At 47.7% G+C, this 125,963-nt stretch overlaps 3 protein-coding genes and 1 non-coding gene across 5 annotated transcripts; 2 read left to right on the top strand and 2 right to left on the bottom strand.

The window, feature by feature from the left end:
* Positions 1-7,456: 7,456 nt before the first annotated feature.
* NOA1 (nitric oxide associated 1) lies at positions 7,457-27,389 on the bottom strand. Its single transcript, XM_056848924.1, has 7 exons — positions 26,252-27,389; positions 23,577-23,741; positions 19,038-19,240; positions 13,884-14,015; positions 9,697-9,813; positions 8,501-8,618; positions 7,457-7,680 (listed from the first exon to the last, which is right to left on the bottom strand). The coding sequence occupies exons 1-7, from the start codon at positions 27,387-27,389 to the stop codon at positions 7,457-7,459; spliced, it is 2,097 nt and encodes a 698-aa protein (XP_056704902.1).
* Positions 27,390-38,911: 11,522 nt separating this feature from the next.
* Positions 38,912-72,008, top strand: POLR2B (RNA polymerase II subunit B). Of its 2 annotated transcripts, XM_056848922.1 has the most exons (26): positions 38,912-38,978; positions 42,387-42,459; positions 42,974-43,124; positions 43,813-43,925; positions 44,412-44,631; positions 46,227-46,385; positions 47,175-47,339; positions 48,396-48,592; positions 50,774-50,893; positions 52,273-52,459; positions 54,990-55,133; positions 56,151-56,290; positions 56,391-56,502; positions 57,000-57,051; positions 57,343-57,445; positions 57,893-58,091; positions 59,743-59,911; positions 62,130-62,226; positions 63,489-63,583; positions 65,347-65,597; positions 65,680-65,769; positions 67,431-67,538; positions 68,355-68,468; positions 68,564-68,724; positions 69,910-70,105; positions 71,880-72,008. In XM_056848922.1, exons 1-26 carry the CDS (start codon positions 38,960-38,962, stop codon positions 71,967-71,969), a joined length of 3,525 nt encoding a protein of 1,174 aa, XP_056704900.1. In that variant the 5' UTR covers positions 38,912-38,959; the 3' UTR covers positions 71,970-72,008. The 2 variants fall into 2 exon arrangements, with proteins under 2 accessions (XP_056704900.1, XP_056704899.1); XM_056848921.1 differs by lacking the exon at positions 57,000-57,051 and having other exon boundaries at positions 57,291-57,445.
* TRNAA-CGC (transfer RNA alanine (anticodon CGC)) lies at positions 53,638-53,709 on the top strand. Its single transcript has one exon. It is a non-coding gene; the product is annotated as a tRNA-Ala (tRNA).
* A 5,056-nt stretch (positions 72,009-77,064) lies between the features above and the next one.
* Positions 77,065-114,123, bottom strand: IGFBP7 (insulin like growth factor binding protein 7; the record flags this gene model as incomplete). The annotated part of the gene is made up of 5 exons (XM_056848499.1): positions 77,065-77,093; positions 78,931-79,057; positions 84,494-84,598; positions 88,986-89,095; positions 113,748-114,123. Coding segments are annotated over 5 exons (738 nt in total), but the record flags the coding sequence as incomplete, so codon positions are not given.
* Between the last annotated feature and the right edge of the window lie 11,840 nt (positions 114,124-125,963).

Below are 125,963 nucleotides of genomic sequence, written 5' to 3'. Positions count from 1 at the left end.
GTTAAACTAAATTGCATATTAACCCGTGAGTGTATTTTCCTAAGCATAGTTATAAGTCAATAAACTTTATTAAGGAATATCTGTGTGGTTTTTACTGTCTTTTTACTTTTTAATCCATCAAATCATTGTCCTGGCTATGGACACCAGAGGTTATCTGCCAAGATCTCTGTAGGCTTGATTGCAGCAGGGAGAGGGAAAAAATATTTGATTCAGAAAGAAAATGACGAGCAAATTTATACTGAGACTATCAGGAACAAAAGGGTGGATCCTCTCTAGTGGAAGTAGAGCTACGCTACATGAAGCTAGGAAGTGCATCGGTGGGGGGTTGGATGTCTGCAGTGGAAATCCTCCATGGGATCCAAGACTTTAGGTAACATGGAACATTGAAAGAAACGATTCTGTCTATGAGACACGTAAAGGAACAAAATAAAGAGGAACTCATTTAGTTTTATTAATTAGACCCCCATAATATGAAAATGTCACATAATTACAAGCTTTAAAATATCCCAGAACTCTTCTAAAGGTTGGGTGTACAGTACAAAAAAAGGGTGGGGTGGCGGAAATAGATGCTTCAGGGCATGGTAGTGAAGCTCTCAGACTTCAGTTTGAAAAACTACCTTGTTGATTTAAAAAGTTATACTTTATATATTCAAAATAGTCCAAAGCATCTTACAAAACAGCAGAATTCCAGTCAAAGAAAGAAAATTCGCACGAAGAATAATCCTATCCGTCAACTTACCTTTGAAGCCAACACTCCATGAAATTAATGAAGAGGCAAGCTGGGCTTCTGCTGAAGGACGGTCCCAGAGTATGGGAGCTATCCAAGTGAAGGAATGAGCTCTCCTGGAGGCCAACCAGCACTTGGGGAATGGATGGAAACACCAAGAAGGATTTGTTGCCTGATGTAAGTTGGCGAGCTGGTATATATGGGGAGAGCCAGTCCCCTAAGGATGTATTGTGGACCTAACTGGATTGGGTGGTGTTGGGTGCAAAGCACATTTCAAAGTGCACCAAAGGCTTCTGGGAGGTTTTGTTTTTTGGTTCTCTGTACTTGCTTGTCAAACCTACTTTTCTTCACATGAAGCTGCCTTACACTGAATCAGACCCTTGGTCCATCCAAGTCAGTATTGTCTACTCAGACCGGCAGTGGCTCTCCAGGGTCTCAAGGTCTTCTTTCACATCACCGACTTGCCTGGTCCTTTTAACTGGAGATGCTGGGGAATGAACCTGGGACCTTCTGCATGCCAAGCAGATGCTCTACCACTGAGCCACAGCCCCTCCAGCTTCCCCTGTTGATACCCCTAGCTGTGTTTTGTTACTGGTATCCATGGGTGTGTGAGCCACCTGTGGTAATCCAAATGTTGCCCAGTGACAAGTTGTATTCCACAATCAGGATGAAGTATGCCCATTGAGCATGCATAATTTTCACCATTGAACATATGAAGCTGCCGTCTACTGAATCGGACCCTTGGTCCATCAGTCAGTATTGTCTACTCAGACCGGCAGAGGCTCTCCAGGGTCTCAGGTAGAGAGGTCTTTCCCTTTAACTGGAGATGCCAGGGATTGAACCTGGGGCCTTCTGCATGCCAAGCAGATGCTCTGCCACTGAGCCACAGCCCCCCCGCCCTCCTGTGTGCTGCGTGGAAGGGTATAGAGGCCCAGGCAGGACTCCTTCTCCCTAAATATTGGAAGGTTGATTCAGCAAGTCCTCTGGCTTTTGGGATTTCACCAGGCTTTGCCCATCCACTTTAAACCACACCCCCATCATCTGAATGGCTATAAATTTGCTTCCCTCTCCCCAAATTGAGATGCTTGGGAAACTGCTAGGTCATTTCAACAATAATGCTGAGAGACTGGGGCTCAGTAATGTGTGGCACTGCAACTCCCAACCGATTCCTGCCCAGTCAGGCAAAATGTGTTTTCCCGGTCAGCAAAAAACCCCAATTTATTTATTTAACCGTCAATGCGCATGTCATCAATCCACTGGTGAGCATCCTTTCTTTCTAATGAGCCCCGCTGCCGGGGGGGGGGGGAGTTCTGGGCCACCAACCCCCAGCTTCCCCACTTTACCATCGCATACTTAGAAATAATTCATAACCACTGACTTGAATATGCCTTATGCAGAGTTCCTGTGATTCTTTGATGTTACTGCCTCGCTGCTTGAGGACAATGGGCCACTATGTAAATGCCTGTCTAGAGACAACAGTAGGCCTAGCAACAGCAATCTGGCCCCTCCTACTTAATCCATGTTGCAATTCAAAGCAGGCTTAAAAAAAAAAAATTCAGGTTTAGAAACACTTTGTTCCCTGGGGCAGCCTTGCCTGTAGATCCTGTTGAAAGTACGTTTTGAGCAAAACTCTCACAAGGAACCCTCCATGGAGACAGATCATGATGGGTAGCCGTGCTGGTCTATCAATAACAGTAGAAATGAGCAAGAGTCCAGTAGCACCTTAAGGTAAAGGTCCCCTGTGCAAGCACTGGGTCACTCCTGACCCATGGGGTGATGTCGCATCCCGACGTTTACTAGGCAGACTTTGTTTACGGGGTGATTTGCCAGTGCCTTCCCCAGTCATCTTCCCTTTACCCCCGTTTTACTGACCTCGGAAGGATGGAAGGCTGAGTCAACCTTGAGCCGTCTACCTGAAACTGACTTCCGTTGGGATCGAACTCAGGTCGTGAGCAGAGCTTGGACTGTAGTACTGCAGGTTACCACTCTGCGCCACGGGGCTCCAGTAGCACCTTCAAGACTAACAAAATGTCTGGGCGGGTGTGAGCTTTCATGAGCCACAGCTCACTTCTTCAGATACAGCTGGAATTTTCTAGTCAGCAGACCTCTAGAATTTGCTATTGGAGTAATAAGAATGCTATTTTTATGTAAACACACCTTGGGCGTACGGGCTCTAAAACGACTTTCTTTCCCCTGCTTAAATGAACCCAGTTTACAGTCAACAGCAACTCCTCAGATTCTGAGAGTAGTAAGAAAAAGAAAATGAAGGAGGCTATCTGCTGAAGCTGGAGGATGAGAGATTCAAAACAGGTAAAAGGAAGGATTTCTTCACACGACGCATAGTTAAATTGTGGAACTCCCTGCCTCAGGATGTGATGATGGCTGCCAACTTGAAAGGTTTTAAGAGGGGAGAGAACATGCTCATGGAGGATAGGGCTATCAATGGCTATTAGTAAAAATGGATACTAGTCATGATGCATATCTATTCTCTCCAGGATCAGAGGAGCATGCCTGTTATATTAGGTGCATTGGAACACAGGCAGGACAATGCTGCTGCAGTCGTTTGGTTTGTGGGCTTCCTAGAGGCACCTGGTTGGCCACTGTGTGAACAGACTGCTGGACTTGATGGGCCTTGGTCTGATCGAGTAGGGCTTTTCTTGTGCTCTTAAGAGACAGGGTTAACCTCCTGCTGAGGCTTTTCTTCCACTTCGAAGCGGACGGTCCCTGCCCGTTGCAGAATATTTGCACTGAAACAGTTTGATGCCAACAGCCCTTGCACAGAGCAGAGGCTGCTAGCTCACGGGTTTCTTTTAATCACCTGATTCTTCTCTTTGTCACCTGTTTTGAAAGGACCACAACCTACCAATTCCACAGGGCAGCAAATCAAACAGCTGTCACTGCAGGACACAGAAGCAAGCTTTGCCTTTGCCCTATTCAGCAGCAACTTCTTACTGTGAACCTACTTTGAGCAATGGCTGTCCCTAGTTCAGGGCCCCCCCAACGGGGTGGCCGTGGGTGCCATGGTGCCTGCCGACACCTTTTCTGGCACCCAGGTGTATTCAGAAAGTGGGTGGGGACAAGCAGGGCTTTTACCCAGCAATGTTTCTGATTGGCTGTGCAGATGTTCTTAAAATGCTGCTTTGGCAGCCGCTGCCATTTCTCCCAGCGAGAGGTGGGATTTGAACCTGGCTTCCCAGATCACATGAAGCTGCCCTATACTGAAACAGACTTTTTGTTTATCAAAGTCAGTATTGCCTACTCCTATTGGCAGTAGCTCTCCAGGGTCTCAGGCAGAGGTCTTTCACATCACCTACAGCCAAGATCCTTTTAGCGGGAGATACCAGCGATTGAATTTGGGACCTTCTGCATGCAGATGCTCTACCGCTGCGCCATAACCCTTCCTACTTCAACACTAATCCCTATACCTCATTGCTCCTCTTGTAGATGCAGAACTATTGTGGAGTGGTAGGTGGAAAGTCAGATCTCAGAAGCTAAGCAGGGTCAGCCCTGGTTAGTATTTGGATGGGAGACCACCAAGGAATACCAGGGTTGTTGTGCAGAGGAAGGCACTGGCAAACCACCTGTTAGTCTCTTGCCATGAAAACCCCAAAAGGGGTCGCCGTAAGTCGGCTGCAACTTGACGGCACTTTACACACACACACACACACACACACACACACACACACACACAGGTGGAAAGTACTATTTTCAGGAACTTCCCCCACCCCAAAAAAAGACATTTGGGAGAAGCTGCAAATTGGTCTTCAAGCACTCAGAACGAGACTAAAGTCTTTGCCTGCAGACAATCCTAATACAAAAGGAGTCTCTCGCTGACATGTCCAAGCTTTAGGGTCGTGAGCTCCAGAATCCTTGAATGACTCGGGAATTCCCAAGCTAGCCTCTTATGTCAAAAAATATCCAGACAATAAATAGTGCTTCACTGAGTGAAGCACAATTCAGTATGCATAAAGAGCCAGTATGGTATAGTGGTTAAGTGTCAAGAATCTGGGAAACCCAGGTTCAAATCCCCATTCTGCCACAGAAGTTTGCTGGACAGCCTTGGGCCAGTTGCACACTCTCAGCCTAATAATAGTAATTATTAGGTATAATAAATAAATCTACCTCGCAGAGTTGTTGTGAAGATAAAACAGAGATCGGTGTAAGTGCTCTGGGTCAACATTGAGAAAAAAGAGGATATAAACAAAGCACATAGCTTATCACACTCCCAATTTACTGGAGTGGGACAACTATACATTATGGACAGATGCACCCCACTTCTCAACATCAATGGAGCTACATCGCTCCTGTGAAAATTCACGAACAGCTTGCCTCAGGCCTTTCAGAGTGAAATGCTGTACTCTTTTCTCCCAGGTAGCAAGTTCCCAGTGTTTTGAACAACAGATTAAGGACCAAACAGGTATTACCTTTTCCCTGTGAGTAACAGGACCAATGGTAATTCCCTGGGGTGTCAGCAAGAGAGCCAGCGTGGTGTAGTAGTTAAGAGCGGTAGACTCTGATCTGGAGAACCGGGTTTGATTCCCTACTCCTCATGAGCGGCGGAGGCTAATCTGGATTTGTTTCCCCACTCTTCCACATGAAGCCAGCTGGGTGACCTTGGGCTAGTCACAGTTCTATTAAGAACTCTCTCAGCCCCACCTACCTCACAGGGTGTCTGTTGTGGGGAGGGAAAGGGAAGGTGATTGTAAGCCAGTTTGATTCTTTCTTAAGAGGTAGAGAAAGTCCGCATATAAAAACAAACTCTTCTTATATTTAGTATGTTAAATTAGCTTGAGGACTGTGTGCTTCAAATCTTTCTACTAATGAGTGTACATGCGCAAACGCCTTGATGTTTTATTATCAGTTGGCTACCAGTTCACTACAAATGCATGTACCCAGACTTGCACATACAATGCTTTGAAACACTGTCAGTGCATCCTAAAGAGAGTTACTCCAGTCTAAAGGCCCATTCACTTCAATGGGCTTAGACACGAGTAACTCTGCAAAGGATTGCACTATTTCCTATAAGATCTATCTATAGTATCTCCACATCCCCCAAAGTATATTCCAAAACACTTTCTTCTTGAAGTCCATTTTTTATTTGAGGGCGATTGCAATTAAAAAGTAAAATACAGCTTCACAGTGTTTTACCCTCTGACTTGACTTCAACCGGACTGAGGAAGGCGTTGATTTCACTGACCGTACTGAAGGGTTCTCAGACGGCCTGCTCTCCCCACTTTGAAGGTATCGGGCCTGACTAGATGCGGCACCGGCTGAGGCAAACACGTTTTCCTGTGGGACTCAGCGCCTTGTGCGTTGCACGCGCAAAATCCCAGGGAAAGTTGCTTTCGCCTCAGCCAGTATCGTGCTTAATTCAAACCTCGCAGTCTCACAAGGGCCATAACTTCTTGTAATGATCAACGGTTGTGAAATAAGTCCTTTGAGTAGAACTACACTGGATAGTCACTGCTGCACTTTTATTTGGCTTTGAGACCTAACTCATTACACCTTATTCTGTCCTCTTTACAAAGAGCCCAGACTTAAATTCCTCGGAGCGATTCTAAAGGGCTTAAATCTCCAGATTCAGAGAAGCTGCTCTTTCTCCTATCAGACGCCAATCCTGATGTTACCTACAAAGTGTCCCTCTTTGCTTTAGCAGCTAAGAAAATCTGAGCTAAAGCTGTTTCTAATCAGGAAACGTTACATATTTAAAAACGTAAAATATTTAAATCTTGTGGGTCAGACTGTTTTAAAGTTATTTTAATGTTTTGTATGGTGAATTGTGATGGCCTTCAGCCGCAGACAATAAACTTTATCACAATTATTTGGCTTTGCCTCCCATTTCTTAACTTCCAGATACCCCTCAATGCTTCCCGGACACCCGCTTACTCTTCTTCTCAGCCAGGTTCATTCATTTTTTTCTGCAGGCGGCAGCAAGAAATTAGTTCTTAGAAGGCAACGGGACTCCATTTGCAAAGTGCTGCGTGAAACCCAATATTGAAACATACGCGTTTCGCTAGATCTCTTCGTTCCCACGCGACGCCTGATGGGAAAGTGAAAGATACACCCCCGCAAGGCTGTTCGGATGCTGTCTGCCTTCTTGATGCTGCTTCTGCTCATTGCAGGCCAATAAGCACATAGGGCTGGTTTCTCCACGTACATAGCTACCTGCAGTTTGATCCGAGACCTTCCTTCCTGGTCCGGTAACATTTGTCAAGATGAAAGGGATCAAACAGAAAGAACTCCAAGCTGGTCTGCTGAAGCAGCAAGAAAAATGTTAACAGTAACTAAGTAAACTGCTACACAAACAACACAGTATTTCAGGGCTGCAGGGCCATTGCATTTAAGCCACCAAAGTTTTAGAATAGAAAGCGGTCTCATAGAATTGGAAGGGGCCATACAGGCCATCTAGTCCAACCCCCTGCTCAATGCAGGATCAGCCTAGAGCATCCCTGACAAGTGTTTCTCCAGCCTCTGCTTAAAGCCTGCCAGTGAGGGGGAGCTCACCACCTCCCAAGGTAGCTGATCCCATTGTTGAACAACTCTTACTGTAAAAAATTTCCCCAGTATCCAGCCGGTACCTTTCTGCCCACAATTTAAACCCATTATTGCGAGTCCTATCCTCGGCTGCCGACAGGAAAAACTCCCTGCCCTCCTCTAAGTGACAGCCCTTCAAATACTTAAAACACTTTGACTCACAAGAGCTTCTATTATCCACAACTTTTTACCGTTTTAGATGCCATTTTTCCCCTGCTTTTTAACAGTCGCTTTTAAATGCTCCACAAGGGGAGGGGGCCGTTCGACCTTGTAGGCAAGACTTCTTTTCAGCAGCTCCCCTTTGATCCGGACAACGTAGGGCAGCAGAGGAGGTTTCCGCACGGTCAGCACCGTCCCTTCTGGGGTGTAGCATCTGAGATGCATTTTGTTGTTCGAATGAGCTGTAATGGCAACCCAGCCTGCAGAGAGGAAATATTAGTTTCACATAACCTGTCTGAAACCTGATGATGAAGAAGAGTTGGTTTTTATATGCCGACTTTCTCTGCCACTTAAGGGAGACTAAGACCGGCTTACAATCACCTTCCCCTCCCCACAACAGACATCCTATGAGGTAGGTGGGGCTGAGCTCTAACAGTGCTGTGACTTGCTCAAGGTTACCCAGTTGGCTTCATGTGGAGGAGTGGAGAATCGAACCCAGTTCTCCAGATCAGACTCCACTGCTCTTAACCACTACACCATGCTGGCCCTGATCTAGATAGCCTAGGCTAGCTCAGTCTCGTCAGATCTTGGACTAGCCCAAGCTCACTCAGCTAGCTTCACGTGGAGGAGTGGGGAAACAAATCCAGTTCACCAGATTAGCCTCCGCCGCTCTTGTGGAGGAGGGGGGAATCAAACCCGGTTCTCCAGATCACACTCCATTGCTCCAAACCACCGCTCTTAACCACTACACCACGCTGAAAAGGAAACATTGAACCGATCACGGAAAATTCCTTCTGCTTGGTCTGTGCAGGACTGGGCCAAATCAGTTTCTTTTTCCCAAACGCTAAAAACAGGGTCCCTTCAGAAACTGTTCTCTTTGGTGCCAAATAAAAGATTGGCACCCGGGAGTTAATAAGATTTTATTGAGAGCTGGAGAAATCAGGACTTGTGCAAACACTTTACTGCACTACTCTGGATCTTTAGGCAACTATCGATCCACTTTGGGCATTAGACAAGATGAATCCCAGAGAGTACCCAGCCTACGGAAGAGAATGTTTGAGAAAAAAGCAGAGAAGTTACCAGCAGACGAGAGCTTTATGTCCGCCACTGCCTCAGCATCACCAATTCCTTCCAACATCACGTCTTGAGGAATGAGCGAGGGGAAATCTTTCATTCGCTCTTCACCTCCCATAGGGACCTTGCATTACAAGACAGAAATACAGCCTCTAGATCAAACAATAAAAATAATGGACACCTGGAAGAATTGTCTGGCCATGATAATGAGTGAGTTCTAGGCCACAGTTCCATTCTTTTCTTACTATTTATGACCTTGCTCCTGAATCAGTCCCACCAACTGGAACTAGATGTACAATGACCTTCAGAGATTTCTCTTGTTTGTGGTCAAACCCTTGTTTGGATGGTTTCAACATGATATGCACCATAGTCAATCGGTCAGTAGGAGATCATCTGGGATTCTTAAGAACATAAGAAAAGCCCTGCTAGATCAGACCAAGGTCCATCAAGTCCAGCAGTCTGGTCACACAGGGGCCAACCAGGTGCCTCTAGGAAGCCCACAAACAAGACAGCTGCAGCAGCATTGTCCTGCCTGTGCTCCACAGTACCTATTATAGTGGGCATGCTCCTCTGATACTGGAGAGAATAGGTATGCATCATGACTAGTATCCATATTTACTAGTAGCCATGAATACCCCTCTCCTCCATGAACATGTCCACTGCCTTCTTAAAGCCTTCCAAGTTGGCAGTCATCACCACATCCTGAGGCAGGGAGTTCCACAATTTAACTATGCATTGTGTGAAGAAATACTTCCTTTTATCAGTTTTGAATCTCTCACCCTCAAGCTTCAGCAATGACCCCCGCATTCTGGTATTATGAGAGAGGAAGAAAAGCTTCTCTCTGTCCACTCTCTCCATACCACGCATAATTTTACAGACCTCTTATCATATCTCTCCTTAACCTCCTTCTTTCCAAGCTAAACAGCCCTAAGTGTTTTAACCACTCCTCATAGGGCAGTTGCTCTAGCCTCCTGATCATATTTTCTGCTCTTTTCTGCATCTTCTCAAGCTCTGCAATATGCTTTTTCAGGTGTGGTGACCAGAACTTTACACAGTACTCCAAGTATGGTCTCACCATAGATTTGTACAAGGGTAGTATGCCTTGCGCTAAGCCCAAGTAGCACCATAATGAATGGCTGAGAGAGATCACAAGGCATCTGCACTCATGGTCTCAAAAAGGCTACAGGCCAGCGCTGCCTTACCTTCAGTAACTTACTGCCTGCGTGTTTCTCATAGACAGCATCTGCTTTCTCTACCGAAGTGACATGTACAGGCAATAGGTTAGAGGCCACAATGGAAAACCAAGAGGACCGGTCTCCCTGAAGAGGAAAAAAGGTGGATCATTATCTGGAACGCCTGCTTCAAAGACGACCCGGCATTTTTACAAGGAGTGGTTAGAGCAGGGGTGTCGAACTCATTGGTGCCAGCATGGTGTAGTGGTTAAGAGAGGTGGTTTGGAGCGGTGGACTCTGATCTGGAGAACCAGGTTTGATTCCTACTCCTCCCCTTCAGCGGCGGCGGCTGATCTGGTGAGCTGGATTTATTTCCCCACTCCTCCACATGAAGCCAGCTGGGTGATCTTGGGCTAGTCACACTCTCTCAGCACCACCTACCGGTACCTCACGGGGTATCTGTTGTGGGGAGGGGAAGGAGATTGTAAGCCGGTTTGATTCTTCCTTAAGTGGGAGAGAAAGTTGGCATATAAAAACCAACTCTTCTTCTTGTTACGAGGGTCGGATATGACATAAGTGTCACTTGGTCGGGTCGAGCCACGTGTACCATCAAATTTAATGCCAGGTACTAGAGATACAAACTTTAAAGAAGACACAGGCAAAGCCAATTAATGATATTTTTTAAAACTTAAAATACAAACATGCTTGAAACAACACTCTTACAGTGTTTCCTTTTATCAGTCTGTGATAATATTTACTTTTTTAATTATTTAGAATCATAGAATAGAATCATAGAGCTGGAAGGGACCACCAGGGCCATCGAGTCCAACCCCCTGCACAATGCAGGAAATTCACAACTACCTCCCTCCTCCACACCCCTAGTGACCAGAAGATGGCCAAGATGCCCTCCCTCTCATCATCTGCCTAAGGTCACAGAATCAGCATTGCTGACAGATGGCCATCTAACCTCTTCTTAAAAACCTCCAGGGAAGGAGAGCTTACCACCTCCCGAGGAAGCCTGTTCCACTGAGGAACCGCTCTAACTGTTAGAAAATTCTTCCTAATGTCTAGACGGAAACTTTTTTGATTTAATTTCAACCTGTTGGTTCTGGTCCGACCTTCTTGAGCAACAGAAAACAACTCGGCACCCTCCTCTATGTGACAGCCCTTCAAGTACTTGAACATGGTTATCATATCCCCTCTCAGTCTTCTCCTCTTCAGGCTAAACATACACAGCTCCTTCAACCTTTCCTCATAGGACTTGGTCTCCAGACCCCTCACCATCTTTGTTGCCCTCCTCTGGACACATTCCAGCTTGTCTACATCTTTCTTAAATTGTGGTGCCCAAAACTGAACACAGTACTCTAGTTGAGGTCTAACCAGAGCAGAGTAAAGCGATACCATCACTTTGCGTGATCTGGACACTATACTTCTGTTGATGCAGCGTTTGCCTTTTTAGTTACAGCATCACACTGCTGACTCATGTTCAGTGTTTGGTCTACTAAGACCCCAAGATCCTTTTCACACACACTACTGCTCAAACAAGTCTCCCCCATCCCTTAATTATGCATTTGATTTTTCCTACCTAAATGCAGAACTTTACATTTGTCTTTGTTGAAGTGCATTTTATTAGTTCTAGCCCATTTCTCCAGCCTGTCAAGATCATCCTGCATCTTGGCTCTGTCTTCTACCGTATTTGCTACCCCTCCCAATTTAGTATCATCTGCATATTTAATAAGCATCCCCTCTATTCCTTCATCCAAATCATTTATAAAGATGTTGAACAACACAGGGCCCAGCACAGATCCCTGAGGAACTCCACTAGTCACTTCTCTCCAAGTGGACGAGGAACCATTAACTAGCACTCTTTGGGTATGATCTGTCAACCAGTTGCAGACCCATCTAACAATAATAGGATCTAACCCACATTTTCCCAATTTGTCAACTAGAATACTATGTGGAACCTTATCAAAAGCCTTACTGAAATCTAGATAAATTATGTCTACAGCATTCTCCTGATCCAGCAAGGTAGTAACTTTCTCAAAAAAGGAGATAAGATTAGTCTGACATGACTTATTCTTGAGAAACCCATGCTGGCTCTAAGTGATCAGATCCATCCTTTCTAAATGCTCAAGGACGGACTGTTTGATGATTTGTTCGAACACTGTTCCTGGTATAGAAGTCAAGCTGATGGGTCGGTAGTTACCTGGATCCTCCTTTTTCCCCTTCTTGAAGATGGGGACAACATTTGCCCGCCTCCAATCTTCTCCAATTTATTAGTCTTTGAACAATTGACACCTGGGGACTGGGAGAGGTGGCTGGCGAGCCCACAGCAGACACATCATCCCAGATCAGGCGGGGGTGGGTGAGTGGCTGCCTCGGACAGCTTGTGGGCCGGGTAAGAGCCCTCAATGGGCTGGATCCGGCCCCCAGGCCTTATGTCTGACACCCCTGGGTTAGAGCAGTGGTTCTCAACCTTTTTTGCTCCATTCCCCTTTCACCATTGTTCAGAATATGATTCCCCCCTTCCCAAGATATTGAATTTTGCAGATTAAATTAAAAACAAACTACAATTTTACAGATTGTACATAATCTACAGGACATCACACTTTGCTGAATAGTGGTCCCGATTTCCCCCCTGGAAGCCTAAAATCCCACCCCCCGGGGTGGAATTCCCCCCTTGTTGAGAACCCATGGGTTAGAGCGTTTGACCAGGATCTGGCAGGCCGAGGTTGAAATCCCCACTCTGCCGTGGAAGCCTGCTGGGTGACCTCGGGGCGGTCGCACACTCTCCGCCTGAGCTACCGCGCAGGGTTGTCGTGAGGATTAAATGGAGGAGGGGAATAATGTTGTCAGGAGCTTTTGGGGAGGAACATGGTGTTTAAAGGTAGTTAATTAACTTTAAAGCTGGCAAGTGGTTCTCCATTGCCTCCAGGGGGCAGCGGCTTAGCTTCTGAAGGAGGCTATTGCGCTGTAACAGGAGCAAATATCCCATTATTATAGGTATTCCAGGGTGAATTATTACAGAACAAACAATATAGACACTGGACTTTTTTTTTTTAGGTTGAGGGTGTCTTTGATTAGCTATTTTTCCCTCTCCTTTGACTGCAACGTTCACAGGACAGTGGAACGGCCCCTATCCAGTGTCTCTGGTGAGGAGCTCTTATAAAGGTAAAGGTAGTCCCCTGTGCAAGCACCGGGTCATTCCTGACCCATGGGGTGATGTCACATCCTGACGTTTACAAGGCAGACTTTGTTTACGGGGTGGTTTGCCAGTGCCTTCCCCAGTCATCTTCCCTTTACCCCCAGCAAGCTGGCTACTCATTTTACCAACCTCGGAAGGATGGAAGGCTGAGTCAACCTTGAGCCGGCTGCCTGAAACCGACTTCCGTTGGGATCAAACTCAGGTCATGAGCAGAGCTTGGACTTTAGTACTGCAGCTTACCACTCTGCACCACGGGGCTCCTAACCTTTTTACCTATCAGAATATGGTTTCCCTGTAAGGCATAAAATTTAAACTTCTAAGCATTTATATCTAGTATATTAATCTGGACTACAATATGTCTATTCTCCTTAATATGCTGAATTGCTTATCATTATTTAATACCCACAATTGCATTTCCCTTTGAGAACTCTTAAAAGGTAAAGGTCACCTGTGCAAGCACCAGGTCATTCCTGACCCATGGGGTGACGTCGCATCCCGACGTTTACTAGGCAGACTTTGTTTTACGGGGTGGTTTGCCAGTGCCTTCCCCAGTCATCTTCCCTTTACCCCCAGCAAGCTAGGTATTCATTTGACCAACCTTGGAAGGATGGAAGGCTGAGTCAACCTTGAGCCGGCTACCTGAAACCAACTTCTGTCGGGATCGAACTCAGGTCGTGAGCAGAGCTTTTGACTGCAGTACTGCAGCTTAGCACTCTGCGCCACGGGGCTCTGTTGAGAACTCTTACACTTATTTTTTTCTGCCACATATTCATAATACAATTTCCAGTTCTCTTGAAATTCTTCTAGCAGTCTTTTGTTCACAATACATGTTCCTTATATTTTCCTGGGCTTGCGACTGTCCGTGCATTTGTCCCAAGTATACTTTTGTGTGTGTTAAGCAATAAACAACAGCAACGTAAAACCGGACTGAGGAACATTTCTGGATGAACAATTTATCTGAGAGCCTTTTGATGAACTTGATAACCAGCTTCCCGCCCTGTCTACCCCTTACCTGTAAATAGTCGATGCGTCCCAACGCACCCAGGAATAAGGCAAACCCAGGCTTAAGCAGAAAGGTCCTTGGAACAATGGCATAGGTTGGCAAGACAACCTTGACTTCCTTCTCATTTAGGAGGTTTAAAACCTAAGGGCAAAAAAAACAGAGGCAATTTTATAGGCAGTTCGAGGCACACTGACATATTTTCTAGCAAAAAAAGGAAGTTGAGGATCTTGCACCTTGGTACAACCGACACAAAGTATAAAATTATATGAAATGCACTTGAGAGAGAACAGGTGTGTTTAAAATTGACACTTCTCAAGCCACCAATGGCAAGATGGCACTTGCTGCATAAAGTTATTTAGAGGTAAGAATGCCAGGCAGGCGAGCTAAATCAGAATTAATGAGAACAAGGTGTAATGGCTGAAAGCTGAAGGAGTGAAGAACAGGTACGTGAAGGAGTTGCAGCTCTCTCTATAGCAGGGGTGTCAAACATAAGGCCCAGAGGCCAGATCTGGCCCCTTGAGGGCTCTTATCCGGGCCACGAGCCAGCCGAGGAAGCCACCCCCTCCCAGTCCTGAGATGCCAATTATCAAAGACTATAAAATAAAATAAAATACGGTGTTATTGTTTTAAGCATGCTTATATTTTCAGTAAAAAAATAAGTAAAAAATATAATTAATTGGCTTTGCCTGCATTTTTTATAAAGTTTGTATCTCTGGTACCTGGCATTAAAAATTTTGGTACGCATGGCCTGGACCGACCAAGTGACATTTATGTCATATAAATGAACCGGGTTGGTTTCTCCACTCCTACATTTGAAGCCAGCGGGGTGACCTTTGGCTAGTCACAGCTCTCTTAGAGCTCTATTGGCCCCACCCACCTCACAGGGTGTCTGTTGTGGGGTGGGGAAGGGAAGATGATTGTATGCCGGGTTGAGTCTCCCTTAAATGGTAGAGAACGTCGGCATATCAAAATGAGTTGGACACCCCTGCTTACGCCAAAGTGGCAAGTGGGTTTTACCGATATTTGCTTACTGAGAACTGCAGCTCCCCCAGAAATTCAAAGCATCCTTGAGTGTACTGCTTCTTGTACTACAGCATTCCAATACAGAACCGCAAACTGCTTTTGAAAGGGGGAGGAGGGGAGCTTTCAGGTTGTGGTACGGTATGAGCATCGGCTCTTCAAAGAACAACACAAAAAAAATAATCAGTGGTGGAAGTGTAAAAAAGCTCAAAGATATTGGAATCTAATACATAAAGAGACTCAAGCCATGCTCCATACAAATTTTGACTTAGATGCCAAGACCATCCTACTTGGAATGACTCCAGCTCAAATACCAGTACATAAAGAACTTTTCCAACATGCGATGGCTGCGGCAAGAATCTTATTCGCAAAGAATTGGAAAGCCAGGAACACACCAGAAATAACAGAATGGATTACAAAAATGTATGAACTAGCAAACATGGCAAGACTCTCGAGTCTGGTACAAAAAAGGATGATTGAGGTCTATACTATGATAGATACAGGTGATGAAATGTGCAAACTAGATTGAATTAAATAAGGATGATGCTAATTAGAAGTGATGATAAATATAACTTTGGTGCAGTTGTTAACTATAACAGAGTACAATAATACTTAAGAATAAGTTAGCTTTATATATGTTTTTTAGGAATAAGATGTAAATATAAAACAGAGGCAAAGATAACGTAAAAGCCAAAGGAGTAGAAAATGAACATAAGTATCACCAGTGTCTTTTGTTTTATAAAATTTTAAGCATAGCATGGGGGGTAAGAGATGAGATATGAATGATACTGGTCACGGAACATGAGACTGTTCTATTGTTCTATTTTTTTATTATTATTTTTCTATTTCCCTCTTTTTATTCTGTACCCTGGAAAAATTTAATAAAATATTAAAACAAAAAAAACAAAAAACCAGTATTCCCCTAAGCAGGCCCAAATCCTGGAACGTGTTTCGAGGAGCCCCTTCAGTATCAGACTGCGTTTGTGTGCCAAAGTTTCTAAGAGGCGCTCCGAGCTATATTTTAGCCACCCAACCACCTGGAGGTTTGTTAGATGGAGACAGTTACCATCCAAGGCCACTCTGTGAGCTTCCTGGCTGGAAAAAAAAAGGATTCGTTGGGCTGGTTTGGCTCTGAGATGGTAAACACTGGAGAGAGCCCCAGCTGCCTGCCAGGTTCCTGATGCATCTGGACACACATGGCTTATTCGGACTGCAGCCAATATCTGCAAAACGGCAAGGCTAACAGAGTGGCCTTGTGGTCCCACTATACTAGCTGGAGTAGCCCGAGATGCCGCCTCTTAAGAACATAAGAGCAGCCCTGCTGGATCAGACAGGATCAGACAGGAGGTCCTCTCGTCCCGCATCCCGTCTCACGCAGTAGCTAGCCCTTCCTCCCCATGGGGGACCCCCAAAGGCGCTTACATTGTTCTCCTCTCCATTTTATTTCTTATTTTTTAAAAAACACCCTCCTTGGAAAGTCACACATGAGCACACAGGAAGCTGCCTTATACTGAACCAGACCCTCGGTCCATCAATCAGTATTGTCTACTCAGACCGGCAGTGGCTCTCCAGGGAGTCAGGCAGGGGTCTTTCACATCACCTATTTGCCTTTAACTGGAGACGCTGGGGATTGAACCTGGGACCTTCTTCATGCCAAGCAGATGCTCTACCACTGAGCCATACCCCCTCCCCAGCTGGTGTTAAGAGGGATGCTGGCGCCATGCTGGCACAACTTTGCTTACCATGGGGCCCAGTGTCTGCAGAGCAGCAGGGTTAATCTGGCTACGCTCTCGCAGAGCTGTTCAGCCCTCAACACTGGTACGATGTCACACTGGCAAAAGAGGTCATGAAAGTCAAAACACTCCCCGTGAACAAAATTCGCAGGAAATAGGCCCATTAGTGGCTCTTGGGAACAGTTACTAAATAGAACCTCCATACTCTGAGGCAGTTAACTTTCTGAATACCAATGCTAGGAAGGGCAAAAGAGGTGGCGTAGGTCAAAATACTCCCTGTGAACTCAATTCGCAGAGAACAGGCCCATTAGTGGCTCTCAGGCAAGGTTACTAAATAGAACCTCCATACTCTGAGGCAGTTATCTTTCTGAATACCAGTGCTAGGAAGGGCAAAAGAGGTGGCAGAAGTCAAAACACTCCCCGTGAACTCAATTCGCAATGAATAGGCCCATTAGTGGCTCTCAGGCACGGTTACTAAGTGGAAGCTCCGTACTCTGAGGCAGTTATCTTTCTGAATACCAGTGCTAGGAGGGCAAAAGAGGCAGCGTAAGTCAAAACACTCCCCATGAACACAATTCGCAGAGATTAGGCCCATTTGTGGCTCGGGCAGGTTTACTAAATGGAACCTCCACACTCTGAGGCAGTTATCTTTCTGAATACCAGTGCTAGGAGGGCAGGGAAGGAAAACAGCAGGGAAAGCCTTTCGCCTCCATGCTCGGCTTGCGGGTTTCCAGGAGCATCTGGTTGGACAGTGTGTGACGCAGGATGCTGGACTGGAGGGACCACTGGTCTGACCCAACACGGCTGCTCTTATGCTGTCTCCGGCCAGGAAGAGCTCGTTCTGAAAGGGCAAGAATTCTGGAGCGCAAGTGAGCAGGGCATCCTCATCCTGTTCAACATGCTCCCAATGTAATCATAAACAGGCCCAGTTATTGGAAATGACTAAGCCAGCAAGAACGCCGTCCACTCAACTTGCCGCCCCTTTCGGAAGGCTTCGAACAAAGGGACTCCATACAATCAATAGCTACTCCCCGCAAAGCAGTTCAAAGCCCAGCGATTCGTTTCACAAGGCGCCTTAAGCGACAATCGCTTAGTCATTATTAGACCCACAGGAGAGCTGTGGGAATCTTCTGCTAAGTTCTATGGGAAATTTAAAAGATGCCCTGCTTTGAACGACTAAGCAGATGTGCTTTGTGCTAACAAGCTGTTCATTAACTTAATTAAAAAAATTCACTCGGTCACTTCAGACTTCCCCCCAACTTTTCTGTGATCTTTCGGTTGCCAGAGTGACCTGGCTTTTCTCAGCATTTTAAGGCTGCTGCGTTCACTCCCATAGAAAACATACTCCCAATTGTCAAGAAAGTGTTTACTGTCCAGGGCTGCTTCTATTCTCTTCTCGCTCTGGATCTCCTCCATCTAATGGGGTTGGACAGCTGGTTATGTTCAGGGACACTATTCATTTTACCAGATTACAAAATATTTTGGCTACATAATTTCTAACCTACCCTACCCTCAAAGACTCTCGTAAGAAGCTAAAAAACAACAACAAACAAAATTTGAAACTGAAAGAAGAGTTTGTTTTCATATGCCGACTTTCTCTACCACTTAAGGAAGAATCAAACTGGTTTACAATCACCTTCCCTTCCACTCCCAACAGACATCCTGTGAGGTAGGTGGGACGGAGAGAGCTCAAAGAGAGCTGTGACTAGCCCAAGGTCACCCAGCTGGCCTGATGTGTAGGAGTGGGGAAACCAATCCAGTTCACCAGATTAGAGTCCGCAGCTTGTGTGGAGGAGTGGGGAACCAAACCCGGTTCTCCAGATCAGAGTCCACCGCTCCAAACCACCGCTCTTAACCACTACACCACGCTGCCTCTCAAAGAGCTCTGTTTCTCTCTAGCAGGTTAGGACCTGCTGCATATGGACATAATAGAGATGAATAAAATCACACACAGGACCAGTTTCCAAAGGACCTCCAAAAAATTCATCCTTGCTATTTTAGATTCTGGTGCACGTTAAGATTTTCTAATCGTATGGAAACAGACTGATGAGCTCGAAGAGATCCATGTGCGGACTGACTTGCTAGAGGACTGTAAGTCCCCATAACAGCAGAGAACAATTTTTTCTGCACATCACTATACAAACCTGGGACAAAGTATAATTGAGGGAGCATTTTCACCAATTTTGGAGGTGTTGTGGGACATGGGAAGAGGGAAGAGCGCAGCCTCTTCTTTGAACTGGGCCTGAACTGCTTAAACCATGTGCCACATTCATGCACAGATGGCGCATTCTATGAAAATAATGTTTGGAACAAAGGAGGCCTTATCCTTCGTTCCTAGACTGGGAATCAAGTACTGCCCTGCTGCCGTTCCCCACATACGGAACTCCTTAAAAACAGAAGAGGTCCTTACGCAGCCATCTCTTATAATTCCCGGAGTGTCGTAAAACCAGCGGGCGTCTTTCACTTCATTGTATGAAAGTTCAGCTTTCTTGGTGGTGGTTTTGGACAGAAGAGGTTCTTCCTCTTCACCGAAGGATAACGCTTCGGCATCAAAATCGATCTCACGGTTTCTGTTCAACTTCTGTGGGAGCAGAAATGTCCTTCCAACTCTTCCTACATCAAGAGGGAAAACAAACACCCTTCATTACTCATATTTTCTTCAATTGGCTGTCCCCCCCAATAGACACCTATGGCATTCTGGTGGTGGCAGCTTTACAACTAAGATCTGGATTTAGTTTTCAGAACAAGTTCTTCCTTCTCTGTCTGTATTATGTACGGCTAGCCTTTTACTGCTGCCTCCCACTTAAAATAGCACTTAGTATTTATATTGCTGTTTCAAATGTTCAAAGCGCGTCTGTCATGATCAGGTTGCGCATGGAGAGCGAAGCGATACAGTTCCAAAAAACCCCATCCTGCTAGGCTGCCAAAAAAAATAGGGGGCATGCATGCATGTGCAAAGCCTGTGCTTCCACAGCAATGCTCCGCCCTCTTTTCACACCTCACTCACACCCCCACCCCCAGCCTAGTTTACCAGTGTATGCTTGGGCTCCGCCCTCAGGGGTCTTACCTGTCGCCTCCCTCCTGGCTTCTCCCCCAGATTTAGGTCAGCCTCAGAATGGGCAGTGACGCTTGGAGAGCACTCCTGGCATCCCCGTTCTGCCCTCAGACTTCCACCTACCACTCTCTCTGGGCTCCAGGCCGTAGTCCACCCTCCTCCTTGGCTGATCTTCCTGTCCCTTTTACCCCGGTTCCCATTCCGTTCCCTTGGCTCTTTCCCTGCCCCATCCCATCACCCAATCATCTCGGGAACGGCACCTGGCTCTTCCCTCTATCGGGGAAGTACTCGTGAGCCCCGTGCCAGGGTTCCTCCTCCCTCCCTTGTCACCTGGTGCCTTACCTCCCAGGGGGAGGTTTTCTGCTGGTGCCCTTCCTGGTTTGGCTGCCTGTGTGCTTGTTGGGCTGCTGGCTGTGAGGAAGTGGGGCCAGTGATCGCCCCGGACATCGGGGCAAGGAGTGGAGGGGACGAGGCTGTTGGCGGAGGACTTCGACCCAGGGCCTCTATCAGGCAGGCCCCTTTGCTTCGCCCCACGTCGGTCCTTTGTCCGCCCCCTCCCTTAGGGTGTGAGCTTGTGGGGAGATGGCCTCAGAGGCCATGTTCTGGTCCTTGCGCCCTGCCTCCCTAATGGGGGTTGTGCCCCACCTGCCAATCAGCTGGTCGGCGGGCCGAAAGCCTGCTGCAGCAGGGCTGTCTGGCAGTCTCCACTCTGTTGCCCTGGGTCCCCACTGTCTCTCCCGCTGGGGCTAGAGCCTGCTCCTGGGCTGCTCTCGCTCTAGCCACCGGGAGGTGCATTGGGCGGCCGACGTTTATCCCAACCCCCTTGGCTTTGAGGTCCGGGTCCGCGCTGGGCGCGGCGCCGGAAAGGGGATTCTATTGCTCCTGGACCCGGACAACCAGCTGTGAATTCACCCAGGGATTCAAAGCGGAATGGAGGGGGGAGTTATTTAGACAACGAGAGACTGCAAATGGGATTTTAGAGAATCCAAGTGTCATCAAAAGGCAGGAGGGGGAGAGAAAGAGTGCATGCAAACAGAAGTTTACAATGTTTCCAAAATACAGAAATCCTGACGCAATCCTAATTGTACTTTTTCCTAGCCTAGATTTGCAGTACTCCAAGTCCTGGAAAGTCCGTTTGAGCAGAACTATGACCCTCATTCTGCGTGGACACCCCCTTTTAAAGCTTCACGGGAAACGTGCAAGGGATTTCCTCACCAGTGGGCTTTAAAAAAGGCTGGTGACCATATCACCTTGCCCATGGAGATGAGACGGCTGCATCGAAGGGCAGTCTGATTTCCTGATTCTGGAGAGAACAGCCAACAGTAAAGAATCGGGGTGGAGGAAGAAGCCAAGACTGAGGTTTCACATCTGGCACACACACACACACACACACACACACACACACACACACAAAAACCCCTCAAGAAGTATTAGCTAAAAGCATGGCCTTGAGAGGAAGGATGCAGAAAAATAAACCAAGCCTCTCTGGAGAGCTTGCCTTTGAATCATATTGACAGGGGAAATAGGCAAACAATAGGAAAATTGACCGGGAATATGATGGAGCGATCACAACAACTTTACTGGGGGGGGGCGTTGTTTCTTTGTGTTTTGCCATCAGGTTGCAGCCAACTTACGGTGACCTCATAGGGTTTTCAAAGCAAGAAACATTCAGATGTGGTTTGCCGCCGCCTGCCTCCATGTTGCAATCTTGGTATTCCAGGGTGGTCTCCCATCCAAATACTAACCAGGGCCGACACTGCTTAGCTTCCAAGATCTGACGAAATTAGGCTAGCCTGGGCTATCTAGGTCAGGGCCAGCGTGGTGCAGTGGTTAAGAGTGGTGGTTTGGAGCAATGGAGTCTGATCTGGAGACCGGGTTCAATTCCCCACTCCTCCACATGAGCGGTGGACGCTAATCTGGTGAACTGGATTTGTTTTCCCACTCCTACACACGAAGCCAGCTGGGTGACCTTGGGAAAGTCACTCTCTCTCAGACCCAACTACCTCACAGGGTGTCTGTTGTGAGGAGGGGAAGGGAAGGTAATTGTAAGCCGGTTTGAGTCTCCCTTAAGTGGTAGAGAAAGTCGACATATAAAAACCAACTCTTCTACTTTTTTGAAACACAACAGTCCTGCAAAACTGGTTAGTATCTGTGGGATAAACAGAAATAGAAATAAACACATTACCCTCCCGGTCTCCTAATCCAGTCCCGGTCTGTCTGCAATACAGGGACTTTACTGCGAACAGGAACAGAGCAGGAGATTGGGAGGATAATGTGTTTATTCCTATCTCTAAATCCCATGCAAATAATCTGGCATGTTACTAATGTGTTACCATTACAGCTGTCTTCACAAACAGTTCACATGGGGCATTCTGGACAACTAAAACAGATCAAACTCACTTTGGGATAAAAGTACAGTGTAGTGAGTGACCTGAACAAAGGATTGGTGCTCAAACCTTCCAGGAAGGTTAAAGTGGTAATTCACAAACAGTGCCACAGATATCAATGTTTGCATAGGTCTGGACTGTAATTAAGGGATTTCTACAAACCTCAACAGGAGCCCCGTGGCACAGAGTGGTAAGCTGCAGTACTGCAGTCAAAATCTCTGCTCACGACCTGAGTTTGATCTCGACGGAAGTCGGTTTCAGGTAGCCGGCTCAAGGTTGACTCAGCCTTCCATCCTTCCGAGGTCAGTAAAATGAGTACCCAGCTTGCTGGGGGTAAAGGGAAGATGACTGGGGAAGGCACTGGCAAACCACCCCATAAACAAAGTCTGCCTAGTAAACTTCGGGATGCGACATCGCCCCATGGGTCAGGAATGACCCGGTGCTTGCACAGGGAACCTTTACAAACCTCAACAGATCAATAGGATACACCAGGTGCTGTATGTAGTTTTGATACTAATTTCGAGTAACTGCAGTAGACCACAGTAACTACAAAAAGCAATATGCTCACAGGATCTGCCCCCTACTCTTGATCTCAGGCCGCAGTCAGACATTACATGGAACTGTGGTTAAGGAGAAGTAGAAGGAAAAAGAGGGGAATAGAACCCAACCTAGAAAACAGACGTTGGGTACCCAAGGTTGGGTGGGATAAAAAAAATATAAATAATGAAAATATATAATTTATTAGAAGCACTATATCAAGATTAAAATTATTTAAAATCCGTTAAAATAGCACAATACCAACAAGAAGTGTGCATGAATACCAATTTATTGTCGGGCTGGCCTGCTTCAGCCCTCCCCCAACATTCTTCTGCTGAGAAACACAACTAAACTAGGTAACCGGAGTTTCTCTCATACCTCTATCCCCAACTAACCAGGATTCAAAACCTGGACTGAACCTTGGTGTAGGATCCCGGGCGGGAGAGATCTAACTTCGATTAATGGCACATCTGCATTCGTATGTCACAATGTGACTGCTGGTGTGAGAAGGGAGGAGCAAGATACACATACACACAGGCCTGACATCAAGTCAGGTTTGTGCAGATTTTTCCTTAAACCTGTGGCTACATGTGATATCCAAGCGCAACTTTAGAAGGTAATGCGCAAAAACATTTTGGACAGACACGGGTGCTGTCCAGTTAAGAAGATTGTGTTTTTCATACTAGAAATTACTTATTGACTTATTGCTTTTCTCCCCAGCAGGGTCCCAAACTAGCTCTCATTATTTTCCTCTCCTCTATTTTATCCTCACAGCTCCCATGAGGAAGGCTAGGCTGTGAGTGTGTGACTCACCCAAGGACACCCAGCAAGCTTACATGGCAGAGTAGGGATTCGAGCCTGGGTCTCCCAGACCCTAGTCCAACACTCTAATCACTGCAACTCACTGACAACTATAAAATATTTAAATTTGAATGGGAGAGCACCTCCGTCATTCCCAGACAATACGCACCTATCAAGTAGCTTTGCTTTTTGAGGGTTTTCAGATGTTTCTGCTCATCTTTACTGAGATCCTCTTCAGTTTTTGCTGCATCCGCCGCTAGTCTTTCTTCCCTTCTGAATATTCTGTAAGGCGTAGGATTTATAATAGGGAATTTCAGAAGGTTTAAAGTTGTTCCTGGGAAAATGAACAAAAAATTACAAATACATGAAATTACAAGAGTATTAAGATTCTAAAATAGGTATGATTCTAAAGGGTATATGAGAAATACCCTTTATTTAATTTTTATCCCACCCGTATTCAAAGAAGCTCATGGTGTCACAGATTCCCCCCATGCATAATGTGTAATTATCACCAACATCTTCAAGATACATTACAAAGGGCACATTCAATACCCAGTTTATACACGTATAATTGGTGTAAATCTCCCAATATGCACCATCAGGAGCACTGGGTTGTTCAAATGCTATTATTAACACGGCTAGCCAGAACTGTTCCGTTCCTCTGTAGGCTTCAGTCTGCTTTAAATGTGTCTCATCAGAGTGGGAACATCATGGGTTTCTATGTACATAGTTGCATTATCCACAATTAAGCTTCCATTTACAAACAGGATGGGGCACATCAACCACTAGGCTAATCAAGTATCAAAAACAGCAACAGACCAGCACTGCAAATCTAGGAAGCAAATGTCAGTAGTCAAACTGCTGTCATCATAATTCACGGATACCTGGTCTTTGTCCAGCTCATCATTCTGTAAAAGGTAAAGGTCCCCTGTGCAAGCACTGGGTCGTTCCTGACCCATGGGGTGATGTCACATCCTGACATTTATTAGGCAGACTTTGTTCACGGGGTGGTTTGCCAGTGCCTTCCCCAGTCATCTTCTCTTTACCCCCAGCAAACTGGGTGCTCATTTTACCAACGTCGGAAGGATGGAAGGCTGAGTCAACCTTGAGCCGGCTGCCTGAAACCGACTTCCGTTGGGATCGAATTCAGGTCATGAGCAGAGCTTGGACTGCAGTACTGCAGCTTACCACTCTGCGCCACGGGGCTCTGAGATGCTACAAATTCTCCTCTAATGTTCTTATGTCGCTCTGGTCATAATCTGAGCTGGTATACATCCTTTCCTGAAATCGGAGACCATAAAGCAGCAGCTCTATAGTGCTGAGAACACTAGGACAAGTGTGTAGGTCAGGCGCTCTAGTAGTAGCATCCTGGAGTTCCTAATGACAGGGATATCTTAACTTCAGCATCGAAGACATCAGGGAAAGACACAGGGACTGGCAGCCACACCAGGTAGAAAGGAGCAGACTAGGATACCAGAACTTGGAGAATCAGGGATAGAAGAGGAGGCATGTGAATCCTTCTACATACCCAATTATACTGGGAATGTGACAAGGTATTAATCCTGAAAACGGGCTAGGGGAAATTTGAAAAATGACTCCTTTGCTGAGCCCATTCCAAGGTGAGATAGCCCATCACCAGCAATATGAACATGGGATCTTCCTCCTTTAAGCAGGCACTGCACAGGCATAAGGGACACTTGGAGAAGGTTTGCAAACAAGTCCTCAAGAGCTGCCACCCTGCAGCAATGTTTGTTAGTCATTTATACCATAATGAGAACGTAAAACAAGAATGTGCTGTCTTCCAGCTTATAGAACCCTCCCCTGTCTGGGTGCAAATGGAAGCCACTTGTATATTTACAACTCTTTTAACACACTTTCTGCAAAAAATAAGTCAAGGCAGATTCTTGTTCACTAGCAAGAATAAGGGTGGGGGCAAACTTTCACCATGCTTGCACAACATTTATTTGAGAGCTGAGGTTGTCATCAACAGTCCAAGATCGTCATCAGTCTTCTCCTGTCAGACCTTTGCCACAAGCTCTCCAAGTGATCTTAGGCGGCCATTAGAATCATAGAGTTGGAAGGGACCACCAGGGTCATCTAGTCCAACCCCACACACACATACACCCCAGTGACCCCTACTCCATGCCCAGAAGATGGCCAAGATGCCCTCCCTCTCATGAACTGCCTAAGGTCATAGAATCACCATTGCTGACAGATAGCCATCTAGCCTCTGCTTAAAAACCATTCTGAGCCGCAGATCTAGAACACCGGAAGAATAATACTGAAGTAACTTACAGGGTATTTTTTTTGGTAAGGACTACAAGAGAACGTATCTGAAAGACTTTCTGTGGCCTAAAATACTTCAGAAATGCCAAGTAGCATTCACTTCTCTCACATGGCACCTAAGAGCTTTACAGTCTACCTATTCCAGGAATTCAGCCTCTATACTGTTCTCCTCTCCAAACATACAGCTGTTAGAGACTATATAACCAGCTCAAGAAGAGCAACTGTGTTTGCTGTAAAACAGAGTTTTTGCTTGCAAATAATCACTCCATCGGAATAACTAATATACCAAAGTTGCCACCCTGAACGCATGGCTTTTTTAGGTGCCAAGAGAACTCTGCGACCAGTGAGACCACACCATCTGCACAATCAGCTCCCACTGGTACACAGATGACTAAAGAGCCCCTAGGGAAAAGCATCTGCCTTTCCCAGGCTGCTTCTGGCACTGCATCACAGCACAAGATCTAACACAGAAACTTCCGGCAGCTTCTATCCTGCCTTCCCTTTATTGGCCTTAAAAAATAAACACGTAGTGAGTGAAATTCCTCAATTCCCTCTGACCTGGCCAAGGCGAGATGGTTGCCCTGTTGATAGCATCTGAGGCTCTGGACTTGCAGTAGTCCGACTGGAGCAGTGTATTGAAGAGGGTTGACTTTCCAGTGTTGGTAGACCCCACGAGGTAAACATCCCCATTGAACTTCCAAGAGCGCTGCATCGTGGAGATCAGCTCTTCCACCCCATAGCCCGTCTTGGCGCTGAGAAGGTGCACGCCAACCACTCGCTGGTTGGGGCCCCCCTTGCACTGGCTCAGGCCGACACGGGCGCAAGCTTCCAGCAGGCGGTCCCGGATGCGCTTCAAGTACCCAGGCGAGTCGCCAGGCAGCAAGTCCACTTTGTTGCCCAAAACCAGGACGTTGGCTTGGCTGCCCACCAGCTCAGGGAGGTCGGGCGGGAGGCAGTCGGGCAGGTCCAGCACGTCCGCCATGCAGAGCACCAGGGGCGGGCGGCCGTGGCGGAGAGAGCCGCGCAGGGCGCTGCTGACCACGTTGCGGTACTCCTCGCGGGTCACCTGCACCCGCAAGGCCTGCTGGTGGTGCTTCAGGAGCCAACAGCGCTGGCAGACGGCGTCCTCCAGGGCCTTCTCGGGGCGTCCACCGTCCTGAGGCTCTCCTGGCCCTCTGTCTTGGGGCGGCGCCTCTCCGGGCCTCCCCACCATGCTCAGGTACTTGGCGCTGGGCAGGTACCCGGGCAAGGCGGGGTCCTGGCAGTGCAGCTCCGCCCCGCAGCCCGAGCAGCCCACCCCGCTCGACGGCACCGAGGGGTCCGGAGCCCCCGAAGCCTTGTGGGGCTTCTTCCGGGGCTGCTTGGGGCGGGGGTCGTGGGGGGCCTGCGGGACCTCCTCCTCCTCCTCCTGGATGGTTCTCCTCAGTAGGGACTCGACGTCCTTCTCCTCCTCCTCCGGGAGGTACTCGGGGAACACAAACGCCTCTTCTTCCTCCTCCTCCTCCTCCTCCTCACGCGGGTCTTTCGCCGCCGCCGCCCCCCGGCGCCTCAGCGGCCGCTCCGCGCTCAGGGAAGTCGAGAAGCCGCCGGGGGTCGCTCGCCGAGGGGCGGCCCCAGCTCCTCCGACAGGCCTCGGGGGCCACCGCCGCCACACGGCCGGCAGGCCCAAGCCCAACGCTCGCCTCAGGCCGTTCATCGCAACCGCCGCGCGGACGGGAAGCCGAGGACGCCGGAGAGAACCGCCCGGCGCGAGCTTCCGGCGGCAAGCGGAAGGAAGGCAGGCGCGCGCCTCCCCAGGAGGTGCCGCTCTAGGGTTCGGCAGCTCGGCGGCCGGGGCTTTGTGGAGGGCCTCGGGACGGAAAAAAAAAAGGCCGAGACCGGAAGTGGTGATAGAGAGGGCGAGGACGGGACTTCCCCTGCTCAGCTCGCCATCCGCCCCTTTCGGGAGAAGTGCGCCACGGCGGGGTGCAGCTGGGGGCGAAAACGCAGGGGAGGTTTTGGCTTTTTTGTTCGGTGCAGGGACCCCAAGGTTCAAAATAAAAATTCTGAGAATTTGAAAATAAACTTTAATCATAACTGTTAGTTAAACATTAAACTTAGAATAATATTTGAATATATATTTTTATAATCGAGAACTTTTAATTGAAAATATTAATTTATTATGGGTTGATAACTTTGTTTCGCGGACCTTAATTTAGTTCTCACGGACCCCTGGGGGTCCACGGACCCCTGGTTGGGAACCAGTGCTCTAGATGCACATTTCCCCCATCTGAATTCTCAAAACTCAAAAATAAGCCCCTCCATGCAGAGTTATGAGAATTCCGATGGGGAAAATGTGCATCTAGAGAGCGGCAAATCTAAGGCAAAACCTCCCATACACCATTGATGCATGGGAGGTTTTGGCTTGGATTTGCTGCTCTATAGATGCACATTTTCCCCATCCAAATTCTCATAACTCAACAATAAGCCCCTCCATGCAGAGTTTTGAGCATTCCGATGGGGAAAATGTGCTTCTAGAGAGCGGACAATCTGTGGCAAAACCTCCCATACACCATTTATGCATGGGAGGTTTTGGCTTGGATTTGCTGCTCTCTAGATGCACATTTTCCCCATCCACATTCTCATCTCAACAATAAGCCCCTCCATGCAGAGTTTTGAGCATTCCGATGGGGAAAATGTGCTTCTAGAGAGCGGCAAATCTAAGGCAAAACCTCCCATACACCATTTATGCATGGGAGGTTTTGGCTTGGATTGGCCACTCTCTAGATGGACATTTTCCCCATCTGAATTCTCAGAACTCTGCATGGAGGGGCTTATTTTTGAGTTTTGAGAATTTCGATGGGGGGAGATATATATTTAGAAAGCGGCCAATCCAAGGCGTTTGCGCTGGTTTGCGTACACTTTGAAGCGGGATATATTTATTTATTTCCATTCTTACACGCTGCTCTCCCTGGGCTCAGAGCGGCTTACCCCCCAAAAAACCTGCAACAAATTAGATTCCACAAATACATTAAAGCCATTTGTGTAAAATAAACTGATATTCATAGGGTCGGCATGAGTCACAAGCCATTATGAGAAGACAAGAGTCACTGGAAAAGGCAGTCATGCTAGGAAACGTTGAGGGCAGCAGGAAAAGAGGAAGATCCAACAAGAGATGGATTGACTCAATAAAAGATGGATTGACTCTAAAACTGCCTGGTCATTATCGTTATTGTCATTATTATTGCTCTTAAGGTTTGTTTCTTATTGCTTATTATTACAGCGTTGCCTCTTCTGACTAGTCTGCATTCTGTTAGTTCTTTTAAACCTTCTTCTAATTTTTAGCGTTCCATTAGTATTAGTAATAAAACTTCTTTATTCAAAAGGCGGATTTGAGCTTAATCTCAAGGGACTGCATGGTGTAGCATCCCTTGGTCTACTAGAGTTTCCACTACTGAAGAAAAGACGCTGGGCAGATTTGCTCCCACCACCGTTGGGAGTAGGGTTGCCAGGTCCCTCTTCGCCACCGGTTTTTGGGGCGGAGCCTGAGGAGGGCGGGGTTTGGGGAGGGGAGGGACTTCAACGCCATAAAGTCCAATTGCCAAAGCGGCCATTTTCTCCAGGTGAACTGATCCCTATCGGCTGGAGATCAGCTGTAACAGCAGGAGATCTCCAGCTAGTACCTGGAGGTTGGCAACCGTAATTGGGAGCCCCCACCAAAGGGCGGTAGGAAGGTCCCTTTTGAGGTGGACTAGATGGCATCTTGTCCACCCCCACCCCAATGCATTGCCACTGATGCCCGAGGCTGCTCAGAACATGGCCATCTCCAAAGAGGCAAAGGTGGCCATTTACCCCAAAACTCAAGGGCGTGCCAACCCCAAGAACCATGCCATTTTATTGCATATGGAACCCTTGCCCCCGCCCAAGGCAATTGGGAGAGTCTAACAGACTTGGCTCTTTCTGGTGGAGGGGGCCCATTAAGGTACACCTGCAGATGGGAGGGGTCTTTATCTTAGGGTTGCCAGGTCCCTTTTTGCCACTGGTTTTTTGGGTGGAGCCTGAGGAGGGCGGGGTTTGGGGAGGGGAGGGACTTCAATGCCCTAGATTCCAAAGGCCAAAGAGGCCATTTTCTCCAGGTAAACTGATATCTATTGGCTGGAGATCAGTTGTAATATTAGGAGATCTCCAGCTAGTACCTGGAAGTTGGCAACCATAGATGCCATGCAGGGGAAGGAAGAGCAAACGGATGAGTGTCGGGGGCTGCTTGTTCAACGGGTGACCCAAAGGCAATAGAGACCGGGTTAGCCCTGCTCTTCTGCCCCAGAAGGTGGCAGGAGACCTGGAAAAGGCAGGCATAGGGTTGCCAAATACCAGGTAATGGCAGGCAATTGGCCACCAATTAAGGCGGCTGCTCACTACTTCTCAGCTGGCCGGCAGGTAGGAAGAGGCCAGCTGAAGAGAGGGCGTTGGGGAAAACCTGAAGATTTTGGGGGCAGAGCCAAAGGAGGGTGGGGTTTGGAGAGGGGAGGGACTTCAGTGCCATTGATAGGGTTGCCAGGTCCCTCTTCACCACTGGCGGGAGGTATTTGGGGTGGAGCCTGAGGAGGGCGGGGTTTGGGGAGGGACTTCAATGCCATAGAGTCCAATGGCCAAAGACGGCCATTTTCTCCTGGTGAACTGATCTCTATCGGCTGAAGATCAGTTGTAATAGCAGGACATCTCCAGCCACCACCTGGAGGCTGGCAACCCTAGGCATAATGCCATACAGTCCACCTTCCAGAGTGGCCATTTTCTCCTGATGAACTGATCTCTGTCGCCTGGAGATCAGTTGCAATCCCAGGAGATCTCCAGCCGCCACCTGGAGGCTGGCAAGCCTACATTTATCTCATGTTTCAGAAAAGTGGCAAAAACCAGTGCCCAGGAAGACTTGTTGTGGTTTGCGCCATGAAAGAGCTGCTGCCCATGGGACTGAGGTGGTGGTGGTGGTGGTGGGGGTATGGCGCCAACCTGCCTGAGCTGTGGACCATAGAGTCCCATTGCCAAAGTGGCCATTTTCTCCAGGGGAACTGATCTCTATTGGCTGGAGTTTGGTTGTAATAGCAGGAGATCCCCATGTAGTACCTGGAGGTTGGCAACCCTAGGCCGCTGGCAGCTGCCAAAACTCCCTGATTATGTTTTCAGCTGCTGGTTTGCAACCAGCCTTTAAATCTTTGGGCGGAGCTCCTCTTGTCCGCAATATTTGGCTGCTCCTAATCTAGGGTTGCCAACCTCCAGGCGGTTGAAATCCAAAGAAAAACTTCTCCGTACACAGCCACTGAACACTGAATATGTAGTTTTAACAATATATTTGTTTGCTCTAGCAATACTATATAACCATCAACATATACAGAAAAACTTGATAGTTACAATTCTGTATAAATATAGAACTTGTCTATTTATACATATTTAGACAGAACTGTAACTATCAAGTTTTTCTGTATATGTTGATGGTTATATAGTATAGCTAGAGCAAACAAATATATTGTTAAAACTGTACATATTCAATGTTCAGTGGCTGTGTCCTGAGTTTTTCTTTGGATTTCAACTACCTTATAACCTCCAGGCGGTGGCTGGAGACCTCCTGCCACGATAACCGATCTCCAGCCAATAGAAATCAGTCCCCCTGGAGGAAATGGCCACTTTGGCAACCGAACTCTATGGCACTGAAGTCCCTCCTCTCTCCGGACCCCGCCCACCTTAGGCTCCGCCCTCAAAATCTCCCAGCACTCTGGAGGAGAGGCAGCCCTGCATGCTCAGAGGACCTTGGTTGAATTGAAAACGTCATCATCATATTTTTTGGGTAGTTCTATAGTTGGATGTGCATGCGTCCGGACTGGTGCATGGCAGTTGTCACGTGGCTCTTTCGGTTGATGGCAGATGTGGCTCTCTGTGAAGCAAGGAGTGAATGAAAATGAATTTAATCAGTTGCCGCCAACATGAAGCCATTTTGAACCCCAGTTCTCTTCCCTGCAAGCTTTAGGGAAAACTGTTTCCTTTCAGTTTTCTGGGTAACCAAAGCAACACCAATAGGGATGGATTCTAGACCAGGGGACCCATTGTGATGGGTCTAGACTAGATGGGTCTAGACTAGACCCATTGTGATGTTGGCTCTTGCCCCGCCCTTCCTTGTCAGTTGGGTGTCCGGTCCAGCCCCAACGGACAGCAGTCGGGGCGACTAGAAAGCGCCCTATTAAAACATCTCAGATAACAAACGGTACCGTTATCTCTACTTCTTCCGTGAGAAAGAGGAGAGCGGACACAGCATCGAAATGGAAGAGAAAATGGTAAGGAAGATGTGTAGTGGTGTAGTGGTTAAGATGGTGTAGAGATTAAGAGCGGTGGTTTGGAGCAGCGGGCTCTGATCTGGAGGACCGGGTTTGATTCCCCACTCCTCCACAGGAAGCCAGCTGGGCGACTTTGGTTTGGTCTGTTGTGGGGAGGGGAAGGGAAGGCGATGGTCAGCCAGTTTGATTCTCCCTTAAGTGGCAGAGAAAGTTGGCATATCAAAACCAACTTTTCTTCTTCTTATACAGGTTTGGGGGAGGGCGGGTAGGCATAGACAGAAATGCCATTGGTATATAGATGGAAAGGCAGAGAGGTTTGGCCAGCCAAAGGGGGGGGGGAATCCAAAATGGCCTACCCTCGGGTGGTAAAAATATTCTGACAAACCAGTTACATCATGTTTAGGGTTGCCAGGTCCCTCTTCGCCACCGGCAGGAGGTTTTTTGGGCGTAGCTTGAGGAAGGCGGGGTTTGAGGAGGGGAGGGACTCCAATGCCATAGAGTCCAATTGCCAAAGTGGCCATTTTCTCCGGGGGAACTGATCGCTATCAGCTGGAGATCAATTGTAATAGCAGGAGATCTCCGGTTAGTACCTGGATGTTTACAACTCTCGTGGGAACAGATGACTTGGTAGCTCCTGCTGTTCATCACCTAACAATATGCATTCTTGTATAGCATGAAGGTCTCATTTGTTTTCATACCCTCTTTTCCTTCCAGGGAAAAGTAAACCTTGGTCTCCCCAAAGAGTTGCCAATCACAAGGTGCCTTTTTTACACCTGGAATTCCCCCAGGGTGACGCACCGGAGAGATGCCCAGCCCAAGCGCAACAACAAAGATTGGGGGAAGGCGAAGCGCACCTACCATCCTTCCCTGCTGCCCATCCTGGAGGAGGAAACCGGCGGGGCTCAGGATATTTGGGATGGTGCCCCTAAAGCGGTGCCAGGATTGCCCTCTCAGGCCAGGCCCGTGCCCACCAGGTTCTGCAATAGGAAGTCTCCCCCTCAGAAGTGCCCGAACCATCTTTCACTGCCGCCCGTCTTGAAGAAGGAAATTGGGGCCCCGCAGGAGATTCGGGACGGTGCCCCTAAACAGCTGCCATCTTGTGCAACCGGAAGTCTCCCCCTCAGAAGAGCCTGAACCATCTTTCAATGCTGACCAACCTGGAGGAGGAAACTGTGGGCTCTCGGGAGATTCGAGCTGGTGCCCCTAAAGCATCTCAGGGCAAACCTCCACGCACCACATCCCGCAGGAGGAAGTCTCCCTATAAGAAGCGCCTGTACCATCATACCCTGCAGACCATCCCGGAGGAGGAAACTTGGGAACTTCAGGAGACTCGGCAACGTGCGGAGGCTGCGGGGGGAGAACAGAGAGGTACGTGCCAACCCCATGAAGCCAGAGAGGCTTGAGAAAGGGGGAACTGTTGAAAGAACACATGATCTGTTTGAAACCTGAGTCAGCTGGGGAGGGAGGGGGAGACCCAGCAGGATGTGAACCTACAGGTGGCGGCTGGAGATCTGCTATTACAACTGATCTCCAGCCGATAGAGATCTGTTCTCCTGGAGAAAATGGCCGCTTTGGCCATTGGACACTATGGCATTGAAGACCCTCCCCTCCCCAAACCCTGCTCTCCTCAGGCTCTGCCCAAGAAAACTCCCGCTGGTGGCAGAGAGACCTGGCAACCCTATCCGAGATAGACTGCTTCCGAATGCCGAAGTTCTATTTAGCTGCCTAGATTGTTCAGTCTTCCACAAATTGGTCTAATTCAGTCGGCCAGTTCTTCTGGTGGGACTGCCTTCTAACAGAAACAGGGCCGGATTTAGGTTTGATGAGGCCCTAAGCTATTGAAGGTAACGGGGCCCTTTATATGTCCAGCTGTCCTTTGTCAACAACAAATTGTCGCTGTTTTTTGTGTTGAATATATGCTATATGGTAATTTATGGACCTAATAGGTATCTAAAGCCATTTGCACATAACAAAATATGTATTTTATCAAAGTAATTGTTGAACTGAAATACAATTATGTATGTAGGTTTTATTTTATTTGTTTTTCATCTTATATTTTGGAAATGTACATCCAGGTTTTTTTTCCTTTAAATTTTTTGGGGGGGCCCAAGAGAGTGGGGCCCTAAGCTATAGCTTGTTTAGGTTATACGTAAATCCGGCACTGAACAGAAAGAACCCATGTGGATAAATCCCAGAAGGAACTACAGTTCCCAGAATTCCTTGGTTAGGAGTCATTGCAGTCGGGACGAGTTCGGTACAGTGGCCTCTCTTTTTCTTGCAGGTCTCAGCAGTGCCAGAAGGCGGCCAGGAGGTACCACCGGCCCACCCTTCAACGGGTTCTGGCCAGTCCTCATCACCACAGAGTCGGAATCGTGTCCTCCTACTCTTCCGGAATATCTTCAAGTGGCCCCGCAGATTAGCCCTGGACCCCTCCACCACTCCTGCAAGGGCTGAGACGAGACGCCGGGGCATCTTCAGCCACCTTGAGAGAATGGATAAATAAACACCGGGGGGCTTGTCTACCCTGCTGAGGAGTACCAAGCATGATTGAGCGGGCAGAGGATGCTTTAGAGAACTTTAATGAATTATTGTTATTGCTATGTTGTTATAACCCTAAAGTGTGTTTATTGCAGTATTTAAGTATTTACTATTACAAACTTTAATTTACTATTACAATTAATTTAATATTATTAATAATAATAATTTAATATTGCAATTTTATGGCATGTATATAGTTGTACAGGATTGTTTGCTCTTTTATTGTTAGTATTTACTATTTTGTTAGTATTAGTATTTGTTAGTATTTAATATTACAACCTTTGTTCATTTTTATGGCATGTATATATTAGCATAGGATTGATGGTTCTTTTATTGTTGTTGCTATTCAGTATTTTGCTAGTATTAGCATTTATATATTAGCACATGCCATTCTCGCCGGTCGCTCGGCAGGTCTCGCTGGCGGAGTTGGGGAGGCTTGCAGCGAAGCGTCAGCTCTGCTGGGCGGCTCTTCCGCTGAGTCCCGTGGAGTTAAAGTCACTGGCACGCTTGGACCCTCCAGACTGCAGTCTCTTGACCTTTCCCGTCTCGCTGTCACCTCTCGCCTGGGCAGGAGGCGGTTGGACGGTTGGCGGTGCTGAGTCTGCTCCCGCTTCAGGCTGCCGAATCTGATGCAAGTCAAGCAGGGTTGAATCCTCCAGGTAGAGTTCCCCGTCTACACAGAGGAAGTGTGGGACGTGCGTTACATCCAATGTAAAAAGGCTGCTGTTGTCTTGCTCCAGCCCAAAATTCTGTCTTGTTGCCATTTTCCAAAACCTCACTCCTGACCAAAATAACAAAGGTGCTTATGGTTGTGGTGGAGGCAGCTGATAGACTGACTCGGGAGGCGCGCCACTTTGACCAAACAGAAACTTCACATCTAAAGTCTTACTTGAGTCTCTTTGCTTCAAGATGCACTATCAGAGCATCAAGTGTGTTTTGATGTTCCTGAATCCATGGAACTGAATTCTTCTCAGATTGAGAAATTAGTCCATTTAAAGGTGCTATGCATTCAGCGAAGTCTGGGACAAAATTGCATGCAAAACTGAATAAACCCAGAATGCTCTGTCGTCGTTTCAAAGTTTTTGGAGGTGGCAAAGACAAAATTTTATCATTCAACCTTTGAGTGAAACCTTTGTCAGTATCAGTCACTTCCAGGCAGCTGAGCAACCTTCTCATTCGTTCTGTGGACTTGGAGCCGTGACTTATTTTCATGCCCATGTTTTCCTTATTGATATGCTCTGTGCATTTTGAGTTCTGTAAATTGCTTTCAAGAGGTCTGTCTAATTTATCGTATAAGTAATGGTTGTAAGAGGTGCATTTACGCTGCGGTCCACCTTTTATGGCTTCAGGAGGGCTAAGGCCACTTCTGTTTGTTTTGGTTTCTCGCGTATTGGTCTCCTGGACTGGCAGGTGCTTGCCTGTCTGTTGGATTCATCTGTCATTCCACCTGACCCCTGAATCCAGCTGCTTATCTAGTTATCTGCCCCACTTCTCTCTTTCCTTGGAAGACTCGCCATTCTAACGATGGCCTCCAGGCCAAAACTCCTCCTGGGTGTCGCAGTCCAAAGGTTCATCCGCAGCCCCTCCGAGCTCATCTTTCGGCCTCTCCTGATGGGCCTCCTCTTCTCCTCGTTCCTGGTGCTGCAGCTGCAAAGCCAAAATGTTGGGAGCTGTTTAATTTAAGACCCTTCTGAGAATCGGCACTGTTGGCTTCTTCTTCACAAACACAGAAGAAGAGTGCACATTTCATGTCATTTCTTTTTTGCGTAGTTCATTTAGACCAGGCTGTCCTAACTTCGTGTGCAGAAGGTTTTATCCTGGCACCACTGGGATCCCAGGTTCTGGGGAACAGCTTTCTTTACCCAAGGCCTCGGAGAGGTGCTGCCAGTCACAGAAAATACTATGGGATGGCGTTTCTGAGGCTGCATCAGGATTTCCATAGAAAGATTGGTGTCCTCCTGGTGGCTGGTTTGCCCCCTCAGTCTCTCTGTAAACGTCGAGCTCTAAGTTATTTGGATGTTGTGAAATATGCCCAGGTTTTCCTTATGGATATCATCTCTGTGTTGTGAATTCTGTAAGTTGTTCTCAACAACTCTGTCTATTTTTATTGTATAAATAATTGTTGAAAAAATGCATTTTCACAGCGGTCCTTGCTGTTGTTCACCTATTATGGCTTCAGCTGACCTAAGACAATGTCGGTTTGTTCTTGTTTCTCATTTATTGGTCTCCAGGACCAACAGGTTCTTGCCCATCCGCTGAGGTAAATGATCCTAGGTAAATGATTGTCACGATTCCCCCTTAGCTTCTTTCTTATGCTCAATATCAAATCTGCCAATGTGTGTTTCTGCTCCTGCAGTAGGACTGGAATTTTCTGAACCATCCTTGGAGGCTAAAGCGCAAATAACAACATCCCTTTTTAGAGTAAAAATCTTTTATCAGAGATGTATGTTTTAGGCGGCCGGGAAGGTGTAACTCCCAAATACCTCAGCCAATGGGGAAAGGGAGAGGGCAGTGCTATTCGGCTTTTAGGGACTTAAAATGTCTGTGTAAACGCTGTTGCTTCGAGTTAGCTAGCTTGGATTATCGCTATTCCATTGCAATAAAGCTATTTAAACTTTTATCTCTGGTCCTATTGGCTCTACTTCTTGCCCTTTGGGGTATTGGAGTAAGAGGGTTTCTGACAGTCCCCCTGGAGAAAATGGACGCTTTGGAAATTGGACTTTATGGCATTGAAGTCCCTCCCCTCCCCAAACGCTGCCCTTCTCAGGTTCCACCCCCAAAATCTCCAGGTATTTCCCAACCCGCAGCTGGCAACCCTAGTTATAGTCCACCAAACCCCACCCTCTTCAGGCTCTGCCCTCAAAATCTCCAGGTATTTCCCAACCCGCAGCTGGCAACCCTGTCCTAATCCTGCCTCAAAGGTATGTTTGGCATTCCACGTCTGACTCTACACTTGGGGAGAGGCTGTGGCTCAGTGGTAGAGCATCTGCTTGGCATGCAGAAGGTTCAGTCCCTGGCATCTCTAGGTAAAGAGACTGAGCCAGTAAGTGATGTGAAAGACCTCTGCCTGAGACCCTGGTGAGCTGCTGCCGGTCTGACAGTGATGGACCCAGGGCCTGATTCGGTATAAGGCAGCTTCATGTGTTCACACAATATGTGAGGGTTCGATGACATGAGGGACATAGCCAGCGTAGTGTAGTGGTTAAGAGCGGTGGTTTGGAGTGGTGTTAGTCTTTAAGGTGCTACTGGACTCTCGCTCTTTTCTACCACCAGTGACAGACTTAACACTGCTACCCATCAGTATCAACATGTCATGCATAAAAATGTCCGGGACGCGGGGGGCCAACGAAAAGCGAGTCAGCAAGCAAGGTTCCCTCCTCCCCCGTCTAATAATCAGGCTAATAAAAGTGTTAAAGGTGGGGGCGTCATTGGGTCGCCATGAGTCGGAAGTGACTTGAGGGCACTTCACGCACACATTGGCCATTTATGCATGGGATGTTTTGCTTTGCATTTGCCGCTCTCTAAATGCACATTTCCCCCCATCCGAATTCTCATAACTCAAAAATAAGCCCCTCCGTGCAGAGTTTTTGAGAATTCGGATGGGGGAAAATGTGCATTTAGAGAGCGGCACATCCAAGGCAAAACCTCCCATGCCTAGAATCCTACAGCCATGTATGCATGGGAGGTTTTGCCTTGGACGTGCCGCTCTCCCATCCCAATTCTCAAAACTTATTTTTCTCAAAGCTAATTTTTGAAAACTTTATTTTTCTCAAAGCTAATTTTTGAAAACTTTATTTTTCTCAAAGCTAATTTTTGAAAACTTTATTTTTCTCAAAGCTAATTTTTGAAAACTTTATTTTTCTCAAAGCTAATTTTTGAAAACTTTATTTTTCTCAAAGCTTACTTTTGAAAACTTGTTTTTTCTCAAAGCTTACTTTTGAAAACTTATTTTTCTCAAAGCTTACTTTTGAAAACGTATTTTTCTCAAAGCTTACTTTTGAAAACTTTTTTTTCTCAAAGCTTACTTTAGAAAACTTATTTTTCTCAAAGCTTATTTTTGAAAACTTATTTTTCCCAAAGCTTATTTTTAAATTTGGTTGGGGGGAAACGTGCATCTAGAGAGCAGCAAGTCCAAGGCAAAACCTCCCGTGCATAAACAGCAATGGGGGGGGGGAATTCTTTCAATCTGAGACCGGAAGTGCAGAGGAGTCCGTCGTCAAGGAGACCAGGGAGCACTTCCGCATTCAGGGCGGAAGTGGCTTAACCGAGGGGAACCGGAAGTCTGAGCTGTGCGCAGGCGCCTGCGTAGAGGCTCGGCTTCAGCGCGACGTTCTCGGCAGTGAGAGCAGCTCGGAGCCGGCGCGGGTTCCTGGTCGTCAGTTCGTTTCCGTTGGGTCTGTGGCAGCCTTGAGGCGCTTTCGCCAAGATGTACGACGCGGACGAAGGTGAGGCCTGGCCGGGGGTGGTCCTTGGACTCTCGGGGTGGTCTCCGCACTTAGCTCCGGAGACGGTGGCTTGGGAAGGGGGGCGGGGTTCCGTCATAAGAACATAAGAAAGGCCCTGCTGGCTCAGACCAAGGCCCATCGAGTCCAGCAGTCTGGTCACACAGTGGCCGACCAGGGGCCTCTAGGAATCCCACCAACATAACAACATAAGAAAAGCCCTGCTGGCTCAGACCCAGGCCCATCAAGTCCAGCAGTCTGTTCACACAGTGGCCAACCAGGTGCCTCTAGGAAGCCCCTAAACAAGACGACTGCAGCAGCACTGTCCTGCCTGTGCTCCACAGCTCCTAATACAATTACATATAATAAGCACATAAGAAAGGTCATGCTGGATCAGACCAAGGCCCATCGAGTCCAGCAGTCTGGCCACACAGTGGACAACCAGGTGCCTCTAGGAAGCCCACATATAAGACATAGGAACATAAGAAAGGCCCTGCTGGATCAGACCGAAACCCATCAACTCCAGCAGTCTGTTTCACACAGTGGCCAACCAGGTGCCTCCAGGAAGCCCCCAAACAAGATGACTGCAGCAGCACCATCCTGCCTGTGTTCCACAGTACCTAATACAGTTACATATAATTATAATAACATAAGAAAAGCCCTGCTGGATCAGACCGAGGCCCATCAACTCCAGCAGTCTGTTCACACAGTGGCCAACCAGGTGCCTCCAGGAAGCCCCCAAACAAGACAACCGCAGCAGCAGCATCCTGCCTGCGTTCCACAGCACCTAATACAATTACATATAATTATAATAGCATAAGAAAAACCCTGCTGGCTCAGACCAAGGCCCATCGAGTCCAGCAGTCTGGTCACACAGTGGCCAACCAGGTGCCTCTAGGAAGCCCCCAAACAAGACGACTGCAGCAGCATTATCCTGCCTCTGTTCCACAGCACCTAATATAACAGGCATGCTCCTCTGGTCCTGGAGAGAAATAGGTATGCATCATGACTAGTATTCATTTTGACTAACAGCCATGGACAGCTCTCTCCTCCATGAACAATTCCACTCCCCTCTTCAAGCCTTCCAAGTTGGCAGCCATCGCCAGATCCTGGGGCAGGGAGTTCCACAATTCAACTATGCATTGTGTGAAGAAATACTTCTTTTTATCTGTTTTGAATCTCTCACCCTCCAGCTTCAGCTGGTGACCCCCGCGTTCTGGTATTATGAGAGAGGGAGAAAAGCTTCTCCCTGTCCACTCTCTCCATATCATGTATAATTGTATAGACCTCTGTCGTATCTCCCCTTAGGAGAAAAGATTAGGTTTGGGATGTCTCCTCAGGCTGCTTAAAACAAGTAATCATAAATGGCGTTTCTTTTGTTTGAGCATTAAAGCGCTTTGCATCATTACACCCAGGAGAGCATTTTTCTAAAGGGAATAAAAGCTGTACTGTGGTTGGCCACTGTGTGAACAGACTGCTGGACTTGATGGACCTTGGTCTGATCCAGCATAGCCTTTCTTATGTTCTTAAGTGCTAATTTTGATTAAGTGGAGGCTAATAGTTTGCCACAGCTTATCTGATAGTCCAGCCTGTGCTGGGCTGTGCTAAGCGTTTCTGAGGCACCAGCAACCCTGAGATAAGTAAACAGCCCAAATCCCTTTTGTTTCAGCTGTCATCCGTAAGATTGTGTGTCAAGATCCTACGTTGTTAGTCATGTGATGTTGTTAAATATCGCACAATAACAAGTCTACATGCATATGTATGGTAAGGTTTGAACTGGGGCTTTCTGGTTGACAGCTGGTACTCCTTAGCAAATCACTGTGCTACACCAGTTTCGACTTCGTGATGCCCCTGTGATAGCATTCCTGACTCGCTTCTCTCATTGTTTAGCTTGCCTTCCCTTTTCCTTCTGTGTAACAGCAGAATGAAATAGTAATTCAGTAGGTGCAAGTTAAAAAAAAGTATGTTCAGTTGTTGCTGGGGCGGGAACTTTGCTGGAAAAAGAAACCTTGGCTGAATTAAAATTTCTGATAGACCTCAATGCTGTTCTTGCTCAATTTTCAAGTTTCCGAAGTTTATCTTTAAATTACAGCATGGTTTCTAGTTTTCACATCTCTACATATCTTGCCCTAGAGTAAGAGAGAACCCTGTTTAGGCCAAAGACAGTTCATTACTTGGATGTTCACTTTGGGGCTGTTGATACTTAGCCTCAATAAGTAGCAACTAGAAGGCCCACCTTTTTATTTTTAATGACATCTTTAAATCTTGTTTGATCCTATTGGTATTCTGGCAATCACATGCATTCTTACTCAGAAGTATATCCTGCTGAGTGTGAGGGGGCTCTGTTTCAGATTACAGTGCATACCACTCTAAAGCAGTCCCTTAAACCAATTCTGCTCACTCTATCTCATTACAGGAGAACTGGAAAAATACTTTTGCAATGCCATCCAGTACAGGGTTTCTCCAGTCCAAGTCCATTGATTTCAGCAGGTTGAGGTTGAATAAGATTGCACTTTTAGTCTTCCAGTTCATCTACTCCCCCTTACTGTCACTCTTGATCTTTAAACAGAAAAACTGATGCACTGTGTCAGTATCATTAGAGATCTCAAGCCAACTCTTGGCGTGCCTCCATAGAACTATCCAATATAAAGGAACTATTCTTTATATTGGATAGTTCTATGGAGTACTGTGTGCAGTTCTGGAGGCCTCACTTCAAAAAGGATGCGGACAGAATGGAGCGGGTGAAGAGGAGAGCGACGAGGATGATCAGGGGCCTGGAGACGAAGCCCTATGAAGAAAAGCTGAAGGAGTTGGGAATGTTCAGTCTGGAGAAGAAGCGATTGAGGGAGGACATGGTTGCTCTCTTGAAGTATTTGAAGGGCTGTCACTTAGAGGAGGGCAGGGAGCTGTTCTTGTTTGCAGCAGAGGCTAGGACTTGAAAAAATGGGTTTAAATTGTGGGCGGAAAGGTACCGGTTGGATATTAGGGGAAAAAATTTCATAGTAAGAGTTGTTTGACAGTGGAATCAGCTACCTAGGGAGGTAGTGAGCTCCCACTCACTGGCAGTCTTTAAGCAGAGGCTAGAAAAACACTTGTCAGGGATGCTCTAGGCCTATCCTGCATTAAGCAGGGGGTTGGACTAGATGGCCTGAATGACCCCTTCCAACGCTACGATTCTATATGCAGATGATTCAGCCCTTGGCATATCTAGTTGAAAATATTTAATGTAACATGGTTGGGAACAAACCTCTGCGTGAGACCTAGCAGAGCCATGGGCAGTTGAAAACTGTTGGCATGGGTTTGGGGCAAAAATGCTTAAGCTATTTGAAGGGAGACTGTGCACATTTCTGTGTAGTAAGGGCTGAAGAAGCAACAGTTAATGTGTTGGTTCCCCCCCTTTTTTTCTGGCAGATATGCAATATGATGAAGACGATGATGAAATCACTCCAGACTTATGGCAGGAAGCATGTTGGATTGTTATTAGGTAACTTTCTGGGTTGTGACTATAATACACGTTGAGTATCTCTTATCCGGAATGCTTGGGACCAGAAGTGCTCATATTTTGGATCTTTCCTTATTTTGGAATATTTGCATATACATAATGATATATCTTGGGGGTGGGAGCCAAATAATACATTTTTTTAGTATTCCCAAATAACTAAACTTGGCATTGTTATTAAAAGATGGGATATGCGTATTTGGCTCCTCCACACCACTCTCACAGGGTTTGAACACTTACCTCCAAGAGCAGAGAAACTGTGCAGCCCAGGAAAAATATTCCAGTGGATTTTCAGAAGAGATTCGCCCCGCCAGTCTTTTGGCACAGTCTGTCCTTTTATGAGTATGGTCAGGAAGCCTATCTTAGGGGTTGCCCCAAGAGAACCAAAGATAAGGACTGGTATTTTCGCACTGGTTGTAATCTTTTAAGACATTATCATAATGTCTTTTTGATGGGTAACTTTTACTCAATAAATTCTCTGGTTCCCTCCCCCCAAAAGCTCCTATTTTGATGAAAAGGGCCTGGTTCGACAGCAGCTGGATTCTTTTGATGAGTTCATTCAGATGTCTGTGCAGAGAATTGTGGAAGACGCTCCACCAATTGACCTCCAAGCAGAAGCTCAGCATGCTACAGGAGAAGTGGAAGAGCCGGTAAGATGCGACCCTGCCAGCATGGTGTAGTGGTTAGAGAATTGAACAAGGATCTGAGAGACCTAGGTTTGAATCCCTGCTCTGCCAGGGAAGCTTACTGGGTGACCTTAGGCCAGTTGCATACTGCCAGGGGTTGTTGTAAGGATAAAATGGGGGAGAGGAGAATTAGGTAAGTTGCTTTGGTTACCCATTGGGGAGAAAAGTGGAGTATAAGTGAAGTAAATAAAGTACATGTTAGAGCAAGTCGCTGGTGTTTGTGAACTCTACACTATTAAAAAAAATGAAATTCTGTGCTGGCACAATCCAAATTCTGTGCCCAGAAAACTTTAATTCTACCGTTTTTATAAATTATGTTCATGGAAAAAAGGCTCATAATTCTTTTGTGTAATTTATCCTTATGTTAATCATGAAAAAGGGGCATGGAGCCTGGTAGGGTGTTGAAGCTTAATCCTTGGCTGGAAATCTTAGTCCTTCCATACTCTGCTCCCAAGGGTATCTTTACATCCATAAGGACTAAACACCAAGCTGAGGTTCTCAAGAGAATATTGCATCTCACTATCTTTTTCCATTTCCACAGTACGATGGCGTACCAGCAGCTCTGCTGTGGGATTACGAGGACAGTTGAAAAAGCTTTCGCTTCTCCAAATAAATTGCTAATCAAAGCCACGTGTGTTGGTTTGTTTTACAGCCACGGTATCTGCTGAAATTTGAACAAATTTATCTCTCCAAACCGACACATTGGGAAAGAGATGGCGCCCCTTCACCCATGACGCCAAATGAGGCCAGGCTGAGAAATCTTACGTAAGAAATACTTACTGGAACGATGGCTGGAACGATGTTTGAAAAAGCCCCGGTTGCTTTTGCGAAAACAGTATAAGATACAAAGAGCTGAATACGGATAATATTAAACTGTAATTTTAAAGGTGTTCTTGTTTAGTTTAACAGAAATGTAGCAATAGAGAATAAATATATGACACTTTAGAATGTTGGAGTTTAAATTGGGATAAAAGGCATATTCCCACCCAGTGTATATATAAATTTTTGGTCTTTATACTTTTGAAGCACTATTGTAATATTCCATTCCCCCCTATCCTTTTGTGTTATTTCCTTTATTCTTTTGAAAATAAAAAAAAAAGCCCCAGTTGCTTGCGATGTCCAAAGCATCGCACATTGGGAAAAGCAGATTTGCTTAAACTTTGGAATTGTTTAGTGTGAAGTTTGTGCGTTTATAAAAATATAATTCTGATGCTGGAAATTTATATGCCACATGGTGCTTTCTGATTGTAGGTATTCTGCTCCATTATATGTGGACATAACAAAGACTGTCATTAAGGAAGGGGAGGACCAACTGCAAACACAACACCAGAAAACCTTCATAGGAAAAATTCCTATCATGCTGCGGTCCACGTACTGCCTGCTTAACGGCTTGACCGATCGTGATCTTTGTGAGCTGAACGAGTGCCCTCTGGACCCCGGCGGCTACTTCATCATTAATGGATCAGAAAAGGTAAGGATTAGGAGCCTGCATGGAAAAAGGACTTGGCATGGGTTTGCTACACAAGGGCTTCAGGTTTTTTGGAATGCCCGTTTTCATTTTTAAGGTTGCGTCGAAGGGTGCCCTGAGAATATTGCTGGTAGTTTTCCGCCTCATGGGTATGATTCTCCATGTGCAGTGCATGGTCATGATGGAGCCCTGCACACACACCCCAGAGCATTTCCTGGTGCAATGGGCAGGTTTTGGCATAGTTTTCTGATCCCAGCAGTCAGACTTAATCAGCCTAACAAACCGTTATCATTTAGCGAAACAGCCTAGAAATAGCACTCCAGGTAGGATCCTGCCAGCATTTCTGCTCACTCTCTTCCAGTTCCTTGCTGTCATCGCCATCCTGTGTGTGTTTTGTTGTCTACACCCGTCCCACGGTAGACATTGTAGCCTTTTCACTTTTTTGACCATTGGGAAAGTTGATATGATAGCAGCTCTCCATTTATATCTAATTCTTCTAGATTGTCCATTAAGAACCTGAATTCTTCTCTCTGTGTCTGTATCTCTGGATTAATGTCTGTCCTGTTTTGAAATTCATACATTTCTGGGTAAAGCCTACTCTTCCATATTGGCTCTCCTGGCCCTTTATTTCTGTGCACACAAATAAGGTGCCCCCCCCCCTCAGCTCAAGGGGCTGTTGAAGAGAGAAGCACACCATCACTTCCAATCACAAACAATATGTAGCATCTTATTTTCTCCTTCTGTTATACATATTTGGGAAGCACGTTACTAATTGGCACATCTACTCATTATTATTCAAGCATGCGTATAACTTATTATATTATATAAATAAACTCCCACTGCAGTTGCACAGCCATCCTAGAAGGAGGACCACTTTCTATCAAGAGATGTGTTTTGGCCACATTTATGACACTTAAGTAACTCTTGCGTCCTATGGAACGAAAAATACGGTACTTGGTTTTGGCAGATGCCCTGAAAAAAGGCGCTCTGGCTAAATCAAATTGCCTTTCAGAGTCTTTTATTCTTTGTATTCTTTGAATTTACTCTGGATGCCGGTTAGGCTGAGAGGGCTAACCCTAAGGCCACCCAAATCCCCCTGTCCAGGTTCACCCACTGTGCTTGCTCAGCCACAATTCTTTCCAGTATTCTCCCCTGAGACTGCCAAAAAAACAAATCAGTGGGTTATAATCAAATCAAGCCTGAACTGACTCTAGAAGCTAAAATGACTAAACTGAGGCTATCGTATTTTGGTCATGTCATGAGACGACAAGAGTCACTGGAAACGACATTCATGCTAGGGAAAGCTGAGGGCAGCAGGAAAAGAGGAAGACCCAACAAGAGATGGATTGACTCAATAAAGGAAGCCACAGTCTTCAATTTGCAAGATCTGAACAAGGCTGCCAAAGACAGGACATTTGGAGGACTTTCATTCATAGGGTCGCCATGAGTCAGAAGCGGCTTGACAGCACTTCACACACACACACATTCTCCCCTGATGGACCATTTGGTATGTTTCAGAAGACCATAAAAGGTCGTCTTGACACTGAAGCTCCAAAACGAATGGTCAGTTCATGCTTTGCTTGCGTTCCCCCTCACAGGTTCTGATTGCTCAAGAGAAGATGGCTACAAACACAGTATATGTGTTCGCTAAGAAAGATTCCAAGTACGCATACACAGGAGAGTGTAGGTCTTGCTTGGAGAATTCTTCGCGGCCAACGAGTACCATATGGGTGAGCATGCTGGCCAGAGGTGGGCAGGTGAGTGTTTCCTTAAAAGTTTGACCTTGGTCGAGGGCAACAGGTTTGCTCTTCTATCTGCACTTCAGCTTTGGGCCCCTTTCTGGTGCCCTTCTGTTCTATATTGTGTTCATCTTGACTTGGAAGGGACGGAGGGTTTGCACCTGTTCTTATTCTGTTCCGGTCAGTGCGGTACCGGCTCCAGTGCTGTTTCTGTGTGAGTAAGTCAGTGAGGCAGCTCTTGAAGAAGAGTTGGTTTTTATATGCTGACTTTTTCTACCACTTAAGGAAGATTCAAACCGGCTTACAATCGCCTTCCCTCCCCCTCCCCACAACAGACACCCTGTGAGGTAGGTGGGGCTGAGAGAGCTCTAAGAGAGCTGTGTCTAGCCAAAGGTCATCCAGCAGGCTTCATGTGTAGGAGCGGGGAAACCAACATGGTTCACCAGATTAGAGTCTGCCGCTCATGTGGAGGAGTGGGGAATCAAACCCGGTTCTCCAGATTAGAGTCCACCGCTCTTAACCACTACGCAGTGCTGGCTCTCAGAAAGATTGGGGACCCCTGGTGTTGTGATTTCTTTGCTCACAAATGACAGTCACTCTGGGATGCTGGCGATGAATGGCCTTGGCATGGTAATGGCAGAATTGGCAGCGTAGCAATGATTTTTACTCGGGGTCCTTAAAGAGTCTTGGGAAATAGCCTTTTCCCAGATGCCTGGTTTGCCGTTAAAATTGCAATGCATTTGAAAACAATAGATGCGTGCGTTGGTAAGGCAGCTGTGTTCATCGTCTGCCTTCCTGCTTTTCCAGGGTGCAAAGAAGAGTGCCATTGGTCAGCGCATTGTGGCCACTTTGCCCTACATCAAACAGGAAGTGCCCATCATTATCGTGTTCCGCGCGTTGGGCTTTGTGTCCGATAGAGACATCCTGGAACATATCATTTATGACTTTGAAGATCCCGAGATGATGGAAATGGTAATCCATCGATTCTTCTGTTCTGGACTTCGATTGAGCAACATGTTATTTTTATAAACATCCGTCCGCTGTAGTAACGTGCTGAATTAGTGACTGGCGCCGTAGCAAAATCATAATTGTATTACGAGTCAGCTCTTTGCAGAAGTAGGCACCACTCGGTATCTAGATGGGCAAGCTTATGAGTCTGTCATTTGGAAGACACCATAACTTGCTGTTCTGGATTTGTCAAACTAGCCATTTGAACAGTGTTTAATTTCTTATGTTTTCAGGATGGGGAGGGGCCATAGCTCAGTAGCAGAGCACCTGCTTTGCATGAAGAAGGTTATTGCCAGTTAAAAGGAACAGGTATTAGGTGATGTGAAAGACCTCTGCCTGAGAATCAGGGGGAGCAGCTGCCAGTCAGAGTAGGCAATGCTGACCCCTGATAGGCTAAGGGTCTGGCTTGTTATAATGCAGCTTAAATAAGAGGCTGTGGCTCAGTGGCAGAACATCTGCTTTGCATGCAAATGTTTGCCTCCAGTTAAAATAATCAAGCAGTAGGTGATGTGAAAGACCTCTGCCTGAGAATCAGGGAGAGCAGCTGCCAGTCAGAGTAGGCAGCGCTGACCCCTGATGGGCTAAAGGTCCAACTCGGTATAATGCAGCTTAAATATGAGGCCGTGGTTCAGTGGCAGAACATCTGCTTTGCATGCAAATGTTTGCCTCCAGTTAAAATAATCGAGCAGTAGGTGATGTGAAAGACCTCTGCCTGAGAATCAGGGAGAGCAGCTGCCAGTCAGAGTAGGTAGCGCTGACCCCTGATGGGCTAAGGGTCTGACTCGGTATAATGCAGCTTAAAATAAGAGCCTGTGGCTCAGTGGTAGAACATCTGTTTCGCATGCTGAAGGTCCCCTTTCAGTCCCCAGCATATCCAGTTAAAAGGATCAGGCAGTAGGCTTTGTGAGACGGCACTGCCACTCAGGGTGCTGACCTTCCTGTACCAAGTGGTCTGACTTGTCGTAAGGCGGCTTCAGGGTGACCGGTCTTCTGATAACTTGCCTGGTATATGTGGGACAGGTTAAACCTTCCTTGGACGAAGCGTTCGTCATCCAGGAGCAGAACGTTGCGCTGAACTTCATCGGCTCGAGAGGCGCAAAGCCCGGCGTCACCAAAGAGAAAAGGATCAAGTACGCCAAGGAAGTTCTGCAGAAAGAGATGCTCCCACACGTTGGCGTCAGCGACTTCTGTGAAACCAAAAAGGCCTATTTTCTAGGGTATGTAAAGATGCCTAACGCTTAGCCATGGGAAACTATTTGCTGTGATGTGGATTAGTATTACATTCTGGAGACTGGTTGACTGTAGATACAGTTTTCTTATTTCATATTTATTTATATAGTGTAATTTGCCATATTGTCCTTTATTGGCATAAAATCACTATACATAGTAAGTAAGTAAAGGTCCCCTGTGCAAGCACCAGGTCATTCCTGACCCATGGGGTGACGTCACATCCCAACGTTTCCTAGGCAGACTTTGTTTACGGGGTGGTTTGCCGGTGCCTTCCCCAGTCATCTTCCCTTTACCCCCAGCAAGCTGGGTACTCATTTTACCGACCTCGGAAGAATGGAAGGCTGAGTCAACCTTGAGCCGGCTACCTGAAACCAACTTCCGTCAGGATCGAACTCAGGTTGTGAGCAGAGCTTAGACTACAGTACTGCAGCTTACCACTCTGTGCCACGGGGCTCTTACATAGGGTAACATGTAAAAATATAAACATTTGAGATATAACCTTACAAAATGGTTAAAAGACACTTGCATAAGATAGTGTTGTAAGTTAATACATCCATCTGTTTAACTGATTAGGAGCTCTGTGGTGCAGAGTGGTAAGCTGCAGTACTGCAGTCCAAGCTCAGCTCACTACCTGAGTTCAATCCCTACGGAAGTTGGTTTCAGGTAGCTGGCTCAAGTTGACTCAGCCTTCCATCCTTCTGAGGTTGGTAAAATGAGTACCAGCCTTGCTGGGGGTAAAGGGAAAATGACTGGGGAAGGCACTTGCAAACCACTCCGTAAACAAAGTCAGCCTAGTAAATGTCTGGTTGTGACGTCACCCCATGGGTCAGGGATGATCTGTTGCTTGCACAGGGGATCTTTACCTTTTTTAAAAATTAATTTGCGGCGTTCTATAGCGAACTTTAAAAATTGTGCTACTTTCTCCAGAACACGGGGCAAACAATTATTCAATAGAAAGGAAGCATTACAGGAACTGGAAGCGTTCAGTCTACATGTCTGCAGAGGGCTTAGTAGTTCGTTATGAATTTCTGAATCGGAACTGCAGTCAAATAAAACATGGACAACTGTTTCAACACAATTACTGCCACAGGGACAAAGTCTGTCTTTGGGGGATTTTGTAAAGTCTTCCTATTTATATAGTGTTTGGTGTTAACTTAAATCACTGTTGGGTAGAAAGCTCTCCCTTCTTGGTGAGAGCACAGGCAGTCAGAGACATGTTCATCCGTCTGTCCCCATACTGTGCCATGAACGGCTCAGAGAATCGGGAAGAAATTCTGGCATTGCCTTAGAGGAGGGCGAGGGGAATGAAAACCTCGGTGAAGATGGAACTTATGCTTGACTGCTGGCTGGAAAAATTGTTTCAAGTCAGTGTTGAAACAGTGTTGAATCAATGCTGATTCCTCCCCCCCCCCAAAAAAAAACACCTTTATTCCATCCCTGGGTAGATCAGTATTTTTTCCTGTATTTATCTTGATATGATGCAATTTGATGGGCACGTGGCACTTTGGTCTTCAGCAGCCAGAAAACCCAAAAAATCCACTCGCCCTCAAGGAACTTGCAGTCCAAAATGAATAGTGAAAAAAGTGGATGTGACCAAGGGGCAAGATTTTTTTTTGGGGGGGTTGTTTCCTCCTGCTGGTTCCTGATTCTCTCCCACCCCTGCTCCAGTTCTGTGCTCCCTTTTCACCTCTTCTTTGTGTTGTCTCCAGTTTCAGGCTCCATTTTGGGTTGCTTTGCTAAGCTCAAACGCCAAAGCTTTCCCCCCCTCCTCTGCGACCAAAGATGCCACTGCCTCCTTTCTAGGAGGGCTACATCCATGTGTGCGCATAAAAATGCCCCAGATTTTTCTGCACATCTAGGGTCTTCCCACTGGCTTACAGGAAGCTGTCTTATAGCCCTGGGCCCCCCCATTGAGCCGTGTTTTTGATCTGCACCTGGGTTGGGGGTGGGGCACCCATGGCTATTAAATATACCGACCTTCTTACACTGTCTTATTCTTGAGCATGAGAATTTAAGGGCGTTGGGTTGTGAGGAGTTCATGACATTTGGGTCTTGGGCCGGAGGAGATTGCTGCCATTTCAAGCTTCATCTGGGGATTATTTTCATGGGTACATGCTGCAAGTCTGTATGTCCAGCTGTCACTCAATAAGCCACTTGTGTTTGGTTAGGTACATGGTTCATCGGCTGCTTCTGGCTGCCTTGGGGAGAAGGGAGCTGGATGACAGAGATCACTACGGCAACAAGCGTCTGGACCTGGCAGGGCCACTTCTTGCCTTCCTCTTCAGAGGGTGAGTGCAACGCTTTCCTGTGGGGAGGGGCGGTGGCTCAGTGGCAGAGCATTTTGCCAGAGCCGGGGTGTCTCAGGTAGGGTCCATTTGGGGAGATGCCACGTTCAACAGCCTTATTCAGTTTCTGGGAAAACAAGTGTGGAGCAGTCGCAGACTTAGATGGGACTGAGCATTCTCCCTGAGACAGTAATGGCTTGTATCCTACTGCCTGTTTTCCGTATTTTCTATATTTGTGCTTGGATGAGGAGGGTCGATTCCTCCCCCCCCACCAGATCCCCTCTCCCTGTGACCCGCATGCGTTTTGCTCCCTATACTGTCCAAGAAAGTCTGCTGGCTCCCAGGATGAAAATATTTGAAGGGGCTCTGGGCTGCAGCCGGAGATGGAGGTGGGAAGGGTCCGCTCTGCTTGCAGATTTCATTGAGGACAGGCCGGTGACTTGGGGGGGGGGGGAAACACTGCGTTTGTCTTTACTTTATATACTTTTAACTTTATAATAATATTGCACTGGATCTTCTGGATCCATTCTAGTAGTACAGGCAGTTTCCTCCGCTGGAGGAATGTGCTTCTGCTAGCAGGATGGATCCAGGAAATCCATCCCCGCTAACTTGGTATTTGTGAGTAGAACATTAGACTATATCTTGCAGGAAGAACCAATTTCTCAGGCACCAATCGTGAGAAAGTGAGACTCATAACCACATAAGAAAGGTCATGCTGGATCAGACCAAGGCCCATCAAGTCCAGCAATCTGTTCACACAGTGGCCAACCAGGTGCCTCTAGGAAGCCCACAAACAAGATGACTGCAGCAGCACCATCCTGCCTGTGTTCCACAGCACCTAATATAATAGGCATGCTCCTCTGATCCTGGAGAGAATAGGCATGCATCATGACTAGTATCCATTTTTACTACTAGCCATGGATAGTCCTCTCCTCCATGAACATGTCCTCTCCCCTCTTAAAGTCTTCCATGTTGGCAGCCATCACCACATCCTGGGTCAGGGAGTTCATTGAAAGCGGTAGGATGGTAAGTGTGAATGACGTCTGGATGGAGGCCTTGATATTCACTGTGTTCCAGTAAGAAGAGTAGAAGAAGAGTAGGGTTCTTTACCTAGCTTTTCTCTACCTTAAGGAGTCTCAGAGCAGCTTACAACCACCTTCCCACAACAGGCACCTTGTGAGGTAGGTGGGGCTGAGAGAGTTTGGAGAGAACTGTGGCTGGCCCAAGGTCACCCTGCAGGCTTCATGCAGAGGAGCAGGGAACCGAAACCGGTTCTCCAGATTAGAGTCCACTGCTCTTAACCACTGCACCACACTGGGGGGAGATTGAAAGTTACTTTTGTCTCCAAAACGTTTACATTTTTCCAATTTCTTGCTGAACAGGATGTTTAAGAACCTGCTGAAAGAAGTGAGAATATACGCGCAGAAGTTCATTGACCGAGGGAAAGATTTTAACTTGGAGCTGGCCATCAAAACTCGGATAATATCGGATGGTTTGAAGTACTCACTGGCTACGGGGAACTGGGGGGACCAGAAGAAGGCTCACCAGGCCAGAGCCGGGGTGTCTCAGGTAGGCATCTGACCCCTCTCACGGAGCTCTTCTTCCTCAGGGCAACGTATATAGAATTGGATATATTCTTCATACAACGCATAGTTAAATTGTGGAGCTCCCTGCCCCAGGATGTGGTGATGGCTGCCAACTTGGAAGGCTTTAAGAGGGGAGTGGACATTTTCATGGAGGAGAGTGGTATTCATAGCTACTAGTAAAAATGGATACTAGTCATGATGCATTCCTATTCTCTCCAGGATCAGAGGAGCAGGCCTATTGTGTTAGGTGCAGGCAGGATGCTGCTGCAGTCGCCTTGTTTGTGGGCTTCCTAGAGGCACCTGGTTGGCCACTGTGTGAACAGGCTGCAGGACTTGATGGACCTTGGTCTGATCCAGCAGGGCCTTTCTTATTTTCTTATGGTGTATTGGAGTTCTGCCATTTCATTGGCTCCTTAGAGAGCCTGTTCTGTGCTGTTAGTCAAGTCTGGCACTGTCTGGCACGCCGGTTGAAGTCGCTGTGTGCAATTGAGCCGGACCTCCCTCCTCAAAAGGCTCTTTGGCCTGCACTTAACCATCTGCGATGCACAGCCTGACCTCATTTGAGAATTTCCCCCCTGACTTTCATCTCTCCTTTCCTGAGTTTACTGCCTCCGAGGCCCCCCTCGATCTCGTGCCCATGGCTTCCTGTGTTTGCTTTTGCTCGAGCTCCCCTTCCCCGGGCCTCAGCCGTCGGCCTCCCTCTTCCTTGGCCGACACCTCGGAGCCCTCTCCCCCATGGTTGTTCTCTTCCCTGGTAGCAGCTGCATTATTTCAGACCTGGGGCTCTGCCTTTCCGCGCAGAAGGTAATACGAGCACGGCATGACATTGCAGGAGCTGAGCCGGTTTTGCCGAGGTTGCGAGGGGAACGGGCCCCAGTGAGATTTCTGTTAGGCAGGGGGTCCTTAGTTTGGCAGTTTCCTTTTCCGACCTCATGTTGCTTTGCCCAGGCTTGAGGCTGTCAGGCTGGGGCTGCTGCATCCTTTCATGGGGAGGGGCCGTGGCTCAGTGGTAGAGCATCTGCTTGGCATGCAGAAGCCGTCAGGTTCAATCCCTGGCATCTCCAGTTAAAGGGACTAGGCAAGTACGTGAATTGAAAGACCTCTGCCTGAGACCCTGGAGAGCCGCCGCCAGTCTGAGTAGACAGTACTGACTTTAGGGGAGGGGCTGTGTCTCAGTGGTAGAGCCTCTGCTTCGCATGCAGAAGGTCCCAGGTTCAATCCCTGGCATCTCCAGTTAAAGGGACTAGGCAAGTATGTTATGTGAAAGACCTCTTCCTGAGACCTTGGAGAGCCGCTGCTGGTCAGAGTAGGCAATACTGACTTGGATGGACCAAGGGTCTGATTCAGTATCAGGCAGCTTCATGTGTTCATGTGTGGAAGAATCCCAGCAGGGAGGGGCTGTGGCTCAGTGGGAGAGCATCCATTTGGCATGCAGAGGGTCCCAGGTTCAATCCTCAGCATCACCAGTTAAAGAGATCGGATAGTGGGTGGTGTGAGAGCCCTCAGCCTGAGACTCTGGGGAGAGCTGCTGCCAGTCTGAGTAGACAATACTGACCTTGATGGACCAAGGTTCTGATTCAGTCTAAGGCAGCTTCATGTGTTCATGTGTTCAAGCACCCTTTGGATTTATTTAATTAACACTTGCAAACTTGCTCTGAATCTTCCTTCAGTTTTCACAGCCTTCATCAGTTTGTAAAACGGGCCCATTGGCCGGTAACAAGTTGTAGAATTCTTGGGGTGTGTTAATAAGCTCCATAACTTTACCTGCTGCGCTTAATGGTACCTGCTGCTCTTACGTGGGGAGGGGGGGTGCAGTCCGGGGACCAAATGATATATGCTTGTCTCAGAGCTGCTGCCGGGGGTGGTTTCAGGCCCTTCCCTGGGCCCTCTCACACTGTTGTACTGCTTGTTGTTCTCAGCAGTCTGTGACAAATGCTGAACATGAAGGTAGGTAGGTAGTTAGATAGATAGATCGTTTATTTGTGGTCCTTGGCCAGATAAAACAAGATACACGGACTAAAATGGTCTTACTGACAAAGGTTTACAGTCCGAGTCTTAAATCACTTTAAAAAATAAAAATAATAAAATAAATAACATCCAAGTTACATCTGCCATTTGGACTAAGGGACTACTCTGTGGCAACGAATTTTCATTGCTGCCATACAAAAGTTTGCTACCTGATTAAGGGATTATCTCCTTGTAGGAGCTTTTCTATCTTTTCTCTTTCCCTGTCGGGTCCCATTCTCAGTAGGAGGGACTCGATAACTTAGAACGGGGTATTGTGTAAAAGTTACAATTCAGGAGAACATGTTCAGTGGTTTCTAAATCCCCGGATTTACAGGGGCATAGTCTCTCTGCCCTGGGTATCTTAAAACATGAATATAGATAGACGGTTGGATATCGCTTGATCGAGTCACCGAATAAGTAATTCTCAGTGACGTTTGGAAGAGAAAAGATGAGTCCTGCCTGTTGCGGGAGCTGCCCTCAAACGTCACTTGTCTCCTTCCTCCAAGGTCTTGAACCGCCTGACTTTTGCGTCGACGCTTTCCCACTTACGTCGCTTGAACTCCCCCATTGGCCGAGATGGGAAACTGGCCAAACCCAGACAGCTGCACAACACCTTGTGGGGCATGGTCTGTCCTGCTGAGACTCCGGAGGTAACCCACAAATCAGGTTTTGTTCTTCCATTGATTAAAATAGTTACACCCTGCCTTGCCTACCATTGGGGGGTGGTCCCAAGGCAGCTTTCAAAAACCAGTAAGCACTGGCATTATAACAGTTAAAAGCACACATAACCAAATATGTGTCTTGGTGGTGGTGTAGTGGTTAAGAGTGGTTGTTTGGAGCGGTGGAGTCTGATCTGGAGAGCCGGGTTTGATTCCCCACTCCTCCATATGAGTGGCGGATGCTAATCTGGTAAACTGGATTTGTTTCCCCATTCCTGCACACGAAGCCAGCTGGGTGACCTTGGGCCAGTCACACTCTCCCAGCCCCACCTACCTCACAGGGTGTCTGTTGTAGGGAGGGGAAGGGAAGGTGATTGTAAGCCGGTTTGATTCTGCCTTAAGTGGTAGAGAAAGTCGGCATATAAAAACCACCTCCTCTTCTTCTTCTAACAGTGCTTACAGCTTGTAACAGAGATTTTTTTTTTGGAGGGGGGGCGACAAGTCACAGCTGACTTATGGCAGCTCCTGGTGGGGTTTTCAAGGCAAGAGACGTTCAGAGATGGTTCCCTGTTGCCTGCCTCCATGTCACCACCCTAGTATTCCTTGGAGGTGTCCCATCCAAATGCTTGCCACGGTCGACCCTGCTTAGCTTCTGAGATCTGGCGAGATCAGGCTAGACTAGGCTATCCAGGTCAAGGCATTGTTCACTGATTCCCTTTTAAATATGGCAGCCTTGGGGCTAAAACCTTCCCCTGATGGTGCCTACTAGAACTGGGTTTCAGGGGTTTGCTGCCTCTACATATGGAGGTTCCTTAGCATGGCTGATAGTCATCGGTGGACCTCTCCTTCAAGAACAGCCCATCGATGGCTATTAGTGGTGGCTTCCTTGAACCTGGAAAGTTTGAAAAACACTGCAGCGTCCTGACATACACAGTTGCCAGCATTTCCCACGCTCCTGATCTTGAGGACTTTCTGATGTTAAAAGCGAATAATTTCATGTGTCCCCAGGGCCATGCCGTAGGGCTTGTGAAGAACCTTGCTCTCATGGCCTACATCTCTGTGGGGTCTCAGCCATCCCCGATTCTGGAATTTTTAGAAGAATGGAGCATGGAAAACCTGGAAGAAATCTCTCCAGCTGCCATCGCAGAGTATGTACACAAGGGAATCAGAACAAGAGTTTTTCCACGTGGTTCATTCCCGTAGAATATTTGCCTAACTCTTTTGTTTGTTTCCTCCCCCTCTCTGAAGTGCCACGAAGATCTTTGTGAATGGCTGCTGGGTTGGGATACACAAAGACCCAGAGCAGCTCATGAACACTCTGAGGAAACTGCGGCGTCAGATGGACATTATTGTGTCAGAGGTAAATGTTTGGGTCATGGACTCTGGCATGGGTCATGGGATGCCTTACAAGCTGTGCAGGGACCCATCAGACGCTGCTTGAGACACAGATGCCACTGTATGTATGGACTTGGTACAGTTAAGCCAGATCTGTGCTAAAATGAAATGACAGATGTCTGGCTTTTAAAAACAATATTGCTTGTGCACATGTGCTGGTTAAGAGTGGTGGACTCTAATCTGGAGAACCGGGTTTGATTCTCCACTGCTACACATGAGGCCAGGTGGGTGACCTTGAGCTAGTCACAGTTCTCCCCGAGCTCTCTCAGCCCCACCTACCTCACAGGGTGTCTGTTGCGGGTAGGGGAAGGGAAGGAGATTGGAATCCAGTTTTATTCTCTTTAAAAGGTAGAGAAAAGCGGCATATAAAAACCAACTCTTCTCCTCCTCCCGTCTCCTCTCCCACCCCCCCCATAGGAAATGGCTTGCTGCTGTTTCTGAGTGTGTCATTTGCACACACAGGTGTCCATGATCAGGGATGTCCGGGAGCGAGAAATCCGCATCTACACTGATGTCGGCAGGATTTGCCACCCGCTTCTCTTCTCCTCTCCCCCCCCACATAGGAAATGGCTTGCTGCTGTTTCTGAGTGTGTCATTTGCACACGCAGGTGTCCATGATCAGGGATGTCCGGGAGCGAGAAATCTGCATCTACACTGATGTCGGCAGGATTTGCCACCCGCTTCTCTTCTCCTCTCCCCCCCCCATAGGAAATGGCTTGCTGCTGTTTCTGAGTGTGTCATTTGCACACGCAGGTGTCCATGATCAGGGATATCCGGGAGCGAGAAATCCGGATCTATACTGATGCCGGCAGGATTTGCCGCCCGCTTCTGATTGTGGAAAAACAGAAACTGCTCTTGAAGAAGAGGCACATTGACCAACTGAAAGAGCGAGAATATAACAACTACAGGTACAAAACTCCCCCCTCCCGGTAAATACAGCCGCTGCAGAGATGGGAGAGTACAGAAGCCGCAGGAGTTCCTCCTGCTTCTAAAGCCAGCCACCCGGGGCATCTGAGATGCCTGGTTCTTTTCTAATGCCAGGGCTTCGTTTCACTGATCTTACAGCAGTGGGCTGCATACATGCAGCTGGGTGCGAGAATTCAGCGTGGCCCCTTTCCAAAGAGATGGCTGGCAGCTGAGAGGCCAGGATGTAGATTTAGAAAATACAGATGATGCTCATCTGTGCTTGTCATGTGCAAAAGGCTCTGAAGCCCTCCTCCAGTAATTCTTGTTAGAACTCTGCAGCCTTGGCAAGTGAAAACAAAAGGCAGAAAGCTCTTCAAATGGGCCGCGCCTGTTTTTCGATATCAAGTATGATGGTTGTAGACCTCAGCTAAGCGAGGCCTTTTGTTTAGCTGGCAGGACCTGGTGGCCAGCGGTGTAGTTGAGTACATCGACACCCTCGAAGAAGAGACCGTGATGCTGGCCATGACACCGGACGACTTGCAGGAGAAGGGGGTCGCCTACTGCTCGACGTACACCCACTGCGAGATTCATCCATCCATGATCCTGGGAGTCTGCGCGTCGATCATTCCCTTTCCCGATCACAACCAGGTCTGTAAGACTTGCTCTGTGGACAGCGTTATCAGTGTATGACTGGAAAAGGAAAGAACGCACCGCCTGGCCTCTCTCTTTCTTTCCTTTGCTCCTCTGACCCATAGGTCCTGAGCAGTTATTTCTTAGAGGAAAATATGGAGAGATATTTGGCCACAGCCAACATTATATTTGGATCTCTATCCACCAGCAAAAAGGGGACTATTTTGTCTCTTGTTATGGGGGCAGGAATTCTCACCAATATGGGGGTAATCCATTTATCTTGGTGGTGTTTAAAGAGGAGGGTGTGGCCTCTCTGTAAAAAAGAGATGCTCTGTATGAACAGATGTTTATCCTCAGCAGTGGAACGGGCTGCCTAGGGAGGTGGCAAGCTCCCCCTCGCTGGCAGTTTTCAGGCAGCGGCTGGGCGAACACTTGTAAGGGATGCTTTAGGCCACACCTGGGTCACTGCGTGCAGTTCTGGAGGCCTCACTTCAAAAAGGATTCTAGGAACACCATCTCTGGACCCACCAATGTCAGCCATACTATCTCAGGTTCATATTCCTGCTCATCTTCTAATGTGATTTATGCCATCACATGCCAGCAATGCCCTTCCACAATCTACATTGGACAAACAGGTCAGTCTCTTAGACAAAGATTAAATGGACATAAGTCTGACATCAGAAACCACAGTATTCAAAAACCAGTGGGTGAACATTTCAACCTTCCAGGACATTCTGTTGCAGATTTAAGAGTAGCAGTTCTCTTACAAAGGAATTTTAAAGGGAGATTGGAAAGAGAAACTGCTGAATTACAGTTGATATTCAAACTAAAGTCAATGCATTTTCCTGGGCTGAATAAAGACCTTGCATTCATGGCCCATTACCAATGCTGATTTCTCCACACCCATCTCTCCCCTGGACATCACAGACTCTTCTGCATATCACACCTAATCCAATCAAGCCTGCTATTGACATTTACATATTGTTCCTCTACTTAAAGACCGATGGATTCACATTCTAGCTGTATCTGAAGAAGTGAGCTGTGGCTCACGAAAGCTCATACCCTACCAGAAAATATTTTTGTTAGTCTTTAAGGTGCTACTGGACTCTTGCCCTTTTTGACTACTGCAAACAGACTAACACGGCTACCCACTGTGAATTATCTTCAAAAAGGATGCGGACAGAATGGAGCGGGTGCAGAGGAGAGCGACGAGGATGATCAGGGGCCTGGAGGCCAAGCCCTACAAGGAAAGGCTGAGGGAGTTGGGCATGTTCAGTCTGGAGAAGAGGAGGATGATGGGAGACATGATTGCTCTCCTGAAGTATTTGAAGGGCTGTCACTTAGAGGAGGGCAGGGAGCTGTTCCTGTTGGCAGCAGAGGATAGGACTCACAATCATGGGTTTAAATTGTGGCCGGAAAGATACTGGCTGGATATTAGGGAAAATTTTTTTTTCTGCAAGAGTTGTTCGACAGTGGAATCAGCTACCTAGGGAGGTGGTGAGCTCCCCCTCACTGGCAGTCTTTAAACAGAGGCTGGACAAGCACTTGTCTGGATGCTCTAGGCTTATCCTGCTTTAAGCGGGGTTTGCCTAGATAGCCTGTATGGCCCCTTCCAACTCTATGATTCTACGATTCCCTTAACCCCCTTTCTCTTACTTTACTTTCACAGTCTCCTAGGAACACATACCAGTCCGCTATGGGCAAACAAGCGATGGGAGTTTACATTACCAACTTCCACGTCCGTATGGATACCCTCGCCCACGTCCTATATTACCCTCAGAAGCCCCTGGTGACCACACGCTCGATGGAGTACCTGAGGTTCAGGGAGTTGCCTGCAGGTATGTTCCACGCTGTTGTTTAGTGCTGCAGAAGCGCTCTTTAGTGACCAGGCGTTCTGAGCCTCGGTGTGTATCCAACTATCTGTAGACTCAGCAGTGTGGGACTTTCCCACTGTATCCTACGGAGGTCCACACAATGTTTCGGGGGTGTGGGGGGGGGGTCAGTGGACCATCAGGAACAGTATAGGTGTAAAAGAAGAGCATATGCAGTGGGAGGGGGTGAATTGACAGTGATTGTTCCATTGGAAGAACTGTATGGTCGGATATATGGAGAATTTCTTGGAGCACTGCTCTGGGAGCTCCGATGAGGCTTCACTCTCCTGCCACCTGCCTAGCTCAGAGGTTGTTTTCTAGCTTCTAGATTGACACTTGGGTCAGGGTGGATTGGGTCCTGATGCCTCCAGTCACTGACTTCTAGCAAGAAAGGATCAGAAAGGAAATCACGGATAGGTGGTGAACGTTTGGCCATTCGTGCGTTGCTTTGGGCGAGATGTAAAGAATAAAGCCCAGCACTGCTGGGCTCCCGTGGCATTGGCAACCTGGGCATATTTTGAAAGCGGGTATTGAGTTCTGTACAGATTTTAGACATAAGAACATAAGAAAAGCCCTGCTGGATCAGACCAAGGCCCATCAAGTCCTGCAGTCTGTTCACACAGTGGCCAACCAGGTAACTCTAGGAAGCCCACCCACAAGACGACTGCAGCAGCATTCTCCTGCCTGTGTTCCACAGCACCTAATATCATAGGTCTGCTCCTCTGATCCTGGAGAGAATAGGGATGCATCATGACTAGTATCCAGTTTGACTAGTAGCCATGGATAGCCCTATCCTCTGTAAACATGTCCACTCCTCTCTGAAAGCCTTCTAAGTTTGCAGCCATCCTGGGGCAGGGAGTTCCCCAATTTAACTATGTGTTGCTTGAAGAAATACTTCCTTTTATCTGTTTTGAACCTCTCACCCTCCAGCTTCAGCAGATAACACCGCGTTCTAGTATTATGAGAGAGGGAGAAATCCTGTCCACTCTCTCCTTGAGAACGATCAGCCTAGAGCCCTCTGGCATATAGCTCCAAGTGGGGGCGGGGGGCGGGGTGAGTGGCAAGTAGGGGTCTGGGGGAGAATGGCCAGGGGAACATTTGAATAACGGAGCGCAAACTTCAACTCTGTAGGAAAAATTGGGGGTTTCTGCTTCACAGCGACACTACCGGGGTCCTCCACCAGAGGTCTCCAGGTCCGTTAGGACAGGGGTCGGCAAACTCATTAGTCAAAAGAGCCAAATATCAACAGTACGATTGAGATTTCTTTTGAGAGCCAAATTTCTTAAACTTAAACTATATAGGTAGGTACACTGTTTATTAACTTAATAAACTTTAATTAAAGTTTTAAGTCTTAATTAAACTATAGGTACACTGAATAAAACTTGATATCATACTTAATAGTGATCTTTTTTATTGATAAAAATTAAATTGTAAGTCCCTGCCATTTCCCCCTCCCTGTCCTGAGTCCTCGTCTGGAGGCCTGGTCTACTCCCATAAAAGCCTATTGGTAGACCTGGCCTCCGGCTGAGTCCCATTGGGAGGCCAGGTCTACCCATTGGCTTTCTTGGCAGTAGACCTGGCCTCTGGAGGCCCATAGAAGCCAATGGGTAGACCTGGCCTCTGAAGGGGGACTTTTTCCCCTCCTCGGAGTCCAGGTCTACCGCCAAGAAAGCCAGTGGGTAGACATGGCCTCCCAATGGGACTCAGCCGGAGGCCAGGTCTACCAAAGGAAGCCCGCCCCGCCTAACAGTTGATAGGCGGGCAGGGGGGCCATGAACTGCCGAGCCGCCCGCCCAGCAGTCGCGTGGCTAGAGGGGAGGGCAGGCTTTAACCTCCCAACCATTGAGGGAAAGGGAAAGGGGGACTGGCCATTCTCCACGGCGGGCGGGCGGGGAGAGACAGCGTGCCCGCTCTCTCAGGCGCGCCGGCTCCGCAGCCCGGCTGCAGGCGTGAGCAGGCACAAGAGCAGGGGCTCCGAACCAAGTTCGGAGAGCTGCACTCAACGGGCCAAAGAGCCGCATGCGGCTCTGGGGCCGCAGTTTTGAGACCCCTGCGTTAGGAGATCATTTCAGCACAGAACATCTGGCGGTGCAAAAATGCCAAGTAAACAATGACTAGCTCAACACCAAGGTATGGAGGACACAGGGCGCATGACGGCTGACACATGTTCTTCCGACCCTTACAGGCATCAACTCTATCGTGGCCATCGCTTCGTATACCGGCTATAATCAAGAGGACTCGGTCATCATGAACCGTTCCGCAGTCGACAGAGGCTTTTTCAGGTCGGGCTCACCAAACGCTTCGATCTTTTTCTAGCAATGTGTTGGCCACCTTTGGCAGGTAATGGGTATTTCCTGTGCTGCTGTGGAACGGTGCCCTGCAATCTCCTGATTGCCCCTGATTGTCCTCTCCGCTCCTCTCCGCACCTTTTTGAAGAAAGGTCTCCAGAACAGCACACAATACTCCAGGTGCGGCCTGACCAGCGCAGTGTACAGGATTAACTATGACATCTTGCGATTCGGATGTTATGCCTCTGTTGATGCACCCCAAGATCGCAATAGCTTTTTTTTGTCGCTGCATCATGCCGTGTGTGTAAAGTGCCGTCAAGTCGCAGCCGACTTAAGGCGACCCCTTTTGGGGTTTTCATGGCAGGAGACTAACAAAGGTGGTTTGCCAGTGTCTTCCTCTGCACAGCAACCCTGGTATTCCTTGGTGGTCTCCCATCCAAATACCAACCAGGGCCGACCCTGCTTAGCTTCTGAGATCTGACGAGATCAGGCTAGCCTTGGCACTGGCTGCTCATTATTTATCTTACGGTCCACCTGTACCCCAAGCTCTTGTTCACGCACACTGCTACCCAGAAGTGTATCCCCAATCCAGTATGCATGTCCCTCGTTTTTGGTGCCCAGATGTAGAAGCCCTCTGATGTGGGGACATGTTTTCTTGTGAGAGCCAAAAACAGGTGACGGTACTGTCTTTCCTTCCTAATCTGTTGTTTGAGCATTTAGTCTTGGTGTTCAGTGTGTTTGTGTATGCCGGGAGAGGAGACTGCCGTTGTGGCAGAGCTTCAGTTGCATGGACCGATCACTGTCCACGTTGTGGGTACCGTTGTGGGGACCTTGCCTGCTCAAGCGTTGTGAGGTTTGTGCAGGCCTTCCTGATTCTACGTTGGAGAGCAGCTCCTCTGCTAGGACAGATGCTTGCAAAGGGGGCCTTTTGGACATGCCCCTGTGGCCCTCTGGCCAGTCACTCGTTTTCCCTGCAGGGCTACTTCGAGAAGGCCGAGACGGCGGGCCAGCACCGCAGTCTCCTACAAGTTGGGTCTATCATCAGTGCTTTTTGCTCCATGCCCTTTTGGCCTCTTGGCACTACTGGAGAAGGGCAAACGGCAGATGCAGCTGAGGGGGCTCCAGTTTTTGGCCTCCTTTCCACTCTTTGAAATGTCAACATCGCCTTCGGTTTTCTTGGTTTGATCACCTGAATTGGAAGAGCACCGTGGGGTTACTAGCTGATGGATGTTTCAATTTTTCCCCCCACCTTGCAGATCGGTGTTCTATCGTTCCTACAAAGAACAAGAGTCCAAGAAAGGCTTTGACCAGGAAGAAGTGTTTGAGAAACCGACGCGGGAAACTTGTCAGGGTAAGGGGAGGGCAGGGGAGTACCAGGGGCCCTGCCGGATCAGACGAATGCTCCGCCTTGTTTAGTGTCACGTCCGCAACAGTGATCAGTCAGATGCCACAGGGAAGCCCATAAGCAGGGCCCACAGACAGCAGCTCTTCTTTCTGATTCCTCAAGGGCACCCTACCCTCATAGGCATTCTGTCTCTGAACCCTAAAAATCCTCCAGGAACATGCCCACTTTTTATATCCATCCAAGCGAGCGATGCTCCTAGTGGCAATGAGTTCCCCAAGTCAACTTTCCATTGAATTGAAGTAGTACTTCCTTTTATTTATCCAGAATCTCCTTCCAACGAATTTCGGAGTGATTCCAGGATTCTGTGAGAGGGAGAGAAGTTTCTATCAACTCTCTCTCAACCAAACATAATGTTGGAGATTGCTGTTGTGTCAATCCCTCAGTCACCTTTTTTTCTGAATTTAAAATGGCCGGAAGTTGCCTGCTTACTTACTTTAATGATACTGTTCGTATGGCCAATTTGGTCCTGAACAGTGTCACACTAAGATCAAAATTAAGGAAAAAGAACTGTGTGTGTGTGTGCGTGTGTGTGTAAACAGATATCTAGATAACCAATAAGAAAATTAGTATTTTTTAATCTTGATTGACTGGGGGGAAAACTTGGCAACTGCCAATGTAGTATTAAAATCTACCCCTGCTAAAAGAACCCTCAAATTATCCAATTCACAGACAAATTCCCAGATAAAAGGCTTTATCCATCTGTCTCTAGCTTCACTGAGCAGGTCACAACTAAACAAGGGATGCTGAAGAGTGTCTGTTTGGCCACAACCACATTGACATACTCTCTCACAATACAGCACCCTATTTAAATGACTTATTAGCTCCCCTGATGGAATGACATTCAGTCTAGCCAACATAAATAATCGTTTATATTGCGGGAGTGTCAGAAAATCAAAATACATCGGGAGAGAGTGCAGCAAGTTTAGACCTAGGTGGCCTGCCAGTACCTGTTGAGGCCTGGGCTGATGGGCAGCTGATCAGTAATGAAGTTTCATCTCCAGCTCCTTTATGCCTTTGCTGTTTGCAGAGGAAAAAACTGCACAGTGTTTCAGTTTTGAAACTGAAGAGCAGCCTGCTGCTGCAGCGGAAGCGACTGTGAAACAAATGGGTCTTTCCCCTACCGTGATATGATTAAGTCAAGGACAAAAATGCGGATGCAAAGTTTGAATTCACAGCCTTTCGCTTGTTGTTCCATACAGCGGCCATAAAAAAGCGTGGTCCTAGACAGTACCAAGTCTGAGAACTGCTGGGCTCATTTAATTTCTGGGGAAGGTCCGTGGCTCAGGGGTAGAGCATCTGCTTGGCATGCAGAAGGGCCCAGGTTCAGTCCCCGGCATCTCCAGTTAAAGGGACTAGGCGGGTAGGGGATGTGAAAGGCCCCTTCCTGAGACCCTGGAGAGCTGCTGCCGGTCTGAATAGAGAATACTGACCTTGATGGATCAAGGGTCTGGTTCAGTATCAGGCAGCTTCATGTGTTCAAGAGACTAGAGGAATTTAGTCGTCGCGCTTGCATTTAAATGTAGCCTTCCAGGGTTGGGAGCCGGCCTCCCTTTTCTCTGTCTTTTGCAGTCCCAAGGAGAGAATCCTGATAGGTTTATCAAGCCCCTCGTTGAACTGCCTGGACTGGTTGGTGGCGGGCTGTGTCCGGCTCGGCGGGCTTGGGCAGGCGTGGCCTCAGCCCTGCGCCCCCTTCCTCCCTGTTTTCCCAGGGATGCGTCACGCCATCTACGACAAGCTGGACGACGATGGCTTGATCGCGCCCGGCGTGCGCGTCTCGGGAGATGACGTCATCATCGGCAAGACGGTGACTCTGCCCGAGAACGAGGACGAGCTGGAGAGCACCAACCGCCGCTACACCAAGAGAGACTGCAGCACTTTCCTGCGGACGAGCGAGACGGGGATCGTCGATCAGGTCATGGTGACCTTGAACCAGGAGGGATACAAGTTTTGTAAAATCCGGGTAAGCGTTGCAGGCTGACGGCGATAAAGCCTGTGCTGCAGAAGGGCTTGAGTAGCTAACGGAGGTCTGCCTTTGCCTCTAGGTGCGCTCGGTGAGAATCCCGCAAATCGGAGACAAATTTGCCAGTAGACACGGTCAGAAAGGTACCTGCGGTATCCAGTACCGGCAGGAGGTAAGAGCCTCACTGTGGGTGATTTCAGCGCTATGAAGAACTTTTTCAAAAGCGTGTTAGAAACGAATGGTCAGCCTTCCCATTTAGAAGAAGAGTTGGTTTTTGTACCCTGATTTTCTCTCCCTTTTAAGGAGTCTCTCTCAAAGCGGCTTGCCTTCCCTTCCCCTCCCCACACAACAGACACCCTGTGAAGTAGGTGGGGCTGAGAGAGCTCAGAGAGAACTGTGACTAGCCCAAGGTCACCCAGCAGGCTTCTTATGGAGGAGTGAGGAAACAAACCCGGTTCTCCAGATTAGAATCCGCCACTCATGTGGAGGAGTGGGGAATCGAACCCGGTTCTCTAGATTAGAGTCCGCCGCTCCTAACCACTACATCACGCTGTGTCTTTAAAAAAAAAATGTTTTTTTTTAAATTTAATTTATTTCAAAAGGGCGGGATACAGAAGGAAGAAAGGGAAAGGATAGGGGACCGTCTGCAAATAAAGTACATTTGTAGAAAATAATAGTGTTTTAACACAAAAAGGAATTACATCATGATTACCACAACTGTTTCTCTAATTAATTAAATGAAATAACTTGTTCCGGTAGAAAATATTCACTTTGCTATAATCAATAATTGTACTTTTATTCTTGTTCTACTAAAAAGTAACTTCACTTTGCTTCAACTGATATTTTTACTGGGTATCTTGATCGCCTTTTCTAACATCAGCTCTTAAGGGGATGGATGTTTTTGTGTCATTTTAATAAAAATAGCGGTAGCTTTCAAAACTCCAGCCCTGGCATAAGCTGAGGAAACCGGTCTGAACGGTATTGGCAAGCTGCTTGTGTGACCCTCAGAGTCACTTAATGGGGCGGCGCCTCTTGGGGGCGGCGGCGGGGGGGGGGAGAGAGAGCATTTTCCACACTTGGCACTACAGAGAAGGGTCGACCTCAGTACCACCCAGCCTGGAGCAGGAACTCCCTGAAAGCCTTGGGGCTGAGATGATCCTATGTATGGAGGCGGTCTTGCTGGTACCTTGCCCATTTGGTGGCTGTGGAGGTGATTGCTGAGCACTTTCGAAATCGAAATATTTTTTATTACGGCGTTGCCATTCTAAAAATACTTAAAACTATCCACAATTCACGTTTATACATTTAATTTAAAATACAAAATGTAAATCCATCAAATTAGGTTTTACTTATCCCCCTAAATTAAAATTAGACCTATCTATGAGGAAACCTTTGAGAGGCGAACTTTGAGTGCTATTGTGCAGAACCTAGCTGTGGCTAAGGTAACCTGTTCTTTTTCCCCCTCCAGAAGAGTCTGCAATATTACTTATTCTGAGGGCTCTCTAGGGCCCTTCAGCGAAGGGAGAATGTACTTTCCTCTGGGCCAGGAAATGCACAGGAGGCCACTACAGTGGGTGGGTGGGTGAAGGAAGCGGCTGAATACGCTTTTTGCCACCAAATCCCTGTTACGATCTGGGCAGCAAAAATTCTTGGTAACCTTGAAGCATCAGATAGTCTCCAAGGGCAGTCAGTGTAGAGTGTATTGCGGCTGTCAGTTTGAGCGGTTAACTGTCATGGAGAGCGGTTCGGCCAGTTTCAGAAAGTTAACGCTAATTGAGATTCTTTTGGAGAGGGGGGAAAACATAACCTCACCTCTTCCTCCCCCGTCTTTAGGACATGCCTTTCACCTGCGAAGGTATCACCCCAGACATCATCATCAACCCCCACGCCATCCCTTCGCGTATGACCATTGGTCACTTGATTGAGTGTCTGCAAGGGAAGGTAAGGACATGCGGCTGCTTGTATGAAGAACTTGGTTTGAGTACACCTGGCCCAGCGGGCAGCCCCGGCCCGGTAGCGGGGGGCACTGGGCCGGCAAGCAGGGCGGGCAGGCGGCCGAGGAGGAGGAGGCGTCCAGTGAGGCGCCACCGCCGGCCCAGGCCGAGAAGAGCAAGGTGAGAGCGGCCAGCCGGAGCTGGGCCATGGCGCGGGGAGGCTGCAGAGTGCTGGAGAAGGCGCAGCACTGTCTGGTCCCTGGGCGGGGAGGTGGGAATTGGGCTGGCAGCTGGGCTGACCAAGGGCCAGGGCCCGGCTGGGAAACTCCGCACCCGCTCCCACCCCCACTCAGTCCGCCGGCCTTCTGGGCGGCCTCGCCCCAAGGGGAAACGGCCTGGGAGGGGTCACCCCAAGGGCAGCAGCTTCGGCGCCTTTTGGCTAATGGAATTCACTGCCACTAGCTTCGGGGGCTTGCAAAAGGGACCCAGACAAACCAGACGACTGCTGGGAGTTGCATGTCTGCAGCGCCTAGGGACACCCAAATTCAGAGGTGGGAATCGGGCTGCTATGAACACATGAAGCTGCCTTCTACTGAACCAGACCCTCAGTCAATCAAAGTCAGTATTGTCTACTCAGACTGGCAGCGGCTCTCCAGGGTCTCAGGCAGGGGTTTTTCACATCGCCTACTTGCCTAGTCCCTTTCACTGGAGATGTCTGGGATTGAACCTAGGACCTTCTACATGCCAAGCAGATGCTGTACCGCTGAGCCACAGCCCCTCCTGTTTGCAAATATTTCACAAATGCTAATTTGTTTTCTTCTAGGTATCTGCCAACAAGGGAGAAATAGGCGACGCCACGCCTTTCAATGATGCTGTCAATGTGCAAAAGATCTCCAATTTGCTCTCAGACTATGGTTATCATCTGAGAGGAAATGAGGTACGTCACTTTCCCAGTGGCAAATTATCAGCCTGCATCGTTTGTTCTCCATGTTGGGTGTGTGGCTACTTTTCTGTTTTTGCTCTTTTCTGCAGGTTTTGTACAATGGCTTCACTGGTCGCAAAATTACGTCACAGATCTTTATTGGCCCTACTTACTACCAGCGGCTGAAACACATGGTGGATGATAAAATCCATTCCCGAGCAAGAGGGCCAATTCAGATCCTTAACAGGCAACCTATGGAAGGTCGATCCCGGTAAGAACACTTGCCTGCATAGTGTAGTGGTTAAGAGCAGTGGACTCTAATATGGAAGGGAAGGTGATTATAAGCCGGTTTGATTCTTCCTTAAGTGGTAGAGAAAGTCGGCATATAAAAACCACCTCCTCTTCTTGCTTGCTTGCTTGCTTATGTTTTTCTGGAGGGTATTTTTTTTAACCTGTCCCCCTAACCGGGAATGGGTCCATTAATAATTTAAATTAAAGTTTCTCAAAATGAAAAAGGCTTGTTGTATGTAGCCGCTCACCTGGGGTGAGCAGGATCTTTGGTGGGTGATCAGATATGGAAGCATATATGGATCAAGGTATGGAAAGAGGAGGTTGGTTCTTTCATCCCATCAAGATGCTGAAAATGACGTATGATGGGCTACTGAGTGTTTGCATGGCTGTGGAAAAGTTCCATATGAGTGATCCTTACAAGTTGGCTGACTATGTTGCGTCTCCCCCCCATAGCTATTGAGCATGTGTTTACATGTATTAAACCGGTGTGCCTATATACGGTTGTATGACTGAATATTCTGTGCCACATTAAAACAAATGTGGTGTCAAGAAAAGCCGAACTGTATAACTTGCATAAATCATGCAAGTTTGCAGCACATTCAATTTAGCATACTTGTGCAGTTGTAACAGCCTTGTGTACTTCATTCTGCTTCAGTTGTTCATGGGGAAAGAGAACGAACTACACAAGCCCCGAAGACTTATCCCCAATCAGTAGAAATTTTATTTGGACTTCTCTGGGGCATGATCTTTTGCCATGCAGACTTTCAAGCATATATTCATAAAGTCTAGGCTAGAATCTTGATCTAAAAATAAAATGTCTACTACCATTCTTAGGAAGCTGGGTTGTGGCTTTTCCACACTTCCACAAAATGGCAGCATGTGGGTAGAATTACAATTTGATCATAAAGCTACATTTCTGAGAGGTTTTTCTTCGGCATTCTATTCTACATTGGCGGGTTCACAAACAGCATGGAGATTTTTCTGGCATATGACCTGCAAATGGTCTTGTCTGTTTTTTTTTCTCTGGTGGTATTTTTGTGAACAACCCAACTTCTGCTGTCAAGGTTTGCTTATATTAGCTTGGGGTTGGGGGTGGGGATCGGCCTGATTGGTAGCTCCCTAGCTCAGAAAAATTCTGAATTGTGTATATATTTTTCTTTCTTAGTGACGGTGGCCTACGTTTCGGAGAGATGGAGCGTGACTGTCAGATTGCTCACGGAGCAGCGCAGTTCTTAAGGGAAAGATTGTTTGAAGCCTCAGACCCTTATCAGGTTCACGTGTGCAACCTGTGTGGACTTATAGCCATAGCAAACACGAGGACTCACACCTACGAGTGTCGGGGCTGCCGGAATAAGACTCAGGTATGTGAAACGAGAAGGGGCCGAGAATTGGCATCCTCTGGGAACTGGGTTTTGAAACCCAAAAACAAAATATATGCGCTTTTTGCTGCGCAGCGAAGAATCCTGAAAAGAAGACCCATTCGGTTTGATAAGAATGCCATGGTCCCCTGGAATGAGCTCATTGGCACCCTAAGCTTTCGTGGACTAGAATCCTTCGTAGACAAAGGAAATAGTATCCTCTGCTGACAGGAACAAAGAAAATCTAAAAAGTTGAGCCCAAAGGCCATGAAATGCATGGGGCTCTAGGCTATGCTGTTTTTTAGTTTTGTGTATCTGATGGTGCCCATGAAAGTTCATGGTGCCCATGAGTTTATTCTGCAGTACGTTTGTTAGAATGGTTCCTCAATGGAACAGGCTTCCTCGGGAGGTTAAAAACCTTCCCTGGAGGTTTTTAAGCTGAGGTTAGATGGCCATCTGACAGCAATGCTGATTCTATGACCGTAGGCAGATCATGAGAGGGAAGGCATCTTGGCCATCTTCTGGGCATGGAGTAGGGGGTCACTGGGGGTGTGGGGGGTAGTTTGGAATTTCCTGCACTGTGCAGGGGGTGGGACTAGATGACCCTGATGATCCCTTCTAACTCTGTGATTCTATGAACGTGTCATGTAAAGCAAAGTGGAGTATGAGTTGCATGGTCCAGAATGTCTGATGTCGCTTCTTGGACTAAGACTGTTGACTTCCTTTGTTCTCATCTGGGAGAAGAGATTATGGGAGTAAATATCACTGACCTGCCTTTATAAGGCCCTGACCTTGATGGCCCAGGTGAGGCCAATCTTGTCAGCTGTTGGAAGCTAAGCAGCATCGGCCCTGCTTAGGACTTGGATGGGAGACCACTGAGGAAGTCCAAGGTTGCTGTGCAGAGGCAGGCAATGGCAAACCACCTCTGAATGTGTCTTGCCTTGCCAACCCTATGGGGTTGCTGTAAGTCGGCTATGACTTGACGGCACTTTCCACCGCCACCCTTTTGATAAAGCCAGTTACTAGAATGAAGGTGAAGCTTCCAGCATTCTATGAATGCGCAAGGTAGTGTCGCATCTTCACACAACGCATGGTTAAATTGTGGAACTCCCTGCCCCAGGATGTGGTGATGGCTGCCACCCATGCTTCGAAGGCAGTTTCCCAGCATGCAACAAGCGTGCATGACTGCTTTTTGACAACATCGAACCCTTTTGGGCTCAGGGAGGTTATTCCTCAGTTCTTTGGAGAGTCAATAAATATAAAGTTTATTCAACAGGACTGGAATTACATTGAAAATTTGGGGAAAAGCCCCTTAGTCCTTTTATGCATGGGTTGTTTCCATTGGATATGCTGCTCTGTTGATGCTGCCAACTTGGAAGGCTTGAAGAGGGGAGTGGACATGTTCATGGAGGAGAGGGCTATCCATGGCTACTAGTAAAAACAGATACTGGTCATGATGCACACCTATTCTCTCCAGGATCAGATGAGCGTGCCTATTCTATTAGGTGCTGTGGAACACAGGCAGGACAATGCCTCTGCAGTTGTCATGTTTGTGGGCTTCTTAGAGGCACCTGGTTGGCCACTGTGTGGACAGACTGCTGGACTTGGATGGGCCTGGGTCTGATCCAGCAGGGCCTTTCTTATGTTCTTATACATTTAGAAGCACTAGATGAGATTGTCAGTGGCTGCTTTAAGTGTTTGTTGTGATGCTTTTTACTTAATGAGTAGTTTTCTTTTTTTATGGCTCTTAAACAAAAACCCACCTTCCCCTTTTCAGATTTCTCTGGTGAGAATGCCGTACGCCTGCAAGCTCCTCTTCCAGGAATTGATGTCCATGAGTATCGCACCTCGGATGATGAGTGTGTAGCCTTTGGAAGTTCCTTCAGTCAGTTGTGGTGTAACTTTGACCTTTGTGGTGTTTTGGAGATGCGTGCTTTCGCCGAAAATCATGACAGCAATTTGCTTCGTAGCTGCGGTTCTCAAACTGGTTTTTATGTTTTTGTAAATACAAATAAACAGCTCTTCGGTCAGATAGTTGCCTGTCAAATCTGTGTGTGGGGAAGGGTTTTTTGGGACTCGAGGACAGTTCTCTCTCAGTGGATTCCCAAACCAAGGAAGGGCACAACACCCTACTTCCAATTTATGAAGCTATCAGTAATTTACCCAGGCTTCATACTGTATTACATGGCAATCTGTCAGCAATGCTGATTCTATGACCTCAGGCAGATCATGATCTTGGCCATCTTCTGGACATGGAGTAGGGGTGACTGGGTGTGTGGGGGAGGCAGTTGTGAATTTCCTGCATTGTGCAGGGGGTTGGACTAGATTACTCCGGTGGTCCCTTCCAACTCTATGATTCTATGACCTAGATGGTCCAGGCTAGCTGGATATCGTCAGATCTCTGAAGCTAAGCAGGGTTGGCCCTAGTTAATACCTGTATGGGAGGACCACCAAAGAAGTCCAGAGTTGCTATACAGTGGCAGGCCACCTCTGTTCATCTTTTGCCTTCAAAACTATATGGGGTTGCCATAAGTCAGCAGTGACTTGATAGCACTTTCCACTACCAATATAGAATCCCACTAGGCAGACGGGAGGGGGGTTATAGCGGCTCTCTGACCCTGTATGGCCTTCTCTGCCCTTCTTTTTCTATCAATCTCAAACCCCAAAAAGGAAACAAACCCCAAAGAGGAAATGGCAAAACTCTGCTTCTTTGTATAGAACACAGATACAAATGACATAAGCTTTGGGTATATTGATCTAATGTTATCAAGAGACCTTTCAGCAGGTTGTGGGGACAATGCAGCCACACAGAATGGCTTTTAACGAAAAATTAGTTGGGCTGGTTGATTGGTTGATTTAGCCTCTTAATTCCCTGACATGGCTTGAGTTCTCTGTGGCCTTGGGCTAGTCACAGTTCTCTCAGCCCCACCTACCTCACATGGTGTGTGTTCTGGGGAGGGGAAGGAGATTGTAAGCCTGTTTGAGTCTTCTTTAAGTGGTAGAGAAAGTCAGCATATAAAAACCAACTCCTCTTCTTCTAAGGCATGCGTATGAGAAACAGAGCCTGGATTTAAGGCTGTAAAAAGGTTACAGGGCTTCTCAGTGTGACCCTGAGGTAGATGAGCAAAATAATATGGAAGTTTTTTAGGGGGGGCAGTGTAACTATCAAAACTGACCAAGTCATGACGTCCCCTTGGGTAGGATGATACTTGTTTGACAACAACCAGCGATTGGAACACGGCTTGGAACATAGTGGGGCCTTTTGTGGAAAGGGCTGTGGCTCTGGTAGAGCCTCTGCCTGGCATGCAGAAGGTGCCAGGTTCAATCCCCAGCATCTCCAGTTAAAGGGACTAGGCAGGTAGGTGATGTGAAAGACCTCTTCCTGAGACCCCGGAGAGCCGTTGCCAGTCTGAGTAGACAATACTGACTTTGATGGACCAAGGGTCTGATTCAGTAGAAGGCAGCTTCATGTGTCATAAGCTGCTGGGCCAAGACAGGGCAACTAAGGACATCTCAGTTTTTATGGCTGAGCTGTAGATAAAGCCACAGGGCTCAAAACAACTATGCTGGACCACTAGAGCTCCTGCAGCCTTGCTAGGTGTGGGAAGGACAAGGATATCTCGATCCCCCAAACAGCCAAGATGAGTTACAGGACAAATCCAGATGTCTAGACCCAATACTGTCCAAAAGGTCTATAGGTGATGTTTGCCTAAAGGAAGAGTGGTGGAGTCGCAATATCATGTAGACTCTAGGCAGGGAGATAACAGGGATAAGGCCTGAATCCCAGTGTGAATATCCAGCAGTGGAGGGTGTATCTGACCTTGGTGGGAGGAAAAACGAGACCAGCCCACAATGAAGCGGGGGATTTGTACATTTGGTACAATGCTAACTGAACTGTTTGTGTAACAAGGACAATGGTATCTGAAGCTTGTAGCACGAACCCTGTTTTGAGTAAGCCATGCTGGCCCATCAAATAAAACATCTCACAACACAGTTTTCTTCATGGGGACCCTTGACACAACCCCTGTCCCCACAATGGTAGGTGTTGAGGGGTGTCTCTGTGTATGTTGCTGCCTCCTGCCACTGAAGCAGGGGAAGAAGAAGAGTTGGTTTTTATACCTCGGTTTTCTCTACCTTTAAGGAGTCTCAAACGGCTTACCATCTCCTTCCCTTCCTCGCCCCACAACAGACACTTTGTGGGGAGAGAGTTCAGACAGAACTGAGACTAGCCCAAGGCCACCCAGCAGGCTTCATGTGGAGGAGTGGGGAAACCAACCCGGTTCACCAGATTAGAGTCTGCCGCTTGTGTGGAGGAGTGGGGAATCGAACCCGGTCCTCCAAATTAGAGCCCAGCGCTCTTAACCACTACACCACATCATGTGGAATTGCAAAGCTGAATGGGGTTTGCTTTCGCATCAATGGTAACAGCAAAATGGGGGCTTCAGACAAAATTTTGGGAGGAACAGGAATGCTAAACTATTGAGATATTGGCAAACTTGAGTGAAGCCACCAGCGTGGAGCAGAATTTGGGAAGACCCATGTTCTCTTCCCTGGTGGAATTGAAGAAGAGAAAGGTTTCTATATGCCGACTTTCTCTACCACTTAAGGAAGAAACAAACTGGCTTATAATCGCCTTCCCTTCCCCACAACAGACACCCTGTGAGATAGGTGGGACTGAGAGAGCTCTAAGAGCTGTGACTAGCCCAAGGTCACCCAGCTGGCTTCATGTGGAGGAGAGTGGGGAAACTAATTGGGGGATGGTTTCTCAGCTCATCGCCACACCTGTTGTGGAATTCCTTATACAACCAAGTCTGTCCCGCCACTGGGAATGAACATCATCATGTTACCTAAGCTGTCGATCCATCCTGAACTCTCATCAAAGTGCTTGGAGACAGCAGGGATCTAGCATACCGTAATCACAAAAGTGTTACATAATACTGAAGAGACCTTATACGTTCCTTGGGAGTGTGGTAGCCACAGGGCACCATTTACGATGATAGTCGGAGTATGTCGGCGGAGTCTGGCTCACACGGGAGGGCTAAATCTGGCTTTACAACCTCCTGTAACAAGCCTTCAAAGACCACAGCAAGTACAACATCTAGGAAGACAGGAATGCTAGGATCTGGACCATGTAGGGTATACCTGGTAGGCACGGTATAACATGCTTATTGCAAATAGCAAGGAAATAAATTAATAACCAAGTTGAGGTTTGTGATTAGGGGAAGTATATATCTAGGAATACATGTCTCCACATATCATGATTAGACCTGTATGTACCACTTACGAGTATTCTGTGTTTATCCACTGCATACATCACATATACATACAGATCTCCAGTTACTAGATATGTTTTTGCTACACGAAACGTGGCTATAAAAATGCACCCATATCAATACATCCTTTGCAGGGACTAGAGATATACTGAGAGCCCAGATAAACGCTCCCATCCTTAGCATATACTGTATTTACCCTGGATGTAAGTCAACCACCCCTAAAAATGTACACAAACTTTAAAAATTGTGCATACCTGTAATTCATATACGGATTTAAGACATTCCTCCTATTCTTGATGGCACACCTAGAAAAAACCTAGTCTTTCTTTAGGGCAAATACAGCAGGTTGGATCCAAACCAAATTTTCTACCGGCAGGAGAGAGGCAGGAAAATTCTGCCTGCTGGTAGAAAATGTAGTCTGGATCCAATCCACTGTATTGGCTCTAAAGCAGTGGTTTTCACCCTTTTTTGCTCCATTCCCCCCTTTTGCCATTGTTCAGAGTATAATTCCCCCCTTCCCACTCTAACTCAAAATTAAAAACAAACTACTATTTTGCAGATTGTACATAATCTACAGGACAGCACACTTTGCTGAGTAGTGTTCCCAATTCCTCCCCCTGTGTCTCGTCCAGCGCCGGAACCCTAAAATTCCCCCCAGGGGGGAATTCCCCCCCCTTGTTGAGAGCCCATGCCCTAAAGGAAAACTAGTTTTTTCTCTCTGTGTGTTTCTTACTTGTCTACCTCTTTGGACAATAGAAAAGAGCAAGAGTCCAGTAGCACCTTAAAGACTAAAAAAAATTCTGGCAAGGTATGAGCTTTTGTGAGCCACAGCTCACTTCTTCGGATAAAGCGAGAATGTGAGTCCATCTATCCTTAAGTAGAGAAGAGTGAATTCAGACACACATTGGCAATGTAAGTGTCAACAGAAAGTAAATGGCATTAGCAGGCGTGATAGTAGGCGTGGTGCAATCAGCATTGGTAATGAGACAGGAATCCCATATCTCTATTAAATCCATTGTCTTTGGACAATGTATTAAACCTACTTGAGGAGGAGGAAGAAGAACAGTTGGTTTTTATATGTCGACTTTCTCTACCACTTAAGGAAGAATCAAACCGGCTTACAATGACTTCCCTCCCCCTCCCCCACAACAGACACCCTGTTAGGTGGGTGGGGCTGAGAGAGCTCTAAGAGAGCTGTGACTAGCCCAAGGTCACCCAGCTGGCTTCATGCATAGGAGTGGGGAAACCAACCCAGTTCACCAGATTAGCCTCCCCGCTCATGTGGAGGAGTGGGGGAATCGAACCCGGTTCTCCAGATCAGAGTCCACTGCTCCAAACAACCGCTCTCAATCACTACACCACGCTGGCTCTTATCTTGGGGGTGTGGGGGCTGATCTTGAAGGGGCTGCCACGTTTGTAACCAGATTGGCATCTAATACCCTGAATAATCTGCTCATTTGAACTGTGGCACTGTTCTTCATTCATTTGAGAAACCCCCGTGGTAATAACTGATCCCAAAAATTCCCCTTCATCCCAGGGACCCCTTTTCCTCAGTTGGCACCTTAGCAAAAATTATGGAAGGAAGAAGTGATCAGAGAGGAGCAGGAAAGAACAGAAGCTGTAGTCTTCCAGAAGATTAGCTTAAACTCGGCATAAAGAGCTTCTTTCCTCTCAGTACAAGACAGAATGGCTCGCTTTTCATAGCTCAGCCTCACCACCTGCAACAGAAGAAGGTGCAATTTCAGAAATTCAGGAGGTTTATTAACAGAAGCTGAGTTTTTCAATGGAATGTACAGTAGAGAAGCTCAGTGAATTAATTTTGTACTTCTCTGAAGAAATAAAAATGATTAACTCTCCAACGCTCCCACCCATTAGAAGATGATTATGAAGAAGAGTTGGTTTTTAAATGCCAACTTTCTCCACCACTTAAGGAAAAATCAAACTGGCTTACAATCACCTTCCTTTCCCCTCCCCACAACAGACATCCTGTGAGGTAGGTGAGGATGAGAGAGCTCTAAGAGAGCTGTGACTAGCCCAAGGTCACCCAGCTGGCTTCATGTGGAGGAGTGGGGAAACCAATCCAGTTTACCAGATTACCGTCCACTCATGTGGAGGAGTGGGGAATCAAACCCGGTTCTCCAGATCAGAGCCCACCACTCCAAATCACTGCTCTTAACCACTACACCACGCTGGGTCCTTAAAGTGGCTTACAATCGCCTGCCCTCCCCCTCCCCACAACAGACACCTTGGGAGGTAGGTGGGGCTGAAAGAGCTCTGAGAGAGCTGTGACTAGCCCAAGGTCACTCAGCTGGTTTCATGTGGAGGAGTGGGGAAACCAACCCGGTTCACCCGATTAGCGTCTGCCGCTCATGTGGAGGAGTGGAGAATCAAACCTGGTTCTCCAGATTAGAGTCCACCACTCCAAACCACCGCTCTTAACCACTACGCCATGCTGGCTACTACTGTTAGCAGTAAAGCAAAGAGCTTAGGCTTTGTGTACACACCTGGGGCCCCTGCCAAGCAATACTGAACCTTAAGGAAGTCAATAGCAATGCATTCCTCCCCTATATCATCCTCCTGCAAGTGCCTCTTCCTTTGGGGAATCCTACGGTGATCTCCTGCCAGACTGCAGTCACCAGGGTGGTATGTATCAGAGGGTGTGAAGTTTACCAGCTTCCTTCCACTTCATTGAGTTACTTGGCCATGGAAGTAGAGGGGTCGTAGAAACCATGGAGCATAGTCTCATCGCCTGCCCTTACTATGAAGAGATCCGTGGCAAATTTATTCAGCCTTGGACTAACAGGCTCTCAGATAACTCGGAGTCGGAGAGGGTGAGGAAGCTGCTCTCAGACGAAAACCCAAGGGTTTCTGTTGACACTGCTAAATTTTGTGCCGCTGCATCCAAAATCGGGCACAAATTGTTGGGATGACCTGTCTTATTATCTATGTATTTAGTAGTGTCCTCTTAGGATTTTATGTAGACTACAGTGTATTTTATACTTGGAATTCCTGGTTTTAATGTTAAACGTTTTGATGTTTTTTGTATATGTCTGGCTATGTGCCGTATCAATAAATGACTGATTGACATGCCATGGAAGTAAGGAGATGGCTCCAAACACAGGGCTTGAGGAAGCAGACCTTGGGAGTCATTCCCACTTTTCCTGTCTCCTCAGCCTTGGGGTCCATTACGGATTTTGTCCATTTACAAGTGCCTGCGATCTACAACACCCCCTTAAGACCCTAGCAAGATCTTCCGCAGTCTTGCACAAAACTTTACAATTGAACTGTTCCAAGTTTGGCCACTATATAACAGCCAAAACACATCGCCTTTGGCATCTATTCAGATGTTTCCATTCCTCTTTGTATCTGCTCCAATTTGACACGGTGCTAACATACAATCCCCGGCATCTCCAGTTAAAGGGACGAGGCAAGAAGGTCATGTGAAGGACCTCTGCATGACCCTGGAGAGCCGCTGCCAGTCTGAGTAGACAATACTGACTTTGATGGACCAAAGGTCTGATTCAGTAGAAGGCAGCTTCATGTGTACCGACCTACCTTTTATGGTGGGTATTTCTTTTAATGAATTCACCACGGTAATTCTCGCCGATGCTGTAGCCTCTCCCTGAGAGTTCGATGCATGGCACTCGTATTCTCCGCCGTCATCTTTGCTCAAAGGGGATATCTACCAAACACAACCACAGTTAGCAAACAGTGTTTCTCATTATCCCGAACCGTTATTCAACCCGACATAAAGCACTGAGCTGCCTTCAGGAAAGCTAGCCCCCATTTCCCCAGAAGCTAATTCCCAGATCACAATTCCATTTCCTACCATCCCAATGAGGGAGGGGCTGTGGTTCAGTGGCAGAGAATCTGCTTGGCATGGAGAAGGCCCCAGGTTCAATCCCCGGCATCTCCAGTTAAAGGGACTAGGCAAGTAAGTGATGTGAAAGACCCCTGCCTGAGACCCTGGAGAGCCGCTGCCGGTCTGAGTAGGCAATACTGACTTTCATGGACCAAGGGCCAGATTCAGTAGAAGGCAGCTTCATGTGTCTTTTAGGGGAGGGGCTGTGGCTCAGTGGCAGAGCCTCTGCTTGGCATGCAGAAGGTCCCAGGTTCAATCCCTGGCATCTCCAGTTAAAGGGACCAGGCAAGTAAGTGATGTGAAAGACCTCTGCTTGAGAGCCCAGAGAGCCGCTGCCGGTCAAAGTAGAAAATACTGACTTTGATGGACCAAGGGTCTGATTCAGTAGAAGGCACCTTCATGAGTAATGTCAGAAACCAATTCCTCATTCTCACTCCTCCTGGCTTCTGCAGTTCATGCCTGCCCTGCTGAATGCTTGCACACTAATGCTGTAATGAGTGTGAAAATATTACATTGGCCTTTTTTAGTAGAAAAGAGCAAGAGCCCAGTAGCACCTTAAAGACTAACACAATTTCTGGCAGGGTATGAGTTTCGTGGACTGCCAAAAAAACAAATCAGTGGATTATAGAACAAATCAAGCTGAACTGACCCTAGAAGCTAAAATGACTAAACTGAGGCTATCATATTTTGGTCACAATCATGCTAGAAAAAGTTGAGGGCAGCAGGAAAAGAGGAAGACCCAACAAGAGATGGATGGACTCAATAAAGGAAGCCACGGCCCTCAATTTGCAAGATCTGAGCAAGGCTGTCAAAGATAGGACATTGTGGAGGACGTTGATTCATAGGGTCGCCATGAGTCGGAAGCAACTTGACGGCACTTCACACACACATGAGTTTCGTGAGTCACAGCTCAGTTCTTCAGATATAGCTAGAATGTCACATCGTTGAGTCTAACCTTGACAACTCAGCGGTGTGCAAACTTCACAGAAGCAAGAAATGGGCACTTAACGAAGACTTAAGGGCACTTACATTTTCTTAAGAGGGGGAATGGCGATTTCTGCCAATTTCCCCCTCCTGCTGCAGACGCCCATAGTGGTGTTCCTGAGGTTCCACTGACCACCCAGAACAAGATTTCAGAGCTCCCTCGAAAATGCCCAGTGCCTTCTTTGGCTGCCCAGGGCTCCTCATGGAAGTTTAGCAGGAGTGAGCAATAGGGTTGCCAACTGCCAGGTAGTAGCAGGAGATCTCCTGCTAATTCAACTGATCTCCAGCCGACAGAGATCAGATCACCTGGAGAAAAATGGCCGCTTTGGCAATTGAACTCTATGGCACTGAAGCCCCTCCCCTCCCCAAACCCCGCCCTCCTCCGGCTCCGCCCCAAAAATCTCCTGCCAGTGGCGAAGAGGGCAACCAACCCTTCAAGAAAGTTCCTCCTGAATTAATAGGGTTGCCAGGTCCCTCTTTGCCACTGGCAGGAGACTTTGGGGGTGGAGCCTGAGGAGGGCGGGGTTTGGGGAGGGGAGGGACTTCAATGCCATAGAGTTCATTTGCCAAAGCGGCCATTTTTCTCCAGGTGATCTGATCTCTATCGGCTGGAGATCAGTTGAATTAGCAGGAGATCTCCTGCTACTGCCTGGAAGTTAATTCAAATATTTCCTTCCATTGTGCCATGGTTTTGGAGGTTGGCAACCACAGAATTTCAGTCTAGAGAAGCCCTTGAGACTGGCAAACACTCTTTCCTCCAGGCCATTCCTGGAGGGTGGCAACAGAGAATTTTTTTCTCTAGACCAGTCCTGGAGGTTGGGAACTGAGTTTTTTTCCTCCTTAGGTTCGTCTAGGAGGGCAGTAACAACAAAACTTGCAACTTTTTGCAATCTGATTTACACTATAATAGGTTGTTTTTGCTAAAACACTACCTGGCAGTTGGCAACCCTATGAATTAACAATATGGTTATTAAGAAGTGTGTAAAGCAGGGGTCGGCAAACTCATTAGTCAAAAGAGCCAAATATCAACAGTACAACGATTGAGATTTCTTTTGAGAGCCAAATTTCTTAAACTTAAACTATATAGGTAGGTACAGTGTTTATTAACTTAATAAACTTTAATTAAAGTTTTAAGTCTTAATTAAACTATAGGTACACTGAATAAAACTTGATATCATACCTAATAGTGATCTTATTTATCGATAAAAATTAAATTGTAAGTCCCTGCCATTTCCCCCTCCCCATCCCAAGTCCTCGTCTAGAGGCCTGGTCTACCGCCATAAAAGCCTATTGGTAGACCTGGCCTCCGGCTGAGTCCCATTGGGAGGCCAGGTCTACCCATTGGCTTTCTTGGCAGTAGACCTGGCCTCCGGAGGCCCATAGAAGCCAATTGGTAGACCTGGCCTCTGAAGGGGGACTTTTTCCCCTCCTCGGAGTCCAGGTCTACCGCCAAGAAAGCCAGTGGGTAGACATGGCCTCTGAGGAGGGAAAAAAGTAAGTAAGGTATCCATAACATTAAATCACGACAATGACTGACAAACACTGTACATTTTCCCCATCTGCATTCTCAAAACTCTGCAGGGGGGCTTATTGTTGAGTTGTGCATCTGAGTGGCAAATCCAAGGCAAAACCTCCCATTCACAAATGGCCAATAACCCCCATGCAGAGTTTTGAGAATCTGGATGGGGAAAATGTGCATCTGAGTGGCAAATCCAAGGCAAAACCTCCCATTCACTGGCAGGGTGAAGGTCTCGCCTGTCCGCGCCGACCCCTGAGCCACAGCCCCTCCCAAGAAGCCGGCTCCACTATCTCTCCCCCCCCCCTGGTCAGCCAAACATCCACCCACGCTCAGCCAGGGTTGAGGATTTTGTCCCGAGTTGGCCGGCCAATGCGGGACGACAAACCGACGACTCCGCCGACTCTTCCACCCCTCGCAGACAACGAGGGGAGGACGGGGGACGGGGGGCGCTGCCTCCCGCTCGCCGGCTGGCTCCTCCCACCTGGGGCGCGCTGGAGCCCGGCGGAAGTGCGGCGCCTCTGCCTGGCTGGGCGCGGGGATGCGGAGGAGCCGCATCAGCCGATGGACGGGGGCGTGGGAGGCGGGGAGCCGCACTCAATGGGCCAAAGAGCCGCATGCGGCTCGGGAGCCGCGGTTTGCCGACCACTGGTCTAAGGCAGTGTCTCTGGGGCTCCACGGAAGACAGCTTGAAAACAACTTGTTATGAAACATGCCGCCCAAAAAAATCCTGCCTGGATCTTATCGCCACTTGATACTTTCTTGATAGCAACAGGAATTATATGTTTGAGGATTGTGTTCTTAAACGAAGAAAAATACAGACTGCGGCAATGTTGGCTGTGAATGAATTTGACAGGATTAGTTGCAGAGGCCAGAAATCTTCGCTTGTGTCCTACTGCTCCTGGCAGCCAGGTTTGAAGCCTCCCACCAGCCTAAGGCTCCTTCTTTTCATCAGAGAAGGCTCCTTCAGCTTCAAACGTGGAGACCAGGTCTTATGAGTAAAGGTTGAAGGAGCTGGGTCTGTTTAGCCTGAAGAGGAGAAGACTGAGAGGGGATATGAGAACCATCTTCAAGTACTTGAAGGGCTGTCATATAGAGGAGGGTGCCGAGTTGTTTTCTGTTGCTCAAGGTTGGACCAGAACCTACGGGTTGAAATTAAATCAAAAGAGTTTCCGTCTAGACATCAGGAAGAATTTGCTAACAGAGCAGTTCCTCAGTGGAACAGGCTTCCTCGGGAGGTGGTGAGCTCTCCTTCCCTGGAGGTTTTTAAGAAGAGGTTAGATGTCCATCTGTCAGCAATGCTGATTCTATGACCTTAAGCAGATGATGAGAGAGAGGGCATCTTGGCCATCTTCTGGGCATGGAGTAGGGGTCACTGGGGGTTTGGGAGGGAGGTAGCTGTGAATTTCCTGCATTGTGCAGGGGGTTGGACTAGATGACCCTGGTGGTACCTTCCAGCTCTATGATTCCATGAGTCTATGAGAAGGGACTGTTTTTTTTTTTTTAAAGGGGTCAGTTTGTACAAATTTCACAGTATTTGGGGTGGGGTGAGAAGATTGTGCTTTATTCCCAGACCGCTGGCTGAACTTTTCTTGTCAGACAATCCTGTGTGGGCGTACAATCTGCTGAAGGTTCTGTCTGTGCTACACGGACCCTTGCAAGCAAAAGATGGGGACAAAACTTCCCCGTCCTGAAGAAGAACAGAGGAAACCGTGGCTTTTAACACAAGTAAACAAAGCTTACAAGATCTTAGGAGACTACGGGAAAACATAAAAACGGACCGTTTATCAATTTGTGTGGAACGGCAGCTGTTGTTATTCTAGCTTTAGAATAAGATCAAACCTGCTGAAAATGTAAGACAGGAAGAGCCGCATGGATACAAAAGCAAAACCAGGACAGGAAAGCGGTGTAAGAAGTGATCTAAGATGAATTGGTGAATAACTGTGTTTTGTTTTTTTACCTCACAATTTTTCATAATACTTAATGGAGGAAAACGGCAAAATTTGCTCCGCAGACTGGCAGAACACAAGCCACTATATATGCAATACATTTTTTTTTTGCATAAAGCCTATGTTATCAATAGGGTTGCCAACCTCCAGGTAGCACCTGGAGATCTCCCACTATTACAACTGATCTCCGCGTGCCAAGATCAGCTCCCCTGGAGAAAATGGCTGCTTTGGAGGATGGATTCTATGGCTTTATATCCTGCTGAGGTCCCTCCCCTCCCCAAATCTCATCCTCTCTAGGCTCCGCCCTCAACATCTCCAGGTGTTTCCGAACCCAGAGCTGGCAACCCTAGTTATCAAGGGGTTGAAGTCTGCAGATCTATTCCAATAACGGTGACACCCTCCACCAGCGCAAAAAGCCTTCCTCTAATTCTACTAGGAAGAAGCTCTTACATCAGAGGAAGGTTTCCTACACAGGGGTAAATGCTGCTGTTAGTGCCACAGATCCATGACATCCAACCCAACAACCCAACTGCTCTCCCTTATGTGATCTGGGAATCAACTATACAATTCGGGCTGGTATGTGTTAGATTTTACACAGGTACGCTCACTGGCAGACATCCAGAGGACCAAGAAAAGCAGGAACTTGCCCACCCCAGTATGCATACTTATTATTCATTTATTTTTACTTATTGAAATATTTACATGCCCACCTCGACAGCACCAGCTCCTTCCCTGAAACAAGCTGCCAGCCTCTCCAAAGTGCACAGAACGGCCTTAGCTGGAAAGAGAAAGAGAGCCAGTACTTACCAACACCCACCCTGTCACTTCGTGCTTCTCTGGACCCCCGCGAGTCTGGATGGCTAGATTCTCCCGATCTCCTGGCAGCAGCTCTGTCCTCTGACCCTTCGCTATCTGGTGGAGAAGGAGAAGGGGGCAGGAATCAATGAAGTGACCCTCTAGTTAGTCAACAGGCTAGCAAACATTTGGCTGTCTTTGGCCTTTTATGCATGGGTTTTTTCTGTCATGTTTTCATTATGCATGCATTTTCCGACCTTTAGAAATCACCTTGCTCTCCCCTCTCATTTCCCCCACGCTTTGTGGATGCTGTTTTACCCCAAGTTTAATGTCTGCCTTGATCCCAAATCAAAAGCTGGTCCTAGGCATCCTTGTCAATTCAGGGGTTTCCCCCTACACCCATTCTTCCTTCTCCCTCCCACTTGTCTTCCCCCTTCATCCAAACCTTCCCCTCAAAACTGGAATACTTTAAGGCTGCTTATTTGGTCAGTTTCACAGTGAGTGTTGGTCAGTTTCAGAACTCAGCCTGATCAAACCAGGGTTTTTTGTTTGTTTGTTTGCGACTAACCAGAATGCTGCAATAATCACAAAAGACCTACCGTATATACCCATGTATAAGCCGACCCGCGTATAAGCCGAGGTGCCTAATTTCTCCCCAAAAATGGGGAAAAATTAGGCACCCGCGTATAAGCCGAGGGTCGGCTTATAACCCCTCCCCACCCGCAGGCTTACCTGAAAAGCTCTCCAGCGGCGAGGGTCCGGCGGCGGCGCGGCCCGGGGGGGCCTGGGCAGCCTTCCTGCGGCTGCAGGAGGCTGCCCCAGGCCGCTCCCGGCGGGAGGAAGCGGCGGCGAGACCCAGGGGGACCCGGAGCAGCCTTCCTGCGGCTGCAGGAGGCTGCCCAAGGCCCCTCCCGCCCGAAAAAAATGGCGGCGGGGGGGCCTTGGGAAGCCTCCTGCAGCCGCAGGATGGCTGCCCAAGGCCCCTCCTGCCCGGGAAAAATGGCGGCGGGGGCCGGAGGGGCCGGGGCAGCCTTCCTGCGGCTGCAGGAGGCTGCCCCAGGCTGCTCCCGGCGGGAGGAAGCGGCACGGGCCCGGCGGCGGCGGCGGTAAGTTTCCCCCCTCCCTCCTCCCCCCCGTATTGACCCGCGTATAAGCCGAGGCCGGCTTTTTCAGCCCATTTTTGGGGCTGAAAAACGCGGCTTATACGCGAGTATATACGGTATGTGGCTGCTGATTTGGTCAGTTTCACAGCGAGTGTTGGTCAGTACATTGAAAGTGGACTGAAAGTGCATTATTCAGCGCATGTGAGCGTATGGCTGAGAGGCCAAGGATGGGAGAGAAGCATCTTCTGGATAATTTATGGAACAAACAAGGATAGTTGGGCAAAAGCCAAGGGCTTCCCAAGATGCCTCTCCGGTTCTTCACCTCTCCGCTAGAAACTAAGGCAACATAAAATTCTCCTCCTCTCCTCCTCCTCCTCCTCTTCTCTTCCCACGCTACCACACACACACGAGTACCGTGGCGGATGCCTAGAACTCTGCCTAGTGCATTTAAAATGTTTTCGGAGCCTCTCGAATGCACTCGAGCTCACACATTCCTCTCCCCGCCGAGGCCAAATATGGTAAAGTGCAACGGAGCTTGATTTCTAAAGCCCAAGGGCAAGGCAAACAGAAGCTGAAGGAAAACCGACTGAAAAGGGGAGCCAGAAAGCAAAGGGAGATTTTTTTCCTCCTGCGCTGATACACGCTACCTGATCCCGTTTCTTCTCATTTTGCTGGTGATTGTTTTTAAGAGCTTCTCCCTCTAGTCATCGTAGTTATTCCTTAAAGCCCCGAGGGAGTGGTTGGCCTGGCAATATACTCCCCTCCCCATCTTGTTTAATCCCTTCTTTCTTCTTGCAGCTGGAATGCTCTCACGATAAGCTCTCGCTGTGAGTAATCGCTCAAAAATTGTTTTTACGACTGCCTCATTTCTCCTGCTCCTCAGCCTATGATAATTGCCTAATTCTACCTCCTCCACATGAAGGGCACTGCTAGGTTTTTTGGCACGGCAGTCAAAATGAATGGATCCATGTGCAGAAGAGCTGGGCGGTGCTCTGGCACAGTGCCCATTCAGTTCAATGGAACTTGCAGAAGAAAAGCCCCAAGATGGCACCAGCCAGGGTATTTCCTGGCACCAGCTCGCTTATTGAGTCTTGAGATAATATCCAAAGGGTCTTGAATGGGACAGGAAAACAACAACAACCAGGGAGTATTGGGTCACTTCCTGTCAGCTGATTGATTAGTAAAGCCCAGAGTTCATCCCAGGCTGGTGTGTTACGGCCATTTGCTGGTGTGGTGTAGTGTGGGATTAGGATCTGGGAGACCCAGGTTCAATTCTTCATTCTGCCATGAAGGTTATTGAAAAATGGAACGAGAAATTTGTCAGATTACATATCATTTTGGACAAATAAGACTGATGTGAAGTTCTGATGAAGATTTTTACGAAACGGGATCAGGAGCCGGCAACCCGTCTAGTATTTAAGAGATTATTTATAGCCCTTTTTCTCCTGATACTGAAGAGATGATTTATAACTTTGTTTATTAACTGATCTATTGGTGTTGCATCATTGAAGAGATATCCACAACATATGGAAGAACAAGCTCAAGGATTGTATATGGACTCTTGATTCTATGCCAATAGATTTATAGTGTATTGTTACTTTGAATGTATTTCAGTCAGCATATATAGGTAGTTACCGTATATACCCGTGTATAAGCCGACCCGCGTATAAGCCGAGGTGCCTAATTTCTCCCCAAAAATGGGGAAAAATTAGGCACCCGCGTATAAGCCGAGGGTCGGCTTATAACCCCTCCCCCCCCGCAGGCTTACCTGAAAGGCTCTCGCGGCGAGGGTCCGGCGGCGGCGCGGCCCGGGGGGGCCTGGGCAGCCTTCCTGCGGCTGCAGGAGGCTGCCCAAGGCCCCTCCCCCCCAAAAAAAATGGCAGCGGGGGGCGGGGGGGGCCTTGGGCAGCCATCCTGCGGCTGCAGGAGGGTTCCCATGGCCCCTCCCGCCCGGGAAAAATGGCGGGGCGGGTCGGGAAGGGCCGGGGCAGCCTTCCTGCGGCTGCAGGAGGCTTCCCATGGCCCCTTCAGCCCGGGAAAAATGGCGGCGGGGGCCGGGGGGGCCGAGGCAGCCATCCTGCAGCTGCAGGAGGCTGCCCCAGGCCGCTCCCGGCGGCAGGAAGCGGCACGGGCCCGGCGGCGGCGGCGACGGCGGTAAGTTTCCCCCCTCCCTCCTCCCTCCTCCCTCCCCCCATTTTTGGGGCTGAAAAACTCGGCTTATACGCGAGTATATACGGTATAATGTTGGTACATAATTAAATCTATAGCCATTTATGCAGGGTCAATTTTGATGCTCGTTCAAAGCTCCTTTTTCAAATCTGATCTTGAAAATGCCTATTCACTGTCCCAATGCAAGAGGAGAAAGTCAAACAAATCCCACCGCCCACTCGCCTGCTCCTTTGTTCCTTCATTTGCATAGCTATTAGCAATCATCATTTGCATAGCTAACCCGGCAGCTGTGATTCTTCTGTCAGGCTGACTTTGAATTCCTTCGTTTCGACTTTGGCTCAAGGCCCCCAGCTGCCTTTGCTTTGCTTCCCAGGGTCTGAGGCTTGTGGGAGCCTGGCACGGCCGAGCTGCCTGTGTTATCATGATGTGACTGTACTCTGTCTGTAAAACGCCATATAACCAAATGCACTCCCATCCCCCTTCGTTCCTGCCTTTTGATCTCTAAGCTCTGCATACCTGCTACCAATAAACCAACTCTTTTGGACTACCTGTCTCTTGATGTGGCTACCGGACTTTCAGTGCAAACAAGTGCTTACATCTTCATGCTTCCTTGAGTGGATGCTTCGAGGCGGGGGCAGTGCAAAGAAAAAAGGTCGCGTCAAAGGGGATCTTAAGTAATGCAAAGCAGGTATGCGCTGGCTTTGCAGTGACGTCTAGAACGACGGTTCAGCGTGAAGAACTAAAAAAAATATGCGGGGCACTTCAGCCTGGGACGCGCTGCTAATTACCAAGCATAAACGGTCTATGAGTATTGTCCCTTAGCCAAATGCTTTTTGTATTTTGGGGTCACTCTTTCTCAGCCTCGCCTACCTCACAGGGTTGTTGAGGAGATAAAATGTGGGGGGGAGGAGAGCCACAAATACTACCCTGAGCTCCTTGGAGTAAAGGTGGGATAAAAATTGACTAGACAGGGTGAAACACCGATAACTAGCTAGATATATGATTCCTTGGTTTGGTATTTTGTCTAGCCTTAAAAATCTCTCCATTTGGAAGGGGTAAAGCCTCTCCTTTTTTCAGAACCAGAAACCCAACAGGGTCTCTTCCCTAAAGCAAACAGCTGAGACCCGGTTCCTCTTGGTGCTACAGAAGGGTTCAGGATTCCAAAATGCCTGCAGGGGCAACAAGATGAGGATCCCCCGTCAGTTAGATCATTTTCGAAATTTATCACTAACCTTATTCCAGGTAAGTACAGGGGTAGGAATTCCAATGACCTCGCAGCTCAGGTAAATCTGCGCCCCGGTGACATTCCAGATGTCTTTAGGAGGTGTCACAATGGAGGGTCCTAAAAAACAAAACGTGGATGATCAGGCAACAAATATCTAAGTCTTTTTCAAAAAAATATCTTTTTATTTTCCAACACAAAACAAATATCTAAGTCTTTTTAACAACAGCGCAGTGACGCAGTGGCCAAGAGCTAGGGTTGCCAGCTCCTGGTTTGGAAATACCTGGAGATTTTGGCAGTGGAGTCGGAGGAAGGCGGGGTATGGAGAGGGAAGGGAGTTCAATTGCCAAAGCGGCCATTTTCTCCAGGGGAACTGATCTCTATCACCTGGAGAACACTTGTAATAGTGGGAGATCTCCAGCCACCACCTGGAGGTTGGCAACCTTACCAGGAGCACCTTCTATTCGCTGCCTCTCCTTCTCCAGCTCTCTCCTTTCTTAGAAGAAAAAGAAGAAGCAGAGTTGGTTTTTATATGCCGACTTTCTCTACCACTTAAGGGAGAATCAAACCAGCTTACAATCACCTTCCCTTCCCCACAACAGACACCATGTGAGGTAGGTGGGGCTAAGAGAGTGTGACTAGCCCAAGGTCACCCAGCTGGCTTCACCTGTAGGAGTGGGGAAACAAATCCAGTTCACCAGATTAGCCTCCGCCGCTCCAAACCACCGCTCTTAGCCACTACACCACGCCGGCTCTCTTGGCTTACTCAGCTGATCTGGTCCTGTTGATGCAACCTTTTGTAACTTCACAGTTGGCTTATTGTAACATGCTCTATGCTGGGCTGTGCTTAAAGACAACCTGGAAACTGCAGCTGGAAACTTGCTAACCTCCAAGTGGTGGATGGAGATCTCCCGCAGTTACAACTGATCTCCAGCTGATAGAGATCAGCTCACCTGGAGAAAAATGGCCGCTTTGGCCTTTGGACTGTATGGCATTGAAGTCCCTCCCCTCCCCAAACCTCGCCCTCCTCAGGCTCCACCCCCAAAATATCCAGGTATTTCCCAACCCGGAGCTGGCAACCCTATGCATGTATGTGTGCACACCTGTATGTAAGAAAGCCTGAACTTTATGAAAATAACCTTCATAAATGAAACTTTGTAAATGAAATTGGGGACGACTTCCCGGATAAAAGGACACTTTCAACCATGCATTCTGCTGTGCATGAGTTAAACATGAGAATACACACTCATGTTAGGGTTGCCAGGTCCCTCTTTGCCACCGGCGGGAGGTTTTTGGAGCGGAGCCTGAGGAGGGTGGGGTTTGGGGAGGGGAGGGACTTCAATGCCATAGAGTCCAATTGCCAAAGTGGCCATTTTCTCCAGGGAAACTGATCTCTATGGGCTGGAGATCGGTTGTAATAGCAGGAGATCTCCAGCTGGTACCTGGAGGTTGGCAACCCTAGCTCACGTAGAAAGGAAAAGCAAGTGTCCACTGAACATGCATTGTGTGTTTGCTGTAACTTGAGAACAGGGCTAGTGGGTGACGATGTCCGCATTGCTGCTTATGCGCTGGGGAAGGGGGGGGGGACTCAAATGTCTCTCTGGTCCCAAAATGTCAACTTCATCCAGGCAGCGGTGGCCTGGGGCGAACAATGAGAAACAGCTGCTTCCTGTTTGGAAGCACCGCTGGGACGCTGACCTAAGCCAAGATGCAATCTTCCTCTGCATGGGGCGTAAGGGGAGAGCCCCATAGGGCTTTTCAACCCATATACAAGAATTACTGATTCTTTTCAACCCATATACAAGAATTACAGGGCGAGGGCGAAGAGAGAGATTGCAATTTTCAGGCAGGGGAAAGCTGGCTTTGGGTTTTAATGCCATTCCGGAGGGAATGGGGCTATTCCCAACGCAAGCTACTGGGCTGCCAATGCCATATTTTGAGCCTTAAGAAGAACAACACCCCCTTAGTGCTAATGGGCCACTCCCAAGTTTTATGCAGTCTACATGCTTTCTGCTGCAGTTTTGGTCTCAGGCTAGAATGACAGAGGTCTTTATGGGCGTGCTGAAACGGACTAGGCTGTGACCCTTTGTTCCATTGCTTCAGCGATGGGGAGGAAATGTGTCCCCCGGGGTGCATCATTGCCATGGGAAGAGGCAGACCTTCCGGCTCAAGTCAGCCATGGCTTTCTCCCATGAGAAAGCCCCGCCAGCTAAGGTTGCCAACCTCCAGGCACTAGTCAAAAACGGCTACAAGTGCTACTCAGGAGTTTAGGATTGCCAAGTAAATGCACCAGCAAAATTACACCCCCAAGCGGGAAACTATAATGCGAAATTGCTTTTTAGAAAAACATATTGAGAATAAATTCTCACTAACACAACCTCAGTTGAGCAGACAGAAAATTTACAATTGGTCTTAAAAATAGACCCAATATGACGACGCAATTAGGCCATCTCCGTTGCCTAACTGTTGCACTTTATATGTATGGACTTGAAAGGAACTGAGCAATTTTGCCTATATTTATTTCCTTGTAACGCCTTTGCGTCGTCACATTGGGTCTACTTTAAGACCAATTGTAAATTTTCCGTCTGCTCAACTGAGGTTGTGTTAGTGAGAATTTATTCTCAATAGGTTTTTCTAAAAAGCAATTTCGCATTATAGTTTCCTGATTGGGGGGATGTAATTTTGCTGGTGCATTTACTTTGCATTCCTAACCTCCAGGTACTAGCTGGAGATCTCCAGCTATTGCAACTGATCTCCAGCCGATAGAGATCGGTGCCCCTGGAGAAAATGGCCGCTTTGGCCATCGGACTCTCCCCCTCTTGAAGATCAACATATTGGAACGGCACCTGGGAATTGTCTATTAAATAATGACCGCAGCAGGCTGGCTTTGTTTTCTTGTCTTTGGGTGGGCGGAGGTGATAACCCGGTCCTCAGTCACAAGATTATAACAACTGCTGAAAAGCATGTATAGGGACAGCAGGTTTTGCTTTTGACCTTTAAGGCCCTAAACGGTCTGGGACCGTCGTACCTTCGGGACCGCCTCTCCAGATACACCCCTCAGAGGGCATTATGCTCTTGCATCCCTCAGAGGGCATTACTTTCTTGCAGAAGGTCCCAGGTTCAATCCCCGGCACCTCCAGTTAAAGGGACTAGGCAAGGAGGTGATGTGAGAGACCCTGGAGAGCCGCTGCCGGTCAGAGTAGACCATACTGACTCAAATGGACCAAGGGTCTGATTCAGAATAAGGCAGCTTCATGTGTACACTTGTCAAATGACAACTTGCGGGTGGTCCCCGGCCCGAGAAGTGTCCGGCTGTCCTCGGCCAGGGCCTTTTCGGCTCTGGCCCCGGCCTGGGGAAACTCTGTCGAATGAGACCAGGGCCCTGCTGCGGGGCTTAGCACAGTTTCGCAGAGCCTGCAAGACGGAGGTGTTGAGGACAGCAACGGCTGAGGACAGCAACGGTTTCCATCTAAACTGGCCTCCCTGTTGCGGCTTCTGGTACAACTAGCCTGGCTTCCATCTTGCCCACCAGCCTCTCTCCTGACTGAAGATTTCTACAGGATTCTGCTGGCGCTTGGATTTTTTGATAATGCATATGTTGATTTTAGAAGAAGAAGAAGAAGAGTTGGTTTTTATATGCCGACTTCCTCTACCACTTAAGGGAGACTCAAACTGGCATACAATCACTCTCCCTTCCTCTCCCCACAACAGACACCCTGTGAGGTAGATGGGGCTGAGAGCTGTGACTAGGCTAAGGTCACCCTGCTGGCTTCATGTGTAGGAGTGGGGAATCAAACCTGGTTCTCCAGATCAGAGCCCACCGCTCCAGACCACCGCTCTTAACCACTACACCGTGCTGGCGCCTATTAGTTTTAATAGGAATTCTATTTATTATATGCATGACGGTGTTTTAAAGCAATTGTATCTGTTGAGTATATTGATGTGAGCTGCTCCGAGCCTGATTTGTTGGGGAGGAATGGGCTATAAACTTAATAAAGATCTCCCAACACTCTTCAGTTACAGTTCACTTTGATTAAACTTCTGGTAGCTTCAGAAAGGTTCAGTCAGCTGAGGATGTTCCTTAAAAAGCTGGGAAGACCACCAGACTTTGCTTCCTTGTATGATCATGAGAAACCCTCACCCCACTGTATGTCGCTCTCAAGGCAGAAAGGAATGCAGACCTGATGGGACCCCTCTGGGAAAGTCAAACCCCTGGAATCAACATCTGGGAAACCAAGACATTCTCAAGATTTTACACTGGGAAATAAATGCATTCTGCTCGATGGGACACTGTGATCTCTTTCTCTGCCCTGCTGTGACCAGCAATCTCCTGCGGACGACCATCCAGCTGCCAATACGGAGATTCTGCTCATACTCTGAGATGAAAAATTTGCTGTGGGCAGACTAAGTGGGGTGTGATGCTTTGATTAAATGAGCCCATTGGAACGTCCTGTTCTGTGAATACATGTTGGATTAATTGCCACTTGGTTGAAGGCTTGCAGGTGAACTCCTGGGGTGGGCATTTGAGTTACAAATCGAACCCTGTACCTAGTCTTTCTTCCTGGTAAATTGAGACAACAGTAAAGAAATGGTTGTGCAGTGGTTAAGAGCAGTGGACTCTAATCTGGAAAACCGGGTTTGATTCCCCGGGTTGGTTTCCCCACGCCTACACCTGAAGCCAGCTGAGTGACCTTGGGCTTGTCACAGTTCTCTTAGAACTCTCCCAGCCCCACCTACCTCACAAGGTGTCTGTTGCGGGGAGGGGAAGGGAAGGTGGTTGTAAGCTGCTTTGCGACTCCTGAAAGAAGTCGTCAAAGGGGTGAAGGCGAGTGAAACAGCCATGCATAAAAGGCCTTCAAGTGTGCTCATGGTGTCTAGTTGCATGCTCAGGAGGGCAATTTCATACATTTACCCTGTACAAGTGTGGTTATGAAAACTCCAACAAATGAACTCACTCTGTGGGGAGAGGAAGGGAAGGAGATCGTAAGCCTGTTTGATTCTCCTTAAGAAGCAGAGAAAGTAGGTATATAAAAACCAACGACGACTTCTATCATAAATGGCTAAGCAAATCAATTGCATCTTGGTCTCAGGATCCCAGGAACTCATGAATCTTGACCTATAGCTATAGTCTCAAGAAAGCGGGCACCGAATGAGCTCTCTGAAGGCTGGGTGCTGGCCTGCTGTGCTTCTTGGCCAAAGATGCGTTTTTTAGCGCTCGGGAAGCCCAGGACCCCCCAGAAACCCAGCCTCGGGTGGTGGAAACGGGACGTTTGACTTCTGAGAAGCAGCCTGCTTACAGAAAGAAGACAAGCTTTACAAATATTTGGGGGGGAAACCTGGAATCTTGTTTGAGGATGTTTTGACCACACACTTGGCTGTTAATACACCTGCAAGGCCACCCAGATTCTTATCGAATCTTTCTGGCTCTTCTTTTGCGCTCTCTCTCTCTCTGAGCATGCATCCCCCTCCTTTTTATTTAAAAGGAAATCTGTATCAGCATTGCCCTGTTGAGCAAAAGAGAGGGTTGGAGATGAACGAAACGCTGTAAAGAGACGTTGTATGTTCTGGAAAGTGGGGGTGTTATTTTCATAATGGTATTCTGTTATCAAAAGGCTACCCTTCTTGCTTGCTTTGTTTCATTCTTGTTTTTCTTTGCATAGAAAATAATCAAATGGAGAAGACGACTCAACCAGTTCCAATACTTAGGGTTGCCAACCTCCAGGTACTAGCTGGAGATCTGCTATTACAATTGATCTCCAGTCAACAGAAAACAGTTCGCCTTGGCCGCCTTGGCAACTGGACCCTGTGGCATTGAAGCCCCTCCCCTCCCCAAACCTTGCCCTCCTCAGGCTCCACCCCAAAACCCTTTGGTGGCAAAGAGGGACCTGGCAACCCTACCAATACTAGATCCCAAGAAGTCATCACTTGCAATAAAATGTATTTATTTATTATTAAAACTATTTATACGTATGCTTTCCCTCCTCAAATATGGAAATATATGGGTCTACTTTGAAGCAAGTGTTGGGTTGCCAACAGGAATACTTCATCGAAATGGTCTGCGCTGACGCAAACATTAATATTCGGGGCTGTTTTTCCATGCGTCACAAAGCGCTTTGGGGATCTTTATTGGACAGGAAATGCCAATTATAGTTCATGTCTATGAGACAGGATGCTAGTGGAGTCTTGTCGTGTTGAGCTCAGAATCCCGCTGTGAAAGGCGACACTGTTCCACAATGCAGGCTGCTCTGCTGTAGGACATAAGAAACGAAAACAGAAGATTATCTCCTGCTGTTACAACTGATCTCCAGGCGACTGAGATAGGTTCGCCTGGAGAAAATGGACGCTTTGGCAATTGGACTCTATGGCACTGAAGTCCCTCCCCTCCCCAAACCTTGCCCTCCTCAGGCCCCACTAGGGTTGCCAACTGCCAGGTAGTAGCAGGAGATCTCCTGCTATTTCAACTGATCTCCAGCCGATGGACATCAGTTCACCTGGAGAAAGTGGCCGCTTTGGCCTTTGGACTCTATGGCATTTAAGTCCCTCCCCAAACCCTGCCTTCCTCAGGCTCCGCCCCAAAAACCTCCCGCCGGTTGTGAAGGGTTGCCAGGTCCCTCTTCGCCACCGGCGGCAGATTTTTTGGGGCGGAGCCTGAGGAGGGTGGGGTTTGGGGAGGGACTTCAATGCCATAGAGTCCAATGGCCAAAGCGGCCATTTTTCTCCAGCTGATCTGATCTCTATCGGCTGGAGATCAGCTGAATTAGCAGGAGATCTCCTGCTACTACCTGGCAGTTGGCTAAATCTCCTGTTATCACACAGTATTTCAACACGCAGCCACAAAAATTCCTTTTGTTATTTTTATAAATATTTTTCTTATGCTCACATAGACAAATACTTCCAGTTCACAGAATCATCATTATAAACAAAGAAACCTTGTAATATTACAACTAATACAAGCTTATCAAATAACTATAAAGAGACAGGATCGAATTACTGTTCATCAGAGTCACACAAGTCTCTTCAGCAACACATTCACTTGCTGCGATCCTCTGTGTTGTATAAGCACTGGGCTCCTCCGTAGTCAGCTGATGGTGGCTGACCAATAATGTCTCTTTCTCAAGGCTGTATTGTAGTCCGTGTGCAGCAAGCACCGTGGTAAAATCACAGCCAGAAATTATGTCAACAATATGACAAGCCACCGGTTTAAGCTTTGTTTCGCTGGTGATTGCTTCATCAGATTAATAATTTCTACATCCGACCATTTTGTGGTTCACACATCCAAATCTGTCAGCCTTGCAGGCACCTAAAATCTCCAGGTATTTCCCAACCTGGAGCTGGCAACCCTACCAGGTGCTCTAAGTAGAAAAGTGGGCCTAGTCAGGAGAAGATTTTGGCCAGCAGAGCTTCTGCTTAGCCACTGGAGATGGAGAGATACTGCCAGATGAGTGTGTCTTAGCTAGCTCAATATGTATACTTGTATATATTATGCAAGATAGTCTTTTACAACAATTTTTAAACAACCAAACAGCCCTTAAAAACGTCATTCCCCACCACCCCCTAAAGCTCTTTTGGGGAATGCGAAGCTCCATTCATTTTTTTTTTTTAACAGAAGGGATTTGTACTGAGACAAAGAGCAGACAACAGCCTCTGTGTTCCTCTTTCTCCTATGACTACTTGCATTACATAAAGTTACGCCCAGACATTTAATTTGACTAGGTGGGGGAAGATTCCTCAAATAAATTCTCAATCCTGACAATTGGGAGCTAATAACGAAAAGCAACAATAGCCAAAACGACTTAATATTTTTTTAAATGAGATACAATGTAGGAAACGCCTCTCGTTTCTGGTGATGTTTTTGGCCACGCCTTCCATACACCTTTGTTAATGTCATCACATTAGGTGATTCTTGATTGGGTGGGACCACCCTAGGGTTGCCAGGTGCCTGCTAATGGTGGGCAAGGGCTTGCCAATAAAAGACCTGCCCGCTGCCCCTCAGCTGGCCAGCGGGGGAAACAGGCCAGCTAAAGGGTGGCACAATAATGTCCCTTCTGACGGAAACCCAGGAGTGACGGGGACGCTCCAGCAATCTAGGGTAGCCAACCTCCTGGTACTAGCTGGAGATCTCCTGCTATTACAACTGATCTCCAGCCGACAGAGATCAGTTCGCCTGGAGAAAAGGGCCGCTTTGGCAATTGGACTCTATGGCATTGAAGTAGGATTGCCAACATCCAGGTACTAGCTGGAGATCTCCTGCTATTACAACTGATCTCCAGCCGACAGAGATCAGTTCGCCTGGAGAAAAGGGCCGCTTTGGCCATTGGACTCTATGGCATTGAAGTAGGAGTCCCACCTCCAGGTACTAGCTGGAGGTCTCTTGCTATTACAACTGATCTCCAGCCGACAGAGATCAGTTCGCCTGGAGAAAAGGGCCGCTTTGGCAATTGGACTCTATGGCATTGAAGTAGGATTGCCAACATCCAGGTACTAGCTGGAGATCTCCTGCTATTACAACTGATCTCCAGCCGACAGAGATCAGTTCGCCTGGAGAAAAGGGCCGCTTTGGCCATTGGACTCTATGGCATTGAAGTAGGAGTCCCACCTCCAGGTACTAGCTGGAGGTCTCTTGCTATTACAACTGATCTCCAGCCGACAGAGATCAGTTCGCCTGGAGAAAATAGCCGTTTTGGCAACTGGACTCTATGGCATTGAAGTCCCTCCCCAAACCCTGCCCTCCTCAGGCTCCACCTCAAAAACCTCCCGCTGGTGGCAAGTGGGTCCTGGCAACACTAAGCACATCTCTCAAAATAAATAAATAATAATAATAATAAAAAACGCTGTGGAAACCGTAGGATTTTGGGATGAATATGCTAGAGTGTCCTAGTAACCTCCGGGTATACCTTGGAAAGGACATTATTGGGGGTGTGTGCTTGCAAATCGGCCCCCACCAAAGCTCCCGCCGATGGCAAAGAGGGACCTAGAAGCCCTAGATCACCTACATGTGATCCAGGAAAAGGAAGAAGTACAGTGGGGAAAACGGAAGAAGCCAAGGGGAACATTTGTGCTCTACAACTTCTGAAATGGTGACTGCTGGCACAATCTTTTGCCAGAAGGCACTTCTACCGTGCTAGTTTTCAAGCAAAAAGTCCAAAGCGATGCAAAGCTAGTGAAAAACACGTAAATGATATCATGTTCAGATTCAAAGGACGGACATCCCCAAATGTGATTCTGCAACCAGATACATCCCCATGTAACCAATGCCTCGGCGAGGAAACCGAAGAGACACAACTAGAAGCCATTAGCGGGTGGTGGAAAACAATCTTCTGCCAGGCTTTCTTGGAAGTTCTCCCCTCCAAGATCTCAGCTGCTCATTCTCAGTGGGAGTAGTAAGAAAACGTTGGCTTCGGTTGCTAAAGGCGGAGAGGCTGTTCCCAGCAAAGAGGCTTATTTTGCCTACTTTTTCTGCAGCTGATCCCTGAGAACTTTGCAGAGTTTTCATTCCAAAATCACACCCACCTAGTTCAGCATGCAGTTCTCATGGGAGCCCCAGACAACACCAACACCCAGATTAACGTGCAGGGACCGTGCGATCGCCAACTTGCATCGTGGAACCTGGGAGGTCGAATCAATCACAACGTTCTCTCGTGACGTGCCGCTAGATCAGTGGTTCCCAACCTTTTTTTGACCAGGGACCACTAGGACTTTTTGGTTCGGTGCAGGGACCCCAAGGTTCAAAATAAAAATTCTGAGAATTTGAAAATACACTTTAATCATAACTGTTAGTTAAACATTAAACTTAGAATAATATTTGAATATGTTTTTTTTATAATAGAGAACTTTTAATTGAAAATATTAATTTATTATGGGTTTATAACATTGTTTCGTGGACCTTAATTTAGTTCTCGCGGACCCCTGGGGGTCCATGGACCCCTGTTGGGAACCAGTGCACTAGATGGAAAGTCCAGCAAGAGCAGGCTGGGTGTGTAGACGTGTGTGGGTTCTTTATCCCCAAATGATTATAAAATTGCCTTTATGAAAACATGATCAACCAGGCTGCAGCAGAACCATCCCCCCCCTCCTTTATTTCCCAGTTCATTGGGCTTTTCCACATGCTCGACTTACTCCTGGTTTTCTCGGCAGCGGATCCACAAGAACTGGAGTCAATTTGGGCACGGTTCTTCCGCATGCCTGCCCTCTCTCTGTATTTTCACAGTTGTGGGGGACAGTTTATTCAATATGTTCCTTGAAAATTCAAGATTTTCAAGGGATGTTGCTGTCGTTATCGGTGGTATCACAACACCCCCCCCTTTTTTTTAAAGGCACTAAAATATCGATATACCACTGGAGCATTGTAGAAATACGCTTAGCAGGTTCTCTGATTTCCTAGTTTTCATTTTGTTTAAAAAGTCTCTAGCCCCTCAGTGAGATTTGCCTTTTTTCTTATATATCTGCATAAAAATGGGCTACAGGTAGGGTTGCCAACTTCCAGGTACTATCTGGAGATCTCCTGCTACGACAACTGATCTCTAGCCGAGAGAGATCAGTTCACCTGGAGAAAAGGGCCGCTTTGGCAATTGGACTCCATGGCATTGAACACCGTGAGGAAAAGCCGGCATGGTGTAGTGGTTCGGAACAGTGGACTCTGATCTGGAGAACCGGGTTGATTCCCCACTCCTCCACTTGAAGCGGCGGACGCTAATCTGGTGAACTGGGTTTGTTTCCCCACTCCTCCGCATGAAGCCACCTGGGTGACTCTGGGCTAGTCACACTCTCTCAGCCCCACCTACCTCACAGGGTGTCTGTTGTGGGGAGGGGAAGGGAAGGGGATTGTAAACCCGTTTGAGTCTCCCTTAAGTGGCAGAGAAAGTTGGCATATAAAAACCAACTCTTCTTCAGTCCCAAGGAAAATAGAGCATGGATCAAATAAGGCAACGTAATCTTAGTTTAAAGAAATATAGAAAGTGGGTATAATTCCAAAGTCCTGATTCAGCAACAGTTGCGTGCATACTTTCCTGAAAACATGTGGAATTAACTGACATTTTTACGGGATTATTGGGACTGAAACCCCTGGCGACAAGGAGTTAATAGGATTATGGAGTGGTAGGTAGCCTAGAAAAGCTCTCCATTCCTCTTCCTCCAGCAGGTTAACACTATACCGAATATGATTTGTAGTTTATTTTGTGGTGCAACAGAGATTTTTAAGTATCATCCATTTTTGCAGTAGGATCTGAGAATACGGAACTAGGCAACCAAGGAACTGAAAACCAATTTCAGCCTCGTTCTGCAAGGAATGTTTTAACTGTGAAGGAGGACAAGGGTGAAAATAGCACAAGGGGGGGGGGGACACACAAAGTAATGAACCACCTCCCCAATTTTCCAGAACGGCATAAGAAAGGGGAAAATATCCTCCCTTATCCATGGTAGGAGCCCCGTGGCACAGAGTGGTAAGCTGCAGTACTGCAGTCCAAGCTCTGCTCACGACCTGAGTTCGATCCCAACAGAAGTCGGTTTCAGGTAGGCGGCTCAAGGTTGACTCAGCCTTCCATCCTTCCGAGGTCGGTCAAATGAGGACCCAGCTTGCTGGGGGTAAAGGGAAGATGACTGGGGAAGGCAGTGGCAAACCACCCCGCAAACAAAGTCTGCCTAGTAAGTGCTTGCACAGGGGACCTTTACCTTTTATCCATGGTACTCCTCAGGTTCAGGGATAGATGAAGGTATATCCGCTCACTTAGCCCCCAAACCCAGTCCTACAGAATGATTGTGCCCATTCCAGATTGCTGAAATTCAAGGCTGCTCACCTAGGGCCAGAGCCCAGCAATCCAACCGCACTAGGAGGGGGTATTTCTCACTTATTCCCCCCCTATAATTCCTCAAAGCGAGCCAGCGTGGTGTAATGGTTAAGGTGTCGGACTAGGATCTGGGAAACCCAGGTTCCAATCCCCACTCATGCCACGGACGCTTGGGCCAATCTCTCAGCCTCCACCCTGTCAAGTATTGGGATGGGAGACCTCCAAGGAAGACCAGGGGCATGACGCGTTGGCAGGCAACGGCAGACCGCTTCCGAACGTCTCTCACCTTAAAAACCCTACGGGGACCCCATAAATCAGCTGTGACTTGATGGCAAAAAAACATTATTCCTCATAGACCCCAACTTTGCTTTAATGTTAACATAAAAGAGAACTCATTTTCCTTTCTTAGAATTAAAGAAAAGGAATATTTATAGGTATATGGGGAAACTCAGACAGGGGCCATGATCCAGATGTCTTTTCTACAGGTATCAACTGCATTGTAGCAGTCCAGCAGTGTAACAGATGCTAAAAAGCCAAATCTGGAAAGAGCCACGTGGTAATAAAATTGAAATATACTCCCTTCAAAGTCACTGGCCTGTTTTCAGAAAAGGAAATACTTAACGACCTTTCATGTAAATATTTAAAACAGAAGCGACTTCCACACAAATGCTTAGAGCTAATTTTTCAGTCACATCCTCAGTTTTCATGCAGCCTTGGCACTTTTTCTGGCTTTAAAAAGGCTCCTGCGCAGGTAGGGTTGCCAACCTCCGGGTACGAACAACAAACCCGAAGGAACCTATGCTGTACTAGCCAAGTTACAATTTAAAGGAACAGCACGTAGGCTCAGCAATTTTACAACTTTAACGGTCATTAAATACAACAACACAATGCAAATCTAATTCCCAAAATACAATCACTAATCCCACACCAATTCACACTGGATACAAACGTACAATTGAACCCGCAAGCGCACCCAAGCTGCCTTTCGTAGAAGGCTTCCCGCCGCGATAGCAAGGAACAAAAGGGAACCGGAGAGAATCCTAATTGCAAGTTCATAAATGCAAGTGTGGAAATAAAGGTGGGTACGAGGAAAAGAAAAGAAACCAGGCAAGGACGTGTCCTTTAGATTCCTGGGCACGCTTTGTCAGCTTGCCGGTAAATGTCCATCAACTCCACCATTTTGCTGAAGGCAGCTTGGATACGCTTGTGGGTTCAATTGTATGTTTGTATCCAGTGTGAATTGGTGTGGAATTAGTGATTGCATTTTGGGAATCAGATTTGCATTGTGTTGTTATATTTGATTACTGTTAATTGTACAATTGTTGCGCTTAAGTGCTGTTTCTTTTAATTGTAACCTCCAGGTAGTGGCTGGAGATCTCCTACTATTACAACTGATCTCCAGCCGATAGAGATCACTTGGAGAAAATGGCCATTTTGGCAATTGGACTTTATGGCATTGAAGTTCCTCTCTTCCCCAAACCCCGCCCTCCTCAGGCTTTGCCCCAAAAATCTCCTGCCGGTGGCAAAGAGGGACCTGGCAACCCTATGCATGCGTTAGGTTTTCTCTGGCCTGGAACTATGGTATAGCCTGTCCCTATTATGAACCAAGTTATTTGGGGGTGGCAAGAAAATGGGGTACTCTTCTCCTTCTCAGGCAGCATCATGAGTAGCCAGCCGCTGATGAACAAGAGGTTCTTCAGTGGCGGACCTTTTGTCTGCAACCTTAAAGCATATCCCCAGTCTGTGTGGTTCTCCACCCACCTTTCCTTTGATTTTTATGTTCCCAAGCCATGGATGAAAAAGCATTGCAAAAATAATTAGTAAACCTCTAATTTCATTTTGTTACAGTTTGGAAGGCTTAAACTTCATTTTTTGAGAATTATGAATGCTTCATATGACACAGATCCTGAAAGCCAATCTCCCCCACCCACATACACACACACTCAAGACAGAAGGTCTTAGACACTCAAGACAGAAGGTCTTAGACACAAGTCCCTCAGATTCATACCTAGACATATTAACTACACATTGGCTAGTAATTCTGCATTTTATAAAAGCAAGATTAACGTCTCCCCTAAATGCAAATGCCAGAAATATTAGGCCAGGCTATATACATCTTAAGTAGGGCTGCCAGCTCTGGGTTGAAAAGTACCTGGAGATTTTGGGGGTTGGAGCCTGAGGAGGGCGGGGTTTGGAGAGGAGAGGGACTTCAATGCCATAGAGTCCAATGTCATAGAGTCCAACTGCCAAAGCAGCCATTTTCTCCAGGGGAACTGATATCTGTCGCCTGGAGATCAGTTGTGATAGAGGGAGATCTCCAGCCACTACCTGGAGGTTTTGTGTAATAGCAAAAACAACCTATTATAATGTAAATCAAGCTGCAGAATCTAAGTTATAAGTTCTATTGTTATTACCCTCCTGGACAAACCTAAGGAGGAAAAAAAACTCAGTTCCCAACCTCCAGAGCTGGCCTGGAGAAAAAAATCCTCTGTTGCCACCCTCCAGGAATGACCTAGAGAAAAAAGTGTTTGCCAATCTCAAGGGCTTCTCTACCCTGAAAATCAGTGGTTGCCAACCTCCAGGGCTTGTATTTTAACATAAACAACCTGTTGTAATTTTTACCAGGTTTTCATAGCAAAGTTGCACATTTAATGATGATATTTCTATTCTTGATGTATTCTTACTACAACTATAATGCTAAACATAAACCAACTCAACATTATACATACAAAATCTCCCACATACATGCAGTACAAATACCACATAATAGATCAGTCATCATACAAAATCCCAAGTCTCCATATGTGACAAGTGAAGTCCATGAAACATATCACTACAACTTCTCAAGATAAGTGTTCATGTCTACTATTGTTTTTTCCAGACATGTCCATGTGTAAAGTTATTTTCTTTTCAGGTTACCGGTTGGTTGTTCCTGTTTCGAAGATTTCTTCCTTAGAAGATGCACATGGATTCCCATATCAATACAATTTTCACACACATATGACAACTACTATTTAACTTCACTTTGCATTGTTAATCCAAAGTAATATCTAAGTCATACTTACTTAATGAAAGCTCAAGTTTTACTCCCAGTTTGCCCAGAGCTTTTTTCTTTCCTTACTGGTGGAACATGTCTGCGTTCTTACTTTTCATTTCCCACCTGTCTGTATTTAGTGCTATCTGTAACTCTTTCATTAAAGGGACAGATAGTGTTAAAAAGGGTGTTCCATTCTTATATGCATGGTCCAAAATCTAAGGAAGTATTCAAACCTTTTGGTTGTACAGTGTCTAAGAGGAAAATGAACTTAGCCTCTTGTCTTAATAAAAGGCGATCCTCATCTACCTTATTATATAGATTTGGTTGTAAACGCCAGATTGCAAAAAAAAAGTCAGGTTGTTATCAGTATGGCCAGCTGAAATGTAATGGTGCACAATTGGAGCATCCATAACTTTATTACGGATTCTTGAACAGTGTTCCATAATTCTATATTTTTATGTCCTTGATGTTTTCCCTATGTAAAATAAATTACACGGGCATTTAATAACATAAATCACCTTTTTTGAAAGGCCGTTTGTAAAATGCTGCAGTTTGAATTGAAACCCCTTGTCTGTGGTAAACTCCTTTACCTGTAATGATAAGTGGCATATTCCACAGTGTCCACATTTATGATGACCCTTTATGGAGTCATGTTCTCTATAATTAGGTTCTATAATGTCTGCATGAGTAAGTTTGTCTCCCAGTGAACGTGTTCTTCTCATTCCTAATCTTGGTGGATTCTCACATCCTGGTAAGCCCTGCACTATGTGCCAATGTTTATTTATAATTGCTTTGATTTTTGTTGAGAGAGCAGTGTATTGCAGAGAAGATGTTATCCCTTGATATTTTGTTTTGGGTCTTAATTCTAATATTTCTGCTCTTGGTTTCTCCAGTGCTCTTGTATAGGTATTATTAATCACTCAGCCTGGGTAACCTCTTGCTTTCAGGTCTTCACTAAGCTTATTCGCTGCTGTTACAAAATCTGCGTGTTGAATTTCTGTGTAACCTGAGAAACTGACCATATGGTAAGTTTTTACGCAAATGAATAGGGTGAAAAGAGTCATATCTTAGAAGTGAATTCCTATCAGTTTCTTTTGTATATGGTTTGATCCCAAGTTTGGTATTCTCTATGAAATATACTACAGTATCTAAGAATGGTATCTGTACTGTATCTAATTTTCCTGTAAATGTGATATAAGGGTTCAGTATATTTATCCATTCTATAAATTGGCTTGCTGCCCTCTCATTTGTACATACCATAAAGATGTCATCAATATAACGACGAAAAAACTTATTTCTTGTATTAGAAAAGAGCAAGAGTCCAGTAGCACCTTAAAGACGAACAAAAATATTTTCTGGCAGGGTATGAGCTTTCGTGAGCCACACGAAAGCTCATACCCTGCCAGAAAATATTTTTGTTCGTCTTTAAGGTGCTACTGGACTCTTGCTCTTTTCTACTACTGCAGACAGACTAACACGGCTTCCCACTGTGAATTATTTCTTGTATATAAGGGTTGTTAGAATATATGTACCGTTTCTCAAACCAGTTCATGAAAATGTTCGCCACTGATGGGGCGCAGGAGCACCCCATCGCTACTCCTTTTGCCTGGAGGAAAAATTGATGCTTAAATCTGAAATAATTTTTTTTCTAACACTAGTTCTTAAAAGATTAATGAGGAAAGATGTTGGAGGAGGTTTCTCTTTTCTAGTCTGCAATAGTTCTGCTATTTCTGTTCTAACTATTTCTATAGGTACATTTGTGTATAATGCATTTACATCTAGTGTCACAAACAAGGGCACTTCCCATAGGTACTATTCTCTGTTTGTATTATAAAGTCCCTTGTATCTGATATATAAGATGGGGTTTGTGTACTGTATGGATGTAAATATTGTTCCAAATATTTAGCTATTGGGTCTAAGATGGAATTTACCCCGATACTATAGGGCGTCCGGGATGGGGGGTGATGTTCTTGTGGATTTTTGGAAGAGCATTAAAAAATAGGTACTCTGGGAAATTGATTAATCAAATAATCAGCTGTTTGTTTTGAAATCTCATCCATTGCTAATGCTTCATTTACTACTACTTTTATAATTGATGCTATTTCTGATGTTGGGTCTCCTCCTAATTTTTTGTAATAAGTTTCATTTCCTAATTGTTTATATAGTTCATTTTCATAATCACTCCGATTGAGGAGAACAATGGTCCCTCCTTTATCAGCTCTAGTAATGATAATATTTGGGTCATTAGATAATGCTTCAATTATATTTTTGTCCTCCTTATTAAAATTGTTATATTTGTAGTTCCTCTCATTTTCTAGGATTGTGATATTCCTCAGTACCACCAATGCAAAGGTATCTATTACATGACTCCAATTAGGTGGAGTAAATGATGATTTTAATTTACATTTTGATTCTATCGTTTCCTAAGGGGAAGTTCCAAAGAAGTCTCTTAATTTTAGAAGTCTTATAAAGCGATGTATGTCGACTCTGGTTTGGAATTTTGAATAATTTGGGGTGGGCACAAAACCTAATCCTTTGTTAAGTACTTCTAGTTTCCTACTTGAAAGTATTGTATCTCACAGGTTCACCACTAAGTTCTGCGTCCCCTCGCCGGTCGTCTGTGAAAAGAAGGTTGGGAGTTGCATCTCCCTCTTCGGCAGCTTGGGCGGAAATCGTATTCACGGTGAGATCCTCTGCTAGACAAACGGGAAGAGTCACTATTGTATCTCCTGTCCTTATTTCTAAACCCGCTAGAAGAGGGTTCTCCTGTTGTGGCGTTTTTATCTGTGATGTTAAACCAAGGGTCTACGTTATTTTGATTATAATCTTTGGTGTCTCTATCAAACCTCCGTAATTTATAACCTTTGATATTATCCCTATAGGCTTTTAAATCATTGTTGAATTTGTATATCTATATCTGTCTTATTTTCTGTTTTTTTCATCTCTTCCACTGTTTTTTCAGTATCAGTTTTGATTTTGGCCACTTGCTTTGCTTAATGATTTGCTTGCTTAATGATTAATGTCATTAAGTCCACTGAACATTTATTAAGGATCGCTACCCATTTACTCTTAAATTCTTCATTTTCCCGAAAAAGAGTAGGGGCTTTCTGCAGTCTAAGTCCCCTTGGTATCATTTTGTTATTAACATAATCCACTAAGGATGATGCATGGAGTTCTAATCTAATCCCTTTTTGTCATTCTTTTAGCCATTCATCTAATTTACCTGTATTTGTTCCCTCCTCCCTATTGTGTAGAGCAGTGGTTCCCAACCTTTTTTTGACCAGGGACCACTAGGACTTTTTTGTTCGGTGCAAGGACCCCAAGGTTCAAAATAAAAATTCTGAGAATTTGAAAATAAACTTTAATCATAACTGTTAGTTAAACATTAAACTTAGAATAATATTTGAATATATATTTTTATAATAGAGAACTTTTAATTGAAAATATTAATTTATTATGGATTTATAACTTTGTTTTGCAGACCTTAATTTAGTTCCCTGGTTGGGAACCAGTGGTGTAGAGGCTGGGCTGTTCCTAATATTGGTTTTTGCTATAACACTATCATTCTAACAACCTAGGTTCTTCTTTTTGAGGTGACTACCTGGAGGTTGGCAACCCTAATCTTTAACCAGATGGCAAGTTTTCACCTCCCGCTCAGAAACAGTTTGCCTTAAGCCAAGTGCACCATATGATAATATCCTCTGCTAACTGTGACTGTTAACAAACGTGGTATGTTCACACATGCTCTGCACGTTCATTTGCGGCCAACCGGCGTACTTGTCCCTTTTAACAATGAGTGGTAGCTTTTGCTTGGTAAATGCTTGCACTTCCTTTGATATCTCACCAAAAAAAAAAACATTGCAATGGAGGCGTTGGTAACGTGCGCGTGTCCTTAGACTTAAGAAATCAATCGGCTAAAAGACAGATCAGCGAAAAATCAAGGACCCAGTCTTTAACGGTAGGAGAGTTCCAGACAAAATCTTGTTTCCCCTCCAAGTACTGTTTTCTGAGCGGTCTAGTTCCAGCGCTTGCAGTTTTTGGAAATCCAAAGCATGACAAGCAACATCAGGAAAGAAAAAAAGCAATCGATTTGGCTCTCACAGAAGAGGGTGCCTGCATTCAGAAGACCGTAGGTCATGCTTCCTGGGGGAAAGAAGCACAGCTACAGAAGTCCCAAAGAATGATGTGAACCGTCTCCATAAAAGGCATCAGTTGTCTGACATCTAGGCATCAGTGCTCTACTCAGGATGTGTGTGTGTCTTTTTTTGGGGAGGGGGGGGATACTTTTTGCTTGCGGAACTGCGCCCCTTCAGAGGACTGGAGCCGGTGGCCCTTTAGAGAACTGTCGGCGTTCCTAGGAAATTACCCCGATTTGTACAAGATAAACATGAAGAGGGTGGAGGGGAGCCCCCATCCACAGGGTGGCCAACCTCCCGGTGTTGGCTGGAGATCTCCCGTTATTACAACTGATCTCCAGCAGGGAGAGACCAGTTCCCCTGGAGAAAATGGCCGCGTTGACAATTGGACTCTACGGCATTGGAGTCCCTCCCCTCTCCAAACCCCGCCCTCCCCGAATCTCCCAGTTCAACGCCCCAACCACTACACCACACTGGCTCAGCAGCAGAACCAGGTAGGACTGGATTGTGCGTGTGTGTGGGGAAACATTTGAGGACCCCCCTTCCCATGTGGAAGATAGGTCTGCACCCTGTCGCGGTTTCTTCCCCCTTGTTTCCTCCTGCCCCCATTAACCCTCAGAATAAATTTTTACTTTGATTTATTTCCGTTATTCCATTTATACCCCACTTTCCTCCCCAACAGGGACCCAAAGTGGTTTACAACATTCTCCTCTTTTCCATTGCATCTCTAACTGTAATCCACAGATCTGGGGGTTACCTTACCCCTCCCCTTCCCCTTTCACTCCCTTGGCAACGCCTCCTTTATCATGTAGGGGGATGAAAAACCAACCCGGGGGGCATCAAACACCCTGGCGGGAGTTCTTAACAAGACTGCATTCCAGGCAGAAAAGCACGAGGGTGCAAAAAGCTGCCAACAGCTTGCATAAGAGAAAGGCAGCGCAAAAAACAACGGAAAGGTTGCAAAAAAATTAAGTCGGGGCAAAAGGGACTGGAATTTCTCCAAAGGCAACGTGACGGGCAGCTCTTTGCAGACTGGGTTAACCCTGTGCAGGATTGCTGGGTAAAAATCTTAAATGTTTAAAGTGGCTGGATTTGACCCACTGGATTTGACCCCTTTCTAGGGGGCTGAATGCCAGCTAATGGAACTAGTTTGCCTTTATTTATTTTTTAAAGGTTCCAGAGCATGTCCTGGGAATTACAAGGGACAGAGGCAAGATTTACTTGCCTGCGGCACTGACATGACATTATATTCAAAGAGATACACATGCAGTAATGACAGGGCGCTGGAGAAAAGGCATCTGAGATGCATCTGAGATGCAGAGCCTGAAGAGGAGAAGACTGAGAGGTGATATGATAACCATCAAGTACCTGAAGGGCTGTCATATAGAGGAGGGGGCCGAGTTGTTTTCAGTTGCCCCAGAAGGTCGGGCCAGAACCAACGGGTTAAAATTAAATCAAAAGAGTTTCCGTCTAGACATTAGGAAGAACTTTCTAACACTTTTTAACACTGTCCTTCAGTGTTACTCCTCTGAAGATGCCTGCCACAGCTGCTGGCGAAACGTCAGGAAAGAAAATACCAAGACCACGGTCACACAGCCCGGATAACCTACAAGAACCAACTTTCTAACAGTTCGAGCGGTTCCTCAGTGGAACAGGCTTCCTCAGGAGGTGGTGAGCTCTCCTTCCCTGGAGGTTTTTAAGGCTAGATGGCCATCTGTCAGCAATGCTGATTCTATGACCTAAGGTAGATGATGAGAGGGAGGGCATATTGGCCATCTTCTGGGCATGGAGTAGGGGTCATTGGGGTGTGGGGGGGAGGCAGTTGTGAATTTCCTGCATTGTGCAGGGGGTTGGACTAGATGACCCTGGTGGTCCCTTCCAACTCTATGATTCAATGAAATAATGATGATGATAATTATTATTATTATTTATTCAAATTTTAGGCTGCTCTATCCCAACAAGTTAGGCTCAGAGCAGCTTACAACAAGTTAAATCCAGGCTGTGCATTCTTGTGAGAGCTTTCAGAGACTCTCTTCTGCAAATTGAGCAATTCTGGATTCCTGTCTGGAACAAGAGCACTTTGCAGCTCCCTTACTGCTGTGCGTGCCAAGTCATGGGAAGGATATCAGCAATTTTGACATTTTAAAAGTAGGGCAGCTGGATAGCTGGCATTCGAGGGAGGCAACGGGAAGGGCTTTCTCGACTCGCCCCCAATTAAATTAAGGGATTCAGCAGCAGCAGGATCGGCCATGAACTTTTGAGTCTCCAGCAGGTTTCTCGCAAGCTACCAGTAGCTTGCCGGCTGTTGCGGAGTAGCTTTTGCATCCCCTAAAAGACCCAGGAGCAGATCACAAAAAAGATCTGCTCGAGGCTGTTTTTAAAAAGTATTTCTTTCATAGGATTTTCCTCTGTGCCGCTTGGAAGAATGCTGCCTTGCTGTTGCTCTTCCTAGTCCAAATTCTACTCCTAGGACAGAACCAAACTTGGTAAAATGCTGGAGCGGAGTGGGTGGGGAGCAGCTTGGGATAGTTTTCTGTTTTTCATTACTCCGAAGTAAGAAGAACATAAGAACATAACAAAAGCCCTGCTGGATCAGACCAAGGCCCATCAAGTCCAGCAGTCTGTTCACACAATGGCCGACCAGGGGCCTCCAGGAAGCCCACAAACAAGACGACTGCAGCAGCATTGTCCTGCCTGTGTTCCACAGCACCCAAAATAATAGGCATAGTATCCTCTGATCCTGGAGAGAATAGGTATGCATCACGGCTAGTATCCATTTTGACTAGTAGCCATGAATACCCCTCTCCTCCATGAATATGTCCACTCCCCTCTTAAAGCCTTCAAAGTTGGCAGCCATCACCACATCTTGGGGCAGGGAGTTCCACAATTTAACTATGCGTTGTGTGAAGAAATACTTCCTTTTAACAGTTTTGAGTCTCTCACCCTCCAGCTTCAGCAGATGACATCACTGAAGAAAACGCTGGTGGTTCCCATGACTCTCCAGGTTCCTGTATCTAGCAACACTCAGTAGTCACAGCAGCTAAACCTACATGGTCAAACGCAGCGTACCTTTGAGCCAATGGTATAAATGGTGACGGAAAGGGCTGTCAAGTCACAGCCGACTTATGGCTATCCCACATGGGGTTTTCAAAGCAAGAGACATTTGCCATTGCCTGCCTCTGTGTAGCAACCATGGAGTTCCTTGGTGGTCTCTCATCCAAGTTTCTTTTAAACTAGAGATGCTGGGGATGCCTTCCACATGCCAAGCAGATGCTCTGCCCCTGAGCCAGGGTCCTTCCTGGGTGGGTCTCAGAGAGAGGTCTTTCACGTCCCCTATCACCTGCTCCTTGTAACTGGAGATGCCGGGGACTGAACCTGGGCCCTTCTGCATGCCAAGCAGAGGCTCTACCACTGAGCCATGGCCCTTCCCCAAATAATGAAGCCGCCTTCTACTGAATCAGATCCTTGGTCCATCAAAGTCAGTTTTGTCTACTCTGACCTGCAGCAGCTCTCCAGGGTCTCTTCCCCATCACCTACCTGCCTAGCCTCTTTAACTGGAGATGCCGGGGATTGAACCTGGGCCCTTCTGCATGCCAAGCAGATGCTCTACCACTGAGCCACAGCCCCTCCCCTAGAGCCATGGGGCATCAAAGTCAGTATTGTCTACTCAGACCAGCAGAGGCTCTCCAGGGTTTCAGGTGGAAGTCTTTCACATCACCTACCTGCCTAGCCTCTTTAACTGGAGATGCCGGGGACTGAACCTGGGACCTTGTGTATGCCAAGCAGATGCTCTAACACTGATCCACGGCCCCTCCCCTAGACCCTTGGTCCATCCAAGTCAGTATTGTCTACTCAGACCAACAGTGGCTCTCTATGGTCTCAGGCAGAGGTCTTTCACATCCCCTACTTGCCTAGTCCCTTGAACTGGAGATGCCTGGGATTGAACCTGGGCCCTCCTGCATGTCGAGCAGATGCTCTTCCCCTGAGCCACAGCCTCTCCCCATGGCTCTCCAGGGTGTCAGGCAGAGATCTTTCTCATCACCTCCTTGCCTAGTCCCTTGAACTGGAGATGCCGGGGATTGAACCTGGGACCCTCTGCATGCCAAGCAGATGCTCTACCCCTAGAGCCACAGCCCCTCCCCATGGCTCTCAGACACAGGTCTTTCCCATCACCTCCTTGCCTAGTCCCTTGAACTGGAGGTGCCGGGGATTGAACCCGCGACCTTCTGCACGCCAAGCCGAGCCTCTGAGCACACGAAGCTGCCTTGTCAGACCCTTGGTCCATCAAAGTCAGCATTGTCTACTCAGATCGGCAGTAGCTCCCCAGGGTCTCAGGCAGGGGTCTTTCGCATCACCCACCTGCTGAGTCCCTTTAACTGGAGATGCCGGGGATTGAACCCGCGACCTTCTGCATGCCAAGCTGAGGCTCTGCCACTGAGCCACAGCCCCTCCCCATGGCTCTCCAGGGTCTCAGGCAGAGGTCTTTCTCATCACCTCGTCCCTTGAACTGGAGATGCCGGGATTAAACCTGGGACCCTTTGCATGCCAAACAGATGCTCTACCCCTAGAGCCACAGCCCCTCCCCGTGGCTCTCAGACACAGGTCTTTCCCATCACCTCCTTGCCTAGTCCCTTGAACTGGAGAGGCCGGGGATTGAACCCGCGACCTTCTGCACGCCAAACGGACGCTCAGCCACTGAGCCACAGCCCCTCCCCATGGCTCTCCAGGGTCTCAGGCAGAGGTCTTTCACACCCCCTACCTGCCTAGTCTCTTGAACTGGAGATGCCGGGGACTGAACCTGGGACCCTCTGCATGCCAAACCGATGGTCTACCCCTAGAGCCACAGCCCCTCAGGCAGAGGTCTTTCCCATCACCTCCTTGCCTAGTCCCTTGTGCCTGGGATTGAACCTGGGACCTTCTGCCTGCCAAGCAGATGCTCTACCCCTAGAGCCACAGCCCCTCCCCATGGCTCTCAGACACAGGTCTTTCCCATCACCTCCTTGCCTAGTCCCTTGAACTGGAGGTGCCGGGGATTGAACCCGCGACCTTCTGCACGCCAAACGGACGCTCAGCCACTGAGCCACAGCCCCTCCCCATGGCTCTCCAGGGTCTCAGGCAGAGGTCTTTCACACCCCCTACCTGCCTAGTCTCTTGAACTGGAGAGGCCGGGGACTGAACCTGGGACCCTCTGCATGCCAAATCGATGGTCTACCCCTAGAGCCACAGCCCCTCAGGCAGAGGTCTTTCCCATCACCTCCTTGCCTAGTCCCTTGAACTGGAGAGGCCTGGGATTGAACCTGGGCCCTTCTGCATGCCAAGCAGGTGCTCTACCCCTAGAGCCACAGCCCCTCCCCATGGCTCTCAGACACAGGTCTTTCCCATCCCCTCCTTGCCTAGTCCCTTGAACTGGAGATGCCTGGGATTGAACCTGGGACCTTCTGCATGCCAAGCAGATGCTCTACCCCTAGAGCCACAGCCCCTCCCCATGGCTCTCAGACACAGGTCTTTCCCATCCCCTCCTTGCCTAGTCCCTTGAAGTGGAGAGGCCTGGGATTGAACCTGGGACCTCCTGCATGCCAAGCAGATGCTCTACCACTGAGCCACAGCCCCTCCCCATGGCTCTCAGACACAGGTCTTTCCCATCCCCTCCTTGCCTAGTCCCTTGAACTGGAGAGGCCGGGGATTGAACCCGCGACCTTCTGCACGCCAAACGGACGCTCAGCCACTGAGCCACAGCCCCAGTCCGTCCAGGTGGGGGGGAAATGCCCATGTAGAGAGCGGCTAACCCAAGCCTCCCGCGCCCCAAGGGCTCGTACCTTGCTCGCAGGGCCCCTTGCTGCGCTGCTCGACGGCCGCCTCGCCCCGGCTCTGGGCGCGCAGGCTGGCGGCGCGCAGCTGGCAGGCGCTGGGGTAGGTGAGGCCGTCGCTGCCGCACACCGGGTAGCGGCTCTTGCAGGCGCACGCCCCGGGCTGGCCCTTGCGCCGCCGGCGGCACTCCAGGCCGGCCGCGCAGCGTCCCCAGCCGCCGCCACCGACACCGCCACCGACGCCGCACGCCTCGCCCTCGCCCCGCGCGCACTGCGCGCAGCAGCCGCAGCCGTCGCGCACCGGGCCCAGCGGGCAGCCCCGGCCGGGCAGCGGGGGGCACTGGGCCGGCAAGCAGGGCGGGCAGGCGGCCGAGGAGGAGGAGGAGGGGGCGTCCAGCGAGGCGCCGCCGCCGCCGGCCCAGGCCGAGAAGAGCCAGGCGAGAGCGGCCAGCCGGAGCAGGGCCATGGCGCGGGGAGGCTGGAGGAGGCGCGGCGCCGTCTGGTCCCTGGGCGGGGAGGGGGGAACCGGGCTGACCCGGGGCCAGGGCCCGGCCGGGAAACTCCGCCCCCGCTCCCACCCACCCACCCCGCCTTCTGGGCGGCCTCGCCCCGAGGGGAAACGGGGGCCGGGGAGGGGTCACCCCAAGGGCAGCAGCCTTTGGGCTCATGGGATTCACTGCCACTCGCTTGCAAAAGGGACCCGAACCATCCAGGCGAGCGCCGGGAGTTGCGTGTCTGCAGCGCCTAGGGGCACCCCAATTCAGAGCTGGGAATCGGGCTGCTATGAACACGTGGAGCTGCCTTCTACTGAACCAGACCCTCGGTCCATCAAAGTCGGTATTGTCTACTCAGGCTGGCGGCGGCTCTCCAGGGTCTCAGGTGGAGGTCTTTCACATCACCTACTTGCCCAGTCCCTTTCGCTGGAGATGCCGGGGATTGAACCTGGGCCCTTCTGCATGCCAAGCGGATGCTCTACCACTGAGCCACAGCCCCTCCCCTAGAGCCATGGGGCATCAAAGTCAGTATTGTCTACTCAGACCAGCAGAGGCTCTCCAGGGTTTCAGGTGGAAGTCTTTCCCATCACCTACCTGCCTAGCCTCTTTAACTGGAGATGCCGGGGACTGAACCTGGGACCTTGTGTATGCCAAGCAGATGCTCTAACACTGATCCACGGCCCCTCCCCTAGACCCTTGGTCCATCCAAGTCAGTCTTGTCTACTCAGACCAACAGTGGCTCTCTATGGTCTCAGGCAGAGGTCTTTCACATCCCCTACTTGCCTAGTCCCTTGAACTGGAGATGCCAGGGATTGAACCTGGGCCCTTCTGCATGCCAAGCAGATGCTCTTCCCCTGAGCCATGGCCCTCCCCGTAGCTCTCCAGGGGGTCAGGCAGAGGTCTTTCCCATCACCTCCTTGCCTAGTCCCTTGAACTGGAGATGCCTGGGATTGAACCTGGGACCTTCTGCATGCCAAGCAGGTGCTTTACCACTGAGCCACAGCCCCTCCCCATGACTCTCCAGGATCTCAGGTGGATGTCTTTCGCATCACCTGGCTGCCTAGTCCAGTTGAACCTGGGACCTTCTGCACGGCAAGCAGATGCTGTACCACAGATGCTGTACCTCCCCATGCTTCTCCTGGGTCTCATGAGGAGGTCTTTCACATCACCTACCTGCCTAGTCCCTTTAACTGGAGATGCCGGGGATTGAACCTGGGACCTTCTGCATGCCAAGCTGAGGCTCTACCACTGAGCCATGGCCCCTCCCCATGGCTCTCCAGGGTCTCAAGCGGAGGTCTTTCACATCACCTACCTGCTTAGTCCCTTTCACTGGAGATGCCAGGGATCAAACCTGAGGTCCACTGCATGCCAAGCAGATGCTCTACCACTGAGCCACAGTCCCTCCCCTTCATCGCCTTTTAGTGAACACTGCCACTTAGGGAGGGTTGCCAACCTCCAGGTTTTAAAGAAAGAAAAGAACCTCGTGCTAAACGAAGAAATCGGCAAAACCCGTAGCACTGTGACTAAATGAGACTGGCTCGGAGGCTGTCCGTGGACGATGTGGAAATGCACCCTTATTCAGTGCTGTGAATTTACACATCGAGCACTCTAACCGTGTGCAATTTCCAGCGCTGAGCAAGGCTTGTGATTTCACAGCGAATGCATCTGCTACGGAAGAAGCTCTAATGTGAAGTGGGTTTCATACCGGATGCCTCTCTCGCCATTCACTATAATTTTGCTCAAGCGCGGTTCTGTCCAGCAACTGAGAATATTGTCCAGAGTCCTATTAAAACAGGACAAGAGTACCCCTGAAGAAGAAGAAGAGTTGGTTTTATATGCCGACTTTCTCTACCACTTAAGGGAGAATCAAACCGGTTTACGATCTCCTTCTCCTCCCCACAACAGACACCCTGTGAGGTAGGTGGGACTGAGAGAGTGTGACTTTCCCAAGGTCACCCAGCTGGCTTTGTGTGTAGGAGTGGGGAAACAAATCCAGTTCACCAGATTAGCCTCCACCGCTCATGTGGAGGAGTGGGGAATTGAACCCGGTTCTCCAGATCAGAGTCCACCGCTCCAAACATCGCTCTTAACCACTACACCACGCTGGATAGTAGATATTTCTACATACTCGGACTGTCCGGCGACTGAGAATATTGTCCAAAGTCTTATCAAAACAGGACGGGAATGCCCCTGAGCGCATGCAGAGGACCTTTTCTCCATTGGGAATTAGGGAGAAGGGTTTGTTTTGTAGGCAGAGATGTCTTTGGACAGTCCCCCAAAGTGCTTGACAGGCATGACTTCAGTAATCTGCCTAGGGTCAGACCAGATCATGTTTCTGGACTGATGAGGACAGAGAATGGCTTCCCGGCCTGAGGATCACCGTCTCCGCCTCAGCACTGAATTCCACCAGCCAAATGAGCAGCAGAGGACCTGGATTCCGATGGAGAGATTAGGCTGTTTGTTTGTTCCTAGGATCACGCTGTCTCCACATGCCCTGAAGCATTTGGCTTGTTTTTGGAGACATGCGCCGCGCTTTGCGTGTCTCCTGTAACTTTCGGTTCCCAGTCTTGTCTTGGAATCTGGATGCCAAATTTGGAAAGGAAGGAACCAAATATCAGCGGTGGCAATTTACGTGATGCAGCAGCTCCACCATCTGGCCGATGTTCTTGCCTGCCAAAGACACCCCATTAGTTCACACCAGGTCCTGCAGAGCCATGAAGTTCCACATGAGAGATGGTGTAGTGGTTAAGAGTGGTGGTTTGGAGCGGTGGACTTTAATATGGAGAACTGGGTTTGATTCCCCACTCCTCCACATGAGCAGCAGAGGCTAATCAGGTGAACTGGGTTGGTTTCCCCAGTCCTACACATGAAGCCAGCTGGGTGACCTTGGGCTAGTCACAGCTCTCTCAGCCCCACCTACCTCACAGGGTGTCTGTTGTGGGGAGGGGAAGGTGATTGTAAGCCGGTTTGATTCTGCCTTAAGTGGTAGAGAAAGTCAGCATATAAAAACCAACTCCTCCTCCTCCTCCTCCTCCTCTTCTTCTTCTCCTTCTCCTCCTCCTCCTCCTCCTCTTTCTGCCCAGGAGTACATAATGGGACAGCATGGAAAGAAATGCCTCAGAATGAAGCCAAGTTGTGTGCAAACTAATCTGACCCACATAGGTTTTCTGCCATCAAGTCACAGCTGGCATATGGGGTCCCTGTAGGGTTGTCTAGGCAAGAGATGTTCAGAGGAGGTTTGCCATTGCCTGCCTCTACATAGCGACCCTAGTATTCTTTGGTGGTCTCCCTTCCAACTACCAGGGCCAACCCTGCTTGGCTTCTGAAATCTGATGAGATTGGGCCCAGGCTATACATGTCCGGGCAACCCACATAGGTACCCATATCCCCCCCCCACACACACACACAAACACACAGCAGACATAAAAGCATCCTGGGGTTGCAAGGGAGGAAAGAATCAATGTTTTCCTCTTTCCCCATGTATGGTTTCCTCCTTCATAAAGCATTCTTCCCCTTTGTAAAAAGGGGAAAACATTAATTTACAGAAGGAACTTTTAGCACATGGTTAATCCCAAAGTGTTTCTCCGGTCGGTTCCTTGGTCTGTGAAATGCTCCGGTAATCCATACTGATTCTGGGTTGGGCTCTAAGGTCTTACCACAGCACGGGCTCAGGGTTGCGTGCCGCATGGAAATAGAGGAGCCCCCTCCCAGACTTTTATCCCACCCTTAGCAGGCCACAGCAGTTCAAACAAACACGCCCATTTCGGTGAAATTGGCTTCCCAACCTGCTTAATCCTGGCCACTGGATGTCAGCCCAAAGGGAAACATTTTCCAGCTCTTCTAGAAAACACTAATGAGTACATTTTCTGGGATGGGTTTTGACAGATCTTTGACAGAGTTATGGCCAAACCCAACTCCCCTTTCCTCCGATCAAAACACCAATGGTGTTGTGAGCAGGGCCTTCCCGCCTCCCTCTCATATGTCCAGTTTCTGGAATACACAATGGGTGCTTTATAAATAAATAAAAAAATCTTTATGATTTCGAAGGTCATCTTGATAAAAGCCATTTCCATCAGCCTAGGTTTGTGGCTTTAGCACTTTAATAAAAGCCAGGACTGGAATCAGCCTTTCGAAAAAAATTAAGGTACCTGTATGCCCTGACCTGGATGGCCCAGGTTAGCCCGATCTCGTCAGATCTCAGAAGCTAAGCAGGGTCAGCCTGCTTGGATGGGAGACTACCAAGGAAGTCCAGGGTTGCTGTGCAGAGGAAGGCACTGGCAAACGACCTCTGTTAGTCTCTTCCCATGAAAACCCCAAAAGGGGTCGCTATAAGTCGACTGCGACTTAACGGCACTTTACACACACACACACACACACACACACACACACACACACACACACACACACACGGTCCAACACGAAGGATGTCAGAGTGAACAATTTGTTGTGTCACTGTGCAGAAAACAAGGATTTCCATTAAACTCAGCCATGGATTCGGCCCAAAAGAATCTTGCCCGGTCAATAAATATTGACATCACTCACTGCCAGGGTCCCCTGGCGAGCCTGTGGGCATTTCTGGAATTATGGGAATGGGTAGTGGGTTCCTTCTACCAAAAGGGAGACTGCAAACTTCCTTCCTTTCCTTCTATGCTCCTATGACCCATAGGTCCTGAGCAATTATTTCTTAGAGGAAAATGTGATGGGAGAAATATTTGACCACAGGCAATGTTATACTGGGGTCTCTATCCATCAGCAAAAAGGGGACTATTTTATCTCTTGTTATGGTGGCAGGAATTCTCGCTAATATGGGAGTAATCCATTTATCTCGGTGGTGCTTAAAGAGGAGGCATTCCATCATCTTATGGGATAATGTATGCAATTTTCTTTGTATTGCATGGACAAAGTCTGTCGGAGTATGGAAGATTTCTGTATCTTCCATTTAATACTACTGAGGGGTGCAGCATTTAAATGGGCGAGCATAAAGGCCTCTTTGGAAAGCGGGAACTGTCAGGTTATAAAAGTATGGTGGAGTTAGTAAAGGGGGAGAGTGGAGACTGCAACCAAGAAATCATAAGATTGATACCACGAAGGAACTAAAAAAGATCCTTAAGTGTAGGGACGTGTCACCGGCAACCAAGATCAAGATAATTCATACCACAGGTTTCGCCATTACTACAGAAGGATGTGAAAGTTAGAGAGTGAAGAAAGCTGATGAGAAGAAAATTCATTCATTTGGAATGTGGAGAGTTTTACAGATACCTGCTCAACAGGGGAAAGAACAAGGTGCTTATATTCAAGTTTTTTTTAAAGAGAGTGGTGGTAAAAGAGCACCAGAATTGTCAGGCTAAGACTTTTTAAAGGTCCCCACTGAATATGATCTGGGAGATCTGTGATGACGATCCCCTCTGAGATCAAAAACAGGCTAGGGAAGAGATTAAAATAACTCACCCCAATATCATGGCTCGAATCCAAATTCCCTCCACAAGACACATGAACACCCGAAGCTGCCTTATACTGAATCAGACCCTTGGTCCATCAAAATCAGCATTGTCTACTCAGATCGGCAGTAGCTCCCCAGGGTCTCAGGCAGAGGTCTTTCACATCACCCACCTGCTGAGTCCCTTTAACTGGAGATGCCGGAGATTGAACCTGGGATCTTCTGCATGCCAAGCAGATGCTCTACCACTGAGCCATGGCTTCCAACTTCTCAGTATAAAAGGATTCTTCTCTGGATTGGCACTCCCTTATGTCTCACGAGGAGAGCTCCGGCTCTGGCGATCCAAAGCTGTTTCGCCTTCCAAGCGCTCCTGGATCCCTCTGGCACTTCAAATCGCCCCCCACCCAATCTTCCTCAAACAGACCCCCCCGACCCCTTCCCCTTGCACCCAAATAGTGCGATCCTATGTAGAGTCACTCTCATCCTTAGCCCACTGGGCCTTAGACGGGAGTAGCAATGCGATCCTACGCAGGTCTCCTCGGAGTCATGCTCCATGGGGAGACCATGGGGAGATCCTAACCGTGTGTTTAGGTTGGGCCTAAAACTATGAGCTGGCATTATTTAGTGGTGAGAGAAATGCACTCTGGACAGGCCCAGTGGCACTTCGAATGATCCTGGCAGTCCAGGGGTAAAATGAGGCTTCATTCTCCTGTCTACTCCCTCTGCCGTGCAGGAAATTTAAAGGTAATTCTGAAGAGCCACAAATGCATTCAAGAGAGTTCCATTTGCTAGGTTGTTTCTCCTGGGATGGTGAAAAGATACCTGTGGACAGTTCAGAGGTAGCTGGTACATTTCTGCCCCTTGACAAAATAGAAGCTGAAGGGCAAATCTACATGCAGATTTATACACATTTAACTATCCTGGCATTTCCAAGGAGCCCTGGCAATAGTAGATGTGTAAGGCCCTCTTTGCTGAGTACAATTGCCAAGAGCAGTTAAACTAAGAGCCTCTTGGGTCGTTTATGCATTGGAATTTTACTTGAGGTTCGTTGCTCGCTGGACCCACACTTTCCTGTTGGGAATCTATTCACCAGCAGTCTCCAAGCTCGAAACAAGTTCCTGCCCCTTTAAATGCTGCTCTGTAGTTGGCTTACTTTGTAGTGCTTACTGTGAGAGAAAAGCCCCCCCCCAACCCAATTGCTGCATAAAAAAGCATTTTAAAAATAAAAAGGGGGGGGGAAGCGCAATCTGAAAGGAAGGGTGGGAGCCAAGCCTCAATTTTAAAAAGCCTTTCTTCTGCTCAGAAAGAGCTTCCAGGAAGCAGGAAGCATTTAAATCCCTGTCTCTGGACATGCTGCTTTGTAAGTCGCTGTGAGAAAAACCAAGCTTCCATGTCCCACACTTTGCCTTATGCATGGGGATTTCACCCAGGCTGAGCTCAGGGGAGAGGGAAGAATCGAGTTAACAGAGGAATGGGAAGTCCTGGGATTTGTGAGGGCTGGCAGCGAGGCCATCTCTACTGGACGGAAAACTCATGCATAACTCCAAGGAACAACCAAGACAGACTGGGGGCGAAAGTGAGTGAAAGTACCCATGTATAAATGACCTTGGTGTAGGGGTTAGTCAGACTAGGATCTGAGAGACCCAGGTTCCAATCCCCACTCTGCCACGCAATAGATAGGACGTTTTATGTTGCCTGTATATGTAAATATATCTGTAAATGTGTGCATGTTTTACACGGGTTTCAAACAGACCACTGAGGAAATGCCATTGTGCTGTTTTAACGTTTCTTTAAAATAATTTTAATCTTGACATAGTGCTTCTAATAAATTACATATTTTCATTATTTATATTTTTTTTTCATCCCACCCAACCTTGGGTACCCAACTTCTGTTTTCCCCCTCTTTTTTCTTCTAGTGTTGTTGTTGAAACCATCTCGCAACCCTACCTGGGACCATATGCATGCACTCTGGTTGTGGTGGGAAGTGCCACCAAGTTTCAACTGATTTACGGCGACTCTGTAAATTTTTCAAGGTAAGAGATTAACACAGGTGGGTTGCCCTTGCCTGCCTCTGCGTAGCAACCCTGGACTTCCTTGGTGGTCTCCCATCCAAGTACTAACCAGGACTGACCCTGCTTAGCTTCCAGGATCCACCAAGATCGGGCTAGTCTGGGCCATCCAGGACAGGGCCTGCACTCTACCACTGAGATATAATCCCTCCAGGTCAGAAGGGTGAGTGGGACAAGTACTGAATTATTGTGCCAGGGATTATTATCATACCACTATTATTATCATGCCAGAAACCGCATGAAATTGGCACTGCTTGCTGTGGCCTGAAGATCTGTCGACGTCCTATCTATTGCAGCCCGCAGATTTCAGGAACAAGGAACAAGTCACAACCCGGTCCAAAATAATTAATCTCATACAAGCTCCGTTTTGTTTTGCTCGAGGGCCCAATACACAGCTGTGTTTGTTTTTAACAAACGGTTTGTACCTCCCGGAACACCTGAGCTATTGTCCGAGGAACCGCTGGACATCGAGGGATTACGGGTCATTTGCCAGGCAAAGTTACCCAAGATGCAGTAAAGCGGAGAGGCAGGCTTCCTGAAATTATGCAATGGAGGTTTGATGCCAGAGGATACCGCTGTAACTGCTGGGAACATATATAAGGAAGGGAGTCCCTCCAAGCTCTTAGGAAAACGGCCATCTCCTCTTCAAGATGTCCAGAATTCTGTTTGTGACCTCTCTACTGCTCCTGGGTGCAGGTAAGTTTCTAGAACCAGTAGCGTTTCAAGGGTTTGAGGTCTGGTTTGCACATTCATGTTCATTCCTTGATTGCATGGTTCAAAAATGCATGCTTCTCAGTTGCTGACTGCAACATCAAGTCATGGCTCACTTGAGAGAAAGGTCTTCATTCGGCATGGGGTGGGGACAGCATTTCCAGCCTTGGGTTTTTGTGTAATACTAATATAGGGGCTGTCCTGACCTGGATGGCTCAGACTAGCCTGAATCTGATCAGATCTCAGAAGCTAAACAAGGTCAGCCCTGGTTAATACGTAGATGGGAGACCACCCCAGAAATCCATGGTTGCTCCGCAGAGGCAGGCAATGGCAAAACACCTCTGAACGTCTCTTATCTTGAAAACCCTGCCATAAGTCAGCTGTGACTTGACGGCACTTTCCACCACCAACATAGCGGCTGGAAGCGCATTTGCAGGAAAGAATGAGCGGCCATTGGCATCAATTGACTTAGAAGCATATAACTCTGTTTAGGGTTGCACTGTTGACTTCTCCCACCACCACCTCCCGCCTCTCCCGCTTAACCTAAAGTTTTTCTAATAAAATGAGATTTTGCCTCAAACCCTTCACTGTTCAGCTGGGTCTTGGCAAAGGAAATTCTTCCCCCTCTCAGAGTTTACATGTATGTTTCAAGCGTTCAGCTTTGCATTCAGTAGCTCAGTAGTCTTACCTATAGTTGTGTCAATTTGAGTCAGTTCTGTTCCCATATTCTGCAGGAGGATACTGGCTATGCCACCTTCTCTGTTCATCTCTGACCTCTGCTAGTGGTATATGCAAGCTGTTCTTCTCTCATACCATCCCCCATTTGTAATATGGAGAGAATATGATTGACCCAAGGAGCCCCGTAGCGCAGAGTGGTAAGCTGCAGTACTGCAGTCCAAGCTCTGCTCATGACCTGAGTTCGATCCCAACAGAAGTTGGTTTCAGGTAGCCTTCCATCCTTCCGAGGTTGGTAAAATGAGTATCCAGCTTGCTGGGTGTAAAGTGTAGATGACTGGGGAAGGCACTGGCAAACCACCCCATAAACAAAGTCTGCCTAGTAAATGGCGGGATGTTACGTCACCCCAGGGGTCAGGAATGACCCGGTGCTCACACAGGGGACCTTTACCTTTTTAAGATTGACCTACTGTGCAGGATTGTTGTACAGGCAATGAATGCAAAGCACTGTGAATGTTTGCAAGTGCTAAATATGAAATTTCTGAAAGGAAGCTGAGGGTTTTGTGGCTTGCTTACGGCCACCTGGTGACCATGAAGCAGAAGTCCTTTTCACACCTTACAGGTCTGCAGATTTGAACCAAGGAAGTACTTAACTGTGACTCCTAGCCAACCCTGGCTTGAGAGATGCACCATTTTTTTCCAAACTTTGTTGTTTCACATGCTGCATTTTTTGGTTTACCTTTCAAAAATTAGACCTACCCATACAAAACACTGCGTGAAGCATCTCACACCCCCATCAGCAGCAGAGGTAACATTCGAACCAGGGTCTTCCTATTCTCTGCTGCTGCATCAGCTCTCAGCCCTCTCTGTATCTTTTTGCACACTGTCAGGACAGGTATTTGGCCGCCGCTAAGGGTCAGTCCAGCATATTTTGTGTCTACATTGTTATGTATGCATGCTTATTTTATACCTTTCCCACAATGTTTTGTTTTTGTTTGGTTGCATGTGAAACGGTTTTTTGGGACGCGAGTCTCCTGACTTTATCTCAGAATTTCCTTTGTCTTAATTTCCATAGGGATTCTTTCTTCAACTCCTATGAATGCAACACGACATCCTGGAGGTAAGCTTTGCGTTAGGGTTGCCAGGTCCCACTTCACCACCGGCGGGAGGTTTTTGGGGCGGAGCCTGAGGAGGGCGGGGTTTGGGGAGGGGAGGGGCTTCAATAGAGTCCAGTTGCCAAAGTGGCCAAGTTCTCCAGGTGAACTGCTCTCTGTCGGCTGGAGATCAGTTGTAATAGCAGGAGATCTCCAGCTATTACCTGGAGGTTATGGACAAGAAAACAACAGGAAGGCAAAGTCACAAGTAGTATGCAAAAGTGTGAACGTTGTTGTAAGAGTATCAAGAACTATGTCAAATACAAAGTGCAATAATATATAAAAAAGTACAGCAGGTATACAAAATGTAGGAATGTCCAAGAAAGAAAGTCCTTTTAGGTCATAGAATAAACCTTGTAGGAGTTTACTTCAAGGCACTAAATCAGCTTGCTATATAGCATGCCATCTTGGACAATGATGCTGTTTCTGAGTTCCCTTGACCTGTATCAAGAGTGTTGTCAACAGGGATCCGGTAATCTTCCTGTTTCGATGATTAATCTTCCTCAGATAAGGACATGGACCGCTCAGTGGCTGGCTCACATGTCATAATGAGAGAAATTCTCATTACCTGGAGGTTGGCAACCCTAAGTCCCTCCCCTCCCCAAACTTTGTCCTCCTCAGACTCCACCCCCCCCCCAAATTTCCAAGAACTCCCCTGGCTGGAGCTGGCAACCCTCCTTCTACAGCATTAATGTTTCATCCTCTGCAGTGAGGCCCCCCACGAGGCCTGAGAATCCAGGACTCACTTCTTGCCTTTGGTTTCTTTAGCTGTCGTCAGTTCTACTGAGGAACCATTGACTGAAGTTGCTAACAGTAAGTTGTTTTTTTAAACCACTCTTTTCACACTGTCTGGTTCTTGATCTTTGGCGCTGCTCATCCTTTGTATTTCTGAGAAAAATCCTAGAGCCATACAGCCTGATCTTTTCCCCCACTGCCAGTCTAGTCTGAACAGAAGTGGGCGTCTGACTCCCAAGCACTTTCCGGACTGATTCACAACGGCTCTCATTGCTCCTATTGCTTCCAGCTAGGGTGGATAGGTTGGGAAATACCTGGAGATTTTTGGGGCGGAGCCTGAGGAGGGCAGGATTTGGGGAGGGGAGGGACTTCAGTGCCATAGAGTCCAATGGCCAAAGAGGCCATTTTCTCCAGGTGAACTGATCTCTATTGGCTGGAGATCAGTTGTAATAGCAGGAGATCTCCAGCCACCGCCTTTGTTTCCTAGGGTTGCCAACCTCCAGGTGGTGGCTGGAGATCTCCTGCTATTACAATTGATCTCCAGCTGATAGGGATCAGTTCACCTGGAGAAAATGGCCGCTTTGGCCATTGGGCTCTATGGTAGTGACGGCGAACCTTTTAGAGACCGAGTGCCCAAACTGCAACCCCAAACCCACTTATTTATCGCCAAGTGCCAATACGGCAATTTAACCTGAATACTGAGGTTTTAGTTTAGAAAAAACAACTCATATGTTCACATATTTTGATTGATATTCCCTTCTTGGGGAATTTGCATAAATAAGAGGCTTAAAGCTGGGCTGGCTAAGGACAAGGAAGACTCCTCTATGATCATAGAATCATAGAGTTGGAAATTTCTTCTAGAAATGAGGCTTGGGGGAAGCTAGGTAGACAGACAGAGGGTCATGACAGGAGGGTCAAAGATATGGCCCACGTCTGAGAACAAAGCCACT

Source organism: Euleptes europaea, chromosome 4, assembly GCF_029931775.1.
Source record: "Euleptes europaea isolate rEulEur1 chromosome 4, rEulEur1.hap1, whole genome shotgun sequence".
NCBI classification, from domain to species: Eukaryota; Metazoa; Chordata; class Lepidosauria; order Squamata; family Sphaerodactylidae; genus Euleptes; species Euleptes europaea.
Note: the sequence above shows the minus strand (reverse complement) of the source record. Positions and strands in the feature narration are given on the sequence as shown.

Excerpts from the sequence above, each read along its gene's own strand:
- NOA1 (XM_056848924.1), bottom strand. The coding sequence starts at position 27,389 with ATGAACGGCCTGAGGCGAGCGTTGGGCTTGGGCCTGCCGGCCGTGTGG. Across the intron at positions 14,016-19,037 it reads GAATTATAAGAGATGGCTGC|GTTTTAAACCTCCTAAATGA; the intron begins GTAAGGACCTCT and ends TTTTGCCCTTAG. Across the intron at positions 8,619-9,696 it reads CAGGCAGTAAGTTACTGAAG|GTCCCTATGGGAGGTGAAGA; the intron begins GTAAGGCAGCGC and ends TTGTAATGCAAG.
- POLR2B (XM_056848921.1), top strand. Across the intron at positions 43,125-43,812 it reads CAGGAGAAGTGGAAGAGCCG|CCACGGTATCTGCTGAAATT; the intron begins GTAAGATGCGAC and ends TTTGTTTTACAG. Across the intron at positions 65,770-67,430 it reads GTATCCAGTACCGGCAGGAG|GACATGCCTTTCACCTGCGA; the intron begins GTAAGAGCCTCA and ends CCCCGTCTTTAG.